Source organism: Coturnix japonica, chromosome Z (genome assembly GCF_054131305.1).
Source record: "Coturnix japonica strain WE chromosome Z, WE-NBRP24, whole genome shotgun sequence".
Lineage (NCBI taxonomy): Eukaryota > Metazoa > Chordata > Aves > Galliformes > Phasianidae > Coturnix > Coturnix japonica.
The window spans coordinates 32,031,929-32,176,107 of record NC_140702.1 but is presented as its reverse complement, the minus strand read 5'-3'; the positions used below and the strand labels follow the sequence as shown (position 1 = coordinate 32,176,107).

General features: G+C 40.2%; 1 protein-coding gene and 1 long non-coding RNA gene across 30 annotated transcripts in view; one reads left to right on the top strand and one right to left on the bottom strand.

Moving 5' to 3' along the window:
* LOC146753889 (uncharacterized) overlaps window positions 1-2,306 on the top strand; it is an 8,512-nt gene extending 6,206 nt beyond the window's left edge. Inside the window, exon 2 of the long non-coding RNA XR_014939322.1 lies at window positions 1,361-2,306. This is a non-coding gene — a long non-coding RNA (uncharacterized LOC146753889). The remainder of the gene's footprint in view (window positions 1-1,360) is intronic.
* A 27,016-nt stretch (window positions 2,307-29,322) lies between these two features.
* On the bottom strand, window positions 29,323-121,612 carry ZNF462 (zinc finger protein 462). Of its 29 annotated transcripts, XM_085528669.1 has the most exons (18): window positions 117,798-117,914; window positions 116,921-117,173; window positions 115,455-115,628; window positions 110,034-110,232; window positions 108,122-108,204; window positions 80,421-80,672; window positions 74,365-79,844; window positions 73,258-73,422; window positions 71,428-71,699; window positions 68,048-68,166; window positions 64,145-64,336; window positions 54,974-55,054; window positions 48,051-48,312; window positions 45,829-45,965; window positions 40,129-40,352; window positions 37,620-37,752; window positions 32,875-32,989; window positions 29,323-31,708 (listed from the first exon to the last, which is right to left on the bottom strand). In XM_085528669.1, the coding sequence occupies exons 6-18, from the start codon at window positions 80,638-80,640 to the stop codon at window positions 31,507-31,509; spliced, it is 7,602 nt and encodes a 2,533-aa protein (XP_085384795.1). In that variant the 5' UTR covers window positions 80,641-80,672; window positions 108,122-108,204; window positions 110,034-110,232; window positions 115,455-115,628; window positions 116,921-117,173; window positions 117,798-117,914; the 3' UTR covers window positions 29,323-31,506. The 29 variants fall into 29 exon arrangements, with proteins under 29 accessions (XP_085384795.1, XP_085384793.1, XP_085384806.1 ...); XM_085528667.1 differs by lacking the exons at window positions 116,921-117,173; window positions 117,798-117,914 and adding an exon at window positions 118,313-118,504; XM_085528680.1 differs by lacking the exons at window positions 116,921-117,173; window positions 117,798-117,914 and adding an exon at window positions 118,313-118,504 and having other exon boundaries at window positions 71,428-71,696.
* Window positions 121,613-144,179: the final 22,567 nt, after the last annotated feature.

Here is a 144,179-nt window from a genome sequence, read left to right as displayed (position 1 = left end):
ACCCCAACAGTGAAAATGCAAAGCCTAGTAAACCAAAGCTTTTAGAAGACTTCTATCTATAATGCAGAGCAACCTAAAATGTAGCTTACCAGGAATGATTTTATTTAAGGGGTGGAAGGGAAGATCAAGGGAAACCAAACACTTTTTACCACGACTGTCTAAACATCACAGTTGGATTTCTCATTTTTAATTGATAATTGTTACCAAGACTCTTCCCATTAATTTATTTGCTTTCAAAACTGAAGTCCTATATGAAATGTTCTGTGTCAAGCCTAAAAATTTGCTTGACTCAAAATGAGCTTTTTTTCTCTTTTTTAAATTTTATTTTATTTTTTTGTCATATAAGGATACAGTAAAACAGGAGGTAGTATCTTAAAAATTGTCACATAACCATTAAAACCAAAATAAGTGTGAAGGCCTAACAAAGTTCCAGGCTTAAGAAATTGTAATGTAACTAAGGCATGTGCATTTAATCATCTCTTGCCCTCTCCCAATTCTACTCATGAAGAGTATTAATATATGCTAAAATATACATACAAAAACTGGAGATTAAACTGTTCCAAAGTGATGTGGGAGGATAAGCCTCACTGAATGTCATGGTGAGGTCAGAATATCATAGCCTTCTTCAGTGTTCTGAAATCTTCATTTTAATCTGCACTTACTCAACTAGATGTTATTTACCAGCCCTATGTGCCCCCCTATACTTCATAAACTTTCTTGTAAAAAAATTGAGAATTTAACACCTCCTCTTCACCACAGAGTTTGTCTTGCATTACTTATTTATATAGCATATATCAAACATCATTCTGGAGCTACTGGTATCACATACTTTCACATATGTATCATCAGTATTTACATCAGGTTACTAAGATTTATCCAGGTTTTCAGCCTCTTCAGAAATATCATAAAGGAATATACAAAGAGGTTGTCAGAATCCTCACAGGAAACACCCTTTTTGGTTTTCGTTTGCTGTTAAAACTTTTCTACACCCTCTAGTGTTAATAAGCTGTTGAAGTACGTGTTTGCACTGTAACAATAATTAAAATATCACCAATGGGAATCTGGCCCTATGTGAGCAAATGCTTGTGTGACAATTAATGTAGTAGTGAGGTTTGCTCCTAGAAACAATTAAGATATAATTGGATGAGTTGATCCAGAAAGCATATGATTTATTTATAAGGAGGCAGAGGGGGAAGAACGCAGCTACTTTCAACACGGCACAAATTAGAGCCCAGGAACAGACTACATTATTGCACTCTAATTAATTGAACAGTTTAACATCTATTTTTAATTTAGTTTTTATCACTGGGAGAAAATTGCCTAATCATATGATTTCACAGCCTCATTTTCACTTCCACAGCTCCTTGTACCGCCAGATGATGCCACCCTCAAATAGGCAGCAAAGCAAGACAGAGCCCATCACATGGTGACAAGAGTATGATTTAGCAGCAATCAAGAAATCTTCAAAGAGATGGCTTGAAAGATGTCCTCAGAAAAACTGGGTAGTGGATCACCCACTAAACCTTCCACCTCTCTATCCAGACCAGAGCTGAGAGGAAAACTGGGGTTTAACCTCTTTGCTCCTTTGAGAGACCTCAGTTCATCTCCTTCTCTATGCTACGAGCATCCCTCCTGATGAAGGGCTGGATTCACTTGGTTGCATTCTGCACTATTGGTTGGCAGTGAAGTAAGATGACTACATTAGACTGTTAGGCATCCAGAACTAGGCTAGATTACATTTCATCTAGGTCTATCATGAGATATTTATTCATATGAGGACTACTCTGAAAGTTGTGAACTTTAATTTTATGATGTTGGCCTCCAATGTCAAAAGTGGATATTGGTGGTATGGCAGTAGAAATTGAACCTTCCCACTAATAGCTGTTGCATTTTGTTACTGTATGACAGATAGCAGCAGAGGGGCAGTCTGACAGAATGTTGTCTGACACAGAAGTGGAAATGAAGCTAAGGTGCATCACTGAATTCCTGGCACCCACTGGCAGCTGGTGGACATTTATGGAGACCAAACAGTGGATGTGAGCACAGTGAGGCAGTGGGCAGTACATTTCAGTGGTGGCAACAGCAAGGTGGGCCATCTCTGCTGGTGCAGATTGGCACCTGACTCCTTCATCACTGGTGGAAATGCACTGCTAATGCTGGTGACCATGTTGAGAGACAGCCCTTTGCAGAAGAGAATTTGCTCTATCACATAGTGTTATTGTGCTCTTTGTATCTGTTGTCTTTTCCATGGAAATAAATAACAGGCATTACTTTCAGAGCAATCCACATTAAACAAGGCAGAATATGCTCTTGAGCACAGCAGACTCTTTTGTAATAGAGGCTGTAAAGAGGTGTGCAGGAAGATGGCAGTATGGTCTCCAGGAAGCGTGAGATAGTGTGCCTGAGGACTGAATACACCCTGAAAGAACAACAGATTCAATTGAATCATTTCTGGAGGTAACACTATACAGAAACAGACCAAAAAGTTGGCCATAATGTTAAAAGTACCAGACTAAAGGACTAAAAAAAGACTTAACTTCCTCCAACCTGAGCCTGACACTGTTGAAATTAAAGCTGGTATTTTTCTTTTAGGATTAGTGATCATCTGAAACAGAGCAACACCTTTAATAGGAGCATTTCTACTTTAGCAAGAGAACAACCAATCAAATGACACCCCTGATCCCACAATAAGATGAGGACAAGATGAGTTCACGCCTGGAAGAACTTTTTTACCTTTATGATAGGTAAAAAATAACTGGATTCAAAGAAATTCCCTCCTCTTTAATGTTCTCTCCCCAGAGGAGTTGTTTGGAAATGAACTGGTACTTAGGTCCACCCTGTGGATCAGAGGAGTTGAGGCCTGGTGACCTTCACTCCAGTCAAAATGGACTCGTTTGTGTCAACATAATGAAAGAGACAAGCTACATTCACACTGCACTGATTTTGACCTGAATCTTGTCTGGACTCAGTGTCAGGAGAGAAACCAGAAGTGTAAACAGTACTGCATTTTGCCAGTGGGTACTTCAGCAACTCCTTGCTATTTTCCCACTGAAAGTAGCACATGCTATCTCAATCCTTAGAAGAGCCTAAAGAAAACTCAACTGCTGCAAACAAAAGATTAAGTGGAGCTCTACTTATTCTTCACATATTTTGAAAGGCCTCTTCCTACTGCACTAAGTAAGCTGGAAGGAGGTTATACAGTTAGCTGTATTGGCACTTAATAGTTTTCCAAAGGGAGAGCATCAGTTCCAATTTCAATGCAGTTTTCCATTGTATGTTGTTCTAAAGGACAGAAATCTTGCCTACAAGTTTCCAAAGGATGGAATTTATAAGACCAGAGGAAAAAAAAAAAGGAAAAAAAAGAAAAAAAAAAAAGAAATCAGCATATGTCAAGAATCAGGATTCTAGAAGCACATCTGGACACTTGCAGGATACATATGAATCAGTAACCCATAGGAAACTGGGCTTTAATTAATACTGATTTGGGAAAAAATCCACCTTTTCTGTAATTAAATATACACTTCACAGTCAAATCAACAACAGAGCTTCAAATTGACTGGGTAAACAGGGTCATCTTCTACATATCGGTGTGTTCTGTTACAACAGTGAGATAAAATATGGGTATTTCTGCTTAAAAGAGGACCTGAACTCTAGCAAACTAGTTCAAGTCTTGAAAAAGTTGGAGGTTTCTTATATAACAAAGCATCAGCTAAAAGAATCAGTAATAAATAGGTGTCTTAGGCTGTATCTTTGGCTGGTAGAACATGCAGACACTTCCATTATCACCTTTTCTCTTTTTATATGAGCCCTTCCACCTCTGGCTGTTGCAATAAGAATGAATTCAAGAATCAAAAGAATTCACAGGAGCAGCAGGGAACATAAAGCCCTGTATTATGCATATGAAATTCTCATGGTAACAGCTAGTCATGAACAGACTGTGTAATTATTGGTGGAAGATTTGGTTCACTGACAAAGTAGTAAAAGAAAGTGTAGAAATGGCACTTTAAAAGTTTTGTCCCTTTACAATGCCCTGTGACTCACCATAACTGGCAGTCTGTGAATGTTACATTCCTGGTTATACTGCTTCATGAAGAAGAGATTCCAGTTGTCTTCAGTGAGTTTGGTGAGACCCAAAGCCAGCCTGAAACCTCAGATATTAATCATCTCTCAACTAAAGTCTGCCTCCTGTATTCATAGAGAAACTTCTGTTCCAATGATCCATGTCTGAAATCAGCATTAAAGTACATGGGGCAAAACTGAGACATCTTTCTTTGTGTCCCCTCAGAGAGGTGTTATTGACTGGAATGAAGGTTGCCTAATGTTGTGATATGACCCCAGAAGGCAGCTCAGCATCACACAGCCACTCAGTCTCTCAGTGTGAGAGAGAACTGGAAAGGTAGAAATGGTCAGTTTACCAGGTAAAGCCAAAGCTGCACAAGCAAATAAAGCATTCATTCAGTGTTTCCCATCAGCAGCAAGAAGCTTGGCCACTTCCAGGAAAGCAGGACTCAACATGGCAGTGCTTTGAGAAGATAAACTCCATCACTCTGAACATCTTCTACTTCCTCCTTCTTTCCCCCTTTTTTAATTGCTGAGTGGCACAACATAAGATATGAAATACCCCTTTGGCCAGTTTGGGACTGCTGTCATTGTTCTGTTCCCCTCCTAGCTGCTTGTACACACCCAGTCCTTTCACTGGCAGGACAGCAAGAGAGGCAGAAAAGCCCTTTGCTCTGTGCAAGCACTGCTCAGCAGCAGCTGAAACATTGCTGTACTATCCACTTTTTAATCACAAATCCAAAGCACAGAATCATGCCAGGTACTTTTGAAGAAAACTCACTCCATCACAGCCCAAACTGGGACACTTGACATCATAAAAGATCAGTCTGCAACAGTGCTTAGATAAAGACTGTGTTCAGCATTTTACTGCTCAGTACTTCTATTAACAACCCAGATGAGGGAACTGTATTCACTGGTTTGTAGATAGCAAGCTAGAGGACGTGTGGGCCTTGGAAAACAGACTGAGAAACAAAACTGATCATCTTTTCTCACAGGGATCAATAGCCTGGAAAAGGGATTTTAAAAGTAACTTGATTATCTTAAAAATAATGAAGACAACTTAGCAGAAATAATCAACAGTACAAGTACAGGATAAGCAGACCTAGGAGTAGCAGCTGGTCACAAAATAAATGTAGGTGAAGAATGATATAAGCAATATATATCTGGACACAAGCATGCAGATGTTATTTCAGTGGTCTGGAGTCATCCGTCTGCTTCTTTTCCCTGAACCAGATTTATGTGTATTTACTCTCTTAGGTATTTTTTGAGCATCACATTTCAAGGAAAATACATATCTGTTGTAGTAAGTGCAGAAGAGAGTGGCAGTGTGACTGGAAACCTGGAAATACTGACCCAAAAAGGCAGACTACAAATGCTAGTTGGTTGCTCAGCCCAGAGGAGAATGAAGGCAGGCATGAGGGTAATACTCACTTATGTCCCAGCTTACTATAATTACTTTCCATTTCCATTGCTGATGGGACACAAAATCATGTAGTAAACTGCAGGAATGAGTCTTTAGGTCAGGCCTCAGGAAATATTTAAAGAACAATAACAGCTAATCCCTAGACCATGTGCCACACCTCCATCTCTGGAGAGATAGAAGAAGAGATTAGATGAACATTTATCTTGGATGTCTTGGGCAATTAGCCTTGAGGCACAGTGGTAGAGGAGAAACCTCTTCCAGACCCATGTTCTGTGGTTTCTTGTTTACAGATTCATTTTTTAAACAAATCACCTTCATTGAACGATTGTTGCTCTTCACTGTATGTACTGACTCATACCCTCCATTTTTCTCAGATTCATTTGTGGATTTCACATTGCAGACAACCTAAGAACAAACTGAAATTGTACTCCTTCTTTGCGGACTGACACAGGTGGAGATGGTGACCTCAGAGCATGACAGACCCTCAAGATGCATAAGGTGGCAGTAACATGGAGTCTCTGAGATCAGTCACAGAATGACATTGCCTAATGGGTTGCTCAGAGTCAGGCCAACCCACAGCAAAAGCCAGATATCTGTTGTGACCTGGCCAGCCTGACCTCTATGTCAGAACAAGCTACTGCAGCTTAGCAGGCATGAGAGCCCTCCTCAAGATGTGGGACCATGTGCCTGAACCCCACAGACCCTTTTTGTCACCTTCTGAACTCTATTTATTTGTGAACAGTGTGAAAACCCTAGGGCATCTGCATTTAGAAAAAACACACCTCTCTCTAACTTTTTGTGCTGGTGATCTACATGGAGGCAGAACTCAAATTCTTGCTTAGTTTTGGTGAAGAATATACTTTAGTTCATGAATATTTGTTCCTCTCATCAGATAATTCTACTCCCAGCTCTCATACATCCTGTAACTGGGAGTGCCCATCCCAGAAATTATAGAGCTGCTTGCCAGCTCCAGGGAAATCAGTGTGAAATCAACAATTTGAAGCCCTGTGGATTGTGCTCCCACAATGGATCATTTCCTCTGTGCTAGCCATTCAGATGCAAGATCGCACAAGCTAATTTAGATAAGACAGAACTTTACAGCAGGGCTGTGTGATAAGAGAATCCAGAAACAAGTGCTGAGGGGAAGAGAACAGAGTAAGAAGAAGGAAAGGGTAGGAGGAATTTCCTGTTGAAAGAAGCACACACGTATGCAATCAAAACAGCAGCCAGAAACCCACAAAATGTATGGTTTACCCCAAAGCTGATACTCACTTTAACAATTCCTTAGGGGATAAGAGAGAAGGATAAATACATGGTAGGGAAGGGTGGTAAACCATCACCTTATCCAAAGCCACAAAGCTGTTTCTGTTAATGGAAAAATATCTATCAATAACAGTAGTCCTGGTGTTTTTAAGGGCTTGATCCAATTTATGGCAATTGTTGAATAGGAAAACTTCTGTTCCATCCATCAGTCTGGGTGGATAAGGGCCCACATCCTCAGCTGCTGCCCAAAAGCTGTGTAGCTCATGATCGTCTGTACAGATATGCTTTCCCAACACAAAGCTTAGTTGCCTGCCAGCACAGCTCCCTCACTCTAATTTTGGACTAGAGATAGGAGAAATATTCCCAACAGCGTTGTTGTGGCACTTGGTTCAAAATGAATGTTATCAGGGGAAAGGGTAGAAGGCATCAGGCAGGTTTTTTTTCCCACCATCTCTTCATTCTCCTTATCTTTCTGTCTCACTGCCTGAAAAGTGGTAGCTAGAATTTGTTTGTATTTAAAAAAAAAAAATAATAATAAAAAGGATGGTATGGAATAGCATGGGATGGGATGGGAGGAGAGAAGGACACAAAACTCAGTGAAATATTAGCCCCCAAAGCATAGTAAATTGTTATGTTTGTTTGTTTGTTTGTTTTGTCATTCTAAATCCAAAGCAAAGTTTGCAGAAAACTGCCTTTTGCAATTCGGTGAAGCACCCAAGAACCCCTTCATTCTCTATATTTCTCATGGCCAAATGTTGTCATGTTTAAAGCAAACTGGTAAGTATAGAGATGATAGAGAGCTCTACCTAGAGCTGTATTTCTTCTTAAGAATTTCAAAGCCATAAAGTTCTCCTTACACTTCATATGATATTATCATTATTACTTGATTTCTTTGGCAACAGCACTTAGCAACCTCAATCATTTTGGCAGATGTTCCACAAACATATAGGTTCATTTACACTTTTTTGCATGTCAGTCCATGAGCTCTTCTTCTGCGGCTGGAACCTATTTGCATAGCTGGTTAGTGTTATTGTGCAACCACCTTCCAGACACCTTTGTGCTGGCCAAATCTCTGATATCTTCTCTGTGTACAAACAAACCAACATTTGACTTAATCTCTTTTCAAACTGCCACACTCCCAAAATATCCCAAGGCAGACTTTTCTTGCCTTTGGGTTGCCCCTTTTCAAAACTGGATTCACAAAGGTAGATAGATGAGTCCAATGCTTTTTTAAAGGCTTGCTGGGCAGAATGTCATTTATATTCTCCTCACTTTTAGACAGCCTACTCAAGGTTTTGTTTGCTTTTCCTCTGCTGCCAAACATTGTCCAGATGGTCTTAATGTCACATCACTGTAGGTCTTTTATTTTCTAGTCTGTGTTCTGTTTTGTCCTTCCTTCTAAGCTAATGTCTCTATGATTATTTTTGGCCCCTTACTTCATTTCCTCTCCCTTCTGTATATCAAACTGGGTGAGTCACACTCATCCATCCAGAAAGCTTCATCTATTACCCAAATCATTTAAAACTGAAAGGAGAACAACAACCATCTTTAGATGGCTCTGTTTGCACTAAGGTTTTCAGTGCTTAGCACCAAGCAGTTACCCTGAGCACACATAAGGCTGCCTGAGGGGTTTGTAACAGCACTGACTGCCTTCAGAAATGTGCTTTGGAGAGAGAGCATCTTGCCAGGACTCTGGTTTACACATGCTGCTGTATTTTCTAACAGCACCAGGAGATCCAGTTCTCACCTACACACTCATGCAAAAGGTACCCATGTATGCCAAATGTCCTGCTCTAAACTCTCAGCTGAGACTGCTCCACATGAAAAGTAGGTAAAGAAGGATACACAAAATCTGGGAGTCTTAACATTCTGACAAGAGGATATGTTTCTCCAGCATGTTCCTTATCAGCATGATCATCAGAAACCTCAGCATTCTTCTTAGTTTCTCTCCTGTACTGTGAGAAACTAAGGAATGATTAACTATAACCCCATTCTTTATCTTGTTTCCATTCCTTTCCAAAATTTGACATATGATATCTCCAAGCCAATTCATTTCATCTTTGTCCTTAGAGTTGATACTGTTTTATCTGCTCAGATTAAATAATTAAACGAATGAATGAATGAATAAATCCTACCTAAAGACCACATACCTCCAGAACAGGTAACTCATTCTCTGCAGCACTACCATCAATATCAATATCTTAAGCCTCCAGGAGCAGCCCCTATCACACTTCAGATATAGAAGGGTAGGGAAGTTTTGTTTGGCATAGTGGCCACCTGAAGTTTTAGACCTTGGTGTAGTAAGCCTGATTTATGAAGAAAGTGGGGAGATTTCTGATTAATATGGATTAGTCTTGTTCTGCCTTTCTGTTGAAGAAGAACAAAGGTATGTGGATCTTCCACCTGTTTACCATCAGGCTCTCAGCACCCAGTGCCACACCATACTCTCAGCTTCCAGTAACTGAAATATCAGGTACAGAGACTGGTTCTTGTTGGCCAAAACTGCTCCCACTCCATAAATCCAAGAATTGAGTCCAAATAGTAGAAGGGTGATATGCCTCTGTACAAGTAAAACACTGTGAAGGAATGCTCAGAATATCTCCAGCAGTGGTCACGTTTTGAAAGTCAGTTGAGGCAAACAGGTGTACGTTGGTGTAAGCCTAAGGATCTAAAACTGTGGAAGAAGAGGCCCCTCCCTGTTACTGGAACAAACATATTTTCCCTCTTGATGCTAGCTGGCTTTTTGCACTGTAACCAGTTGTATGAGAGATACTGAGCAGTCCGTATATATCAGTATATGGGAGCAGTTCAATGCCAGCAGCCAACCAATCTTGCTCTGGCATCAGAATAGTTCTATCATACTCAGGCTGACACAACCAGGGGAACTGCAAGAACTTTGTAAATGCAGCTGCTGCAGGAGTAGCCACATTTTGTCCAATTATGCTCAGATCTTGAAGCCATGGACCTAAATTCTCACTTGCCTGCCTTCAGTTGTAGATAAAATCCTCTCTGATTCCAGAGAACTCAATTCAGAGCCACAGGCCACTACGCTAAACTGTTCCCAAGAGAAGTGCTTGGAGTCTACTCCCTTGCAGCAAAACGTGTCTCCTCACAACTTCCTCCTTCTGGAAGTGCTGCAAAACTTTTTTTTTTTTTTTTTGGTGAGGAGACAGTTTTTGGCTTATTTGGCTTTTTTCTCCAAAACTGTACAGCAAAACCTTCTGCAGCCATCCCATCAACAGAGTAGCAAGATGTAGATGATTACAAGCCCTATATACAGATTTTGGTAAGAAAAGAACTTATTTTCTTTCAATCAGAAAAAAAAAAAAAAGAAAAAAAAAAAAAAGCCTGACCTGATTTTTTTCTAAGCTACCAATTCCCATGAATGAAAGGCGCCTGAAATCATTTCGCACCTCTGTAAAATCAGAGCAAATCTTTTGCTTTTCTTATTTCCAAGTGTAACACAATAGAGCAAATGCAAACCAAAAGATCACTACCAGCCTGCCTACTAATCTCCTGAGAACCATCCCATATGGTCTAACACAATGCCATCAGTCCACTGCTGGGATCAAACAGCATCTAGGTTAAAAACAGAAGAAAAAAAGTGGAGAAAAAATGGTTTTAAGTGCAGAGGGATGGGAAGTGGGAGGTGTTGTTTTCTTTTATTTTATTTTATTTTTTGAATTTATTTTGATTTTGTACATGCACAGTGTGATTTTGGGCATGTTTTTTATGACAAAGAAATTTTCAAAGGTCACCCCCTAGTTTGCTGTCTCACTGAGCTAAAGATATGGGGCATCAGAGCTCCAGCCACAGAGATGATCATGGGAGCATATCAATTAACAAGCCAGGATTAACTAGAGATCTATTTTTACAAAATTTAAAAAAAACAGAAATAAGCAGTGTATGATTTTGAGGGAAAATTCCAAATCATATTTCTCATCAGATTTTGAGTGCTGTGGGAGTACAGTAACAGAGGCTTGGGATGACAGAAACCTAAATCCTCAGGCACAAAGAATGACCTTGGACTTACCATTCCCTCTGTATACAACACAGCTTCTACTTCTAGAAAGTACAGACAACAATACTGATGTCTTGGTAAAAGCCTTAAACTCTGGAAATTGTACTGTGTTGTATTTGGCATCTGGAGCCTGGCTCAGGGTCCTGGATCACCCCATTCTGAGTACTGTAAAAAGGCTGCAAATAGTTCTGCACAAGGCATGGATACTCAACATGAGAAAGCACATATGTATGTAGGGGAGAGTACAGAAACAATAGATTCATTGTCCAGGGTAGGTCAGCCTGTGATCTCAGCACACCAGAAACCCAGTGACCATGGAGATAGGTTTAGAGGACTCTATGGCAAATGTGCCTTTAAAAAAGATTTGGATAAGAGGAGAGAGCAGTGTAGGCAATTCAGCATGGGAAGGCGTGGGAGACGGCAATAATGTGCTTGTTTAAAAGTCTCCTAAGTAGGAGAGTGGGCTGAATGAGATGTTCAACAACTTGTGAGCCAGAGAATGCAACAGTCTAGTATACGATGCTGAGGAGAAAAAGCACTTAAAAAATGCAAAGACAACTAAACAGCTAAGCAGTCACTGCATCAATGGTCTGAACAGAAAAGAGTAAAGCAAAGTAGTGATTTTTAAGACCAGTTAAATGTTTTGATAGTAAGTGGTATGCAAAATGCTTTTATTTCCAGGAGTAGGTAAAGAAGGCTGATTTTTGAGGTGTTATGCACACAGTAGGAAATGTCAGAACATGGCATCAGTACACCTGACTAGTATGAATTCAAAATAAAAGGCACTTACAAATAGTTTTCTGATTGCTGTAATCTGCCTGGTTTTCTGTAAGGCCTTTGACACAGTCCCACATGAAACCTATTTCTCTAAATTGGAGAGACATAGATTTGATGGGTGGACTATTCAACTATTCAGTGGATAAGGAAGAGGGTTGTGGTCAGTGATTCTACTTCCAGACAAAGACCAGTGGTGAGTGGTGATCTCCAAGGGTCTGTACTGGGACTGGTGCTCTTCAACATTTTTATCAGCATCCTAAGGTAGTGGGATTGAGTGCACCCTCAGCAAGTTTGCAAATGACACTGTGCTGTGGTGCAGCTGATATGACAGAAGGAAGAGATGTAATCAAAAGAGGCCTGAACAGGGTTGAAAAGTGGGCCCACATCGGTGTGATAAACAATCAACAGTAGAATATGCAGTAGCTGGAACAGGCAGTTCCATACTGATACATGGAAGAACTTATTGACAGAATGATGCAGCACTGGAACAGGCTGCCTAGAGATTTGGAATCTCCTTCTCTGTGGATATTCAAGATCTGTCTGGATGCCTACCTATGCAGTTTGCTGAAAGGAATTTCCCTTAGTGGGGAGCTTGGACTCAGTGATCTCTGGAGGTCCCTTCTAGTCCCTAGATTTCTGTAATTCTGTGATAAAGAGATCTGACAAGGACAAGTGCAAGGTGTTGGGGTAATCCCAGATGTGAGTACAGACTGGGAGAAGAACTCATTTAGAACAGCTCTGAGGAGAACTTGGGAGTGATGGTGAACTAAAAGCTGGGCATGAGTGTGTGCTTGCAGCCCAGAAGGACAGTTGTATCCCAGGCTGCATCAACAGAGGGGTGGCAGATGGAGGAGGATACTGTCCCCTCTGCTCTGCTCTTGTGAGGCCCTGACTGCAGTTCTGTGTCCAGGTCTGGGACACCCAGCAGAAGACAGATGCAGAGCTATTGGGAGCAAATCCAGAGGTGAACACAAAAATGTTCATAGGGCTGGAGCAACTCTCCTGTGAAGACAAGCTGAGGGAGCTGGGCTTATTCAGTCTGGAAGAGACTCTGAGGAGACCTCATTGCACTTTCCTGTATGTAAAGGAGTTTATAAAAGAAGATGGCGACTGACTTTTTGCACAGTCTAATTGGGATAGGAAAAGGGGAGAATGGCTTTAAACAGAAAGAAGGGGGATTTAGATTTGTTAGATAGAAATTTTTTACTCAGGGGGCACTGAGGCAGTGTCACAGGCTGCCCAGAGAAGCTGTGGTGCTCCTTCCCTGGAGGCACTCAGGGCCAGGTTGGGCAGCTGAGCTGGTGAGTGGCAGCCCTGCCCATGGCAGGGGACTGGAACTGACAGGTGTCCCTTCCAACAGAAGTCATTCTCTGATCCCATGATTCTGTAAATCTACCAAGTACTCAGTAGATTTTTTTATTCCCCTAGGCACCACAGAAATGACATCTCAGGGACAACACAAACCAGACATGTGACTCAGTATCATACCAGAATTTTTCTTGATCTCTGGTTGCCTGTAATGAATGTAATTGGAATCAGAAGCAGCTTTACTCTCAGGTTCTTTGCTGCTGTTGCTTGCAAAAGAGGATGAACGTATCTCACGTCGTCTCAGCACTTCAAGTAAAGCAGGCAAGACTCCAAGGTGAGAAATAAGAAGATACTGTGGATGGAGAGGTCACTCACAAACTGCGCATGCAGCTTCCTCAGAGCACTCTCCCAGGCTCTTCCAAGAGCAGAGCTGTACTTCAACAGCATAGAGCTGAGCCTTGGTCAGGGACTCCTCTTTGACAAGAAGTGGGTATTCCTTGTTTTCACATCAGAGAGGAGAAGAATGTGATGTAAGCGCTATTGTTGTCCTACCACGCTTGAATACTTTGTGTCAAGTAATACTCAACCTCAGAAGGCAACACTGAAAGTTGAGTCTGTGCTACTCATCTCATTTCTTGCGCAGGCATTGAGCATGCTACAGGAGACCCTTCAGCTTAGCAGATGTTCCAGCAGTAGTCTCTGCTTTTGAAATGATATATGGATCTCACTCAATAATAATAATAATAATAATAATAATAATAATAATAATAATAATAATATCAAATATCTCTGTTTTTGCATTCCAAATGCTGGGAGCAACGACTCAGATTTATGAGGCACAGTTCAGTCCACTGCAATCACCACCAGAAACGTTAAAGAGCTTGATGTAGCTTGCTATTTATAGACTGATATCTGAGCACTTTCCAAGCCACTGGAAAAGCTCAGGGATGACTCATTTTGTCACTGTAACCGAAGGATGGAATTTCAAAGTTCCTGACCGTGCAGATCTGCACCCCTGTGTACCCACAGTGCAACAAAGGATAATATGTGCCTCTGGCCTGATTCTAGGGAGGGCAAAGGGAAGTAAATCCATCAGTATCAATGGAGAGATGCTGATTTATGCCAGTGGAAGAGCCCATCCCTTGGGGGAACTTCACAAGTGCTTTAGTCACACATTCCAGTTCTTCAGGAAATTTCTTTTGCAGAGACACTGCAAAGTATGTGTGTGCGCATGTGAAGCTCTCATCAGTGTTTTATGTCAAGGTTGCCTCTAAGTGGGCTGCTAATGGACTGCATCCTTGGTATTCAACCACTAGGTCTTCCCCTATCCCCATACTAGGCACAATCTCTATCAAACCCCCTCTACCCATGTTCATGCTCCCTATTAAATCTGAACTTACTGGGATATTACCTTTCCCTGGAAGCCTGCACTCTCCACAACTTTATGTCACCGTGTATCCTCTGTTTTCCCTTGCCCAGTGAACTTTCTCCACCTTGTATACTGCACCACCTATATGTCACATCCCTGTCATACAGCATTTGCCATCATAACACCTCAGGCACCAGGGTGTTATGTGGAACAAAAACCTGGCACAGTCAGAAATCAGTAGCTTCGCTTCCATTGCATTACTTAGGAAATATCATCCAGAAAGTGACCTTCCTTTGCAAAACCCTCTCAACAGTACTCAGAGTCTAACTGTTCTTATTTCATCTTCCTGGAGATAGTTTGACAGTACTCACCTTTTTCTGCATCACCCTGAATTAATAGAGGAGTCAAGACCTTAATAGTGTGGGTGAAGAAGGAGGTGCTGACAAAACTTCTGTGGGTTTTCTGTAGGTTTCTTCACTGAAAGAAATGGCATAGATGTGGAGATGAGCAAGTGTCATTGTAAGGGAGCATTACAGCCCTGGACACTGTGTGATTATCAGCCTTTCCTGAACTAAGGAAACCTCTGTGCAACAAGAAAGATGATGTAATATTCAGAAGAGCAGGCCCACTGACAACTGAAAACTTTGTTTGCTGCCTTTGGCTATATCCACTTTGCTGCACCAAATTTTCTGGTTCTGCACAGCCATTGACAAGGCACAGAGAAAGGAAATGATGCCACTTTTTGGGAGCAGGTAATAGATGGCATGTGGAAGGGAAACTACAGCAGGATGTTTCAATAACTTCAGGCATGCTCTAGCTCCCTGACTTGTTGGCATTTTTCAGCAGGACAGCATGAGGTGCATGCTCTTCATCTTGATCCATTGTTTGTGTGACACCCTCACACTCTCCCTGGGCTCCAGAAGGTGTGAAACCGAGCCTAATGAAGTCATGGAAAAACACCAGAGAAGCACTGCTTGAAACGCTCTGCCTTTCTTCAGCCTGTGCTGTTTCTGTAATCCTGACCTCATCCCTTTCTCTGGTGTCCAGCCCAGATCCAGAGATGGTAACTGAAGCTTGTCATCTCAGTTGCCTGACACTTTACCAAGCATCAGAAAAGTAGCTGGTGTGAAGGTGATGGCTCCCTGCCTACTCTGCCATTGCAGTGGAGATGCCACCAAGATTTAAAGCCCTCTTCTCCCTGCTCCTCTGGTCCAGGATCACAGAGGTGAGAGGATGCAGCTTTAATCCATCCTGTTCAGTCTGCTCCTGACTGCTGCATTAGTTTTGATAGAAACTGGAGAAGATGGAATCCTGCTGCAGAGTATCTGCTTCACTTTAGTTAATACTCCATTTGTAAATGGGTGTCAGGTGTCCCCTGCACAAAGGCAGGCAGATATGTGGGACCTGGTGAAACAGGAATGCAAAAGGAGTAAAACAGGCTGCTTCATACAGGACAAGTGACAGTATCTTCTCCAAATACCTGCTTCAGCTGATCACAGAATCACAGAATCACAAAATCATCAAGCACTGATGCTCAAGCACAGGTGCTTCGTGGCATCTCGAGAGGTGCTCTGGGGAGGGAAGGTAGGATCTTGGGTCATAGCTGTGGTTCAGAACTTACAGTCAGACCCCAACAGCCTGCAGTGCCTTTCCAGAACTCCGCACAGTGGGGCCCAGAGGCCTCCAGGGCCAGGCCCAGAGCAGGCAGTGGAAAGGAAAAACAGGAGTCCCATGACAAAACCCCATGAGGCACAGGCCCTGCAGCAGGCTGGAGGAGCGAGCTCTCCCCAGACAAAGCCCCGGTAGCTGTGGCTGAGCAGGGATCAGGCCTGCACAGCCAGTGCTCAGACATAGCAGGGAGTGTGGGGCCCCTCTCTGTCTTCTGACCTCTCAGGAGACAGGATGCTGATGTAGGTGGCCAGCAGCAGGCAGAAGGTATGTGGGTCCCCCCCTCCAAGGCAAGGAAGGAAGTGGTATGTTTTGACCCACGTTAAAATCTTTTCTTTCAATTTGGACTTCCAGCTGCATGTTATCTCTAAAAAGCAATAAAGCCCTTCCCTTTCAGGACTTCAAACAATTGAAAACTATTGTTTTAATTCACAGTCTACTTAAGCTGGAGGAACCATCTTGCATGGCAGGTTTTGCATTCTTTGAATTGGCACCTCCAGGCAGAAAACCTTGCCTTTGGAAAGTTTTCCACCACCTTTGCTGTGGAGACAGTGCTTGGGGCAAATCACACTGCCACATCAACACTGAATCACAGTTCAGAGGGAAAGAGAAGCCCTGAGGATTCCCAAGGAAGTTGTTTCACCACACCCCTAATGCAAATTCTTTTTTCCACTTCCAGTTCTTGCAAAGGGCAATGAGAATTGTTGGATTTGCAGTGTTGTCTTCTGCCAAATTAACCTGATCCTGCTGGGTAAAACTAATTCCTCGCAAGAAGCAATCCTAGAAATGCTGAAAGAAACCAGGATAAATGGTTACATTTAACTGTTACTCCAGTGGAAAACTCTACTCTGACAAACAAGGTTAGATTGAAAATTTTGTGAAAATGCCAGGATTTCAAATACTTTGCAGTTTTCTAAAATCATCTTACTTTGAGCACATATGTTGTTGCTCTTTCAAACACCTCTCTAACAAGTAAAAGGATGAGGTGCACTAAGGGAAGTTTCAGGTTGGATATTAAGAAGATTTTTTTCTCACGAAGAGTGGTGAGGTACTGGAATGGGCTGCCCAGTGAGATGGTGGAGTCACTGTCCCTGAGGGTGTTCAAGAAACGGTGTGGATGTGGCACTGAGAGATACAGCCACTGGACATGGAGGGGATGGGTTGATGGTTGAACTAGATGACCATAGGCATCTTTTCTAACCTGAACAATTCTCCAGTTCTGTGATTGTATGAATGACCTAAAGTACCAGGCCACACCATTAAACAGATCACTTGACAATAGCCTGATTTCCAGAAGTCACCCCTTGCCTACTTCAAACTGTTAAGGGATGTTAAGGGACTTACTTTCAACATATTCCAGTTGTGTAAGATTGCAGGGTCCCACTGAATTAAAGATAATACATTGTGTGGTGTAAAAGAGCAAACACGGTTTATCTGAACTTTACCCCCAAGCCTGGGGCAAAGATTACTTCAAGACTATTTTCCCTCTTGTGGTTGCCTGATGCAAGTCCAAAGGACAGTTACAGAAGACATGCAGGAAACAGATGATCCACAGCAGCAGCTGGAGGCAATTTTATGGCTTCCCATTATGCACATCCATGTAAACGTGTGGTCCTATGGATACAAGAACCAGCATAGGCACCTGAGGAATATTTTCACTGTAATAATTTTGTGGTGAAAACACTCAAAGTTGCATTTCACTCATGATATATATATACATAATATATCTATCTATCTATATATATATATATTTTTTTTTTTTGAAGGGGAAGAAAACTGGTGGAGTCTCTTCCAAACTGTCCAAAGTTGGTTAGAGTAAGCTATTACTTCAGAAATATTAAATCCGCCCAGGTGATAAAGGGAATAACACAATTCACTAGCCTGTGCTAGGACTTCAGCACCTGTAAGGGTAAAGCACTTCTCCTAGCATGTGGTGCTGTGTCTTCCTGCAACCTCCTGCAGGCTGGTGACAATGGCTCAACCCTCAGCTAAAATATGCTGTCCTAGGGGACAGAGTTTCTCAAGTCTTGTCAAAATCAATGTCTCAATATCCTCCTGGCTGCCTGGAAAGTTTTGGCCATGTTTCATCAGTAAAGTAGTATGAAATATACCATCTTGTAGTGGAAATATTAATTAGTTTCCATTTCTGAAGTGTCTTAAAAATGAAAATCTTTCATCTCATTGTACCTCTCTCTTTTCTTATCTTCAACAAGAGATTTCAAGCCCCCCTTACCTACCCTTGCCAATATTTCATATAAACCTGGAGTGCAAATCCTACACTGACATCTTAGAGGATGAGCCAAATGACTATCATTCAAATATTTATTTCATGGGAAGTTAGAACATTTTGCACTTTCCTCCACAACTCTTTCAAAAGCAGCTCATTTCTTCTTGCTGGAAGAGTGCCCATTGTTCATTTGACGCTAAAGATAGGGCTCTGCTGTTTTCTTTTAAGTCAGGGATTGGAGGGTGGGGAGCAAAGAGGGAGTTAAGCTTTATTATGCTGCCTTGTCAAAAGAATACAACATTATGCAAAAAGAACGATGTGGAACAAAAATTGCTTTCTTTTCTATGCACTCTCTCTCACTGGCATACTGATTTCAAATAATATTCTTTCTTTGCTGTGTCTGGTAGATTGGATTTCAGATAGCTCTGTCAATTATGTGGCAGCAGTCCACGCACTCTGCTGTCTCAGTCTTTGAGGAAGCAGCAATTAGTTTTCTGCTGCCCTAAAAATCTCCAAATTAATGGGGAAGAAGGGTGGTGCTGTTTGTCTGTTTATAAATCTGTCTTAACTGTGCATTTGATCTCTTTACTCCTGGAGGAGATGTGATCTGGGATGAAGAATATTTCCTGTGAGTAAAGGTGGACAGAGTGTTACGTCCACAGAGGGGTAAGTGAGGCATAGATTTGCCTGAGGTCACGCTACCATTGTGTGGAGACACAGGGGCCCAGGCTTAGAGATCCCATATCTTTAAGCTGGAGACAGACACAGAGGGAGTGTGTGATCTACCAAGAGAAAAGATGACAGCTTGTTGTTTTCCTCCATGGCTTCATAGAATAAAGCAGAAAGCACTATGCCCCTCCTGATTTGTTTAGCTAACAATATGTCTCTGCCTCCCAGTTGCTCGCATCACTGCAGTGGGATCATTTTATAGCCAATAAAGTGATTCTTCTTGTGTGTTTATCATCTCCAAACGTGGAGTCCCTCATGGCTGGATGCTGGTTGCACAGAGTGCAGTGGGAAACGTGTGGCAGGCTCCAGGAGAATTCCAGCATTGAACGTGATTGGCTTTCCTATACCTCTGAGGAATACCACCAGGAAATTGCTAACACTGTAAATTGTCTCAAATATGCACTTACTAAAGCCTTTAAAGAGCAATTACTGTATGTTAACTGAACACCAATCAACTGTAAAAACAGCAGTTATGTGAGTTTAATAGGTATATAAAGGAGGAAATTTCACCACCCTGCAATTAATTCTAAATCACATAAAAAGTGTAACTTGTACACTTACTGCTTATTAATACATAAAACATGTACAGGATGTTAAAACATTTAATTAGCACTTACATAACAGGCTAAAAGTTAAGTATCAAATTATCACTAAAATACTGTTGAGCTCTTCATTAACCACGGGAAACAGCCCCCCGACAAGCAGAGCTCAAGTCATACTAGCTGTTAAGTTCTTTCACCCTCTACTTAGTAATTTTATGTCAGCTGTGTCTCATGCTCTGTCAGAAGCAATGATGTATGGTCCAGTTTCATTGCACCCAGCAGGGAAAACAGGAAGAGAAGCTCCTGAGGAAGATCTTCAGCTTTCAGCTTATAGAATCATAGAATTGTTTGAGTTGGAAGGGACCCTTAAAGGCACCCCTGCAGTGAACAGGAGCACCTACAGCTACATCAGGTGCTCAAAGCCTCATTCAGCCTGACCTTGAATGTCTCCAGGAGAGAGCATCCACCACCTCTCTGGGCAACCTGTTCCAGTGTTTCTTCTCAAAGTTTTGTTTGAAAATATGGGTAGTAAAATATAGAGTAATATGAATCCTGATACAGAGAATTTCATCACCATCTATGTATGAGCTTATGAGAAAAGAGAGCAGAATCAGTCTGCAGTAGAAAACCACACAGAGAAGAGAAGGTTGGTGGTAAACATCAAAGCTGGTAGAACTGGCAGACAGGCGGAGGGAGTTGAAACCAGAGAGGTGTCCAGCGCCACCAGGAGAGCAAGTGACTAGATACTGCAACAGGTGTTTGACAAGGTAAGAAATAGGAACACCTTACACTTGACTTGAAATCAAGATGAGTGTTTGCTAGGGATCCCAGAGAGAGAAAAATAATTGCTGATATATGCTTGGGGGAACTTCAACCAATCGCAAGGTGTGTTGACAGAAGGAAACCACAACATAGGATTTCTCTTTGTTTAGTCTGAATCAGCTGCCAGTATGCACATAAACCACATGAAAGGAGAAACCTGAATACATTCCCAGAATGTCTTCCTGAAAAAGCCATCTGCTGCCCCAGCCAATGTTACCATCCTCATCACAGCAAGTTTGGGAAGAATAAATGCCATTTTTCAAATGAGACAACATCCAGACTTCAGCAACACATACTGAAGCTGCCAAGTGCAATCAAGAGATGGAGGTTTCTTCATGGAGGCTCTAAGCTTTTTCCTGAGAGCTCACAGAACAGGAACAAGTGCAGAAGGTGACTGTGTGCAGATCACAGAATGGCTTGGGTTGCAAGGAACCCCAAGGATCATCCAGCCCCCCTGACATAGGCAGGGCTGCCAGTGTCTATGTCAAGTACTTGATCAGGTTGCCCAGGGCCCCATCCAATCTGTCTTTAAACACCTCCAAGGATGGGGCATCTCTTCTGACCTATGTACCTGTAAAATCCCTTCTTTTTTTCTTTTTTTAGTATCCCCTGCTGAGTTCTTTTCCATCTGTGTCTTGGCTTTCCTAATCTCATCTCTGCAAGCACAGACAACATCCCTATATTCTTCCCAGGTGACACATCCTGGTTTCCACTGTCCATCTTTTCCCATAGTTTGATCAGCAGGTTTTTGCCAAGCCATGTCAATTTCCTGCCTCCCCTGCCTGCCTTCTAATTCTGAGAGCTCTCGCACTCTCAGTAAGGCATCAAACTCAGCTTTCTTCTACTCCTTCATCTCTAAGGACTTTTTTGCGGGACATCTCATCCAGAAATTCTTCAGACAATTCAAAATTTGCTTTTCTGAAGTTCCGGGTCATAACTCTACCATTTGCCAGGCCCACATTCCTCAAGATCACAAACCCAAACAGAACATGGTTGCTGCAGCCCAGCCTGCCTCTCTTCTTCATATCTTAAACAATCTTCTCCACACTGGTGAGCACCAGGCCCAGCAAGGCTTCACCTCTGGTTGGTCTGTCTAATACTTGAACCAGAACGTTACTGTTAATGGACTTCTTCTGATTTCTCTTGGGTCGCTTACAACTCACCACGTTGTCTTGCCAGCAGATATCTGGGTGGTTGAAATCCCCCATCAGGACCTGTGAGCATGAAACTTCTTGTAGCTGACACAGGAAAGCCTCATCAACAGACTCCTCTAGGCCAGGTGGCATGTAGTAGACCCAGACCACCAGATGTCCTTTGCTGGTCCTGTCCCTAATTTTAAACCCACAGGTTCTCCATCTGTTCCTGACTATTTCTCAAGGGAGTTTGTCTCCAAGTCTCCATTCCTTAACAAAAATGGCAACTACCCTGCCCCTCCTATCTTGCCTGTCCCTTCAAAAATCTTATAGCCCTTAATGATGGTATTCCAGTTATGTGGATCATCCCATCATGTTTCTGTAATGGCAGTAAGATAAAAGTTTTCCAAGTGCACGCCAGTTTTCCAATTCCCCTTGCTTATTGTATGTACCAATACAGTGTTGTGTGCATTGGTATAGAGGCACTTCTAGAGGCTTTGGGACGCATTGCCATCCTAAAGGAGCCCTCTGGGACAAATCTGAGGTATTCCCCTGCTGCTTCCTAGAGAGACAGCATTCTCTGGCTCTTCCATCTCACTCATCAGTACAGCCCCTTTCCCCAGCATCTCTAGTTTAATGTCCTTGCTATGATCCCAGCCAGCTTGTTGCCTAGTATATTCTTGCCCCTTGTGGTCAGTTCCATCTCATCTTTTATCATCATTCCCAGTTTGTCAAAGGTGCTACGTAGAGCACAGAAAACATAGCTTTGGGCATGATGCCATTCGCACAACCAGTCATTCAACAGATTAATTCTCCTTCTGCCTGGATCCCTGTCTCCAACTGGGAGGGCTGAGAACACCACGAACACTCCTGAGCCCTTCAACACCTTCCCAAGGTGAACAAAATTCTTTTTAATTTCCTGGTCATGGCCTCATGTGACCTGACTTGAAAGATGAGGTGAGGATAGCGGTCATGGACTTTTTCATACCAAATATTGTCTTCTTGATGTTCCCAGTGCTGGCTCCCGGCAGGCAGCAAACCTTTCTAGTGAGGTTGTCTGGGTGGCAGAGCCTTCTCATACTTTAGGTGGTCCACCTAGGTGCAAGTGTTAGCCCAGAGAGGTTGTGGGCCCCTTGTCTCAGTTTCTGCCTCTGCCGTCTGCCATAACAGGTGGTCACCATGTTGGTACTAATAGAGAGCTTTCCTGTAGCAACCTAGGATGAGAACAGCAGCATGGCCTGCTCATCCCCTAACTTCAAAACCACTCATTTCAAATTTCAAATCCACCCACCTTGTCTTTCAAAACTACACAGGTGCCTGTAGACCCCCCCAAAACTTTTTAAAACCCCACATTGCCATTTAGGCTTTTGAAAGGCAAGGAAGCTGACACGAGAGTAATGCATCTTCTTCCTGTCGCCATTATGTGTGTAATCAGTGCATTGTTTGGAGAGCTTTACCCCTTACTCCTCTTTTACATCTCACTCAGAGGCTCTCCCACTGTGCACAGTGTCCCTTTGAGCTGCCCACCCACTCAGGGTCAGCACTCACTTGATGTGAGGAGCATTTCCTTCACAACTTTCCAATTCCATGACACTGTAATAAATCTAAGTTACAGCATGAATGCCTTCATGAGGAAATGAACGAGGTCCTATTTACTGAACTTAAACAACATGCATTTAATGTGACAATAAAAATGTAATCACACTTTTGTTGTTGCTCTGAGCCAGTTATATGGGATAAGACATCGAAAGCTGACTGCCTATCCTCCTTTTTGTGGGTGGGACAGCAGACCGAACAGTTGCTTAAAGCAGGGTCAGGCATGTTTAAGTTCATTCACTCCTTCAAATCTTTTTTTTCTGTGGGTGAACTGAAGTAGCACCTGTCTTGTCTGCATGTCCCCTCTGGAAGAGATCAAAAGGACTGATGGAGGCAACTACAGAGATACTCTTTTGATTGCCACATGCGTTGTGTCTGGCCCCATCCAGAACCCAGGAGGTAGCCCTGCTTTCTCCCCTTGCTACATCATCCATACTTCCAGGCAGGGATGGGATCTGTACAGTCTGCTGTGCCCGTACACTAACCTGGGCCTCCTGCAGCAACTGTAATGGTGTTTTCACTCCCCTAAAGACAATTACACAACTTCTGCAAGCTCCAGTGTGGCCAGGGTTTACCATCTGCTCACTAGGAGTAATCCTGCAAAGTGAAGTGGGACAAGTGATTTCAAGAGTGGCTGTGACAAGGGGAAAGCAAACCTCATTGTCTGCTGGATTTCCAGTAGGAGACTCTTATAGCAATAGCAAGAAATACCCTGTACCTACAGCAAAGCACCTCAAAGACATCATTACTGTCTTTTCTGCAGGCAATATCCTTTTAATGACATATATTTATTTACCTATGGGAAGCCAACACCTTTCTGCTTCTGAATTATTATTATTATTACTTAAATCATGTGGTTTCAACAATCATATGCCTGAGGACCTGATGAGTCTAAGCAGAGAAAAACATTCTCTGGAAATAACATAGAACATTCATAGCTTTACAGATCCTGCTGATTATTCTCTGTTTCACACAGACAAAGCCTAGCACTTCTCTTATTGCAACATCTCTGATACAAGTCTTCAATGTCTCCATTCAATATGACTCCTGGAAGACTCAAAGTATTATTTGCCCCAGTAGCTTAATATGATTTTAGCTGGGGAGAAAAGCTGAAATTTCAGTCCAACATTTTCAACAGAAGCAAAATTCATTTGAGACATACCTGGTAAACATATTTCTCTCCTTAGTTGCTCCTGAGAGCACAGCAGAAGAGCTGCAGGGAAACACGTTTTTGCACAGATCTGGAAATCATGCATGTGCAATTGGCTAGACTAAGCTAAGCTCTTCATTAATGGAAATGTAAAATCAATAGAATATTAAAGAACCGAGCTGAACCATATTTGCTTTTTTATCAGACTATTCAAAGGGGCAAATTATTTGAGAAGAGAAGGATGTCTCTTCTCATTCCTACAGCTCACTTCATTTTTTCCTAAGCATCCCACATGAAATTAATCAACTAGAATTCTTAACAGATTATCTTTTATGTATGAAAAGAAGTATTCTATTGGCAACAAAAGACGAATGTGAGGCCAGGCTCTTATCAGTGGTGCTCAGCAGCAGGACAAGGGGCAATGGGCATGAATAGGACAACAAAGTTCTGTGTGAACATGAGGAAGTAGTTCTTTACTGTGAAGGTGACCAAACACTAAAACAAGCTGCCCAGAGAGGTAGTGGAATCTCCTTCTCAGGAGATAATCAAAACCTGCCTGGACACTTTCCTGTGCAGCCTAATGTAGGGAGCCTGCTTCAGGAGGAGGGCTTTGGGGAACCTGATCTAAACAAAGACATGATCTGACCAGCTCCCGCATGTTGCTATGGTGCTAGGACACTAGGACACAATAGATCTCACATGCAGTAGAAATATGAAAAGGCCAGTGGTGCTACCTGACTATCAGCTGCAGCTGCAGAGTCCATCTGTTGCTGCACAATGGATAAGTTATTGTCGCTGTTTTCCTTCTCTTTTTTTTTTTTTTTTTTTTTTTTTTTTTTTTTTTTTTGTGTGTGTGTGTGTGTGTGTGTGTGTGTGTAGACAGAACTTTGGGCAGGATTCCTACACTTATAACAAGTTAAGATACCAGCTAAATCACAAAATCAAAGCAAGAGCAAATACAAAACACTGATGCTAGTTTTTGGAGCATTTCTCTTGATTTGTATCATATTGTGGGAGTGCTGGAGTAAGAGAATTGTAAGAGTTAGTTCAGAACTAATTAAATAGTTTGGGCAAGATGAAACCCAGACACACAGATATGTATCTTCTCCTACTTGATAGCTGTTTTCTGCATCTAGGAGATGTTCGGTGCTGCCCATTATTAATGACACATATAACCCCACAGAAGAAGACTGTTGAAAGTTGAATTTGATCCTGCCAGAAGATCACTGCCTTAGGATCACTACACATCACTAAACATGTATTATGTGAAATGCACATCTTTTGGTAGAAAACAAGGGGACATAGGACAGATAGAAAAGCTGAAGAAGTCAGAGAAGATTTGAGGAGTCCTTGGAGAAATCCTTAAAGTAGTTCACACCAAAAGCATGGCCTTGGAAAACGTTGGGGACAAGCTGGAGAAATCAAAGGTTAAGAGAACAGTGGAGAAATTTATCTTGAAATAAGATAATGAGTCTGAGAGGGACTTCTGAAGGTCTCTGACCCAACTTCTTGCCAGTAGCAGAATTAGTGCCCGCATTGGAGTGCATCAGTCATGGGATTGTATGCATCTGAAAAATCAACAAGTATGAAGCTACCACATAGTCACTGGGTGACCTACTCCAGTTCTGCTCCACTCCATCATTAGGAAGGCTGCCCTGTGATGCTGTCCAAACCTCTTCTCCCTGTATATCCATGCATATACAACCTGCATGACCGATAAACCAGGCTTCCTTCTCTCCTTCCACCCATGCAAGATATGTACTGTATTTCCACATACAGCTAAGTAAGAGCAAGCACACCAAGAAGGACAGTGCCTTCAGCTTGGTTCTCCAAATATCTGTTGATCCAAGCAGGCAACATCCTCCTTTAACAAGACTTTGGCCAGGATGCTTATAGCACCCAACCCCACATTTGGTTCATATGTTTTCTCTGCTCATCCCTTTATCTGAAGGATTGCTAAATAAGTGATGGATAAAATTATATCAGAAGGTTAATTTTTTTACATCTTGGAAGGACTTCAGTGCTGAAGCTTGTACTGCTGGCAGCTCAAACTGAAATCCTCATTTCCAGTGCAGTTTGGTATGGGAAGAATGGAATTAACCACTCTGAAAATAAAGGTTTTTGTAACATGTTAAGCCTATCTTGAATTACATATTCAATTTTTCCAAAGTATTCTTAACCAGACTCATTTCCTACTCAGTAATCATACTGCTTTTAAGCCAGACTGTGGGCTCTTATGTTAGAAAAGTTCTGTGTTATCAAAAAAATACTGAATGAAACACACTCTAGAGAAGGGAGGAGTGGAGAATCTTATGGCAGTTTTCATTGAAATGTATTGAATACTTGCAAATAGTATTGAGACATTTCCTTGAGGTCAGGAGGATGACTTTTGCTGTTTAAGTGCACATAAAGTCTTCTGTACTACCAGTTTCCGTGATAACTGGGCCACTATTATCATTTCACATGGTCTCTTTCATTTTGCAGAGAGTAGAGTTCCCAGTGGAAACCCTGAAGGTCAGGATTTAAAATCCTCACTGTGACCTTGCCAGTCTTTCAGTTTTGGTCCCCAGGGCTCCAGGTAATCTGTGGCCTAAGCTGCACAACAATGCTGTAGGGAAGTTGTAGTCTCCCTTCCCATTGCAACTCCAACAAAATGTTTTCATCTGAGTGAATATGAAAGCAAAATTGTTGCATGGAGAGAACTCCAGTGCTGCGACCAAGGACAAAAGAAATGCCAGCAGTCAGCCAGAAGTAAGGCAGCAAACATTTATCTGGACTTCCTAAGAAAAGGAAGAACAATGAGCCTGGGAGCACTGTGTGCAGAGCACCAGTTGTCCAATGGCATGAAGCCCAGGACTCTCACTTATAAGAAAGGGAATTGTCTGGCAAAGGAGTAAGATAACTGGAGTAAAGTCTCATCATGTAACCACTTCTTTGCCTCTTCTTTCTCCCAAATCCTTAAGTTGTATTTTAAAACAGATCAGGAATCGTGAGACAGGTGAGATGGTCACGATGAGCCAGAAATCTGCAGCTGGGAAGATGGGAGGCTTTATTACAATTTCTCTTGTCACTGGGGTGGAGTAACAGAAGTGTAATGCTCTATATATCATCACAAGGTGTGCCTAGATTGCCAAGGCCAACAGAATCCTGGCTTGTATCAGAATTAACATAGCCAGCAGGAGCAGGGACACGATAATCCCCCCATATTCAGCTTTAGTGCAGCCTCATCTTGAGTACGTGTTCAGTTTTGGGCTACTCACTACAAGAAAGACATGCAGTCCCTGGTGTGTGTCCAGAGAATGGCAATGAAGCTGTGAAGAATCTGGAGCACAAGCCTCTGGAGGAGGCTCAAGGGAGACCCTATTGCTTTCTATAACTGCCTGAAAGGAGGTTGTGGTGGGCTGGGGATCATCCTCTTCTCCCAAGTAACAGCAATAGGATGAGAGCAAATGGCCTCAAGTTGTGCCAGTGAAGGTTCAGATTGGGTATTAAAGAAAACTTCTTTTGGGAAAGCATAGTAATACTCTGGCAAAGGCTGCCCAGGGAGGTGGTGGACTAACCATCCCTGTTGGTGTTCAAGAGCTACGTAGACACAGCACTGATGGACCCAGCTGGTGGGCATGCTGGGGACGGGTTGGTGGTTGGACTAGGTAGTTAGTCATAGAGGTCTTTTCCAACATTTTCTGCAATTCTGTGACTCCACTGAGTTACATAACTCTTGGAAGTTCCTCTTTTTTAATATATTGGAAGTGCAGGTCAGCTCTGGGACAGAAGATACATAGCTGCAAACCATTTGAAAGCCTTCTTTACGAACATGTTTCCAGAAACCAGTGAAAAAAAGGCGATGTTTAATAGACTAAAACACATAATTGCCTATCCCCCAAACCCCCCTTTTTTTTAAACAGAAGATAAGGAAGTAATTTTTTTTAACAAATTATTTTGACTCATAGGGAGACTGAAAAGAAAGGTGGAGGATTGTAAAGCTATCAGGTGATTAGTTTTCAAACTGTTTAACATTCTGTAAGCTCAGTTCTAGTAAAATTAAGTAGCAGCTTGAACTGGAAACAGGATCTTATCAAGATACATCCAGGAAAAAATGTCTGACATCTTTTAAATGTTCTTTAAAAAAAAATCTGCATTAAATAAATAAATAAATAAATAAATTCCAAGACAGCACTAAAGCATCTTTTTAAGTTTTCAGTGGATAGAAGGTTAAAATATAACACCCCCTGCCTCAGGTTACTAGGTGTGCATTCAACACCAGTTAAACACAGTCTCAACGCTAGATGCAGTAGGTCATCTGATACTGAGAGACCAAGCATCCCAACTAATGAAGACTGAGTTGATAGTCCAGATACTCAGCCTGTTTCTATCTATTTTGATACTTCAAGACTTCAGAGTTCTTTCATTTCTGTGTTTGGGTTCAGAAATAGTCAGCCAACTTTGGCAATAAGCCCTTGGCCTCTAAGGGATGCAGGGCTGGTGGATATCCAATGCATTCTTCAGGGACACTGTGATAGGTTCTAGACCTGAGTGAGCTACAGGCTGCCCAACCCAATCTCTACATCCCAAATTCCATCTCTGTGAAGTACAAGAAGAAAAGGTGCAGAGAGGAAAATGATGATTCACTCCCTCCTAGAGATGCTAAGCAGAGACGCAGTAACAGAGACACTTCTATGGCCTATCGTTAAGAGTAGCCAGTACAGAATGCAACACACAAAGGCAAAACACTCTTAAAAAGTTTTTATTAATTTCATTGTTGGTTTTTTTTTCTTTTTTTTTTAAAAAAAAAAACAAACCCGTCAGTGCAACAGTTCAGTATCCCCTTCCTATCCCCCATCAGTAAGCAGTAATTTTAAAATCAGGAAATACCGAGTGCTGAAGCCAATGGGTTAGCATTTTGCTATTTAATTCCTTCTGTCAAACTCTGAAAAAGTCCTCTGTATAAATTAAACAATGAAAAAAAAATGTTATTTTCAATTCTATGTCATTACAGTCAACAGAATCATAATAATGTATCTAACATGTGTGTCCACAATATATCAGGTATACATTTTTTGGGAAAAAAAAAAAAAAAAAAAAAAAAAAAAGGAAAACAATATGACATTCTAGGCTTGTTAAAAGGATAATGGTCCCATATGTTTTATTAACAGGTTAGCAAAACAAAATCCAATGGATTACAATATTTACATGTTATTTGAAAAATAAAGTAGTGATAAAAGCATGTCACAATCATTTCTTTCTTTTTTTTTTCTTTTCTTTTTTTTTTTTTTTTTTTTTTTTTCCTTTTTCATTTTTGGTAGCCATTACAAACACCCAATCCAGGTATGGAACTGTTTTAAATACAATTGAAATGAGGCCAATTAAAAAAAAACAAAAACAAATACAGACACAAAATGTGTTATTTATACTTGTCCCTCCAATGTGTTTTTCACATGGCATCCCCTCCCTACCTCAAAACAAAACAGAACAAAAACTAAAAAAGGCAAAAAGAAAAACGACAACAACAACAACAAAAAATAAAAATAAAAAAAACATAATCAAAGGAATCCCCCAACCCCACAACTGATGAATCCCCAAAAGCAAAACACCATGCTTCTCAAGTAGCACTTATTCCACAAATGCAACATTTTTGCCATCAATTTCACATGAAGCTCTCTGGGACATCATTTCCCCAGCAGCTTCCTCTTGTCCCCCCTCCCCCTCCCATCAACCTCCCCTCCTTCCCACCCTTCCCCCCCAAAAAACAAACAAAAAACAAACAAAGACACATGCATTTCTAAAACTAGGTTTCAGTCAAGTACTTTCTACTTTTTGGAAAGAAACTCTTTTTGTTCACAATCAGAACATACCGCGGGCACCAGATCCTGTAATCCTTGCTCAGGCAAAATTCCCCTTGAGCTGGGTAGGCTTTCCACCCAAGGAAAAGTGCAGGATCGGCCACTTGGGTATGCAGGTTCCTATTCATTCTACGCTGCTCCCCTCACACTAAAAGCTAAGGAGGAGGGAAAAAAATTCAGCAACTCCACCTTGAATCAAGTAAAAGTAGTTCTCCAGGCTCAATATCATAAGTAACTATTTCACCTCTGCTCGCAAAAAGATGTGTTAACAAACACCCCTCCCTCCCACTAACACCAGAACAAAAAAGAAAGCACACACACCACAGACAGAAGAAAAAAAGGCAGCCAACCTTAACAGAAAGTTACTGGTGTGAGACTGATAGATGTTAATATGACAAGCAACAGAACGGTTATGAGGACCTACATGTTTGGCCCGCAAGCTGCATAGCTGTGCTGTAAGTTTGGTTCTTTAGTTTTTTTAAAAAAAGTTAAAACGTCTTTGTTATTTCCGTATGTTTAAAATTAATAGCAACAACAACGACAACAGCAACAGAAAGTTCTATTCACAAGATCTAGTCTCCTTTCCCTGTCCCCCCTTGAAAAGAAATAGTTCGTTTTACATGAGAAACTCAATTGTGCTGTATTTGTAACACCTCAGGCTGACAGAAAATAAATGCGGCAAACCAAACCGCACCATCAGTCACATGAAATCTATCAAATCCTAAAATTATAACTGAACACTAACAAACAGCTTACCTGGAATAAAGGATGACAATTCACAAACAGTTATCTAGGAATTAAAGTCTCTCTCTCTTTTTTTTTGTTGTTTTTTTTTTACTAAAATAATTAAAAAAATCACAGTATTTTAAGAAATAAAACCCACACTGGGATTTTAAGCACAATTTGTTTTTCTTTCTTTAAAACATTTTTCTTCCTCCATTCACCACCTTGCCCAGCAGTCTCTCTACATTTAACCACAATGACAACAGGTAGTACTGACAAATGCAGAGATCTCCCTTGGTTAATTTTGAGGTACTAGGAAACAGGTGACTGTTTTAAGCAAAGCAGTTTCTGTTTTTTGTTTTCTTTTTTTTTTTCTTTTTTTTTTTTTTTTTTTTTCTTTTTTTTTTTTTTTTTCTTTTCTAAAGCAGTTGCATTCAGTCTGGAAAAGCAATATGTATTAAAACTAGAAAAACGCACCAAAATTTGTGCGTTGAAAAGTTATCCCCCTTAACTTTATCCACGCTCACGATGCTTCCATTCATAAACAATCCAAATCTCCATTGCAAAGCACGTTGTGTAATGTTGGAACATGGGGAGTTTCTTCATTAGTCCAAGATGAATGTAACTTCCCATTGTCAAGATCCAGAAGAAAGGATGCAGCAATGTAATGGAGCCACTTATTCCATCACTTAAATATTTAACTTTAATATACACACACTCACACAGGTACCAGTGCTTTGAAAATAGATCATTCAGTCCTAAAAGCAGCTTTATTTCTTCCTTCTGCCCACCCCGCCCGCCCACCCTATCCCATTCATCACTGTTCAAGTACGTTGATTAAAATCACACCAAATGCTTATTCATTTTTGGCCTCCGAGTTCTCCTGGAGAGGTTTGTCAGGAGTTACCACACTGACTACAGTTTCGCTGTTGTGGGAATAGTCCAGCACCATTTTCTCAATGCCTTCTTTTTCTTCTGGCAGTGTGCTAACAGTCTCCTCCACGTCCTCCTTCGGCTGGCTGTCCTCACTTGTCCCAAGCTTGCTTTCATTCAGTGCCCTGGAAAGCCAAGCAGCAGAATGCAGAAAGACGGTAAATACAGAGAAGGACAAAGCCAATCCACGTGTATAACATCACACACATGAGAAATCCAGACCGCTTCCTGAAGCAGTAGCCACAAGCAGCCACACCACAGCCACCTCATGCTGATGAGCATAGGCAGTAGAATGAAGCTGCCAGTGGGAAGAAGATTCCTGCTTTGAAATAAAGCCTTTGCCCCTCTTAGCGATGGCAGATACGGCATGAGAAGGAAGAACCTCACTTGCAGCTTTTCATTCCCCTCTCCCCTTTCCCTTGTAAGTGATACCTACGAGGCACCAAAAAAAGGCACAAGAAAAGAGTACCTTCCCCAAGGAGAAATGATCCACTAAAACTTTTTAGAGCTTCCAACACTTCAAGTGCGCTCATCTAGATGAAGTACTAACATCTAAGTAGTACTTTTCATCCTGCAACAATTAAACCACAATACTGCATTCAAATGCCTTCTGCAGGACAGCAGCCTTGAATGAGATCTGCTCTTTGAAGAAACTCCTGTCAGCAGAGCCATCCCTGCTACAGACATGATTTTCACACGACAAGGAAAATAAACATTCCACAGACAGCTATCTTATCTGTGATGCTTATCACCACACAGCATTCAAACTATTATAAAAAGACAAAGTTCTTTGCTGGGAGCTTCACTAGGTACATTTTAGGAGGTACAATTCAAAATTATCTATTTTATTTATCTTTAAAATCTGCACCAAATTCTTCCTTCTGCTCTATGAGTTTAGCTGCAAACACACCAAGGAAACGTAACAATATAAGCAGAAAGAGACCAAAAACATTCCTAAGACATTCTTCATAATTTTCTGCCATTTTTATGCTGTTTTCCTGGCAGGCAAAGTCAGCAGCACTCCTTGCTGAAGTTAATCCTGAGCCATTTAAGTGGTATTCTTGCAGGGACAGCCCTAGAATCTACAGCCACCATGGGCTGCAGGGTTACAAAGAGTGAACTCATATTGAGTTATCCAATAACTGTAGCCATGCTTTAGAATTCTTCCTTCACGTAATTGTGTTTGCCTTCAACACAGGACTTTTAGGGAGGTGATGATCATGATGGGGTAATACACAAGATCTCCTCTGTCACCTTTGGCTTTTTGGCAAAGGAGAATAAACCAACTTACATTCCATGTCTCAGCACATGTCGCTCCCACTCAGAGCCTTCTGTAAATGATCGGCCACAGAACTCACACGGGAAGCGTTTCTCTGGAGGACCACTGTCAGGAAACATCATGGAATCTGGAAAAGGAAAGCACAGACTGTGAATTTTAAGTGTCAGGGCAAGAAGAGATTGCTTTCATGCTGCTCTGATTCATCCCACTGCTCAAAATTGGAAGACATATCCTTAGGAAGCAAAAAGACTTATCCATCAACTACTTAGTTTGTGGAAATGCAATTGTTTCAAATCAAAATGACACTGCAAGTAACAAATCACATCCAAAATCTTAAAAGCGTCTCTGCAAACAAGTGTAACAAAGCTGTTACTTACTTCACGTCCTTGTGTTTCAATAACTGAAGGAACCATGGAGTTCTGATTCAAAATCAACGTTGAGATAAGCTAATGGTAAAAAATGTCTTGAAAGCAATATGAATTAAAGCACTAAAGCCAATCTGCAACTTTTGCATTGGCTACAAACTCTAGGAAGCAAATATGTACAGTTAACATGTGACCCTCATAATAAAGAGACTCTTCACTGTGAAGTCTTAGAAGCTAGCATGTTTCTAAAAAGTCCTGTATTTTAACTGCACAGGTTTTTCATCCCATCTTACTGTTTCACACAAAGTGCTTGGGACCTCATTTATGGGAGTGTCATGCATCCAATAACACAAGCGAAACCACTGGCAGCTTGGAGTGGTATTTCTGAGAACCAACACCCGCATGAATACAGCCAGCTTCAACAAAAGATGAAATGTGTTCTCACAAATTAAGAAGATCACCACACAAGCCATTAAAAATAATTGCATGGACTATCTCACTTGATTCTCTTGCTGGATATGAGACAGCACCATCTGCTCAGAGCATGAATTCCTTAGCAGGGATTATCTTAAGCAAGAAATCAACAGAATGCCTGACTCCTTCCCAACTACATAATAAAAGGGATTTTACTTCACTCTGCTTCTGATCTCTGCTCGCTTGATTTCATCACTGTTGGACTTGCGGTGTTCAGGATCAGCCCGTGATCTTAAAAATGCCCACACGTTCACTATTATCTGTGTGTGAAGTTCTGTAAAGGTGTTTTTGTAATGTATTTGTCACTAGTTATTCTTTCCTAGAGTTCTATATGGAATTGTCCTTAATACCACTTTTTCTCTCTTCCCCTTAAAAGAAAAACACTTGCTTTTATTACTTCTTGTCAGTGATTTGTGATGCAGCTATGTATCACAAAGCCAGATGCAGTGTGACTAGAACACCAGAAAGGCAGTCAACACCATGAGTCCAGTTTACAAGGAATCATATGTAGAAGCACAGAATGGTTTGGACTGGAATGGCCCTCAAAGCCCACCCAGCCCCAACCCCACCGGCTCAGCTGCCCAGGGCCCCATCCAGCCTGGCCTTGAGCACCTCCAGGGATGGGGCACCCATCTGAATTTAACAACTAAGTTTGTGGCAAGAATTCATTACTACGTGGCAACACACAGACAAGTACGGTACAGGGACGATTATTTGTGGAGGGTAGATGTTCTGGAATGCAAAAAAAAAAGCTCTTCTCTGCAAGAACTTGCCTGCCATATAATACACAATAGGAACTCTATTCTGGGCCTCTGCAAAAAGGAGGTATGCGCTACAGAGGACATTTTACTGAAATAAATAGGGAGGATTTGTATCTGCAATGCCATTAAGAACAGCAAGTGTTACTCTAGTAAATCCACCAGATCTTTAGAATACACTGTGTTGTTCACTCCCCGATAGTTTTCACTCCTTGGGCTGCTAATTTGGAGTGTTTCCACAGAGGTGTATCAGAATCTGTTTTCTGGGGCCTACAGATGACAGATAACAACCTGCAGAGACACCTGACCTCTCTTCAGGAGTTTTTTTGCAATAACATGTACAAACACTTCTGGACTTCATTTTTTTTTTTCTTCTACCATGGATGTGGATTCTGGTTTCTGTTATGAACAGAGAATGAAGGTTGAGACAGAGGACATCTGAGATGCAGTTCCTAGCAGGGGCAGCTTTTCATTCTGGGGTGTACACCAGACCCCCTCTTTCCCTTTTCCAGCCTCTGCCACCTTCTTCAGCCCAGGTCACTGTATTTCTGTATTTTTTGTTTTCCTTCACCAGCAGCCAAGAACTCTTTCCCTTCCCATCTACACAGCTGTTCATCTCTGCTGACAGGACATACCCATCTCTGCTGGATCACATGGGCAGTAGTCCTTCTCTGCCCAAAAGCAACACTCTCTTCCTTGCACTTTCCACGCTGCACCTACCAGCATGAAGTTGACGAGGAGAATCTAGACTGCTCTGCTGACTTATGGAAAGAAATCCTAGCTCTGCCAAACTCACAGGCTTCAGAGGGTTCCGACTGCATTTCTTTCCAGATTCTCAGGGACACAAAGAGACACTCTCAGCAAATCACACTTCTTGCTAACTCCACAAAGACTACAGTTGTCCAAAGCACCCAAGTGGAATATGAGATTACATAGTTTGATGTGGTTTGAAAGCTGTGACACCATTAACCATGGTGACAGGCAATATTTAAAAGCACAGGTCTGGTCTGGTCTTATGCTAACCAGAGCAAAACTTTCTAGGGTAGAAGTAACTTCTATAAAACACTGAGAGAAGATGTCAGCACACAACTCTGCATCCAACCACATCTACACTTATCTCACCACCACACTTTTCAAAAGTATACTTTGTATTTCAACCTTAAAGCCATAAACTTCATCTTGAGAAGAAAAGCTCAGCAAACACAGCTCATTGCAGTTGGCATAAATGCTTCCTACATTATCCATCTACTGTAGTATGCAGTAATGCAAACGGTATGGATTCAAGGGAGGAAAATCAACATAGGTTAAATAAACACTGCCTCCATGGTCTGGTCAAGAAAGAACATTTGTGCAACAAGCCAGAAAATATGTTTTTTGGTTTTTTTTTTGTTTTGTGGTGGGTTTTTGTTTGTTTGTTTGGTTTTTGTTTTGTTTTTTAATAAAAATGAAAATGTAATTGTTAAGACACTTGCTTAACTATTGCTCACATGTAACACAGAGATAACACATCTCTTTTCCCTGTGAATGCACAACTCCAGTACACAAGGTGATATTTTTATGTTTGCACAATAAATGTCACAAAATCAAGTATCCCAGAGATAATTTTAGCGAGGAATTTCACCTTGGGCTGTCTCCCTCCTTCCCATTTACATGGATGTGCAAGGCTTGTCAGACAGCACCTTCTTTCCCCTGCTCTGAATACCATGGTTTCCAAGGTCACTTCTGCACCTGTGCTTGGATGTAATGCTAAGGTAATCCTCACAAGGACAGCATTATGCAGTCAGCATTCCAGCCATGAAGTTCAGGTGGTTGAAGCTCTATCTGAAGTGACATCCTAGTGTGTTTCCTAAGAACACAATATCTGAGAACTTTGAAATGCCTATCTCCTTAGCAGATAACCTGATTTTTCTATTGTTGCTATCTCAGACTTTTGTGAAGGATACTCTACATTAAAATTTAAATGGTTTCCCACCCAACTACCTTCCTTTCTCAATAAAATAGAAGCTATCATAAACTGCACTTGAATTGAAGCACCAGTGATAAGCACAGACTGAACTGATGCTGTCAGGACACCAAACAAAAGCCAAGACACTGGGGTCTGGCTATTAAAAAGGTGAAATGATCTAAGCCCCTCTTGTTCTGAAAACATCCTTTAACCTGAGAAAGTTTAGTCTTCAGGGTACGGAGGACTTGGGGAGACATCTTTTCTTCTGTGAATGACTCCTGAATGTAAAATGAACCTTCTACTGAAAGCTGAAAATTCTGGAGGAAAAAGGCAAACATCTTGGGATATTTTTAATGAAGTATGTACAAACTTGCCTAACTACAGTTATCAGCACGAGTAGGGTGAGGCATCCCCAGAACCCAAAATCAGCCATCATGGGGCTCATTAAAGAGTTGTGAACACACCACATTTAACTGATGAACTGAATATCAGAGCGGGCCAGACAACAATTTACACCAGATCCTTGCAAGAAGCTAATTTGCATACTGGAGAGAAGGACAACACAGTTTCATTTACAGAAGGGCTTGCTTTCTTTAACTCTGACCAAAACCTGTGCATTAGTAAGCATATGACCCAGCCTTGCTGAAGTCTATGGAATTAATTACTGACACAAACTTAGGCGCATAGTTAAAAAAAACACAATTGAATAGGTTGGTCATGGTTCTATCCCAATTCTAGAGCCACCAACTGCAACATCTGCAGCAAGAATTACTCTAACAAGGAAGGGAATGCTAGGCTCAGAGTTAATAATATCCAACTACAAAGTTTGGGCATGACCTCTTCATCCCCTGCTTGAACAGTAACAAGGGTGAAGCTAAGAACTGGTTACAAACACAGAAAATCTGTCTGACCACTAAAATATTACACTTGAACGGCATCAAGCCCTTATAGATGTTATCTGCATGGACAGATAAGGCAAAGATACTGTCTTTGTTATCACACAGTACATATTTTCTTAACAGTCAGAAAACTTGTAGTAAGGATTAGAAGCATAAGATTTCTCTGGGATTGGTGCCTCTTCACAAAGGCTGCATTCTACTCCTGCTGGCATGCCTGTGTGAGTCTACAAGAATGTGGTGTAGAGTGAACAGCTGACAGTGCTTGGTGGGACTACTGCAGCATGTCACTGTGCAAAAAACAAAAAGCTGTACTGACCTCTCTCTTCAGTCTTGGGGCTTAATTCTTCTTCTTTTTCTTCCTCATCACTGCTGGAGCTCTCTGTTTTCCCCTTCATTTGTTCCAACTGGTCCAAGTTAACCCGACCAACCAGCTCAAAATTACGACTCACCTTTGATAGAAACACTTTTGTCAGCCATCAGAACAACCATGAGTTACTCAGAAAAAAATACACACAGGGAAAAATGAAATGCAGAGCACCCCGAGGCCTGCTTAGCCAGAGGTGACAGGCAGACCTCATCAATTTAACAGACATTTATTTTCCGTGATTGCTTTTTCACCATTTAATCAGTATTTCTCATTTTGATATTCAAAAAATAATACCATTCAGTAAATTCTCATAATTTATTCCTGTTTTTGAGGTATTGAAAGTAAAGAAGTCCTAGAAATGCAAAGCTCTTTAAGTTGTAACCTAACTGGACCATTCAACTACTGTATCAAATGCTGCCATTGCACATCCATGCTGAAGGAAAATGATTCATTCAGCTTCATGCATGAAAGGACAGGTCCTTTACTAAGCACATGACTGCTTCATGCCACATACACTTTCACTCATTAATAACAGATTAATTCTCATTATGAATGTCTGCAAAGTGCTTTGCAAACTGATATATAGACTATAATGAGAACACTTCATCCAGCAGTCAAATTCAGCTAAGCCAAGGGTGAAATGCAGCAGCTACTAAACAGATCAGGGCAGCAGCATGAAAGCAGCAGCTTAGGGCACAGAAGTCAGGAGCTCCTCCACATACACCAGAAAAAGCAGAAGAGCAGTCCAGATTTACAGTGAAAGCAGACTGCAGGAGCGTGACCAGGATACCACAGCTAATACTTGTTGGATGACAAGCGCCCTCTGAGCTCATTGATCACTGCTGGGAAGGATTTTGGATTCATCTTTCATGCAAAAAGACAGACCTCCAGCAGCACAGGCACTGAGCCACCAAGGCAGTGAGGATGGAGATAGAGGAATGAGAGCAGTATAACACCCCCTGCAAGATGCTGAATGAAATACTAACCCCCACTGACTAACTTATATGCTTCCACAGAAAATGAAATGTGAATGAACCAAAGGAGCATGTGAATTAAACTGTAGTATATCTCCAAATTGCAACTATCCTAAATGCAGTGGACCTCAGGTAATCAGGTTCTTAGAGCAATTACATACAGTCAGGATGAGGCTCTCTGACTTGACTTGTTACCCCTGGAGACTTAAACAGACAAGACCAAATGCAAGACACTTATTTCAACTCTGCTTGTGTGCAGGAACTCTTTAAGGCACAATATATTACTTGTGTATCTAACCAGTGTACATAGACACTAATTAGTAAGATATACTGGGAGTATTACTGTAGGTCCAAACTGGAGAAGAAAACTAGGTATGGGAACAGTCTTCCCAGGCTGATCCACTGTCAAAAGAATGAGGATTAATGGCTTCTGCATGTGGCAAGATCAGAAGATTCAGAGCATCTCACATACCATGTGAATTGCAGAAGACTCTCAAAGAATAATAAAGAAGTAGGCAATTACACATAGCAGGTTAACCTAAGTTTACAGAGTTCTCTTCCACAATATTTATGTTTGTTTGTTTGTTTTCTTTTCTCTTTTTAAGCATGCAGAGTTTTGTTGGGACTTCTTATCTGCTAGTACTGTCAACATGAATATGTTTGGTGATAAGAAAAGTGTAGTTCAGTCAAAGAAGTGGGAGTGAGTTTTAATGAAGACTTGGTAGGAGTTTTAGTGAGGAAACTGTCTCTTAACAGATAGAGGCAAATATCTGCCTCCCTGGAATTGGAACAAGAAAATACCCAGATAAATACTCCAAAACACATCTCATTTCTGGAACTGAAGTGTCTCAGCTACACAGATACAGAAACAGTTACAGACAGGAGTCTGCAGAAAGCCTTCTAACTGATTATCAGAGACTGGGATAGGTCTGCCCTCAGACTCCACAGAAACACCAAAGCAATCTTAAGCTGGGACCCGATTATATTTGCTGTTTATCTTTCCCTAAAATAAACGTAAATTCAGATGGGCTGCTTTCTTTGTTATTCAAATATGCATGGCATGACATGCTGCTGAAGTTGCTAGAGCAATCTTATGTTTGGAATCTCCTGATTTTTAGACAGGCAGGATGAGGTAGCCTTAATATTGTTTCATGTCTTTTTTTTTTTTCCTCTCTTTAAATAACATTAACATTAACAAGTGCCTTTTCCTAATGATTATGTTCTGCATAAAATAGTCTGCTAATTTAGGTCATCCTGAACAGTTTCAGAAACCCTCAGTTTTGAATTTCAGAGGGAAAAAAAACAAAAGGGGAAAAATAGAAAACAGAAGTTCAAGTTCTATATGAAATTAGTTTTCAGACAGAGGGAAGGAAAGCAAGTTGGCTAATCAGAGTGTACAGAGTAATTTAGGGTACATGCAAGTACCCTAAATGCAGCATTTACATGGAGGAGATTGTTTCAAATAGCTTTAATTTGTAGCTTACCTTGTGCTCATCTCGAAGGTGAGCGTCCAGTTCCTCTGTGTGTTTGGTCTCATAGTAGCAGAGTTGGCATTTGTAAGGTTTCAGTTCATTGTGCTTCTCTATGTGCTGCTGCAAGCTCTCATCACTGGAGCAGGTAAAGGTACACTTATCACAGCGGAAAACAACTCCCTGCAAGTACTTCGATAGTTTGGAACGGCAGACTTCAATGGGAACGACCCGCTCTTCTGCAGGAACAGGACAACATTCACTTAGCAAATCTTATGAAGTATTAGGCCATGTGTCAACAGGGTGGAATCTACTACCCACACAAGGAACAGAACCTCCTTTATGGGTATGCAGGTCTGCCTACATAGGAGTGGGAACCAAAGTGGACTACCACACACACACACACAAAAAAAACACAAAATAACTTCTCTGCAACAACAGCATTAAACCTTTGAAGCTACAAATGCAACTACCCTTTGGGAAACAAGGGTATGATTGGAGATCTGCAGGTGAGTGAGAGAGTGAGACTCCATCTGTGAGCCAAGATGAAGAGCCTGGGAACTCAAAAGCAGTCATAAATCAGCCAAATCAATAGACCATTTTGGTTCAGCACTTGACAACAGCCAGAAACAGCTGCTAGAAATCTAATAAGAATGGAAGGTGCAGAGTGCTATAAAAATCAGAGCTGGTATTCTCAATGTCATATTCAAAGCTGCTCACTGGTGACTAAGGGGGCAAGTAAGGCACTTCCTTCTCCTGGAAGAGGCCATGCAGTCCAGTCAGCGGCATAAACTCCGGACACACCTATAACTTTCAGAAAGCTCAGGCCCAAAATCTAAGCATGGGTCATGCCACACATCCCACAGTTCAGGTCAGGGACGTAAGCTTATACTGCACATGCTCTCACCGAGTTTCCATACACTCTTTGCCTCTCAAATAAAATACAGACATTTAACAAAGCAGTAATTAATTTCAATCTTTTTACAGAGTAAGAATCAGATGTGTGTAATACTCATTTACTGCATTTCCCAAGCTGTGTGCACAAGGGAAATCCCAAACTTCACCTTTCAGCAGGAGGTCACCATAAAATCCTTTACGGACCAATTATGGGCTTCTGTTACTCAACTGGCCTTTTCAATTAACACTGAACATCAGTGCTGCTATACCTTGTGGACTGAAGATTAGAGGAGAATCCTCCTCACACAGGTCATCCTGAACAGTAAAAACAAATGAGCAAAAACTGTAGGCCGGAAACTCAGTTAACGTGAAGGGAAAGGCACAGTTCTCGTATAAATCTGAGCTAATGGTCCCTTCCCTTTAATGAGGTTGGAAGGTAGGAAGCATCACTTCCAAAGACAACTAAAGAAATACAGATTGCTTTATGGCTTTTCTGGAAGGTGGTGGAAACTCCACTATTCTCTCATCTTTAGCCAATCCACACACCACCACTGCTCACGAGACCTGCTCCACAGCCCTCAGAAAACTCTGTCTTCCTCATTTTCTCACTGAATACTTATGCTATACTACCTCATGGCTTTCTCTTTGGCCCCTTCAAAAAGTAAAACTTTTCCCAAAGCTATGTCTTTGAAAAATGCTAAAGACTTGCGGTTCTACACTAACAACATCTCTAGATATACAGATGCTGAATTGTGGCCTTCCAGTGTGGGAAGCAGGGAAGGGAAAACAGTCAAAAAGACAACAGAATTTAAAGCTGTGATTCTGTGGTCAGACAAAGGCTTTTTTAGAAGGTTCTTGCCACTGTGTGCTTTTGTACTTCCTGATGGAAGTAAAGCCAGTAAAGCCAAGTTAAGCATTCAAAAAATGAAACACCAACTAAAATATCAGAAAATTCACCTTTCCTCTAGCATATGGCAAAGATTTAAAAACAAACAAATACCACAAGAACATCTTATCTACCTCTGTGGAGCAGTGCAGGATTGCCTAACTCACACTGGGGAAACCTATTGTCTCACAATCACACATATGCTCATCAAATGAAAAGCAGCATGAGAAAAAAAAAATAAAATCACAAGATAAAAGTAAACATCACTTATAGCCTGAAGGATTTTACTCTTAGGAGATGATTTTCAAGTTTTCTATGAGTATGCATAGTGAGTTTCCTCCAAGCAATGACTTGGAACTTATAGTCATCTGGACCCAGAATTTCACATTTTATAAGGTGATCTTCCCTAGTTTGCCTTTATAAAGCTGTTTGTACTGAATTACTCATTTATCACATGTGAATGACTGGCAAAATTCCAGCAAACCATAAAGGTTCCTACACAAACTGAAAGATTTAGGTGTTTGGGTTTTATTTGTTTTCCAGATGTAGACTTCTTCAGACTTCAACAATGTTTAAGAAAGAACTCTAGTGTATGCCTCATAAAAAAGATGCCACAAATTGTGGAACTGTAAAATAAGTATAAGGAAAAAAAGAATAAAAATAACAAAACAAACACCTAAACAGTATAATCACAGTTTAAGAAACTCAATCTTAGACAGAAATATTCACGTTAATTCCAGTACAGATGAGAGAACTCACTGAAAAGCCACCAATGCAGTAGGTACTTGCAGTACAGAAACACAAAGCAGACATGTATATTTTTCCCGAAGGCATAGAAAAAGAGTATGGCTTTATCAGTCCCTTGATATAAGGAAAAATCTTTACTCAGCAACATACCATACCATACACTACTCGATTCCTTCCCTTAAACACAGGCAAAGTACAAACAGTCCTACAAATTATTTGGTTATGAGAGGTGCTTATCCATATATATTTTTTCCCATAATCAGTGTAAATCAAAGTTACAGTCACTTAACACATAGCATTTTGTGCTCAATTAGCCAAAAGCAAGCAGAACACTGGGGTATGTATAAATGAAAATGTGTCCATGAGGGATATTGACAGAAACAACAATGCGTATGGAAACAGGATATTTAGCAACAAAGACTCTGGGGAGGCAGATTAATTTGAGAATTTCACTTTTTTTTTGTCATGAATTTACTAGACAATAGAAATGGTGAGATTTCTATTAAATGGAAAAAATAAAAATAAAAAAAAAATGTACCAGCATGAGAGTAAAATGATCTCAAAAAGAGGAAAATATAAAACCCCAAGGTCTTTAAAGCAGATTTAATAGAGATCTTACTAAGTTGTATCAGACCTGAAAAAGTATTAATGTGTTTCAAAATGTGTGATAGGAATGGTACCAGAAGGGATAATGAAACCAAACTGCACTGTCCAGACTAAGTTAAAGCTCAGCTGCTCTGCTGGCTGTGGAGCAAGATTTCACTTTCTTCTCCATAGAAGGTCCCTGTGCTTGCATAGCCATACTTCAGCTCTTCACACGCTTGCACAGCAGAGGACCAAGCTGTGTCAATCCCCTGATACAACCTGTCAAAAGGCAAGGAGCCTATGCTCCACATGTGCCTATAGAAATGACACTGAACAGCATTTACGCTGATAAAGAACCGATTGAACAGAATAGGTTACACCTGTAGAAAGACTCTTGGACCCATCCTGTTTCCCCATGCTCTTAACAGGATGCAAATTCCTTGTGTAATTCTTTCTTAAATACCATTCAGCCTTACAGCTTATTATGCTTTAGCCCTGCATGAGTCAACTTCTACAGTTACTAATTAAGAGATGCATGTACTCTCAGTTTCAAATACACGCTGCTTCATCAAGGACTTTGGATGCAACAGTTTGGAAAGAATATAAGAGTTACGCATCTGTAAATGTGTCTTTTTACACTGGACAACAATTAAATATGAAATGGATCAAATCCTTCACCCTTGATTTTACATGCTGCACAACTCCATCCACCTAAAAAATTAACTTTTTTGGACCACAGCTCAGGACTATGCTCGTTTTATAAGTATAATGCCAATAAAGGAGAAGAGATGTTTCATGCTGCGTTCAACATCTCTCAGCCTCTCTCTCATGAGGGGAATTTAACAGCGCATGCTAAATCTTGTCAAAATCATCCGCTTCAGATGCCAAGCAATAAACACAACTGAAAGATTATTTTTTTGTTTTGTTTTTAATCTGGATACATGTACTGGAAAGAATTTTAAAGGATGACTATACTTACTTTACTACCATCGCTCTTGATGCCTGAGATCCTTGTGTTTCCTTCAGTAGGTTCTTTACCAGCTAAACTCCCATCTGTATTAAAACTTATTTTATTGTTTTACCTCTTCCAGTGCACTAGTGGGAGTATAATCGTGTCATTTGCTACCAGCTGTTTCAGCAGCACAAGTACTCAAGGCTGGCTTGTGCAAGTTAAGCAACAGCTGAACAAAAGAACAGATCTGGTGTCACTTAGGAGGTAAACAACTCCCTGTAACTGATCAGAAACACCTCTGTATAGGCAGCACAGCTTCTTAAGCTCATGAAGTGCTCTTCTACTACTGCAACAAGACACTCCCAGTGTATAGCCTACGTCTGATGGAAAGTCTCCTAAGTCCATCAGTTTCTCCCTCATTCTATCTATAATTTCAAAAGCAGTGGTCACTGTTGCTCTGGCAAGTAACAAACCAGACACACCTTCATATCACTTGGAACCACAGGGTACACTGCACAGGGTTTAACTAAACCCTCTTCTCTGAAGGGAGTTAATTCCAGAGTATGGCCTGAAGCTGGGCGCAATTTGACACTGCAACACCTTCAAAAACCAGAAGTAAATGCATCTGCCAAACTTTTGCAACCAAACAAAGCAGCTTTGTAATGCGCATTTTGAATCACTGGCAGGTCACTATTTCCCAGATGTTTCCTCAGAAGAGTCCTGCTAACAGACAGAAATTTGTATCAAGTCTGCCAACATCACTCTTTTGGTACAAGAAGGACTTCAAGTAACCAATACTGGGAAATTGTATGTTACAAGAAATTATGTTAGCACTTGTCATGCCAGGATCCCCTCCAGCAAAAGATGGCATGCAAAACTTGTGTTTGTACACCACCAGTATCCTACTGTGAAACTCTGCCCAACCTGCAAGCAGGCAGAGTGCCATCCCACCACATGGGTTGGGATTTTGGCAGCCAACAGACCATCTACAAGCATCAAATGTGATAGCTGTGGGCAGGAATCCCAGCCCACAGAGCCCAAATAGCTGTCTCTTCTGAGCTAGGAAGTCTGTAGTTAATATAGTGTAGAAATCCCTAGTCCCACTTTTAGTTAAATTGAAAAAAGAAGGGAGAAGAAGGAACTGAAGTCTTAAAGAAAAATGAAAATAAGCTAATTCATGGTTTGATCCTCAGAACAGTAAAACACATCATGAAGAAGAAAAATTCAAGCAAGCAATCAGGAGATATTCTGCAGTCTTGACAGCTAGTTGATACACTGTGCTCCAGTTTATGATAGCAAGAATTTTGCAATAAGAAAGACAAAAGCAGGAAACAATTTTGGCTTAGATCAAAGCTAAATATTACTGCTACTCTCAGTAAATGGGTGCTTGAAGACTGTTAAAATTGTGTTTAAGCTCTTTCTCTAGAAAGGTTAAGCATGCCCTGTTTCAGTGCCAGCTGACTTTGAGCTCAACAAGAAACTAGTAAGATGTACAGTCAGAAATGAACAAAAGATATCGAAGGGTTCATGGCTGATTTAACATACTTGTGCATATGTAGAGGAGAACATTTAATGAAACCAATCTGAAAGACAAGGGCATTGTTCAGCATTTCTCTCATCAGACAGGCACATGCAGGACTATCATTACCTCTGTGCAGAACTATGTGGTCAATCATGTTGCGTTTGTATTTGGTGTGATATAGGCAAAGAGGACAGCGAAGGTCTTTGGGTCCTTCCTCAGGAACTGCCGAATGCCCAGCTTCCACGTGCATAGTAAAAGCAGATCTGTGAAATAGGAGAGAGAGATGGGAGCAGTCAGAAGAGTTGTGCAATGAATGATGAAGTGTCACAGCTCTATAATGGAAGTGTCGTGTAAAACAATACAGACATCTCTCAGCCTTGTCTTCATAGTGCCACATGGCATTTCAGCAGGGCTCCTCACATGAGTAACACATGAGTATTTGCAGGCTTGTGTCCTCAAGTAACGGACACACATTCTGACAAGATATTCATTTCCATGTGTTGCTCTATAGTCACATTGCTGTAGTTAAGATAACAAAAGAATTCCCATTTTTCATGCTCATTATTTATCTTCAAGTGGAAATATTCTGTGCATTCAACTTTTAGCAACTTGAATGAAATCTATTAACAGTTCTGAACTTACAAAGGTGAACACAGATTTTTATCCTCAGTCACCTCTATCTTTGTAAGAGAACTTCCAGAACAGCTAAAATGTTTACACTTGGGATATGAAACATGCCTGAGATGAGAGTGAGTTTGTCACCATACAGATCAGTTTTAAGGCATCAGATATGAAGACTTGAAAAACCAAAACTACAAACACTTCACCTATTAAGAGAAAAGAATGAATGAATACCCTACAGCACTCCTGAACAACAAAATCTCATGTTGACATTACCTTAGCTGCATGCTTAAAAGTTGCATGCAGCTCCTCCTCCATACAAAGGAAAATAACTATACACTTATATGACTGCTAAGCTCAACTATTGCAACAAGAGATGTCTGTGAACTTGGGGGAAGTAGTCAGGTTTTTTTTACTTAAAGTAGGGGTAAAGAGAGAGTGGGGGGCTTGCCACACTGAGATTTCCACTGAAGTTCTGCTTGTCAGCTTGAGCATAGAACAGTTTACTAACACAAGTGGCTTCAGGCACAATCCATTGATGTCTGAATTTTACAGGTGTATTCCTACTAACTTCAGTGATTTCTTTCATGCTTTCAAGCTTCCACAGTGAGTTGAAGAGGGGATCTGTAAGGGCTTTTTTGCCCCTTTTTTAAGAGAGAAAAGGTGGTATACTTTCAAAAGAAGACAAAATCCTTGCAGGTTTGAGACACCACATGAAAGAATAACAACTTTTTTGTAAGTATGAGCATATTTAATTGGCACTTGATTTAAGATGACTTTATTTCATCTTGGTTAAATGCACAAGATGTGAACAGATTGAATTGAGTTGATCACTGGCAATCTATAGGGCAAATAGCAATCAGTACATAAAGCATAAGCAGCAAAATGTATACTGAGGCTGGGAGGGTCTTAAGCAACAAAGTCTACAAGTTGCTCTGGTGTGGATTCACTTTGCTGAGGGAAGGATTGTGCTCAACATTTTATTCAACAGAGCATTTCTCCTGTACCCAATCATGTATACTGTATATGCCACTAGTCTCTTATGAACTTGACATATCTAAGACCTCAAATTCCAGCTAGGGGATGTAGGCCCAAAGGTCCACCGAATCAGAGGGACATGATGAACAGAACAGGTGCATAAGCCTTATTTCCTTAGAGAACAGCAGCTAAAACACACACACACTTGCACAAAGACAGCTTTTAGATGTTCTGCAGCATCTAATTGAATTTGCTGAAATGCCTTTCTATGCTATCAGTTACTCTGGTGAACACTTTCCAGCTAGATAAATAGTAGTAGAAATAAAATTACACAAGAGAGATTTCTTTAGAAATGGTATGTAATTTCTCCCATCTCCCTGTCTCCCTTATCCTATGCATCACGCCAGTTGCACCAGGAAATGACCTCATTTTTGTAGAGAATACTTTCATACTTGAGGATAAGGAAAAACCTTATATTAAAGAAAAGCACTACCTGTTCCATCTTCTCCAGCAAGTAAAAGCTGCTGCAATACTTTTGTCTGCAGCAGATGGTACTGGCTGTTGTAGGAGAGAGGAAAATGGATTACATGGATGCTGCTGTGATCTGGCTTGGCATTTCCTATGCACCTCTCTCTGGTCAGCAGTGGCCATGTTCTGCTGCCACAGCCAGCTCTCAAAGATCTCAGAAGTCTTTTCATGAGCTAAAACACCCTTGTGAGTTCAGTATATCTGTTTGCCACAGTACTTACTTAAAGCCTGTATAAAAGGAACAATCTTTGCACTTGAAAAGTTTTTTCCCTCCATGCTTGTCACGGTAGTGACGTCGAATGCTCTGTATGTAACCCGAGGAGAATTCACAAAATTCACAGTTAAGGATGGCTTCCGTTTTTTCCATTCCTGCTGCACTCCCTGAAAGTGGGATTGGACTAACGTTGTTGTTCCTGGCTAAAGCTGCAGACTGGTAGTGGTTCAACTGCTGCTGAACATCAGGAGGCTCCGAGTATGAAGAGTCTGTAGAGAAACAGAGAAGTTGTGGATCAGCAAATCTGAAAAAATCTTCTCCAGTACCAATTGACTTTCACAAGTGTTTGACCAAGATATTGAAATCCAGTGACAACTTTCTAAAGGGATTAAGGTGTAGCACTTCTAATCTAACGTGAATTCTACTGTATGAAAGGTGAGCAGTATAAATTATGTTTTTTAGATGTAATCAGAGACAGGAGGAAGAAGAAATGACAGCTTTAACTTCAAAGTAGTCTAAAAAGAAATCTTCCTTTAAGACTTTTCCATTTGTACCATATTAATCGTGTGGCTGAGTGTTTAGGTATTTCATGCAGCTACCTGACCAGATCCACTTAAATATTTTTGCCAGTTAATACTAGATGAAAATCTGGCATAGGATACATGTGAGCATCCTACCTAAAAGGGAAAAAAAAATATATAAAAAGAGGGAAATAAAGTGATACTCATCCCTACTCATTTATGGCGTTATTTAAGAGACCCACATTAAAAGTTAACTCCCACAAAATGATAAAATTTTACTTTGTCACATTTACTTTCACACATTTGAAGACTGTGACAAAGTAAATTCAAGTACTCTCAGTTCAGGATGTTTGAAATCAAGTCATCATTAAAAAATAAAAAAAAATGTTTAATCATAAATTCCAGTAAGGCAAACTTCTAAGCCACATTTCCTCAAAAGGTACTAAATTTTGCTAAACTAAGAAAAAGATCTCTTTCCATGGATACGTCTGTACAGACACATCCCTTCTAAAACTCCATCATACCATTTTAATGGCATGTGGAAAAATACAGCCCAGAGATAACACAGTACTGAAACTAAAAGCTGTAATACTTTAGTTGGACCCCACAAAAAAAGGGCAGGGTGTGTGCTGAACCCTTCTAGACACACTGCTTGAATGTAGAGGTTAGGAATTCATCTCCTTTGTCCTATATGACCCACAGCTGCCCATGAATGGCACAAATGAGAGCAGATGAATAAAGCAGATGAATTTCAGTGTAACTTTCCTGAAAAGAAGACAAAAGACTCCTTTTTAAAGCTTTTTGGAGGAAGGAAAAAAAAGAAGAGAGAAAAAGAAGTTGGGATACAAACTGTACCAACCAACTCCTGCTTTGATGGGTACTTCATTTTCCAAAGCTTAATTCCCTGAGGCTAGATATGTAGGAATTCTCCTATATATACACCATCTATTGTAACCAATTAGTAAGAAGAAACAAAAGGCAAACAGGCCTATACAGCACTCAGCATGGGGACTCCACCTGTCTTTAGATGAGTAAAATGCCCACACTCTTTCCTCATTATCACAAGAGAGAGTTATACATGACTGAGAAACAAAAAACAAACCAACAGCAACAGAAAATCCAAACGCACCAACACAATACAAGCTAGAAATGAATGTCTCCAAGCTCCCTGGGCTTCATCACCAGGTGTGCAACAAAAACAAAAGCAGACATGGAAGACTGTTAAATGAAATACTTTCTTTTGTCTTTCCTATCCTAGTCTCATGAACAGAGGCTTGATTACAACACAATGTTTATCAAGTTTTATTTTCGCCACTTCTACAGCAGTTTTCCCCACCATGGTGGGCTCACAGTGAGCTCCACCCATTCAAATGTCAAGCTTTTCTTTTCTGCTTTGTTTGTAGCAGGCTCCCCACCAGATTAAGGTCTAGTTAGTAATTTACATTCTGTTCCTCAAAGGCATCAGAAACTTCAATCACATCATCAGAGTTCCCACCCAAGACCTCAGTGACGTTCACTCCAAAGAAAGCTGCAGGTTTAAAAAAGATGTCTGGTGTCTATTAATCCAGCTTTCAACTTGCAAACAAGCATTTACATACTTCTATGGAACCTGGTATGTGAAAACTGTAGGAACAGATAGTTATATGACTATTTACAAGTACAAGATAGCTCTTCTTGTCATCCAGAATAACCAAAAGCAAATTCTATCTTCAGAGTTTAAGAACTCTTCCTCTACTTCAACGTGGAATCACAATTGCTACATGTTACAGTGTTTAGTGGATGGCTCTGTTACAAAGACAGATAGGAAATTTACAGAAGGAAGTCAACTGAAGAGCTTTTATGGAGAGCCTTAACAGATGGTAAGATGCTGATCCCTGGCTCTGCCTGTGTATTCTTTCTCTTTTAACTTGCAAAAGATTTTATTATTTTGGAATCTTTCTGATTTGCAAGACTTAGCATTTCCTGAAGATAAACATCCAGTATTAACACATATATAAACCTTCTGTTGATTTCTCAGAATCAGCCTGCCATACAGGCCTCCCAGTATGGATGTGCAACTTAGCTCCATCAGGAAGACTTAATTCAAATTTCTAAAGTGACCGAAGGAATGGGAGATTTCCCATCAGTTTTATCAAGCAGTGAACCACACTGCACATGCCCACTCAAAAATGAGTGAAAGAATGGAAGAGAGAGAAACTGCCTTGAGTTTCTCACAGCCATGCCTTTTAGCACATAGCAGCAGAAGGGACTATGAGCAATTAAAAGACAAGGCAGCAGAGGCCTTGGGACTATTTATTTTTTATTTTCAAAAGCAGCAACTGGAGAAAGGGCTAGGGAGGCAAATAAAAAAAAGCAAACAGAAACAAACAAACAGCCAAGAAGTAACAGTACAACGATTTTTAACAAATAGCAAAGCAGTATTGCCTCAAATTGGCAAAGCACTTCTGTGCACCTACTCTATTTCTGCTGGAAGCGTAGGCTGATACTCCAGACTGCTCTGTGTGTACTTTGGTGCAAAGCTGACTTAGAAGTCCTACAAGCACTTTTGCATCTACTCAGGCCTCAGCTGCTGTGCACCAACCTGATGGACACCTTCTGAACATGCTGCTGCTACAGCAGGATGCTTGGATGTTAAGACTGGAGAATGATGGAGGAAGAGAGTTTTCCCTCAGAATACCTAATAACCAAGTGATGGCTATACATAACATTTGTTGCACCCCAACCTTTCTCCTGTACCCTAAGCACAAGGGCTTGGAAGCACTCCAGGAAATCGTTAACAAGCTTGGTTGGAAGTAGAAATTGGGCCTATGCACCCCTGTCTGAAAAAAGTAAAATGGCCTTAAAAGACTACATTAGAGTCAGGAAACAGGAGAAAGACATTAAAATAAACAAAGGGAAGAGGTAAAGAATTTGTATTAAGTAATGTAAAACGTGAAGCCAAAAAGAACTCATAGAAGGAGAGAAAATGAAGAAAAATGAAGCACCAGGAAGTACTGATTACATGTTAACGAAAAGAACGTTTTCTCTTTCATAGAGCAGCCTCAAAGTACCACAAGAAAGTAAATGACTGAATACTTAACCCTGATAACTTAGAAGACAAAAGACATACACATGTTGAACCCATTTAAAAAATAAAAAATATCTAAAGTGAAGATAAAGACCTTACTGTGCAACTCCAAGAGCAAACTAACAGCATGGGATGTTCTGAGGTAAAAGAAAGGACACCTATAGTCATGTCACAAGGCACAAATTAACAGTAACTGAAACAGTGGCCATGTTGCAAGTCTCATGACTAGAATTTAGAGCACTTCTGCCTACAGATTACCTGCACAGGAACAGTAACAAGGTTAGCAAGTACTTGACTTCATAACATCACCTGTGGATCTGAAAGACCATAACATCCACTGTCCATACAGGACTGCATTCTCATATCCAAATGGGAAAATGACTACTTGAAAGAAAACTAGAAGAAATGACTGTCCACATGGTGTCCCATCAACACAGCCATATCTAAATTACTGCCATGAGCTAGTTATACTGTGTAACAGAGTTTCATTGTCTCCAAGGGAGAGAAGAAAGACAGCATTTTCAGAAGTGCCCACAATGCTTCAGCGGTAGATAAGTGATTTTGCCATTCTAAAAAAAAAATTCACCCCAAGTATAGACACAAAGTGTGTGTGTCAACTCTATTGAAAGTCACTGCCTTGTCCCAAAGAGCATCTGCAGTCCCCACCATAACGCAGTGCAAAGGTGAAAACTCAGCTTGCCCTGGAACCATACATGGGGGAAATGCTCATACAGTGAAAACCTACCACAAAAACAAAATGAAAACCCAATTTTCATGGATCCTTTGGAGCATCTAATGTGTCTCAGATACCTAAAAAAAGGAAAACTGAGATTTTCTTTTTTTTCAGACAGGAAAAGAAAATAAAGATTCTGACCCAGTTACATAAATTTTCTTGGCAATAAAATGATGTTTTAGTTATTTGTAAGTATTTTCAGAAATATCAATAAACAAGAACACAACAATAAAATGGACAAAAACAAGACAACTACAGCAAACAAAAAAAAACCACAACAAAAAACAACAACAAAAAAAAACCAAACCGGTAAGAATGCAACTTAGAATAAGTCTATGCAAAAGGCAATGTCAAACTGTTGAGAAATGAAAGACAAACTGCCTATTTAAGGAAAGAAATCCAACCAGTGCTTCATCCTTTCAGAGTGAACAAAATTAGACACATCTAAATACAACTACTTATATGCTTATGTACCAGAGAGAGATGAAGGGAGAAGCACTGTTCCAAGAGAAGCAACTGTTCAACTACACTGGAAAGCGTGTTTAGTTGAAGACAGAGGCAGATAATGAGGACATCCTGTTTTCCTACTGAACTCACAAGGAAACAAAAGAGATCAGCTTCTGAGAGTTAAATGAAACTGCAGAAAGTAATGTTTGAAACAGAATGTGTAACTAAGAAAGATAACTATGGGAAAGTAAAAATTATTGCATAACAATATAGGCCTAAGACATTGCAGATCTGTGTGAAGAAGTCCTCAGCAGACCAAAAGGCATACATTTGGAATGTTATTTAACTTATTCTGAATTAATTCACACTAAGGAAGATTTCTATGAAGAAAGAGAAATTCCAAGGAATTAAGAAAAACAGTAGACATATGCATTTGTGAAAAACCACATCAGGATGCAAAACTACAAATAAATAAATAGATAAATTCAGAAAACTCACAAAACATACTTTAAAAAGTAATATCAAACTACTAGTCAAAATTATTTTAAAATGATTCAATTATGGCTAGTAGGTTCAGTCTAGAGAAGAGCAGTCTCCGGGTAGACATTATAATAAGATTCCAGTACCAAAACGGGACCCACAGGAAGCTGGGGAATGACTCAGGAGTGTAGTGATAGGACAAGGGGATAATGGCTTTAAACTGAAAGAGGGCATGCTTAGGTTAGATATAAGGAAGAAATTCTTCACTGTGAGAATGGTGAGGCACTGAAACAGGTTGCCCAGAGAAGTTGCAGATGATCCATTCATGGAAATGTTTGAGGTCAGGCTGGACATAGCTTTCAGCAATCTGGTCTAGCACAGGAGGTGTTCCTGTCCATGGCAGAAGGATTGGAACTAGATGGTCTTTAAAGTCTCTTCCTATCCAAGCTATTCTATGGTATTACAAATGCTAAGACAGAGAAGCTTATGGGATTTAAGAACAAAATTCCTTCTGAAACATAATGCTACTCAAAATTACTGGCTCCAGGAATGGCAGGAAAGCATATAGTCATGAATGGCAACAGCTTGAAAAGTGGGAAGGTGACAAAGTAAAGTGTCATACAAAGATTGTTAAGACTACACACATTTGTTCACTTTATGCCATACAGCACTGACCTGGAAGGAAGAATATGTGGGAGGGTGAAATGTTCTGGCAATATATTAACTGAGGGGAGAGGAAGACAGAACAAGATTCAGAAGGATGCAACAAGATATTCATGAAGAGGCTTTGGCAATCTACTGTTAAGGAAGTCTTGTACCTATAGTACAAGGGAGTTTTATTAATTTTATGTTTACAAACAGAATATGAACCTAATTCTGATTTCTACCAAAAAACCTTTACATTTCTGGGATGTTACAAATGAGATTGTGAGGAACTTTATAACCTTATACACATACTCCAAAAGATGGAAGAAAACACTAATCTCAAGGGAAAGAAAATAACCCACTTAATATTCCAGCTTTGTATTTTAAGAATTTAAAATTTTTAAAAAAGCCTTGTCAGAGGAATTTATTTCAGTACTGCATGTAAAAGCCTCTTTTGCTTTATTTTGGACTCTGTCCTACATTTAAGAGAAAGATAAGTATATGCCCAAGCTTCAGAAGGGATACATGGATTATGTAGCCTTGCTTACTTAGAAGAGCTAAGAAACTGTAACCATGCTTCTTTGTAATTTTGAATTCTCTTTTATGCACATTATCTGAATGGGACTGAGATAGGATACATATATGTATATACTATGCAGCTTCTTGTGCTACTGTCAAAATAATTTAGGAGGGACATGAGTTTGACCTAAGAAGAAAGTAAAGAATTTTATCTTAGGAACTCCTTCACATAGGCAGATCTTTATGTTGTCTATTGAAGAACCTTGAGGTTTCACAGTTGAGATCAAGAAGAAAGTGATTACAATACTACGTGTAATAAGATGCAAAGAAAAAAAATGTAGGAATTATATACAATTTATGAAGGAAGAATGCAATCAATTAAATAAGTTATACCATGCTCCTTCCTTCAAACAAGGGACCAGTTCAAGAGCTTCACATGTCATACATAATCAAAAACATTACTTAATACTTGGTTCTTTAGAGAAGTAATTAATATCCATATTAACGTATATAAATACCTGAAGGGAAGGTGCAAGGAAGTTGGAGCTGGGCTCTTTTCAGTGATGTCCAGTGACAGGATGAGAGGCAATAGGCACAAGCTGAAACACAGGAGGTTTTGTCTGAACATCAGGAAGCACATCTTTACTGTGCGGGTGACTGAGCAATGGCACAGGCTGCCCAGAGAAGTTGTAGTCTTCCTTCTTGGAGATATTCAAAAGCCATCTGGATGTGACCCTGGGCCACCTGCTCTAGCTGGCCTTGTTTGAGCAGGGGTGTTGGACCAGATGGCCTCCAGAGGTCCCTTTCAGTCTCAATCAGTCTATGTCATTCTGATTTTGAATTTCCAACACTACCAGTTTCTATTAACATTATCCTCAAAGATAATGGGAAAGGCATAACATGGTCACAAATGCTGCCTAAATTCTTACTATACTCAACCAGTGCTGTGATTTGGAAGGATCTATTCTAGGTGTCAAGAAACCCTCCATCATATAGCTATTTAATTTATATTTATCCCTTCTTTTCACCACTACCAGTAGAATTTATTTGCTGGCTTCAGCTCAAGTTTAATTTTTCTGCAGTTCTTCAGGTGATTTGGTCACTTAATAGTCACACACACAATCTTCTTAAAGCCCGTGTTGTTTTGTTGACTGGTCTACCAATTGTAAATATTCTAAACAGTGTCAAGTAACTATAGCATTCAAATCCCACCCATTGCTTTCCACTACAGCATAGAGACAATCTATTTTGTTGTGTGTATTGTTTTCCTGCTGTGGGCATTTATGTTCTACCACCTCTGTTTATCCACTGCCTTCTGTTTTAAGTAAGAATACTGCAGGCTGAGACTGTTGCCATCAACCATTTTTCAAAAAACAAAATACCATAATCTAAATCTAAGGTGGCACTTAAAATCAAGTCTTCTGTTTACGTGTCAAACATTGGGATCTCCAAGTGTTTACCAATTTCCAAAAATAAATAATCTGAAAAGTTTTCTAGTCGTTCCTAACACTGTTGAGATAAACTACATCTCATAAATGGAAGTGATCTAAGAGAAAAAAGGAATACAAATCAATTCAAACACCCAACTCCACACAGTGCAACCCACATTATACCACCGTGCAAACTACTTTAATAGCAATAGCTTTGTTGTCATGACAACTTTGCTGGGAAGCCTGTTTCAGTGTCTGAGTACCCTCTGAGTCTAATGCCCAACTCAACTCTGGAACAGCCCTGTTGCTGTCACAAAGAGCAGAGCTCAGTGCTGCCCCTCCGCTCCCTGTGAGGAGCTGCAGCTACCATGAGGCCTCCCCTCAGCCTTGTCTTCTCTGGGCTGAACAAACCAAGCAACCTCAGCTGCTCCTCATACATCTTGCCCTCTTCACCATCTTCATAGCTCTCCTTTAGACACCCTCTATTCGTTTTACGACCTTAAATTGTGACACCAAAAACTGAACAGAGTACTCAAGGTCAGGCCACATGAGCACAGAGCAGAGCGGGACAATCCCTTTTGACCTGATAGCTACACTATGCTTAATGCACCCCAAAATATCGTTGGCCCTTTTGGCTGCCATAGGCATTGTTAACACATACTGAGCTTGCTATCAACAGAACACCACATAGCATTATCTGCAGGGCTGCACTCCAACAGTTTGTCCTGCAGTCCATCTATAAGCAAGTTCTAGTATATTCTAGAGACTAATACACATTAGCATGATTACTGCTGCCAACAGGAAGACATCATCTCTATCCCATACCTGAGTAATCTCAGATCACTGCAGGCAGCATTTTCAAACATTCTGACTGAAACATAGTAATGATATTCCTTAAAGAAAAAACAAAACCAGCTATTTGAATGTCAAACCTTGTGCCACCAACTATGTTGATGCCAAAACATATGTCCATTTCAAAATAGCTAAAATGAACAAAGGAATTTTACCTCTCTGTCAAGTATCAAATCCCTCAAGCAGGTTTTAGATCAAGAGAAAGCAACTGGGGTCTCAAGAGACAGAGAGAATATCCGTTAGCTCACACATGAAGGCTACCAACATGTAGGAATGATAGCCTGAAGAAATGCTCTCTTGTACAGTGCTGGTCAAGTCATACCACCTATCCCCTTCAGAGCAACAGCATCCTATTTATTCTGCAGAGAATTCTCACAAATTCCAGGGATAACAGTAGAATGTGACAGCAGACAGGAGTGCCACCTACCACTTCATCCTCTAACCTGAGCACAAGAATCAGAATGCAGAAAAAAAGAAATACCATGGGAACCAACTACAAGGATCTACATATGTATCTTGCTTTTTCTTGTATGTACAAACAGGTCTATATTTGGATAACACCAAGAAATCCAAGAGATGTTTATTCCTTCATTTATTACTCAGATTCATCCAAACAACTTACTCCATCTTCTCTCCATCCTAGGCAAGTCTTTCAGTATCACATCATTTCTATCACAGAGGACTGGCCAAATCCAAACGAGGACTGGCAGCAACCTTCTTCACCCAGATGTCTTGTTCCTGTCTCCATCCTATCAAACCTAAACATAGCCTTTACACAAAAAGCTAAGGACTAGAAAGGAGCACAACACAAACAGCAAGTTGACACTCTCCACTAAACACAGTTGATGGCAGAATAAACATCTGCTACAGAACTGCTCAATATGCTGCAGGAAAAGGCAAAAAGACAAAAAACAAACAAACAAAAACCCCCCCCAAAAAAACCAAAAACAAAAAACCACAACTATACACCAGTGAAAGAAAGCTGCTTAGAACGAGAGCATAACCAGCGTCTCAAGTCCTTGAAATAGGGGGAAGTTTGTTTGGTAAACCTGGATGTGAACAAGCCCTTCACTTATTCCACAAGTCCTTGCCAATCTGATGCAAGAGAAAAGCTCGTGTTTAATCCCACATCTGATAGTTTAATGCTGATTGCAAGAAAAAAGACACACCAATGAGTGCTTGAGAGTTTTAACAAGCATTGGCAAGCAGTGTGGCCACTGACAGTACCTCTGAGAGGAGAGTACCTATGAGGAGTGAGAATAAACTAGTTCTTGGTCAGACAAAGAAAGAACATGTCTGGAAAAAGAACAAGGCTGCAAATAAATCTGATAAATAAGAGAGAGAATATGGGCATGCAGTGCTACTACTACATGGCACAAAACCGGGGAAAAAGGCAGAACAGAGAAACATCCCCATAACTTTGACTATAACTACAAAAGTACAGGCATCTTTTTGGCACTATGCAGACCACCATTTTGCATACTTAATATGGATGTTATTCTTCCAACTCATCTTGCAGTTAAATAGTTTAGGCACTAGAAGTTTTGTGTAAATTTACCCTAAAGTCACTGCTGGCTGGCTTCTCCCCAACTAGTAAAGTAGAAGGATCTCAAACTTTGAAGGAGTAGAATCCAACTTCCCTCATTTCAAAACAAAACCCCACAAATCCCGGCCTAAATACAAAGGGAAGGCAATCCTGAACTAAAACGAGGCTTCCAGGATGTAAGGATTCTGACATGCTACAGTTTCCACTAACAGTAGTAGCCATAAAACAATTAAGACACAATAGCAACAAGACAGCAACAGCAACAAAAGTGAAGAGGGACTTTCTGCCCTAAACCGAAAAGCATCCTTTATGAAATGCAACACTCCACATGAACACAAAATTGCAAGGCTGACATAAACTAAGGTATGGATTTTAAAAAATAATTATATATTTATTAAGGTATATATACACACAAACATAAGTAGTGGCATATCTATGGATAAGTAAAACTTGCTTCTTCTTTAAAGTGGAAGAGGGAACTGAGTGGTTCTAGGCTCAGTGGACTACTGTAACAATTCTGTGTCTTTGGTACCAGCTGACAGAATTTTGTTGAAAAGCCTCCTTGCTTCCTCACATATCTCCTCTCATTCCCGTAGTACATGAAATTGCTTTAGCAAACCTATTAAAGACCCTCTGCACCCCTCAGGATTTCATCTGACAAGCAGCACAGGAAACATACATCCTGATTATCCATTACCTATTTTGGAAAAGTGTACAGGAATAGGAAGGTATTTACAGTTCTTATACAACAGTCCCGGAGACAGAACTTAGTCAAGCAGTTTTGTACCATACCATCAAAGCTAGCAGATATATTTCTATTCCAGTCTCTAAATGAGGCAGCTTTTTTCCAATGGCAAACCTAAAGTTCAGGAGAAGCTTTAACAGTGCAATAGTTGTTCCACTTAGCAATTTTCAATGCATGTGAAGCTCCAAGTTATTAAATTTAATGAAAATATTGGCATAGCATGCACCAGGAAACTAAAAAAATCTTCTAGCTCAGACCTTGCCTGTGTGCTGGTATCAGTGATACTGTTTGGTCTGCACAACTGTGAAAAGTGTGAGTACTTCAAGAGTACATATAAAGTGTGCTGCTTTCTGCATTTCAAAAGCTGGTTACTAGTGAAAAGGAATGACCTGACACGAAGGCAGCATGACTGAGAAGATACCAGATGCCACATCCACATCTACCTGGTTTATCACTTACACTTCTATGTGCCATTTCTGCAACTCAGTATTCTTCATCAGTAAAACTAAAAATCTATTATTTTGAACTACCGCACGCAGTCATAATGCAAACAAATGTACAAGGCTCCAAATCTGTTAGCCATATGCATATAGATAAGTACTGTAGTCTACCAAGTAGCTTGGCCAAAAGGTTTAGTTGTTTCTTTCATAAAAAATAAAAAGCTACTCAAAAAAGGAACAGTACTAACAAGTCCCGTTTAGGTCACCTCTTTTACATACTCTCAAGAACCGTTTGCTAGGTGTGAAGTGACAACATGAAACAACTTATCAATCTGTGGTGTCAATCTGCTTTATGAGAACTGGCTACACTCATGGATTTCTCTAGTTTTCACAAGGAAGGCAGTCCACCAACTAACTCCTTAGCTCTTGAAAACAAGCATACAACCATAACCTCAGTACTTACACAGACCACGTCTGCCCACATGTGCTTTCTCCTTAGTGATTATTACATTGCAGATAACACTCATTACTCTATTTTCTTAAACAATTTTCGTGTTTGCTTTCCTTTCACTTCTTCCTTTCTGAAACTGATGGTAGTTTTTTAATATGATTTGACAATGCAGACACTGGATTCCACTGCCTTGCACTCAAGTCAACAGAACAGAGTTGATTCTGCACAGCACAGTACTGGAAAACCTTATCTGTGACATATACTGCCCCCCGGCATGACAGTACCATCAATAAATCTATACAGCTCTTCTGGGCAGAGAGTAACATGAATATAAGCTCTGGTTCTCAAAAAGACCATGAAAGAACACACAAACAGGTCTTATTAGGTGATTTACTCAATCTTTCTCCCACCAGTTTACAGTTATTCTATGTATACCTGATTTTTACTCCCTAAGATTGCAAAACTGCAAAGCCACATGTCAGTGTAAAGGGCAAACATGTAAGTAAAGCCAAACAAAAAAGCCAAACCACACAACTGAAAATAATCAGATCATCACTATTCCTTTTTTTTTTTTTTTTTTTTTTTTTTTGCCTTTAAGATGAAAAATACCCATAAATTACCAGGGAGCAGAAGAAAAATTTACCACAACAGCAACCTCATAGTTTCCACAATAATTGTATACCACAAACCATGTAATGCCACTACACTATTCAAGAACAGACAGAACTTGGACTAGTGATCAACATCTGCTGCATTTGCTGATCTTTCATGGCATATATTTAAAAAAAGGAAAAAAAAAAAAAAAAAGAAAAAAGAAAAAAAAAGAAGAATTGACTGTTTTACATCTACATAGATACCTAGATTAGGGCACAATGTAAACAGGGTGTACTACATATAAAAAAATAATTATACAACATGCAGAACAAGAGGTGGGATACAAAAAACAGCATCTTCCAGCAGTGCTTCTATAAGAAAGCCTTCACAGGTGACACACATCTGAGATGGGCAGACACCTTTTTATACTACTTGCCTTGAGAGAAGCATACAAGCAGCTGTTAGTATTTCTAATGATAGTGTTGCCCAAAACATCTAGGATATAAACACTTCAGAGTGTTTACTGAGGTACAGAAATTTAAATATGTTTGCATTTTTTTTACAGAATGAATCAATCTGACAAAATATAAAATAAATTTTAAAAATTGTCCTAAGAAAGGCACTTTGGCAAACAATTTTTGCTCTTATCCCAGAACTGCTCCATTCAGACAAGGATTCTCCTTTTACAGTTTGGTTCCCTTTCCCCTTTTCTCCATTTTTATCTCATTAAACAATGAGTTCTGCTATCTCCCCAAATCTCTCCAAGGCATCCTGCTCTGTTTCTTACTTCAACTACACTACTGATCCACAAGCAAAACCAAATCTTTTCTACAGCCATTTCAATTATACTAACAGCTTCATACCTACCAACCCACAAAGCAGGCCCGTAACAATGCAGGGCAGCCTTTTGTCTGCCACTCATCCCATTCCCTATCTCAAGTTCACATCCCAAATGAAATAATTTGATAAGAACCCACATATAGTTCATTTATATACGGCAATAAAATCAAAATTCCAACTACACTACTCTAAGTCCTGTTTCCAGTAACCTCCAGCTGTACATGAGAGCTGCTCAAAGAGATGTGCATTTCCTACTACTGGGACAAGTCCTTATCTAGTTTGATTTACTCAAAATTGTGTCATAAGAGCCTCCATTACTAACACAAACTGAAGCCAACTTCCTCATGAAAAATAAAGAAAAAAAGAAATAAAATAGAATACTTAAAAGAAGGTTATGCCTTCCTCAAACAAGGTTGAAAATGTTAACATTGTTATTATAACACCTCATCTGACTAGTTCCACAATGGGTCAAAATGAAATTGTCGAAGTGTCTTAACCAATAACTCTCTTAAGATGACCAAGCTAATAAGGACAGCTTCTGCCTTCATTTCTGGCTCCAATGCAGTCCTGAGTAACTGAGACAATTTCCTAAGGTGTTTTTGTTAACAGATTATATTTTTATTAATTTACGTTAAAGACCATAAAATTATCCTCCACAGAGACCTGTGATTGAAATTTTAACTTCACTAACCACGCCTTTGAGCTCCTAGGATAAGCAAAAAAAGAAGGAAGCATACCACTGTTATTTCTTTATGTCTCAAAAGCACTATTACTATCCAAAGATCGCTAACACATCAGAAAGGACAGCCACTAAAAATTATTCTCCACTCCTTGAAAGTCAGCAGTGAAACTTTTTTTTTTTTTTTTTTTTTTTTTTTAAATGCAGTAAAAAACAGAATACAATCACAAGATGTACTCTGCTTGTTGGATTAGCTTAAGCTAGCATTAGCAAAAATAAAAGCTCTGTTAGTAAGTCTTCATCGTACTGTTCCAGACAACCTCTTTACAAAAGGCATCTGAGAGCAGCTGGTCAATATCTTTTGATAAGATTCTGATTCTGACTCCAGAAGTGACTTGCTTAACCACAAAAATATTTTTCATTTCTCTCTTCAAATATGTGTTTCTTTGCTGATTACTTTTTTCTTTAAATTCCTTTCCACTTAGTTCTTTATCTTCCTCTCTTTTGCATTTCACATTTATTTTTGTGGGCAAAATAGTAAAGAAGGGAAGATGGTACACCAAAAACGCCACTAAAAACTACTGATAATATTTAAAACCCTCCTTCCCTTTGCCAGAAACAAAAAAAAACAAAACAAAAAAAACAACCCCCCAAAAAAACCACAACAAAAAACAATCAAACAAAAACAAACAAAAGACCACATATTTTTGATAAGAAAACAAAAATGAATGAAAAAATCCACCAAAAACTTCCCTCACACTTCTGGGTAGAATTGTTTTTTCCCCACTTCTAACATATAGCAAGCTTTTTCGGCTTCACCTACATTCTCCACCTGTGTGCAACTCATCCATGAATCACAGAATCCTAACATGGCTTATGTTCAAAGACCCACCCAGCCCCAATCCTATGCTGTGGACAGGGTTGCCCCCCACCAGCTCAGCTGCCCAGGGTCCCATTCAGCCTGGCCTTCAGCACCTCCAGGGATGGGGCACCACAGCTTCTCTGGGCAGCCGTGCCAGGGCCTCACTGCCCTCTGAGGAAAGTGTTTCCTCCTAATATCTAGACTAAATCTCCTCTCTTTCAGTGTAAAACAGTTCGCCCTGTTTCCTGTCATTGTCTGACCATGTAAATACACAATCCTCCTCGTATTTATAAGCTCCCTTTAAGTACTGGAAGGCTACAATGAGGTCTTGCTGGAGCCTTCTCTTCTCCAGGCTGCACAAGCCCAGCTGCCTCAGCCTGTCTTTGAAGGAGGGGTGTTCCAGACCTCTGACTGTCTTTGCAGTTGACAGTTCCATGTATGGAATCAGTTTGGTTTTTTTTTGCCTAAAGACCTACTCTCTTATTGTTTGGCAGGAACTGTCACCCAAAACATACCTCATTTTCTAGCACTTAAGAAGTCTTCACACTTCCTGTGGTACCATACAAAATCTCTTCTATGAGTCTGCATTTTGCCTGTAAACAGCACCCTTTGCTGCTTTCTAAGTATCTTCTGGGTATTCCTCTAGCACTAAATGATTAACAGCTTTCAAGGAAAATATACAAAAGAAAACAGTTCTTGAATTCTCCTTGCAGATGCAGCATACTATCTAGATGTACTTTTTTTGTCCTCTGTAGTGAGAGCAAGAGGAATAATTACTTTTATTATCATTACATGTTCACATTTTAAGCTTAAGCTTATGATTTCACTGAAGTTCTCTAACAAGACAAAGGGCTGTTTTTCAGGAGTGTGGATGGAATTAGATGATCCTTTTCCCACTAGCTACCAATAGAAGCTCTGCCTTTGAAAAAATTCTGCAATTTGAATCTTGGTAAGAAGTAAAGCCAGCACTGACATATTCTAAGGTCAACTGGTGACAGGACAAGTTAATGAGGTATGCACTAATGAGGATCAAGAAACTGTCCTAAATTACCATGTATACTTGTTTTTGATGCAACTTCTGATTTTTATTAATGATCAAATGAAGCTGCTTTTTAAACAAGCTGCCTGCTCCTTGTTTTTTTTTTGTTTTTTTTTGGGGTGGGGGTGGGGAGTTTTTTGGTTGTTGTTTTTAATCAATATATTAAGTGGCACCTTAGAAAATTAAATTCTTGCTCTGAGGCACCTCTTACCATTAGAGTCCTCCACTTCTTCAGCAGGAGTGTGGTTCTTGGAGGTGTGGTGGGCGTGTGAGGCTGCAAGGTTGACAATGCGGGGTCTTGGTAGTGTCAGTGCTTTCCCATGCACTTTCAAGGAATGCTCTTTCAGCTGGCTGATTGTCATGGTGGAAAATGAGCAGGAGGAACATTTGTAGGCATGTTCACCTGGGTGAGCGAAATACAGGCAAGTCATCAGCTCACAAAAGAAACAAAATGGGGCCCCCATACTTCTCCTACTGAACTTGGCAGTAAAGTTCCCATGGACTCCTTCAGCACCAGACTGATCCCAGTGAGAACAAGCTATGTGCGTTTCCTTGCTGGAACAATATGGAGTTTGCTCCATCTCTTGGACATCTGTAGATCCTTGTAAAGTGATCGATGCCAAAAACAGAGACCAAACTATTAGCATGCCTGTGTTGCATGGTATGAGAAGAAAACAGACTCTGAGATGAAAATGGAGTCACTGAACTACAGCCTTTCCAAACATTTTGGGGAGCACAGCAACTAAAGAAGGTGAAGTAATTTGTTCTGCATGCAGCTTAAAGAAGCAAGAAGGACACTAGAAAATGCTAACAGAGGTCCCTCAAATAAAAAAGAGGGGGAAAAAAAAAGAAAAAAAGTGCAGGGAAAAAAAAAAAAAAGCATTTACATTTGGGGAAGAACGCATTTTCCTTACAAAAAACTTGCCACTACACAGGAATATTCTGAACAAAACTGGTAACCAAGTCAAGGTTGGTTTACAGCAAGAAGCAAACATGGTAATATCAAGAAAAGTGCATATCCGCAAGGCTATGTGAAAGCGTGTTATGAAAAAGCACCAAAAGAAGTGAAAGAACAGAAGTAATGAACAGTAGTGAACTTAATTTTGAACACATTCCAAGCTACAGAGACAGCAAAACAAAGGGAAACAAATCCTTAGATAAGATTTGTTTTGCATTAAGCATGGAGGCAATTGGAACACAAAGTGAAACTGTCCCAACAGAAACAATGTGATATTACAGAGGTGCCAAGTTATTGTTTTGGAAGTGCCACTTCCATGTACAAGAGTAACACTGGCCACATACGAGTTGTACACGAAGAGCCAAAACTAATATTGGAGTGAAATACTCATGAACAGTAACAGAAGAACAACAGCTCTGGTAATGAACAAGGCAGAATATGTTTTCCGTCTCTCAATAAATTTAGCAAACATAGTTCTCAAACAGCATCATTTCCAACACCACAAGTATGTGAACCAAAAGGGAACGTGTAAGCATGCTTATTTAAGCAAGTCAGAGAGTAAGCACACCTGAAAATATTATTATACAAAAAACATAACACTCAACCCTCTCTCCCAGAAAAATTATGCTAGTATTTGGGATAAAACACAAACTCTCAGAAAGCCTTTTTGGTACATCTGAAAGAGCCCAAACTGATGAAATGAGAAATTGTCTTATCTGTTTTCAAATAATATTCCTCACCTGCATATTACATCAGAATTATGTATTACTTTTATACAAACAGAAAAAAAAAATCATGTTTTGCATACCACGTACAAAAACTTACTTAATGGAACAGGATAATACACAGCCACAAGAAATTCCCAAAGTATATAGTATCAGTGAAATACAGATATAAACCTTCATAGTTTGTCAGAATAAGAAATTGCTGGACAACAGTGGGCACCAACCATTAGCTTAAAAGCATCAGAAAACATTAAAGGAAACACATAACATATTAAGAAGTCTGGGCACAACTAATACATGCATCCACTATTCATCAAAAACAGCTCAGCAGAATATCAGCATGAAAGGATGTATTTTATTCTAGAGGTAAGACTATAGTTTTGCTCATTAAAGTGCATTTTCAACTGCTAGTTTTGCATTTAATAATCATATTAATATACACACAAATAAATACATGTAGAAATTTGAGGGGAGAGGACAGTACCAACACGTGGAGCGTGATGTTCCAGATTACATAGAATGTGAGCAGGGCCACAATGCTCTGGCACTTTAAGATCTTACTGAACTTTAAAGATCTCCAGGAGACTCTAGACAAATAAATAAAGGGGTAAAGAAATTTCTACTTCTAGATAAACTGATAATGAGATGATTGACAAGAGAAAAAATGGTAACAAAAGAAGTTCAGAAAACCACTGCATCACTGAAAAACTGGAGAGTCTGAAGAAAATTCTTTAGTGTGTATTTCTGAAGTACTGACTCTCAAAACACAACAAAGCAAAACTCTGACTGAAAAACATCCAAGTAATTTTCTGTGATGCGAATATCTGGTAGAAATGGACTGAGGCAGAAACAGACCATAAGTCTTTGAAAACCTTATTACACAAGTCATTGTGCAAAACACTATCCAAGCAACCATGAAATTGTGTTCTTGTATGATGCAAAACATGGTCCTTCAAGGACTGTCCACTAGTCAAGTTCAATAACATGAATTCTTAATAAATAAATCAATACATGAAGAGGAGTATGAAATAAATAGCAATTGCATGCAAACTTTGGCTCTAAAATTCAGGCAGGTTCAACCAAGGTAACAAAGAGAGTCCACTTTTAGAAAAGAAAAAGGAAACACCCTGTCTGGTGAAGATGAAGATCTGTGTCATCTTCATAAAGGATGTGGGATTCTACAAACAAGAACTGCTGCATACAGTTGGACTGCCTAGAAGGTACAGAATGCCATAGTCCCATACATTATGAGGTTGGCAACAGACCAGCTAATCAACAACACCTATTCAAAATACAGAAAAGGATCCTGGCACAAGTTCTTCTACATCTGAAACCAGTATCAGAAATTGAGTGCAACCAAGATCATCAGTCTCCACTGTATTTTATCTACAAAAAGTGCCTTAAATCAAGGGTGATAATTATCTTCTTTTTAAAAAATCAGTAGGTAGTTATGAACTCTTTCTGCCTTTTCTCCCCATTTTCACATCTTCCTCCTCCATTCCAACTTGAGTATAGTGAGACATAAACAATAAGAGAAGGAACATACTTCTAGCCCTGTGTCATCTGTTCCAGTAGTTTCTATTTCTGAGTAACCAGGGACAACTGGTCTAGTTCACGTTCTTTTTAGATCAGTCAATATTCTATTATTTGTATTAAACTGCACATTTGGACGGCCTTTTGGGAATTGTTTCTTCATCTTTTTAACCAGAAAGATGCAACAGTAGGGAACACAGTCAGCGGTTCTTGACTCCAGTGTTCTAATAAACTTTCAGCACATGACCTGTGATGGTGTCAAGTGTCTAGGGCCAAGGAATGGACACAGGACACCTACCAGGAAATTCTGAATCTCAAGCTTTTTAATAATCAAAGGTGCAATACTCTGTGATGACCTATCCTGCATGACATCCCCTTCCCAACTCTGGTTCATCAGCAACACTGATATATTTATGTATTCTGCAGTGCGATACAGAGAACTGCAAGATAATTTTCCATGTGTGATAACAGAATGATGATGTTCTGCTGTACATAGAACTGAAGTATGCAGTCCTTGGCTTTACCATGAAAGCCACATGAGAGTCTACCAAAACCAACATTCACTTCACAAGCTTTGTCCCAGCTAAAGCACAAACATAAATAGAAATATAACAAAGTTAAGACATTGGTGTAAGTGGACTGAATAAGTTCATTTATCATTTCCAACAATGAAAATAGAATGGGCAATTTATTAAGTACTCATCTTGTTGAAAATTCTTGCCTTTCCAGAAACATTATCCAAACTTTCACCAATTCCAGTAAGTGCATAGGTTGGCCAATCCTGATTTACCATAAAAATCTTACCCAAATTTGGTGACAAAACACAGGATCTCTGATGAGCAACAAGAATACATAGGCCATTTCTGTTGCTGCACTGCAAAACTAAGAGAAAACTTACCAGCATGAGCCTTTAGTATATGGGTTTTCAGGCGACTATTGTAAGAGGACTTGAATGGGCACAGTTTGCAACGGAACGGCTTATGGTGTCCATGATGGGTCTGCATATGACGATCCAGACTTGAAAAAGAGAAAAGGCAGAAAAGGGAAACATAAAAGAGTAAAGCATTTAAACTATTCCTCTAAATGCAAAGTAAAACATAGCAATAATAAATTAAATAAGAGGAATATGAAACTCTTCAACTATCTCTTTAAACTTAACAGGTCCACTTACAGAATAAAGCAGAATCTAAACTGAAGAAAAGAAGCAGAGCTGACACCAATTCTGTTACGCAGAAAGCTAGCCACTTAAATAAACTTCCAGGGTAAGATTAGTATAAATTAAATTATACCTCATCCAGATTTTAAAAAGACCAGTTGATAGAAACAAGAAATATATAAGAACAGTAGAATTATCACTACAGACATCTCTTTTCATAGAAGACATTTTTGTGAAAATATGCCTTTTTTGTCCTCTTGATGGTATTAAAAAAAAAAAAAAAAGAAAAAAAGAAAAAAAAAAAAGAAAGATAGAAAAGTAATAATAATAAAAAAAAAGATATTTCTGACCAGCTTTAATGAGGATGCCTTCTTTTGGTTACAGCAAAAGCAGATTAGCGATCCTACTCTGGGGAGGGTGCCAGCAGGCTGCAGATGATGAGTTCCAGGATTAAAAGGCAACAGAGTTTCCAGAAAAACAGTGAGGGAGGTTCTGAACAAAGCCCAACAAGAGTAGAAGGGGTGGCTAAGAGCAGCTTCTACTTTCTTTACGGAAACTGACAACCTGAATATGGGGATGTGATCACAACCTGCTCTCTCTGTGGCTTCTTGTCAGAGCTTAGTGAATTTTTGAAAGGAAAAAGGGCACTTTCCACAGTTTGTAACAGAAGATCAAATTCATTCTAAGTCCTGCAGAGCTCTGCAGCTCCCACATTGTGGATCACAGCCATCAGTTCACAATCTTAAGGTACTAGGCAGGTAGCCTCAGCTTACGTTGTAAACTAGTCCTCTTCCTTGGAAACTCTAACGTTTTGTGATTATGGTTAATTTCAGTCTCCTTACACATGGTGATGGAACAAAAAGGTAGTGCAGACTGGAGTACTAATCATTTGAAAAAACGATGCCCACATCTACCAATTTAATTCTAGCCACGCTTTACTTCCTTTTGCTTTACTTCAGTCATCAAGCTTTTATGGAGCAAGTCAAGTGTAGGTTATGCCAGCCTATTCTCACTACAGATTGTCATTGGATCTTTAGTCCCACACTGTTGTGCTTCAGCCAGAAAATTCTGGTTTACAAGAGCACTAAAGACTGTGTCTCCTCAGGGCCACAAATACAATTAAAAAAATAAAAATAAAAATAAAAAAATTAGGATGAAGTTTGTGGGAAGACAAAATATACAGCTTTTCTGGGTTAATGGGGAAATAAATGTCCTAGATACTAAGACAATGAACATCTGAAGTTGCAGTGGAATTTCCAGGTCACAGACTGAACCAGTGGTTGAGCACCAGGTGGGAAGGTGTGGCTAACCCAGGGAGCTCAGGAGCAAGCAATGCAGCTGAGTGAGCAGAAGGGGTGGAGCCTCGATCCACTCCTCCTCACTCTCATTTAATGGTTAGCAGCCAAGGAAGCAGTATCTCTTTGGATGGAGATTATACTCCTCTTGAGCAGATACTGGTTGTTAGAAGGGGTGAGCCAATTTTTCTTCTTTGTTACCTGCTGTTGCTTAAATCAAAAACATGTTTTAAGTAGTTGATAAAGAATGATCTTGTTGTACAGTTAAACAATCTGACAAAGATGTATACATATTCAAACTATTCTGTAATACATACCTTAAGGTGTTTGACATAATAATATTTAAAACTGCATTTATGATCACGTATGTTGCCAGCACCATTCTTCCAAGGGCAGGTGAGATTTAGAAGAACAGTAGATGAGTTAAATACTTACTTGGTTTCTTTCAAAAACTTTATTTCCCATGAGAGTAATTGCATCAAAAATAGAAGATGAAGACCACCTCATCAACAGTAGTAACACTTATTATCAAATCAAGTGACAACAGTGGAGTCATTCACCACTCCCTAGCTTATCAACTGTTCTACTCATAGCACAATCCTTTATTCACTGCTAAGGTGGGAAACAAAATGACCACAGACTGAACACGTCTGGTTTTGGAAGCAAACCAGTTGACTAGGTAAACAGCAGGCCTAATGAGGTAACGGCATTCTCATTGTCACCCTTGCAATGTGAGATATCCACCCTTCCCCCATCCCCTTTTTCATTCTTGACTGCTCAATCCTGTGTATCTTTTCAACATGTGTCATCAGCTTGCCATGCCATACCAACAGAAATCTTACTTTCTAAGTAAGGAGTATAAAAATGCATTTTATTGTGCTTTCCCTCCCATATGCACTTGATTGCAGTCCTCACCAAATTTCAGTGTGTATCCAACAGTGTTATTAATGCCTATAGTGAATGAGTACATGGATCATCTCTTCTCGTTAAGATAGTAAGGAAGCAGCTCTCTTCCCAGAATATAGAGAAAATGTTTGTCACGTGTATGATATGTCCCAGAAGAAAGTTTCTCTGTCAGTTCTAGATGCCTTCAGAAAATATCCTTTAACTGCCTTTTTTTGGCATGCGATGTACATGAATACAGAATATTACCAAGCTGATGGCAAAGTCAATCACTAGGAAGAAAATCTGAAGGAACCTGCCTATTTATTATGACTTCATATTTCCACTATGCAGCATGAGACAAGGAAACAGACTGATGAAGTCACATATATGCCATGCTTGTATGAAATTGAAATGTGCAGTTTCAAGCTATAAACATCATGCTTAACAAAAAAGTCTATTTTTAAAGGAAAGTTTATAATAGCTATCTAACATGAGAAATGGAAACTCAGATGTCAAAAAGTTGTAGTCATTGTAAACAATGTAGTTATGCACACCAGAAGCTTGCTATACACTAAAGATTAAAAAGAATGATACTTCACTCTTATTCACTTGCCAAATTGCATGCATGTGGCAAGGTTTCATAATTGGTGGGATTCACTGTTCACCTACTTTAAGAAGCTGCATTATTTTCTTGCATGCTTTTCCTCTACATGCAACAAAAAGGGGCTTAAAAAATTCAGGCTATAAATATGTGACCTTTTATAAGGAATCATAAACAATGACGGTCAAAGGTTTTCCTGTGCAGAAGACACCTGAATGCTGAGAGTAGTGTTGAGTAGTGTTGCTCAATATCAGTCTGAGGGTGCTTTCCTATGTCAACCTACAGAACAGTAGTTCTAGTCAGAGTTTCTTTTGAAAACAAAATTGAAAGCCACAACTTACTTGTGCCTGAAAGCAGAGACAAAGGAGCAATACTGGCAGCTGTACTTGTCTTCTCGGGCAAACATGGCCAAAGCCAAGTGACTCCTCTCGTGAGATCGCAGACCCTGCATAGACATCAAAACCCGGTCACACTGGCTGCAGTGGTAGCCCCCAGGCCTGGTTTCATCTTCCAAGGATGCTCCAGATTCAGCTTCTGCAAATTCCAGAATGCCAGGGTCTTTGGCTCCCTCAAAACCCTCCAAAGTTGTGTTTGAAGAATCTTCAGCTTCCTGCTAAAAAACACATACCACCCCAAAGCCATCAATTCTCTCTCCCTTCTGCCCCTCAGGCTTTCCCATGTGTGCATTTTAATACCTAGCTTTCCCACTACATTATTTTTCTAAATATATCCCTATTAATGGCTTCCTGGAAAAACAGGCCTACTCCTGGGGGGGAAATGCAACATATATATAGCTTAAAATAAGAGTCTCCTGATAGTCAAATAATGCGAAGAGACAAGAAGCTGAATCAGCTTTCTCTCTATAGTCTTTATATAAATCTAGGTTTGATGAGTGAAAACTTGCTAAGATAAGTTCACTTCAGCTCATTTTCATGTATCTTTACAGCATGGCTACTCCACAAACTAATAGCCTTGTCTGCTTTACTATGTAGCTGCCCATTGGTGTCAGATTCACAAGAAAGAAGCAGGTACTCTAAGATTCTAGGAATCTTCTTAAAAAAATAAACGTATTTTCTTATTCACTTTCTTAACTCTCCTGTCCTTTCATTCCTCTAAACAAAGCATGTATTTTTGCAGCAACTTAAAAAACCTATAAGAGTTTATGTATCATGTTCTTTTAGCCTTGGATTTCAGATTTTGTTCCCAGCTGCATAGTATCTTTATTCAAAAGATGGCATTGATCCCAATTAAATTCATATGAGAAGCAGGGAAGAGAAGAAATAGTCCGAAAGCAGGGAAGCCGCCCAGTCTGTCAATACTGTCAGGTAAAGTAAAAGAAGGGCAGTTGTAGGGCAATGAAAGCTCTCTGGAGGGAGCATGAGCGAGGCCCCAAAGGATTCTGCTTCCTTACAAAACTTAGCTTGTGTCACGAAAGAAGGATCCTAAGTCAGACCTGCAGCAGGAATCTTCACCAAACTGCAGCACAAGGAGAAGGGATACACTGATACTTCCTACAGCCTTATTGTACTTGCTCTACCCATGCCTATATAGTAGAAATCAGACTGTGTAGCACAGTCTATCCTTGGAGATGTTCTACAAGACATCTTCTTTCATGGGGAGAAAGGAACGACATGCTTACAGCTAATCACCTGAATGGTACCAATGGCTCAGCTGGCCATTTGAACATTTTGTTTGGAGCCAGCAAGGAAAATTCCTGTGGGAAGGCATACCATAAGCAACTTCATCCACCTGAATCTGCACGCTTACCCTTCTTTAAAAAACAAAACAAAACAAAAAAAACCAGACAAACAACAACAACAACAAACATCTCTTTTATGGTTTAACCAAGTAGAAAAGTAGCCCACAGTAGCTGAGAGAAAGCCTCCTGCTCATAAAACAAGTCTGTTGGTCATCAACGACATCAACTCCTTTGTGGCTGAGAAGAAATGAGAATTAAAGTCTTCGTGCCCCTAGATCAAGAGTGGAAAAAAGTTAAAACACCTTAAAACAAACCGCGTGCACTCCAAGAATTCAAAGTTAGATTAAAAAATCATGCAGAACTAGAATAACTGACTCAAAATCCATCAACGACACAAGAGCCCTCCACAGGTTTTCCATGAGTCCTTAATTTTAAACAATGCAAAAAGTTGCGGTAGTTTAGAAATTCTCACCTTTACTGTAGCTGACACAGAAGAGACATTCCCATACTGGACATGTTTGCGGAGGTGATTACAAATGGCTCGAAGTGTTGGATGGACTTCCACACAAAATTTACACTTGTAACCAACCACTTTCCGCTCTTTAAGTTTTGAAACATCTTCCAGGTGTCCAAAAGCCTATGAGTACACAAACATAGATCAATTCATACACAGAAGTGTACTTTGCTATCTCATTTTTAGGAATACGAACTAGATTTTGCAGATGGAGGGAAATTAAGCTTGATGTACAAGTCATGTTTTCAGAAACAGCAAGGTCATTTTCTGCTGATGTCTATTAACGCCCTCCAGAATAAGAGGGCAGGACATCTGTGCAACAGAAACTTCCAGTTTCTGCGTAACAGTAGTACTCCAGAAGACTATGCAATTTGAACTGTGAACCTGAAACTGTGCGCTTTCATGACACCTCTACTCCCCTAACAGCTGTGAGGATTATTTTCTGCAGCAACTGTATTCCACACTAAGCAGAAGGAATGGAGTGCATGAGCAGGATAAAAGAGCACAATTTGTTTTTCTGATTATGGGGCATTTGTCCAAAGCTTCAGTCATCAGACAGATTACTATCATATTAGCATTTAGTGGTTTATAAAAGGAAGTACTGGAAGAAATGAGAGTGAGAAGTAAACTAAAGTGTTATTCAGTGGTAAACTTAAAAAGGGGCTGGGGCATTTTATAAAGAATCTAGTACATGGCTGCCTTGCAACGAAAGAATACGGAACTGTCAGATCCAGATGGCCTTCCAGAAGGGTAGGAGGAAGGAAAGATAAGGATAATACTGAAGGAAGCAGTTAGAAGGCTCAGGGCCTCCTACGGAACCTAGGGAGGGGTGAAAGATGAAGGAAAGGATGAAGGAAATTAAAGCAGAATGTGTAATTGACTTATGGAACTCAACTGGCAAGCTGAGTCATTCATTAGCCTGTGGTCATTTGGCTGTCAAACAGAACATGCAAGTGGGCATTAGTAACAGGCAGCCTCTTGGGGTGCAGAAGGTTAGTGTTTTTGTTTTTCTCCCTCTGCAGGGAAGGGAGAACAGGGAAAGAGACCAGACACACAGATCCTTACCCTCTCTTGTTTGAAATCTGCAAAAGCACCATCTGCGTATTTCTGCTTGCTCAGAAGCTGCTTCCTCCTCTCCTGACGTTTGGCACGTTTCTGGAACTCCTCATTGTGACCATTCAAGTGTGCAGTCAGCTCTGCTGTGCTATGCAATTTCATATCGCAGTGCTTGCACTGGTAGACAGCATTCTGAGAGCGGGTGCCACTTCCCAGTATGGTAAAGTCTCTCTTCAAATCCTTGCTGTGGTGGTCAGTGTAATGCATGCACAGCAGCTCTGCTGTGCTAAAGGACAGCTTGAAACATTTTATGCACCTGAAGGGAAGCCACTCAATTTCCTGAGACTCACTCTCCACTTCAGGCTTCTCAAACTCATTCCTCTCCTCAGCTGGAGTCAGCTTTTCATGCTCATCGGCATAAACAGCAGTGAAGTAACCCCCAAGTTTGCTTGCATGCTGCTTCTTCGGGAAAACACCAGGGTGACGCTTCATATAGTGGGACACAATACCCTTTTTGCTGAAGGACTGGAAGGAACAAAGCGAGCATTTCTTCTTCTCTACAGCTCTCCTCAGTTCCTCACTTAACTGAGGAGTGTCATCTTTGGGAGGAGATGGAATGATCACTTTATTGGGTTTGTCGCTTACTGTCCTGGAGGCTGCTAAGCAATGAGTGTAGTAAGCATCAATGTCATGTCTTTTCTGGTAGTGTGCCGCAAGCCCTTTGCGAATAGGGTTGGTGTAGGAACACAAAGCACATTTGAAGAGGTTGTTCTTGCCCTCCGGCTGTGCTCGGACATTGTTATGTTTGATGCGGTAGTGCCTGGCTATCCCCTTCCGGGTAGAGCAAAAATATTTGCAGAGCTGACACCGGAAAACTGTGTGAGACACTAAATGAGAACTGGAGAAATGAGGCGCTGCAACAGAGATTTCTCCAACATCCTCAGCAGCAATTTCTGGAGAGGCCTTGATTTCAGTCACCATGTCTGGCTCCAGGGAAGCAGATACTTTTGGTGGTGACTGGGCAAAAACATCAAATTCAGGCTGATTGTGGTATTTCTCATAGTGAATTTTGAGCTTCTCCAGTGTACCATGAGTATAAGGGCACAGTTTGCATCGATAAGCACCATAGCCTTGCTTGAAAATCCTACTCGTCTCTTCCACATCATTCTGAGCAATATCAGTTGACTGCTCCACATCATGCACAAAGTCTTCAGCAGTGACCTTTATTGATGGGTGCCGCTTCTGGTAGTGTGTGAGAACGCCATGAATGCGAGTGTTAATGTACGGGCAGTGTCTACACTTGTACACAGCACCTGGATTAATGTCTATATCCTGAGCAAAGTCTGCAGCTTTCACTTTCATGCCAGGATGTTTTTTGCCATAGTGGGTCAGAAGTCCATGCAAATTGTTGTATTCAGACTGGCAAACTGTACACTGATAAGGAGTAGAGGAGATGGCGGGGTTTGCAGAAGCCAGCTGCACAGTTTTTTCCTGGGAAAGGCTGGGATCCTCTGCACACTCTGCTTCCTGGTCCATCTGAGAGGTTGTTATCTGGTCTTCAGACTCCATCCTGACCCCAGCTTCATCAGGCTGTGTCCCAGATTTCTCAGCAGCATCTTTCTCCTTGATAATATCTAACAGCACAGATTCATCCCCATTCATGGCCCAAGGGTGAAAAGCTTGGTAGTGATTAGTAATATCCCAAATGGAAGATGCTTCAAAAATGCAGTCTCTGCATTTATAGGTCTTTGCTTCTGCTGGCAACACTAGGGCAGGAGGGGAAGGATCAGGGCCTGCCCAGAGTTTAGTTGCCATGTAAGTATAGTCAACATAATGCTCAGGATGTCTCCTTTGGTAATGCACAAGCAAACCACTTGGCTCTGTGTGTGAATAAATGCACCACTCACAGTGATAACCAGCCTCTATCAAACCATCCAAAAATGCCCATCTCAGAATAGATGTAACTGTGGCCTTCAGATTTGGGTGATCTTTCTTAATATGCTTCCTCAGTGCATAGAAGTAAGGTGATGTGTAGCTGCACTGCCTGCACTTGAGGGCCCTCAGCTTGGACTTGTCCCGTTCAGTGCTAGAGGTGTGAGCAGACACGCTGCCAGATGATTTCTTCTGGCTGCGATCGCAAAGGCTTCTAATGGTGGCTGTATGCTGTCTAATCACATCTGCATTAGCTTTGAAGTCACGATGCTTCTTTTGATAATGAATGAGCACTCCTTTCACGGTTCGGTTTCCATAATCACAGTGTTGGCAGAAAAACATTTCATTCTCAGGAGGATTCACAGAGGTCTCAGAACCACCTCGGCTCAACTGCTGCATTGATACTGGTGGCCTCTGTATACCAGGTGGCAGCTCACCAGCCCTCATCATTGCTGCAGTGGGAGGTGCCTGTCTGATATATTTGGCAGTGACCTTTATCTCTGGGTGCCTTTTCTGGTAGTGGACAAGCACTCCCACAACTGAGCGGTTGCTATATGAACAGTGTTTGCAATAGTAGAGTTCAGTAGCAAGGTCTGGTGGTGGTGGGGGAGGTGGAGAAGCCAAGTTGGACAATTTTGGGGAGACAGGTGTTCCCATCTCAAAAGACATCTGAGCCAGGGCAGAGCCTCTTTCAACAGAAACTACACGCATAGTCTTCTGAATTCTGAAATATGATGCTTTTTCTTCAGGGTGCTTTTTCTGGTAATGAACCAAAACCGAATGCATATTAGGGCTTGCAAATGAACACACATCACAGTCATAAACAACCACACTATTGACTGAAGGTTCCTTCTGATTTTCACATTCAGGGCTAAAACTCTTGGCAGCACTTTTGTTAAAGCCAGCTGGCACACCAGCCCCGCGAGCCACAGGGGTAGAGGTTGCCATAGTTTTTGGAGCAGAATTCAAGATCTCTCTTAGTGTTTGAGACTCTGTGTTTAGTCCTTCTTGCTGCTCAACAACGTAACTTGAAAATATCATTGCATTGTTAATTTTCACTGTGGGATGCATTCTTTGGTAATGTGGCATCAGGCTTCTAACATTCGGGCTTGTGTAAGAGCAGAAGCGACAGCGGTAGATCAAATCAGAATGATCAAAGTTCAGTACATTCATAGCTTCAGGGTGATGCTCTCCATAATGCTGCTGCAAATCTTCAAAGTTTGTGTAGTCAATATAGCACTCAAGACATCGGTATACTGCACTATGATCATTGGGATCCAAAATATACCTAAAGCTGAATTTAATATAGGGATGCATTCGCTGGTAGTGGGTGCTAACACTCCGGGCAGATTTGTTGCTGAAATCACAGTGTTTACAATAATAAAGCCTGCCAGAGTCACTGAACTCTGCATTCTCGTTATTCTGATCAGTACCATACATGTTTGACTGGCCCCCCAGAACAGAAGCATTAGGGCTCTGATGTTCCTTCATGGTGACGGAAGAATAATAATCTTCCTCATCTTCTGATAGAGTGAGCTCAATCTCTGCTCCATTGGCAGAATTGTAATCATGCTGCAAGCTTCTGAAGTTTGTCTCCTTCTGGGAATCGTTAGCCTCTCTTCCCCACATTTGCTGTGGAGCATAAGAACTGGAAACTTCTATCATTGGTTCTGCTTGCTCTTCTTCTCTGTCTAACTCCACTTCTATCTCCACCTCATTGTCTTCCTCCTCTTCCTCATCATCCTCTACATTAATCACAGCATCTTCTTGCTGTTTGTTTTGGCTAATTTTGCTCTGCAGATTACTCGCAATTTCATCAATTCTTGTTCTCTTTTTCACTGGTGAGAGATCTAAAGGGAAATCGTTTGACACCTTCCGAGGGGCCTTTGCAACAAAATTATTCTTAGATGAGAGCCCAAGGATTGAGGTCTGGCTCTTTTTCACTGTGCTGGCTGAAGTGTGAGCATCTGCTTCACCCTCTTGTGGTGTGTTGGATGATGGTCCATCGTATTTTGGCAAGTTGTCACAGAATGAGTGCTTGTGCTGCTGATGAACTCTGAGGCCTTTCAAAGTCGTGGTGGAATAGTTGCACATTGTGCACTTGTATGGATGCTGTGAGTGTGGCTGCGGTGACTGCTGTTGTTGCTGTTGCTGCTGCTGCACTGGTTCCATCATCCCAGCAGACTTTCTACCATTTATATTTCCACTCTCATATGACACTGTACTGTCGTTCAAAGAAGAGGCAATGCTTTCAGCCTGAGAATTCACAGTGTCCCAGTCTGATGTTGTACCTGTATGGCATTGCTTGTGGGCACCAAGTTTCAATGAACTCTTACAAGTAAAAGGGCATTCATCACACTTGTACACAGCCGTCTTCCCAGACAGGTGGATGTTCTCAATGTGACGGGAAATGCTTCGGCGGTGCATCGTCAGGAAAGGGCAAAAAGGACACTGGAACCTGTTCATATACCTTCTAAAGGGAATTCCCTTTGTCTCCAATAGTTTGTTGCCATCAGATCCCATCAGCTGCTCTGCGGACATTCCTGTGGTCTGGTGATCCATGGAGTTCAAGCCATTCTCGCTGTCCATTTCATTTAGCTCTTCATCTGAGCTGGAGTCATTTAGCATACTGTTTGTTTCCAGGTCAGCAGAAGAATTTGTCATATCAGCAATTCCATAGCGGGATCTGTCAGACAAATTAACTATGCTCGAGTTGTGAGGTGACTTAGGCTTCATTTGAGGATAAGACACAGAAGAAAACTTGGAAGATGTAGAAGAGTTGGGCCTGATAAGGGAATTGCCCATAGAGCTCCTGAAGTTTGAGACATTAGCATTTGACATCTCACGTCCCGTTGTATTCATGGAAATATAATTAGAGTTTGGGGAGGCATTCTGGGCACTTTTATTCTGTACATCAGGTGTACTGGTTCCTTCCTGTTGCTGCCTCAGGCTTGACAGTATTTTCACCATGCTGCGGTGCTTCTTCATCATGTGGTCACACCAGCGCTCCCTTCGAGGTGTCTGGTAGCTGCACCATTCACAGCAAAAGTTGCCCCTAGACTTTGTCAGGGGCTTGACCATGGACTCCAAAATGCTCCGCTCCACCACCTCTGCAGGCAGCTCCTTGCAGGGTTCCTGCACTGGCACAGAAGCAGATGTCGATTCAGATAGAGCAGTGGAAGCTGCAGGGGGAGTTGAACTCTCTTTCAGGTTGTTTTTGTGATACATTTTCTGGTGCTTAATAATCCTTGCACGCCTGGGTGACTTGTAGGTGCAGAACTGGCAACTGAAAACTTTGCCAAACCCTTCATGCATCATGATGTTGTAATTTAAGGAACTAGCGGATGGTGGCCCCACTGAGCTCCCCCCAGCCTGTGCTCCATGAACCTTGCGTGTGTGCTCTATAAGGAGGTTTTTGGAACGGAAGTAACGCACACAGAACTTGCACTGGAAAAATTTGTTGGTTGGTTTAGGATTTGGAGCCATATGCTGACCATAGAAAGTCTGGCTCTGGCTATAGTAACTTCCAGTCCCCATCTGACTTGTTGCATTTTGCCCTAAAATGAGAATCAAGGTGAATATATAAATAAATTTAAAAAAATACAGAGGCTTTTTCTCCACCCACCCTGTGTGCTTAAGAATACAACTGCACCCTGTACAGGTAATAATCACACCAGGATTCTCTCACTGCCTTATGGTAAGATCTATGTATATGGCAATGTTCTGAAAAATGACCACTGTGCACATATATGTGTACATATGCATATATGATACTGTGTGCAGTCTGAGATAGGCCATTTCCAAAATCATCTTATGTGGGGGGAGGGAGGGAATCTAGTATACTAATAAAACTGAAAATTCTGAAAAGCTTCATGGTGATGAAGAACAATGAAAAGCTGATGAACAAATGCATTTTGAAGCAACAGATGAAAAACAGCTAAGAAATAAAACCATCCTCCATATTTGTACTTACAGAAAAAGCTGTGGTCAGAACCAGTATGGCAGAAGCTAAATGCCTGTTTTGTTGCCACAGCAATAAGAATAGTGTAATTTTTACAGTCAAATTAAAAGTATTAGCTAATACATACTGAAGTAAGCCACATGTGAAATAGGAGGTTAGAGTTGAGATTTACCTGCTATTTCATCTGCAATTGTAAATTCATCCTTTACAGAAGAAAATTCAACTTCAGTCTGGTTGCTGGCATTCATGGAACCAGACCTTGGCTGGTTAGGACTTTCCTCAGAGACATCAGTTGGCTGCAGGAAAGCAGTGTGAACATCCTGGATGTGAGCTTTGAGGTCTTCATAAGATGGAGCTCGAAAATCACAGCCATCACACTGCAGCACCTCCATGGTTCAAGGATGATCTTTTACATGAGAAATTTCTGCAAGAGAAAGGATGCAAAGAAGGAAGGTTTTACAGTAATGCCATTTAAAGGAATTCTAAGAATAGGTAAGGTCATGTTTGTAAAGACGGTCATTTCCAGGGATTCCATAACTACTGCAGTGTAAAACTCAATGAGTATTTATTACAAGAAGAGGAACCAGATTGGATTTACATGAAGTCCTATTTAGGTAGCTTACAAGTTGCTGACTAAACACTACAGTCAACTTTCTGACAAATAACTATTGATTCAATGGACTTTGTCCCCTTGGCTTTTCCATTACACTGGACAGAGCTACTGTTCAGAAGTCTGTCTTGTTCAAAGACCAGAACCTGCACACTACAGAAAAAGCAAATTATTCCTAAACAATCATATGCAAGGCAAGATACAGCTACTTTGTGAACTCAAGGTAGTATAGTTTTTTCTGCCTCACCTCCACCTCTTTAAGAGATGACAGAGGGGATTTCATAAATGTGCATAGATATCTAATGAGTGAGAGTCAAGTGGACAAGCTCTTTTCAGTGGCATTTAGCAACAGGACAGGAAGCAGTGGGTAGAAACTAGAACATGGGAAGTTCCAATTTGAACATGAGCAAAAACATCTGCTGTGAGAGTGAAGGAGCACTGGAACATGATCCCCAGAGCAGCTGTGGAGTCTCCTTCCTTGTAGACATTTAAGACCCATCTGGACACTTTCCTGTGTAACTTACTGCAGGTAACCTTCTTTAGCAGAGGGTTTGACTCAATGATCTCCAGAGGTCCCTTCCAACCCCAAGCATTCTGTGATTCCAGTTCTTTGGTAAAATGTTTACTGCTTCATTTGAGCATAATTCTGGAGACATCACCTTTGTGAGATATTTAGGAGACGGTGAGGACTGGAGGAAGATAGGGAATGCAATGGAAATAGGAATACTGCTCAAGTACAACTGAAACATGTAACAAAGACTTATGTTAGAAACAGTATGTCTTCCTTGACTACCCATGTGCCATGGGTACGTTGAAGTACCAAGTAACATAAGCCACGGCAACTTAAGCATTGTCATGAGGGTGAAGAAACTCAAAACACAAGCAACACAAAAGCCTTAGACTCTCCTACTTCATGCAGTATTTAGGCACCAGAGCAACTGATGTCTAAATACTCCTATGTTAACAAAATAATCATTTCTTGAGTTTCCACATGCTCTGCTGGGCTAGGGATAATCTGGTCATTCTGGAGGTCCAAGATGCAAGAGCAGCCCAAAACACTAAAAATTCCACTTATCCGTTGCATAATGAGTACAGAGCTACTTCTGCAGTGAGAAGGCTGCAAAACATTAATGCACTGAGAGAGGATATTGCATCAGGATTTTGTATGAAAGAATGCTTCTTCTGATAGCCTGCTAAAATAAACTTCTAGTAAGTCAAATTCTGGACAGTCTGAGCACACAGACTCTCCACATATTTACCTACCGTACTTTGCAGGCTGCACTGTGTTCCTTCCCTCTCCAACCCCCTCCCTCCCACCACCAATAAAGAAAACGAACGCTGTACCAGCTTCTTTTCTGCTAACAAAGTTACAATAATCGAGATACTAGAGCCTTTATGTGCAAGCACCAGACCAAATTGTGTGGAAGAGGTTGCTATCTGCTCTGGATCAAATTACAGCAGTGAGTGAAGCCCCACCCCACGTCTCCTTTAGCACAGTCCATTAGACCTGAAAACAAATTTTTCCATGGAGCAGACGACTCCTGCATTTAGAGCACTTCACAGAAAAGCAGATCATCCAGTTTTCACTACCCATCCCCCCAAGCTTAGTCCTTTCATCTCAGCCAAACAAGCCACAGCTCTGCTGAATGTGTTTATCACACTTTCAAGAGATATGAGCCCCTGCGTCACTGAAGCTTTAAGACTCACTAAGCTGCCCTAGTCCTCTGAGCTTTGGGAGCAGCCATTTTAGCTCAGACAACTCCAGCACTGAGAGGCTCATAGCTTCTCGCCTGTGCACAACATGGCCTCACTTATCTCAGCTTCATCTCAAGCACATCAGGTTTGGGTTTTTCTCTTTCTTTCTTTTTTTCTTTTTATTTTTTCCCCCTTTTTCCTCCTCTTCCTTGAGTGATGCTTGGAAAATCAGCATCCCCAAGACACAGCTGCTCTTCTCCTGCATGCCTTGTACCCCAAACCATATCACTGCTGTCCCCCTGCACTGCCCAAGCAGCACCTTCTCTCCCTGAGCAGACCGCCAGCAGTTATCTCCCAGGGTTGGTTCCCTGTCCCATGGATGACAAATGGGACGGTTCAATCCAAAAGCACAGCATTTCAGCATCAAGATTCTGGTCCAAGCTGTCCTACAGGCAGAAGCAAGGCAGAGCCGAGCCTCCCAGCAGGAGGAGGACTCGGGGGGAGGGGAGGGGGGCGGAGAGGTGGGGAGAGAGGAAGGGGGAGAGGGGCGGACGGGGGGCCTCCAGCCCCTGGGGAGCCCTCCTGCTCGGCGCAGAAGACACACCACCCCACTCCCCTGCCAGATTCCAAAGTCTAATGACCTTTGTTAATCACCAGCCAGCCCGTCTGCATCAGCAAACCCTGCCAGCAGACACACCCTTCAACACAAAGGCTGTAGCTATGCCTTTTAAGAGAGGTTCTCTGAAAGCTCCATTGTGTGGAAGAGAGGAAAAACAACACACACACACAAATCTCTCTTCCCCCCCTTCCCCAGCCCCCGAAAAACTTTAGACCCTTTTGAAACACCATCACAAAGCGCTTTCAGCTCCGTGTCTTGCAGGACAGCTTACAAAATAGAAAACCAGGAGAGCAAACCTGAAGTTCTGAAAAATAGAATGCTGGGAGCTTCAAGAGATAAAACAACATCACCATCCCACTTCCAGCAGCCACAATTCTTTCATACGCTGATGCTTGGAGAAGGTATCCTCAAGGATGCTCGCTTTTGTCCAAATAATCTTACATCAACAACAGTACCTTTCTGCTTCAAATCAGAAGGAGCAGTTGAGAAATCACTAATAGCTACTGATTAAAAGCTAATGAGGACTTTCTAATGGGTTCTAGCTTGTACTGTCAGCAGGAGCTATCTCACAAAGGTAGCACCAAGTCATAGACAAAGTTAATCTTTCTGCTGCTTCGAGGAACAAATATCAAGTAAAGCTCCATGGATTTCTATTTTATGTGGGGTTTTTTTTGCTGGGTATCGTGCTGAAAGCAAGATGAACCAATTTGGTGAGGAATTCTGCCCTCCCGTTTCCACATTTTTCTTTAAAATTTGAGCATTTCACAAAGACGAAGAAAATCAGAAACTGCCAGTCTTAGCTGATATATCAAAAGAAACTGAAACACAATGTGTGTCTTTCTTCTTCATTGTCTGCAGGGAACACGGAACAGAAAGATCCCCACCTCCCCACCAGGGAAGAGCATTGTCAGTGCAGATGTTAATGCACTGGGAAGATGTATAACCCAAGCAAAGGAGATAAAGCAAGATTTGCATATTTTTCAATCAATACTGGCTAAAACAATACATTCCATACATCAAGCAACACTATCTTCTATACTTAATTTGCTTGATAAAACCTACATTCCATAATCCCTTAAATGTTCACATAGCACCATTAAAAATAAAAAATGAGGGGGAATGAAGGTGTAGGTGAGGATGGAGTTACCAAAACTACTAGCTCAAAAGCAGAACAGGAAGCCTGGAAAGAAAACAAACAAACTAAACAACAACAAACAAACACAACCACCATGAAATGAATCCATAGATCCTACAATCCCTCTAACATATTCACAGCCAATCTCTTGAGACCACATTGCCCAAAGATAATGTGATTTCTAAAATACTCTTACAAACGTGATGCTAACCTCACCAGATTATTAAAATACCATTGTCTGACTTAATTTGCATTTAGAACCTCTTGATAAAATATATGGCTTTAATGTTTAATGTGGAGAAGAGGTATACTCATTTCCCCTCAGAGCAAAAAGCTCCCAAAACATTGAGTACTAGAGATTCTGAAAGCCATGTAGTTTTAAAGACCAAAGTTGAGGTGTCAAATTGTTTTCCACATCCTTTTTGGAGCTCCTAAATATGTGAGGAGAACATCAGAGACAGTTGCATTAGGTTTCTAGGTTTTTGAAAATCCAAAACAAAAGATAATTGTGCTTGTTGAACAACAGTCATTACAGAATTTGGCAGCAGCCAAAGTAGTACAAATCATTATGTTTAAGTTTGGTTTTAAGGCTTCAAAATACAAAATTAATTGTGAAGCCTAAGGCGCTGACCTCAAAATTGAGCTTTTGTGGTTGACTACCCGTTGTATTTTGAGAAGGAGTCAGCAGTGCTTCTAGAAGTTAAGAGTATGCACATGCACAACCACAACTGAAAAGGTCACTCAGACCACACATGCTGTGTGAATCCAGCTGAGTATTGGTAACACTACATTTAAAATAATCACCAGAATTCCAAGCCTTCCTACAGACAGATGATCTCCAACCCTACCTCATGCAGGCATGTTGCATATAGTTTTCACTTATTGCTGAGGCTGAGCTGAAATCATAGAATCATAGAATCACCAAGGTTGGAAAAGACCTACAAGATCGTCCAGTCCAACTGTTCACCTATTACCAATAGCTCCCATTAAACCATGTCCCTCAACATAACATCCAGTCGCTCCTTGAACACCTCCAGAGTCAGTGACTCCACCACCTCCCTGGGCAGTCCATTCCAGTTCCTGATCACCCTTTCTGAGAAGTAATATTTCCCAGTGTCCAGCCTGAATCTCCCCTGCCGCAGCTTGAAACCATGGCAGTGGTCCTGGTCATACTCACATGGCTATGGAAGCAGGAACACCACCAAGCCTGCTTTCACCTGACTGGGCTCCCCAGGAGGCACAGCGTGTGTCAGGGTCCTGAAGGCACCCGCAGGCTTTGCTGCCCACTCTGCAGTCACTCTGGGCCTCTGCCAGGCTCTCCACCTATTCCAGCTCCATTGAGGCATTTATTGCCCCGCCCAAGGTACAGGATTGCCTGTTAGGTGTCCCCTGCCCCCCCCCCCCAGTCATGTCCAGGGGCTCAGCTACCCATAGCCCTGTCACCAAGGCGTTGCCCCAGTGCCTAGGTGTTTTGTGGCTTGGGGGTGACCCATTTGCCCCTCATCTATCAATGTTTGAACAAAGCATACTCATCAAGATTGGGAGTCACACATCACACTGAACTCACTGGAAACTTCAGTGTTGGTCTTATCTTTTTTGTTGTTGTTACTGGAAACTAAGCCACCAGAAAGATACTAACAAAACACTACAGAAATGTGACTCCCAAGCAGCTCACCATGGACGAAAGCTCTTGTGCTAGTCAGGTTATGAAGATTCTTGGTCCTCTGATGGTTGACTTTGGAGTCATTTGTCCAAACCCTTATAAACTGAACTTAAATACTATTTCTTTCCCACTTTTTTTTTTTTTTTTTTTTTTTTTTTTTGCCGGGAGAGATGAGAAAGAGGAAAGAGGAATCCGACAGAACTTAACACAGATGAGACTCCATGGGTTGAGTTGCAACTGTTCACTCATATATGGTAATATGGTAAATTTGTGGTTCCTATTCTCATGTAAAGTCCTTACAGCAAAATATTATCACCAGGAATATGTTTTACTGTCAAAATTTCCATTCTGATGTCCAGTTTAGGACCATTTATTACAGTTTGAAACTCAGCAGTTGTGCCCATGAGAGTAATACGTTAACTGTGTGATTCTTAATCCTGCTGCCCATTTCTTCCAGTAAATACTTTACCAGGCCATTCTCATTTCTCTTGACCTACAAGGACATTCATAGCATACTAAAATACAATATATTGACACTTTTCAGGAAATAAACTTCTTTTAGAGATACATTACAACTCAGTGATAAAAACAATTACCTAAACTGATCTAAATATTTATTTATTTATTTTGCCCAAAATATTCCTGGAAGTCTGAACCTCAAGTGAACTCCAGGTTGGATTACACAAAAGAAGAAAACTTCCTGCTACACTTTTTTCATACACAATACTTGACAGAAATCTCGACGACCAACAGACAGAAAAACCCAATGACCAACTTCCTTGATCCCTCTGTAGTTCAGTCATGATTTCTTTTTGTTACATCTCCATAATTCATTGCATGTGTTCACATTTCTGATACAATGCTATGGTTTGGGTTGTTGTAAAGCTACAGCATAGCTCTCAAAACCTTCTCTGCTGAACGAAATGTAAAAATTACTCTTTAAGCTTGTAGAAGGCGTCTACACAGTGCTGGTAGCTGCCTAGAAACATAGATGACTTTTTCAGTTCTAGGTAAAAATAATTACAGAACCTCTGGTTATTTTTTCTTGAGGTATTAATAAATTCATAAAATAATCTGAAACAGGTTTAAATGATAAATAACATCGCTATCAGCTTAACTGATTGTTTGAGCCAATGGTTTTAGAAAAGTAAAATAAAATACAGTAACACTGTATCATTTTGAGCAATATATCAAGGAAAAAGATTGTCTTCCCTAACCTCAAGAAGACGTACAAAGTGATAATTATCCCCCTGCAAAAAAGACAAGCTTTTCTAGAAGGAAAGTCAAAGATGAAATACTTAATCTCAAATTCATGTGATACTTAAAATAAATTCAAACTATTATATAAGTAACTTAAATACGTAGAGCCATGAGGTAGGGAGGGACATTATTGTTGCAAGGTACCTAAATACTGATGGATTAATTTTCAGTTCTCACAAGTAATTTGCTTGTTTTGGTTTTGTTTGTTAATTTTTGGTATCCTAGACTATAAATACCTATTTGAAATAAAAAAGTAAAATCTAAATTCCTGAAGGATAGTTTCAAACTTCACATAACAATAAGAAAGTTCAAATATGATATTGCTACTTAACTGAAAGGCAAATGAAGAAAGCATCTTATGATTGTGTATGTTCCTTTTGTGAAGGTTGTTGGTCAGGCATTATGGTACACTGCATGAGCAAATGAGTTGTAGGAAGAGCTTCAGGCCTGCAAGGTTATCAAATACTAAGTGCATTTGCTGTAAACAAAACTAGGATGCATTTTTCTTGTCTTCTAGATTACGTTTATGGCAAATTATTAATCCTTATAGAAATCAAGGCTCTTTAGAGATTGAACCTCTGAACAGTCCGAGTAGGATGTCTATCTTATTAAGTAAGCTGTTTACTTCATTTACTATGCAAAAGTAGTTGTGGAAATGCAAATATAGACTCAGTTTTGTCAGCCTTTCCTTTAGTCCACCAGACTCAATAAACAGAGTACTGCTCTGGCTATGTATTACAAGAACATACAACATATATACTAGAAAGGAGGATAATTCTGATCAGATAGGGTCCTTCTTTTCCACAGAATAAACTTAGCTTCCTTTTTTACCTTTCCTTTTTTTAGGAATGGAAGAAAATTTAGTGATAGGATGGAATGGTTTCAAGCTACAGCAGGGGAGATTCAGGCTGGACATTAGGGGGTATTACTTCTCAGTAAGAGGGGTCAGGCACTGGAGTGGACTGCCCAGGGAGGTGGTGGAGTCACCAACCCTGGGGGTGTTCAAGGAATGACTGGATATTGTGTTGAGGGACATGGTTTAGTGGGAGCTTAGTTACTGAATTCCCTTACTGAATGATCACAGGGAATAAGCAGAGCTACTCACATCAGTGACACAACCCAAACTCTCAGTTTTCTTCTATACAGATGCGTGTTCAAGAGGAAACTGGGCTAGCCCACTAGGAAAAGAGGATAGCAGAATAACGCAACTTTGCTTTTGTGCCCTGTTTCTCATTGTTCCTCACACTGCATAATGCGATTGAAGGCACTGGATCAGGGGTTACTAATTTTCAGCTGAGAGTGTATAGTCAGTTACCTCAAGAGATCCAGTTCCTGTGACTGAAGATAAGTGCACTTCCCTCAGTGCATGGACTTGGGAGAGGAAGATGTCAGTAGGTGGTGCTGAAGAACACAGCAGCACACTGCCTGGATACTCTAGAGACAATCCAGTTCCTTCTAATGCACTGGAAATAACATCTTCTTGCAGCCCTTTACACAAAGGGTGCATTACTATCCTCATCCTGGCAGGATCAAGGGGAGGAGCAGACTACTCAGCCTGGCATAACTCCAGCGGAGTTCATTCTTGCCAAGGAAAGTCAAACCCGTTAGAAACAGGCTCCTGACAGTAGTGAATGAGATGTGAAAAATTCAACCACATACCTTGCTACAACTTGAACTGGAGAGGGAAAGAGCAGAGCTGTGGTTGGAGACAAAAAGATTATCACCTGATGGTCATCTGCCCTTAAATGAACTCTCAGTCTTCCTCGCCTTTTGTGCCTTTAAAAGCAGTCTTGCCATTCACCCAAAATACATGCTCCATTGCATGGCCTGATGGCTTACAGTGCTATGGCTGGTCAGTTACAGATGTGCTTTAGGGAGGACTGATCTTAATTTGCAAGGAGCACAGTGTTTTTACAAAGTCTAAATACAGTTTAAAAGCTGGTGGCAAAGCAAAACCATGGGAGAACATTAACTGCTAGATTATTTTAGGGAGTACAGAATTTTAATCCTGGAGCTCTCAGATTAGACCAGCCAATACAGCTGGTTTAAAACACAATTGGGCATTCTCAATAAAGTTGCAGAGGTGGACACAAAGACACAAGCACTCAGAAAGTACCAATAAAAAGGGTAATGCTCTGTTTTGGGACAGCTACAGAAAACTGCTTTCAAGAAACTAAAATGAAGAGATCACCATCATAAAAGACAAATGTGAAAAGCTGCTTTGCTGGACATGTTCCTGCTTGAAGGGCAAACTGGTCCTCTGTGATAGCAGTGGTGACAGAGACTGAATAGGGTCGATGGGAAGAATAACCTTTCTGCCACTGTTTCAAATTCCAAAGATCATTTCCAATATCCAGCACCCAGATTCATAGAAATACAGGACTCTCTATGTAAGCAAATTTCACAGAACATTTGGGAACCATGGAAAGGCTGCCTGGGTCAGATCTAAGAAAGGGGTTGGCCACTGCCTGCTTTCATCACTAACACGGGTTCATCTTAGCAAAGATCCTAGGGATGATGCACGTTATTCTTCTAGACTGTCCCGAGATCTTACATGTTGTGTAGGTACTGCATCTTACCAGTCCTCCTTCAAAGGGTTAGCTCCAAGCAGGCAGTGTGTGGACAGGAAGAAAAAGGGCAGTCAGAAGAATGTTTTTTTTTACAAAACCAAAGCGGCAGAGGGCTTGATCTTTACCAGCAAGCAAAGCTGAGAAGAACAGCACATCATCTCATGCAGACCCAAACCCATCTCATGAATTACTCTGTAATTATAAAGCAGTGTTCATGGCTGAAATTCTGCTGGAGAATAAGAAAACACTAATTAGCAGAGCTTAAAGATTGTTTTGCATTCCCACTGTACTCCTCAGAAACGTTCTCATTTGAGGAGCTCCAATGACATTGTAGCTACTTTAGCACTGCCTGAGTCTCCAGCTATCCATTTCCACCTCCCAAGTTTCCTGCTATATCTGACATTTGCTGGGCAGCCATCAGAAACCTCTCTGTCAGCCAGTTCATTTCCTTAGGTAATACAAATCCATCAGTGACCCATTCATAATGCTAGACAGAATTCATAGTTTTATTTGCCCACTGACTCACTCGCAGTGTGGCAGCCAGCATCTTTGCCGCAGGTAGAGGAATATACACTCCTCCAGTATTTGACAGATCTATGACTAGTGATTACTAGCCTTCCACCCTTCTCCCTGCCATCTTTCTTAGTTTTCCACCTGTGCTAGTAAAGATCCTCTGTTTAGGATGGTAGCAGCAAGATGCTGGTCCCATCACTGAATTTGCTGAAAAGTTATACCACTGAAAAAAAGAAGTAAGATGCAGTTAACATCTATATGCTGTCCAGAATGCTTTGCCCTCTAAACCGTGTATATACTCTACTGGATTACATGTTGGGATGCGGTATACGCACACTGGAATGCAATAACCTGGTTCCAAATGAGAACTTTGCTTCTTTTACTTCCTCTTCAACCTCCACCTCCCTCCCATGTGATCCTTCTGGGAAACAAATTTTTGCAGGTCATGTAATATATATAGCTAGAATATTAAGTACAAAGTATCTTAAATAAGGATATCCATGGATATCAGTGTCTAGAAGGAACTAAATGGAATAACTACAATTTATTTCAAGGGGAAAAAGCATTATTCTGAGCGATCCCTGTAGTCTGGTTCACAATATCTATGAATTGACCAAGGTTCATGCAGTCTGTGCAGCCAGATGTTATTTGGTTCAAACAGGCATTAGAAAATATTGCTGGAAAAAGTTATTATTCCCTGTCTACAAAAGATGCATACTTTGTTACACACTTTGTTAAAGAGGTAATAATTAAAAACAATCTCTCACAAAACTAAGAAAAAAGTATCCTCTGTTAGTCCTATTTTTCATCTTACCAATAATAAACAGTCCTTTGAACTAGCTATTCTGGGCATGTTCAAATTAAGAAGAAAACTCATATTAAAGCTAAGTTGCATTGAAAGCAGTAAGATGTTGAATCTTCTAATGAAATTTTTCTATTCTAGTCTGTTCTCTTTTTCTTTAAATAAGTTGTTTCATGCTCAACAACAAAAATTTTTATTTTTTCTTTATCCCAAGAAAAGCCCAAACAGGAAATGGACCATAAAGAATAATTAATTAAGACTTTGTAATATGGCCCACAGCAAAGGGGAGCTGAAATTATGGCCAACTGCATCCTTCAAAAGCTACAACCCTTGTAAGTATGTAGACATTGCAGAACTTTTGTGTTCTCTTCTATAAGTCCAATACACATCTTGTTTCTTTCTACTGTTGTAAATGCTTTACCTTCAGGAATTTAAAGCTGGCAAAATCTCAGGTATTTTAAACTAGTAAGGTAACAAATTCTTATTTTATAATTTTATATATATATATATAGCCTCCCATAATAGTACCATCTTTGTGGAGAAGGTGGGACCACTCTGGTTTAACCCAAAGGATGCAGGGTGAAAGCAGGTGAAGGAGATATGAATTTCCAAAACTTTATCTTCGAGTATACATACAAATTCCAGATGACATGAAAACAATCTTACTTGTTACAAGGAAAGTTCAGTTCAAGTCTAGTTTATGAACATAAAAAGTATCTCATTGAAAAGAAACTAAAGTGAGACCGTGAGCACCCTGTTCTTATATTTTCCTGTCACTTACTCTTTTCACTTAATGCAGTGAATTAAAACAATAGCTTCTCATAATTTACAAATAGATCATTAATGATTTTAGCTACTTCAGGCCACCACCAACTTGAAACTTGCCACCATGTTTTTTTTTGGTTTTTTTTGTTTTTTTAATGTATCAGAAGATAGTATCCCTAAAAAGAGAAGTGTAGAACAATCCAATTCAGAGAAAGGCTCAAGATCATTTAGATTCCATAACTTGTGAAAATCTGTGTAACTTGTAATCTGAATTCAAATTATTATTTTTTGTAAGACTAAGGATGTGGAAAACTTTGCACAGGACCTTAGGGAGCAATGTCTAAGACAAGGTAAGGTATGTAAGAGATTTTTGGCTTCCCTGGTTTAAGAAAAGTGAATGCTGGTTCAACTTTAAGGAAGAAAGACTTTTTGGACAGCTCTCATGAATGCATAATCAAAGATGAAAAAATACCCTGACAAACAAACAAACAAACAAACAAGCCAGCAACAACAACAACAAAAACAAACAAACAAACAAACAAACAAACAAAAGTAGAACCCAAGATTTCACCAGGATGTAGGTTTTGCACAGAAGTACTAGCAACAAAGAGAACTGTGAAGAGGAGTATTAGACTAACAGCCAAGAAATGGCCTTCTCAGGTCTTCTTAGTTCTGTCCTCACAAAATCTTCCTTATTTCCATGCAAATTCAGACACACCACTGAAAATACGTGGGATAGTTGTTGTACAGAACAGGTAGTCTGCTTTTGGCTGCAGTTAGAAGGCCATTCACCTGCTGCTCCAGAGAAGGATTCTGCACAGCAGTTCTCTCATTGATATATTATGGCAAATAATGCCTCTGAGAACACACGGACTTAAGAGTTAATTAAAAATGTGTTTTTTTCTGTCAAAACAAATGCACATATATATGAACAGTGTCATTTATTCTATATGCAAAATGGAAAAGGTAGTCAAAATACATTTTAAGTTAACAAAACTGGCAAAAATATGATACAGGAATACCTAAAAGAATCCAGAAGATCCAAGCTGTATGATGGTATATTAGCACCCAGCAAAATTTTCAAACTAATCAAATATTAACAGAGCAATAAGACCCAATGCACACAAACTATATGACATTAAAATAGAATGACTATTTTGAGACTTAATTTATGTTAGCCAACATCCTTTAATAATGTGGGGAAGAAAAAAAAGAAAGTGATGTGTTATGTAGTCCATTCCAGGTTTTTTTTTTTTCTTTTCTTTCTTTCTTTTTTTTTTTTTTAATTTAAAACTCATTTAAATAAAAGTCACTTATACGCATATATTTGTTTCTTGCAGCAAGCATTCGCTCAAGCGTGGGCTCTTGTTTGCAAGAATGTATGCAGAGTGAAAGTTTTGCATTCATTTAAGATTTCATTGACAAAAGAGCCCATGCCAGAAGTACAGTCATCCCTGCAGAACTTTCATTTTTCCTTCTTCTGTTTTTGGAACATCAAAGTGACAGAAGACAATATAATACATATTATGTTTCCATATCATGAACGAGTCGTATAAATCAGTAGAAAACACCTGCCTTCAAAGATACTGAAGACTGAAGTAGTTCTGTGGTTTTCAAGCAGTTGCAAATTACTGGATATTCTCTGAAGACTCTCAATTTGTAAGGAAAAAAAAGGCTGAATTAAATTATTGAGTAGCAGTACTGGTACCCATACTGTGATCCACACAGTTGCTATGTATTTATTTGTATCGTTCAGTTTCAGACCTCACTGTGGTAGGCTCTACCTCTGTCAAGAGCAGAACGACTAAGTCTTCACAGTGAAGAGCCTTCCATTTAGAATGGTGAAACACAGAGAGGTGAAGTGGCCTGACTCCTAGTTGCACAGTTGATCTGAAAGAAAGTGGGTTCACAGATTCCAGCTTGTCCCTCCTACACCATGCTACCTTTCTGTGCCAGTAGTTTTGAAATTGCAGTGCCAGCTTTCCACAATAACTACAAATACTACATTCTCCAGAGTTTCGGAAATCAAAAATTTTGGTAGCAGAGGTAAATCACAAACCACACACACAGATACAAAGGATATATCTGACTCCCTTTGTTAATCATCTTTGTATTTACTTTTAATCTCTGGGTTGCAATTTCCAGCTCTTTGCACAGAATTTGGATACTTTTGCTGAAGTATTTAGGCCAATTCAGCAGAATGCCAAAGAAGGCAGAGGTTAGGGATGGTGATTGCAGTCTAACCCTTATATTACTTGAGATTTGAAATTACTTATATTAAAAAGGGAGAGAGGAGACTGAAAAAAAGGGAGCAGTTCAACACGTGAACTTTAAGGAGTGTAAGAAAGGAGATGGATTTCCAAGGTCTGACAACTGAAAAAAGTCCAATTCTTGTAGCATGACTTTATCCAAACCATCCAAATCCATCTGCTCTCTTCCTAGACTCTTCTAAATATTGGGTAAAATACTCATAAATTCTTCTGTTCTGGCATATGCCAAGAGGGAAAGTATAACAAAAAGAAACAATCTAGTAGAAGTCAACAGAGGGGATATTCTTTATAGCACCTTTACAAAAATACCCTGAGAGATACACACTAGGTCTTTCTCAATGTCTTCTGTGAGCAGGAGATAATCATGACCAAAGAAGAGGAAGTATGACTTAATGAGGCCTCTCTTTTGCACATGCTAGTTGGAGCCACAGAACTTATGCTCACTTCCACCGCTCCACCCTGGCTAATAAAATTTATGAGAACAACCAAGTCAATTAGTTTTCACATGCTGACAGTTGTATCTACCCTTCATTGTTAGGATATCACCACAAAAGAAAAAAAAAAAAAAAATGCAGATTTTTTTAGGTTTTAGGAGACTCAAGTTATTCAAAAACTTGAGTCTACAGCATCTCCATCATTGTATATTCCATTAATATGTTTTTCCTGAAAAACTTCAGTAAAATAAATATCCTATTTTGTCAGTCTGGATATCTAAGCTTTCACACATTTCCCAAAAATGGCAATTATCCTGTCTATGGCATGTATACAACCTACCAACAACTCCTGTTCCTGTTTATCAATTGCCTAAATTCTGCAAAAAGAGCTTAAAGATGCAGAACATTCCCTGTAGTAGTCCAAGATACTGCTGGCATTCCTACTGAAAGAAGCATACTGAGCATACCTCCTCCTACTTCTGCAGAGCATAAACAGACTAAGCTCTGCAAAAAGCCAACTGTCATGGACAGCTGTGACTTACTTAGCCTGGGCAGTGATAGATAGTGTTAACATCTCTTCTTTGTTTTCTTTTTTCTCCTGTAGTTGTCAACCAAGACATACAAACATGCTTGCTGCAGCTGGAAAAAGCCTAACTCAAAATCCAGTGTGATTCTTGGCTTGGGGGCATCTGAGAAACGGATTTTTCTAGAACCTGCACCTGCCCTATCCCTGCAGTCAAAAAAGTAGGTATCCAAGCTTTAGGCAGTATACAGGCATGTGGACTTAGCTCAGCTGGTATCTTTACACCTCTTCTGCAATGTCAGTTCATAGAAATACGGAATGGTTTGGGTTGGAAAGGATCTTTAAGATCATCCAGTTCCAACCCCCCTGCCATAGATACAGATACTTCCCACTAGACCAGGTTGCTTGAAGCCCCATTCAGCCTTTCCTCCTTCCAGGGAGAGGGCATCCACAACCCCACGTGGCAACCTATTCCAGTTCTCACCACCCTCAGACTAAAGAATATCTTCCTAATATGTAGTCTAAATCTACCGTCTTCCAGTTTAAAGCCACTTCCCCTTGTCCTGTCACTATACATACCCTTATAGAAGTTCCTCCCCAGCTTTCCTGTACCCTTCAGGTACTGGAAGGCCACCGTAAGGTCCCCCTGAAAGCTTCTCGAGGCTGAACAGCCCCAGATCTCTCAGCCTGTCCTCACAGGAGAGGTGTTCCATCCCTTTGATCATCAGCTCTGAAGTAGCAGGAGTTCTGCACGTCTCATCAAGCACTTCAGGTTTTTTGGAAAGATGCTAGTTATCTGCCACTGCTGTTTCCACTGCCTAGTGGTGGTGACATACAACTTTAGGGTAGCCCTGAAGTTAGAGGAGTTGGTCTTTGATTTCTTCTGAATAAGTTTGATGTGCAGATCCTTCAACACACAGGATGAAACAAAAGACACTGCCTTCACATCTTAAGAAAGGAATGTATTTTCAAAAGAATACTGGTTTGCTCTAAACCATTACTCTGTGAGGCAAAGAAAATAAGATAAAGAGAGCTGGGAGGGAGCTGCAACAAACATCAGCAGGAATGACCAAAAGTCATCTGGTTTTACTCTCTCAAACCCGCTTGTGAAAAGGAGCCTCCCATGTGCTCTACTATCTGGTATCTGAGACTGCAGAAGTCTGACATTTCTTCCTCTTTCTTTTTGAGGAACAGGACTCATTTTTTGGTTCTCATTGTCCGTTGCTCTGAACTCAGTAACTGATACAACTGTGGTCGGTCAAGATACTGCGTATGTGTATGTGTTTGCTATGTCTGGATCCTGAGGAAGGCAGCCTGGTATTTTATTTTTATACTTTGGCTCCTGTTCTGCAGTGCCACATATAATGGCTTCACTCCTGAAGGTTGGATACTCTTGTGATATCAGTTTTCAAAGAAAAACAAAGCCATGCAAGCCAATACCACCAAGAGAAAATGAGCAGAGTTCTTCCTAAAGATTTTCTTACCCTCTTTTAAAAAATAAAAAATAAAAAAATTATGGAAAGATTAAGTCATTATTCCAATTTCCCACTCCCGTATTCTTATGACCTACAGAATATTATGCAAGTCCCAGTTCCTGCTGGGCTTTCAGAGATTTTACCAGTTTTTTATTTCTAGAAATTTGCTGGAGTTCTGCCAGTACTCCCCAGCTGAGAACCAGATCTTTATGTGGATCAGTACTTACTGCTGCTTTTTATTATGAAGTAGAGGTCAAAACTGGAATAAGCTTCCCCTTACCTGAAAGCAGAGCATGCAATGGATCTTCAAGATCTCAGAAGCTGAAGGAGGCAGAACTAGACTTGCTAATCACAGGATTGGTGCTACAGTTCACCCTTCTACAAGAGCTTGCCCTTCAGATATGTTCCAAAGCTGACAGACTAACTTGTATCATATACCTCTAGCCACCTGCAGTACAAGATCATTTTGGCAGTGAAGCTTCACTGTCAAAAAAAAAAAAAAAAAAAAAAAGTGGTTTCCTTTTCAGCTGAGCACACAGGGTCTATATCTGTAGGCTTCATTAGTAGAAGAAAGGAAATGTTCAGGTTAGAGAAGACTCCTTTGCAGCCATGACTAGAAATAAAGATTTGACAAAGATTATGGGAGAGAAATGGAGTGGGAACAGTTAAAGAGGTCACCTTCTGTATTAACTTCTTTTGCATTTTGTGATGGAAGACAGCTGTTACTTTCATCAAAATAATCACCCATTCCCAAACAAAGTAATGCAGAAAGAGCTGCTCAGACCCCTTTCCCTTTCTTCATTCCTGAGCTCCTTTGTCCTGCCATTGTCTTCTATCTCCTCCAATTAGACTGCTGCAATACAATGAATCTGGAAAGCATTCTTCCAAAATGAAAACTACAAATTAAGGACTGAAAATATTTGTCAATTAGGGAATCAGAACTCCTTCATCCTCCTGTAGTAGCTCATTTATAAAGGTTAATAAGAAGAGCATTTACAGGGGGGCCTTTTGAGTAATGACCTTCAAAGCGAAGTTGATGTACCATTTTTTCCCCCCAAATAATGACTTGTTTGTGTATCAGTTACCAGGAAACTAAGAAGAAATAATGACAGCGCTCACTGTTGAAACCTTTTGATTAGCACAGAATGCGAAAGAGTTAATCTTTAAGTTTCTGAGGTGCATCATCTTTAATGGTCATCTATGACTTTGAGAGTTGTCTAACAAATGTCTGAAAGGTATTGTGGATTACTTACTGCAAATCATAGAATCACCAAGGTTGGAAAAGACCTAAAAGATCATCCAGTCCAACCGTTCACCTGTTACCAATAGCTCCCAAATTATTATTAATTATTATTACAAAATTATTATTTATATTATTATGTTACAAATTATTATTAATACAAAAAACTGGTTATTATGAAATCATAATATAATTGTGGTATATTTTTAACACAGTTTAGTTGCTCTAGGGAATGGAAATTTTGTGGTTTTTTTTAATGCCACAACCACCTCTGTGGTAACTACAGGGCCAAAGTATCTAGTTTGTGTCTGTAAAACCAGGACTAAAATTCTGGGTGACCAAAGTACGGGTTGTTGTGTCCAGAGGAAACTAGAGGTCTTCTGGTGTGGGGGATTTACTGTCCCTTGGAAACCACAATGTGCGAGTCTGTAGCAGCTCTGTCAAGGACTACAAAAACCCTGCTTTGTTTCTTCTTTTCCCCTATCAAGACAACAGGAAAATTTGCAAGGCAGCTTCCCCCAGCCTTGTGCACAGATTCCACTTTGAGAACTAAGCACAAATCATCCATTCATACTTTTAAGCCTAAAACAGGGAACAGGAGGAAAAACTGTGAGAGAGGTAACCAACCATTAGTTTGCACTACAGACCTGCAGTCTGCTTTATTATTCACTTAACTTGGTTATTTGCTTGTCTGCTATGCTGGGTGAAAAAGATTCTCATTGAGTGTTCCAGAAAAACTCAAAACACTTTTGAGACAAACTACATAGCAAAGTTTCAGAATTTTCATCAGCTGTTCTTTAAGACAACTTTCTACTGCCATGGCATGAGATAAGGGCAGTCGTCTTGCTCAGAGTTCACCTTGTACAACTAGACAGTTGTTCCTATCCAACTCAGTGGTAACAGTCTAAAGCTTGTCTCTCAGCACAGCATCTGGAGAGACTACAGGCTTGATGCCTTAGGACTTTCTACTGAGTCCATTAGTTATTCCAATAGCACCTAATCTTTTTCCACTATTAAATTAGAAATAAAGAACTATTTATATAGCAAACATTTTCTAGTCTTAGATTCCAGCCTCTGCATCTTGTTACAGTTTGGTACAGAGTCCAGATTCCTATAATAACGGGCATAGCCTGGCAAATTAGCTGCTTCTAGCCCTGTAAATGTCACTTTTGAAAACCTCTGAAAGGGGAGAATGGACTATCTGAAAGTTCTTGCAAAGAACAATTTTCCAGACTTCAGATCATTGCTATCCTCAGCATTTCCACCCTTACTTTTAAAGACATGCCAATTTCAGGAGTGAGTTTAGTATTCCAAGAGTAGTACTCACACAGAGCAGCAGCAGGATGACAGCGTATCCTATGTATGTATCTGAGTGGTCTGGTTAACTGTTCTAACCATTTTGAATATCTCTTACTTTTCAGCTCTCCAAAGGCACAATGCTGATTTTATCTGCTTGATCTATTAAAGCAAGGTCAGTATTCACTATATTCATGAAAAGCCTCCCAAATTTATTTTAAATACACTAGAAAGCCAGTGGTCAATGAGACCTATGATTCCTTCATGCTATCTGCATGGGGTTTTCTTATCCCAGTGTCTCCTTCTTCTAGAGATGCAAAAACAGATACTTCTGTCTAGATGGCCATGAGGAAATTGGTCAGTTCTCAATCCCTTTTTCTTGATGGGACACAAAATATATTAGACTGAGAATGCAATGATTGTCCAAATACATGTTCTGATTATTTTCTCTCTTCAGCTTGACTTCCATGTGAACATTTGTGAACAGTCCCCCAAAAATTCCTGTTTTCTTTTAAGAATAATAAATACATTCCAAAAATCACAATTTGTCAATGGGAACTAAAGAGATTTGCCTTCCTTAAAGTGATAGATGACACATGGTTCTTGCTATTGCGCAGTTCAAAGTCCCATACAATTCAATCCTTCATCTCTAGTCTGTCATCTAAGTCATAATGTAGATTATATTTTGCAAAAACATTATCATAATTATGACTAGGATAGTGTTGTTACATTCTAGAAATCACTGATGGTCCAACTGTCTTGTATCCTAAAGAATTCAGTTGTTAAGAAAACAGTAAAAAGGAGGTCTGGAAGAGGTAAGAAGGTAAGAAAGTCTTTTGCAGCCTTCATCGATAAGACAGTTTTTTTGTCTATGCTTAGCACCAAGCTGACACTGTTCAGAAAGTGCTTGCTTTCAGACCCATTTGGGAGATTGCACCTTGATTTATTTGTTGAGATTTGTGCTCACCTAGGAAATTTTTGTCTTGTCCTCACACCCAGGTATTATTTGAAACTTCATTTAACTCTTTTCCAACATACTACGTGCATTCTTGGTCACCATGCCCAACATCACTTTAGTTTAGATCTGGTGTAGCATACAAGCTCAGCCGCAGAGCAACCAGTATCATCACTTCCTCTCTTCAGCAGAAACTCCTCTAGGTTAAAGAAGCTGGAAACCCATACTGAATGATATATTGGGTCAAATCCATGGCTCATCCACTGGTACTGCATTTAAGTCCTTCCTTAAAACAAGAGAGAACTTTAAAAATTGCATTTGGATTCCATACAAGGTGATCCTTGTGGCCGAGATATCACAGACAGATTCTGTTATTGTACATACAAGTCTCAGGTCCATTAATTTAAAGGTAAGAAAATTAGCATGCTTGCTGAAAAAAAACAATGCTATTGGCACCTGAGTAAAGAAAAACATAGTTTTAAAGAAAACTGCCTACATACAAAATCTCCAAATAACCAGAAACATAACTGCTAGTCCCAGTGACCAAACAAAAAAGGTAACACACACAGATCTAATCGTAACACTGATGTAATTCCTACACTCCTCCCTTGAAAGGATTCATTTCTCAGCTGAAATCCCCCTCGACACTGGAAGTCAAATATTATAGCTCTGGAACACGATGTAACCCTCAGTTCTACTCGGCTAATCAAAAATCTCTGTTCTGCTCCCTCTCTTCTTGCTTTTCCTTGGCCTCATTATGCCTTTAAAATGGGAGCTTGGTACTAAAATCCGACTTGGGCTAATTTGGCTATGACAGTTTGACAGCTGGAGCAAGAGAAGCAGAAGGATTCTTCCAAGCATAAGATGATTCTGACTGTCCCATTAATTTGATCAGCCAAGCTCTCCCTATATAAAAATTCCATCAGGAACACAACTGAGGTACTCCAGAACACATAGATGAGTTGTTCATGGAAAGAAAGAGAAGGAAAAGAGAAAAAGGGGAAGGGGGATGACAGAAAACTCTGAATTCCTTCATATACAGAAAATATCTTTTATCACTCTTTACTAGCAGGTCAGGATTAGTCTTTTACTAGTAGTCTTTTACTGAGCTTCTCTCATGTTAGGTTTGTTCCCATTTTTGGAGCCTGATATATTTCCTCAGCTTCCTAATAATGATTTTCTAAGCAGGCTACCAAAGAGAAAGTACTTTTTCAATACCAGTAGTCCATTGCCACACTTTTCTATTACAAGCTTGTCATCCTGCCAATGCAGAGAACTTCCAGAACTCCCGCTTGCTCTCTTCCCACAGAACACAAAGCAGCATATTCCTTCAGAAGCTCTATTCAACCTCCCTTTCTTTCCTACCAGCCCACATCTTTGAGACAATGGATAAGAGAAGACCTCCCTCCATTCATTTGCTCAGCCTGCTGAAGCATCAGATCTGTCTGATCTTGCAGAAGCATTATCCTTTGTTCTGGTCAGGTTGCATAAATAGCTGTGCTTGTGTCAGTCCCCAGAGCAGATATTTTTTTCATGACCAGTATGATTACATCTCACACAACATATTGTGTCCATCTAAAAATGTTGTGGTTTGTTTTTGTCTAGATCCAGTAAGTTCTACAGAAATACTGCTCAGCCTTGTACAGTATTCAAGGGAAATTATACAACATTGTTACACCATGTATCCTAATCAAATAAGCCAAAATGTTCCTATCCTTAAAAATGACATAGAAGATGATTATGTATCCCAAGACAACTCACTACTTCTCTGCAGGTTTGATGCTTCCCATGTTGATAAGCATGATACAACAGCTGCTTACAAGTTCTGACACCTTAATTCTCCCTACACTGACGGCCACAGCAACCCCCACTACTGTCATGACATACCTTTGCTTGAAATTCACACCTGAACTGCTTGCAAGCCATCTGCGACTGAAGAGACACAGGTTAGCCACTGCCAGGTTATATGAATATATACTCAGAGTGGTACATCTGGAAAGCAGTTCAGATTCGCAGACTGACAAAGAATAATAAGTCACCACATCTATTCATACAGACATGAACTCTCAAAAGATTACAAAGTGCAGCTTTAATTTTCCCTTCCCCCTCTTTCACCATTAGGTACACTGCATATGAAATTGTTACCACACACCCTTTCTTTTTTTGTCCTAGGAGGTAAAATCAGAAGGTTTTGCTTGATGATTTTTCAGGATGTCAAGTCTGTCAGGTTGCAGGCTCAACTTTTGTCTAGTGCGACTATGGATGCTATATGGTGTCTGATACACCAGGTAAAAACTTGAATCTCTGTTTTTGCCTCTTAGCTAGGATTTAAGCAGCAAAATAAATAAATTTTAAAAATGTTTTCCCATGGTTAGCAATAAAGGGGGGGGGGGGGGGGGGGGGGAGGAGGGGAAGCAGTCCTCCTGCCTTTAACTAAATCTCATCTACTCTTTTCTCACAACTATAATATCACTCCAAGTGCTTCACTGCCTTCACTTCCCAACTTCAGTCTCAAACATACTCATTACTGATACAAGCCTTTACAAACCTAAAAAAATACCTAAACATGTTTGATGCACTTGCAATCAGTATCAGTACTGTTCCATCATCATCAATGCAACTGCCATTTTAGTAACTACAGCAAATACTACCACCAAAATCCAACAGCACTTTATGATTTCTGTTTCATAAAGGCTTTGACTTTCCTTTTATTATCCCAGTCTTACTTTAGCACATATTTGATATTAGAATGCGTTCCAGGAAGCATATGGCAATAGAACTAGGTCAACCATTAACCAAATAACAGGAAGCTACTCTGCAGAGCACACCCTTCAAAGCTTGCCTAATGAGCTAGCTCTTCAGAACGTGTCCTTCAGTAAGGTTGCAACTAGCAGTTTCACAGGATTTCTTTTAAGTCACAAGGTCATCCAAGTTAGGCAGTTCCTGAACATGACAGATTTAGAATGGCCATCTCAAAGTATAAAGGCAGCTATCTAAGTCAGATGTTCAGAGATGAAGAACACTCCATAATCACTGGACATCAGTTCAAGTGCTTTCTTCATCTTAGAGTGAGCAGAACCCATCTCATCATTAATCCATTCCCATAATGTCAAGAAAGAACACAGGAATTTGCCTTTGTAGGGTTTATGGGGTGGAATATCATCATTAAGACAAAGAATGGTAACATCTCTCTGCCTCTTCCATGTTTTCTTAGCTGAAGAGAGCAAGTCTCTTCCCATACGAGTCAAATATAAAATATATCAGTTTTGCAAAAAAGGACTATTACTAATGCCTGCAAGTCAACATCTAAGTTCTTCATGTTGTGTTTTTTCCTTGTTCTTGTTGAGATACAGTATTTAACGCTATCTATCAAATCAGGGAGAAAAAAAATTACCATAATTGTACCTTCATTTGTTCTATCTCAGTCTTACCAGTTTTTTTTCTAGACTAATTTCTACATCTTTGAAGAGTCAAAGAGGCAAAGGTCTGAGATATAAGCTGCTAGGCCTCTGAGAAGCATGAGATATCAACAACATGGCTAACCTCAATATGCAGGTTAGATGAAGTTCTGACTTACATTATTCAATTAACAAAGCAGAAGAGATGGTCTGATGAAATTATTTCTAAAAAAATAAAACACAAAAAATGCCAGCACACTACTTGAAAAGATTTTTGATTAGAACAGTCAGTGATACCCACTGAACAAGACTTGCTATAAGTCCACACCCACATATCACAAAGTACTATCAACTCTTTAAACTCAAAATCAGTTACCATCAAGCTGCATGACTGCAGTCAAATGTTGACACTGAACCTCCGAGGGAATTAATACCAGTCTTCTGATATCCTTGGAAATAATAAATTTATGTGGTTGACTTATGTCTTTCTCCGTAGTCTTTGAGTTTTTTTTTTAAAAATAAGAGATTCTGAAGGCAGTCAAAGCCCAGAAAAACCTCCTCACCTCTGCCCCATTTTCATTGGCACTTGTAGGTATGTTTCTCCACCGCTTATAACAGGAAAACATTTTGCATACATCTGTAAGTCCACTGTTTCTCCAGAAGCTTTTGTCCATCTTTTTTACACCAAAAACAAACAAACAAACAAATAAAAACAAAAGGAAACCACAGAAACAAACAAAGAAACAAAAAAACCACAGCCAAGTCAAACAAATGTTCTCCTACAAGTTAAAACTTCTGTCACATGATATTTATGAGAGAGGAACTAAAATCCATCTTTCTGGTGCTGAAGCTTGCTAGAATCAGATGATAATTCCATTTCCTAGTCATTAGACACAGGAAATGATGAGGCATCCATGATGACAGAGAAAGCAGGCAGTGTGTGTGATCATATGTCCCTGCAGATTGCTTTGTATCTTCGGCGACAGCTCCTTGCTGAAACAGGCTAACTCAATGGAAGACTGCCAAGCATGCTGTGGTGAGATTATCATCTTAGTAGTTATTTATAATAAACTATCTTCAGCAAGTAGCACCTTTTGGGGTATGAAAAAGTCAAGGACACTGTATTTTCTTTACACTATAGAGATGTTCTAGTTTTAGTGAGAAAAGGTGTAGACAAAATTTAGCAGAATTGTTCGTCTATGCAAAAACACTTCTAATGAACATTCTCCAGCATGCTTTAGAAATTGTTCAGCATCACCGGAGAAGACAAATAGTTTCCAGCTTCCATAAAATGAAACCTGTACAAGAAATTATATGAACAATATGACTATATCTTTTAAGAATCTTATTATTCTTACTGCATCCTTAATATTTCTGATGCTTAAGCAGCTGCTACAACATAGAGTTACCTACGCAATCAAGAAAAAAATCTGCCTAAGAAATGATGTTCAACTTTCACATAATTCTTCAGTTTCATTTCCTTGCAAGAACACTATGGAGAAGCATAAGACCTCTGTAGCTTCAACCAAAAAATCTGCTCAATGGGGCCAATGGAGCAAGGAATACTGCTCAAGGATGAAGTTACTGTATAACAGAACAGTCTTCACGCACAAGACTTGTTTTATATGCATCCCCTCCTCCCATCACCAAATTGCAACTGGGAAAACATACCTGTGGGCTGACTACTCCCAGACTCCCACTCCAGTTCTTAGGAACATATGAAGAAAGTCATACCTTTGCAGGGCTACCACAGAACAGCATGTAAGACAAGGATTCATTCAAGGGGAGCTGTAATATTATTCTTTGAAAATTCTGCTGAACAGGCAATAGAAATCATGAGAGCTCTGATTACAAAGTATAGCTCTCTCATGCCTGTCAAGAAGCAAGCTCTAGTCTTCTGGAGCTTGCCAGGTTACAGGAAGATGACTCCAAACATTTGAGTAGGGGGACACAAAAACATCAAAAACAACCACCACCAAAAACAAATAAGGAAAAAAGCCACAGTATACCAGTCTATGATTGAGCTGACCAAAACCAAATCACTAAATTTTTAAGATTCAAAAGTCCATAGAATGCCTGGCAAACATATTTAGAAGTTATTTTCCTGGACAGTAACTTAACTGTTTGGCACTTAAAAATGGCATCATAGTATCATAGTCTCGTGCGGGTTGGAAGGTACCTTAGAGATCATCAAGTCCAACCCCCGGGATTCAAGCCTCTGTGCTGCAGAGCGGCACTTCTACCACTTGCGCCACAGGGGGATTCGAACCTGGGCCCTGGTGTTGCAAAGCGGCATTCCTACCACTGCGCCACTGGGGCACACAAGTAATTTGTCACAGTAATTTGTCACTAGTTTTAACCAAACTGGAAAAAGAAATTCTAAAAAGATATTCCTGCTAAAAAAGAGAGCAGAAACAGTTACAATAGATTTCTATAGTTTCTTGATATAGCAGTTTCAAAGACTATACGTCATCAATTGCAGTATTTCATACCTTTGTGCATTTCTCAGCTGCAGTATGGTGTTCTTAAATAGTTACAGCTTTTGAACAAACTGTTTCTGCACTAGAGCCAAAAGGATCTACAATGAAACTTCATCTGAAGCTTGGGACTTTCACATGACTGAACTCTTCTTTTTCTCCAGATCTGCTTAGCCCTTCAGCTCCCCCCAGCCCCTTTTGAAGTCCATCAGACATGCTTTTGGAGAGCACTTCACTTGTTTAAAACAAACAAACAAACAACAAACAGCTTCAAAAAGAGAACAAAATGAAACCCTGCTGGGCTGGAGTTTTCAGATGACAAAGTAGAAGATAATCATTTAGCACCAAGTATGAAAACAGCATAAAAGGACAAGATGCAGAGGGAAAAAATCTATTTAGGTTTCCTGCACTGGCATGAAATGGCTGCTTTCCTTCTTACTGCCAGCTCCCATGCTTCATGTTGACATTACACATCCTGTACTGTAGTTCCACCCCCATGCTGATGCTTGCCCAACAGAATTATCTCCTGCGTCACAGCAGTGGTAACAGAACTGCTGGCTCGGCAGATCTGAAAGCACCATTTCAATGCTTAATACATGCAGCAACTGGACACATTACTAGATATTCTAGGTTGGTTTGTGGCACTCTCAGCACTGTATTACTTGGCTGAACCTTCTGCTAACCAGATGGTCTGTTCCTCCCTTGGGACCAAACCATTAAACTTTATTTTATTAATTTCTACCAAAATGCAGGAACAGTTTATTGCACTTGTGTCTGGTTTATCTCCAGCAGGGTTGCTAAGATGAAAATGACCTAAAAATAACTGGAAGCGCTGCTTCAAACCAACAGAGAAGAAGATCTTTTGGAGTAAATATTTAAATGAACTGCCAGATAAAGTACCATGGTAGTATGAACCACATAGATAGCAACTTGCATTATATACACATATGCAAATGTACCCACTCATGTCATAGTAAAAGGGTCTAGGTTACATTTTCCCTGATCCAAAGCACCTCTGTCTTGAACAAGCAATTACCATATTAGTGTTTATTAAAAGGATTCCCTTAATGGCAAAAATATGTGAAAGGTCATGGCTTCCAAAAACACCAGAGTTAGTGATGAGGATCCAAAATGCTTGAGGATCATCTAGAGGCAGCACAGCAACACAGCTCTTCTCAGTAAAGCACCCCCAACTTTATATGTAATCATTCTTCAGGGATGTGCCAGCATCAGCTGAATTCAAATTTAAGTTTTTATGACAAAATTTCTCCCCCTGTTAGTATATTAAAAAGTGAGAATGAAAGAAGAGGAGCACATAAATGAAAGTTAAAGAATTACCTACTGAATTAGCTCTCATTAATGCTTGCAAATCAGCTACAACCATGCCTTCACAAACAATAAATGAACATCTTGTCTATGTAGGTGGTAGTTGTTGAAAGCTGAGGGCATCTTCTGTGCAAGATGTGATTTCAAAATGCTTTCCTCAGAAATCCAAAAGAATTAGTCTATGTGGCAGAAGATTGAATCTTCAGATGTTTATTCATAGGAGTAACCACAGCAAAATTCAGAATCAGATCACAGGCACAATTCAAATGACTGGTCTATCGCAGGAAAAGGGCTTTAGCCCTCATCTTCTGTTATCTGCCAAATGTACTGCAATAACTAGAGAATGCAGTGGTAGATGGAGTCTGACCTATTAATAAAGCTTTTGTTAACGTTCCCAATAATGGTAACGAAGCTTTATTAAATAAATAAAATGCACATGCCTGTACACAAAACAAAATTCCAGGAATGTAAGGAGAATCTTGTAGAACCTGCAATTTTACTGACTTCCAAAGAAAATAGGAAGCCAATTCACATAAAACCTAACTATAATAAGTCATTACAATTGGTTCTCCAAGGCTACCACTACAGTGCAGTTCTTCCAAAGCAAGGCTGGAATCATTGCCCATATTACTGTGAGCAGGCATTTGTCAGAGGCAGTCTTCTCAACACAAATCTCCAGTCTCTGCAGGGCTAGGATCTCAAATACATTTAAATAGGGTAGCACTGCTACTATAGAACTTCCTACATTTCACTACTTTCTGATGCGGTAAGAGATGACAAACCATCTTTAGTGCCACCACATGAGCAACTAAACAGTATTTTGGTTATTGGATACTGAAATTCTTACTTTGACATGGATAACTCTTCGATCTGGATGTCAACAAATCAGCAAGCACTGCCTCCAGCTTATAAGCAGGCTGCTCATTTCACCTGTAAAGAGGATTAGATGTCTTCAGTATATCAAGGAAACAAGTATAAGAATAGACTATGCAGCATTTTAGCTCCATCTATCTTTGAAATTTCCCCAAAGAGCAGGATTTCTTTAATATCCCATTTAAGTTACTACCTCATCATCATATGACTGCTCTCCACTGCCATGACATACAAAACTTCAGTGTATGGTAACAGTCCCCCCAGAAAGTCATTCCACAACCTGAAACATCATCTACCCTTCAAACACACTAAAAATAGATTGCTCACCCCCTTGAGGTCTCAGCAGCCCATCTGATATTACAGTACAGTATTAACAAACCTATGTAGACATAAATTCTTAAAATAAATATCTTCAGAGATAAGGACATAACACCAGTAAGCAAATTATGTTCTTGTGCACTACTGAAGTAACATGGGTGAACCTGTGGAAGCACTGAAGAATCATGGAGGGCAACAAGCATTTCATGCTCATTTTGCAAGAGAACACCACATGCAACCTTTGGTCAACCTGCCTGTCATCCTGCCAAGCAACTTCTGACTCAAGGCTTTTGGTCTCAAAGACATTTTCTGAATGTGACTTAAGCATTTGGTTTTTTTGTTGTTGTTGTTTGTTTGTTTGTTTGTTTTTATCTGGTTCCTTCAGGAGCATAACACACAGAAGTTCCTCCACCACAGAAAGAGAGCAGTGTATTTGTGGAGTGGATGTTGGAATGGAAAATTCATTGTAGTATGTTATCACCTTTGTAATCTGATCATTTAAATATAATTCAGGTTTACTCATTTGTTCACAGAGCTGGGAGACCCAAATGTATTGACTCATTTTTTTTCAGCAGCTCCAGTGAGTAACACAGTTATGCCCTTGGAGCCAAGGATTTCATACAGTCTTACACGGGTGTGGATAACATGGCAGGAGAAACCTGCATGCTCTTGAGAAACAACTGCTTCTCCTCAGCCTAACAGTGGAAATACACCATTGGCCAGCACCGCCGAAGAGTTACAAATATGAATCCTGCAATCCCAAAGCAGAGAGCCATCATATATGCTGATTCACACATTGGCCTTCAGTCATATTTACTCTTGAAGGCCTGATAAGTTCCTCCTCTCCTGGTGCTATCGTGCACAGGGCTGTTTTACACCGTATGCTCGATCACAGACAAGAGAACTTGACCTCTATACGACCTGACATAGTTGAAAGCTGATATGCTTTCTCCCCACTGCCCTCCCCCACTGAAGATAAAAGGTCATTTAGACCAAAAAGAACCAGTCCAGACTGACTTCAAGTTACATGAATTCAACTTTAAGGATGCACTTCTGGCCAGGAACCCAAACCCTTTCTTGTAAGGCTTGCAAGCTACGGCCATATGAGAGGACAGAGACAATTCTACAGTCAGGAAGCTAATTAATGGGGCCGAGAGCTGTCTGGCGGCTCTCAGTGTTCCATCAGCCATTTGTTAACATTTTTACACTTGTCAAGTTATTTAGCTGGGCATGACTGAAGCACAGTTTCATGGCCTACCAGAGCTGCAAGTCCTGTATCCTGCAGCTAAAGCTACCCAGATGCAGACAAGGAAGGGAAAAACTTAAATGCATGATCAGAGCTTCCAATCAAATAAAAAGATAAATCATTTCCAATTTGCTCATGTTGACATTTATTTATGTTTCTGATAACACTATTTTTCATACAACACAGAAGAAACTGTGTTAACTTTTTATGTCCATTTCCTTCTCAGACTCTAGTGTATTAGCAACTTAACTAAGTGGATACTGTATATATATATATATATAATTAATCTCTTCTTCCATACTCACCATAAGCAGCAACATACCTAAGAAAAGATGGTCAGAATGAGAGCAGTGACACAGAAGCAAAATGGAAGTATCTCCAATTGCCTTTTCCATGTGTTTGCAGATCTGCTCCAATCTCATACCATAACCACTCCCAAAAGGAGCCTTTTCTTATCTACATATGGTTTTGTTTCAGCGTATCAGCAGAATCCATTACCAAGGTCTTAATTTCAAATATCCCTGTTAAGTCCAAGGGAGGGGGAACAAGGGAAGAGGGGAAGAGAGGAGTTGTTGGTTAACTACCAATGATACAAGCAAGATACCTCCACCAGTCCTGCTAAAAGTTGTGCCCAATTTGAGCTGAGAATTATGGAATTATCTGAGCTGTCATTTAAGATCAACAAAAGGGAAACAGAGAAGAAAAAAAATACTTTTTAGTATCAGAAGACATCTGAATTCTGGCATTTGGACTACAATAAATGCTTTAGTAATGATCCCTTTTCCTGGGAGACTCTGAAGTCTTCAGCAAGTCAAACGACTATCAAGTTTGTTAAGAAAGTAAATGCAATGCCCTGCACATCAAACTCATGTTGAACCCTAATTTTCCTGCACATGTAGTCGTTTGCTACTCTGTTTGTTTGTAAGGTGGGTGAAAACTCCAAATAGGAGCTGCTGGAGCACAGGTTCTAGGTGTCAGATTCTCCCATTATTCTCTTTTCCTAGCCAGCATTGAGAGATCTAGGGACAGTGTGTGGGAGCTATGTGTTTGCCTGGTTCTTGTGATAAGTAGCTGTCTTATTTTGAAATATTTGCATTACAACAGACCAACCCAGTATGACCCATCTTCTTCCCAAAAGGAATATCCTGTGATGCTTTCTTTCCTTAACTGGTAGTACCACCCTGAAGCAGCACTGTTTGAACCTTAAGAGCTGAAAGTGAGAAGGAAGAGTTTGCTCATTCGGGCAGTGCAAAGAAGCCCCTATTGTCCTACAAGGCCACGGAAACAGTGACCACATGTACATCAGAAGATTCCATTTTTAGCATCTTTCAAAACAAAGTCTTCTCTTTCACATTATCACGAGCACACTGAATCCTCAGTCTTCCTATATCATTCTCTGCAATGTCTGCTTTGTTTTGTGTTGAAAAATCATTCTCTTGCCTCTCTACCCCACGCAATTGCTCTATTAGCAGCAAGTTTCCACTACACATAATTATGGCATGCCTTAGCCTACTTTTCTGTTTGCTGAATAGCTATGCCTATTTTCTACTTGTGCTGATGCTACCATTTACTTTTCCTGACACTCTAATCCTTGTATCCTTTGAAGGCCTAACTTCCTCCACCACAGCAGAAGCTGGGGTTCTCAGGCCCCTTTCCAGAGCTTTTTTAATAGCAACAGTGCCAGTGCTGAACATCCTACTTCTTAATCTTCAGGTCAGCATAGAGATTGTACCTGTAAAAAAGCGCCACCACAAATACACTGTCTAGTGCTGCTGACCACCCATTATGTAACTGAGAAGCAAGTTGTTAATTACATTTTCTTGGCATTGGAAGAAGGCGAAACACAGGCATACAACATCTTTGGGAGAGAAGAAGCTAGATGTAAAATAATACCACAATTTTCTGCCCATTCCCAATTAGACTGTTATACCATCCACCATGAAAAAACAAGCTATGCACTTCAATTACATTCTTGAGTTTAACCACTGAAAACTAACAGTAGTCCGGTGAATCCAGAGCTTTCTCAGAATTATTTGTCCTCAAAATAGTGGCCTTGCAATGATTGCTGCCCTGATAAGCTCTCAGTAAGTCCTTCCTAATCACTCATGACATTGACGCTGTGCCTACAGCTCTATGCTGACATTATTAAACATGTATTCTTAAAAAGACTGTATTTGACTCCACTCAAGAACAATGACAGCACATCAGCACATCCTGGGATGTCTCATTTCCATCTTCTTTAAATCACCAAACATCATTTTCTTGAGGAAATCTTTACCATCTTCTACCCAGAAAACCATTTCAAGCCACAGCCAAAGAAGCACTGTAGACAGCAACTATGGAGGCCCTTAATTACATCAAAAAAACTAAGCCAAAAACAAAGAGGCGAAGATGAAGCAGAAATAAAAGGTGCAGCATCACTATTCAGTCTAGGACTGATGTTCTGATAATGACTGTGTCTCAAAAAATACTACAAAGCAATCATAACAAATGGTGGAGGGAAGCTCCTTTAAACATTGATTAAGCAAGGATATTTTAAGATGAGAACAGTAACAGAGACTGACTCAAACCGAACAAAGCAACTGTACAACAACATGCAACTGCTGAAGAGCAGAAGATAACTAAGGATAAAGAACAGATATTGAATGTAAGCCCACATCTTTAAGAACCACCAGAAATAAAGATTCCTCTTACCCCATCTCAAAATCCCTCTTTCAAATCCCTCCAGAGTTGTGTTTGTAGTGCAACGTACAGTACAGCTCTATGAAACTCAAAAGATGAATGGCACACTTTAGATCTTTGTAATGTTTCCAAAATGGGAAAAAAGAAGGAAATAAAGAAAGAAAAATAGGAACAGAACTCAAAACTACCTCATGTGATATTTTATTTACCTGTATTTTCAACTTCCCAAACACAATCTGAAAGTAGAAAAATACTTCCAAAACTCAGGACATTAATTAAGATTGTATTAAATCTGGTCCCCTCGTTTGGAATCTTCTGCTAAAGCCTTCTCACTACAGCCAACAAGATAATCATCATAAGTTGAGCTATCTCCCTTCCTCCCCTCTTTTCTTCTTTCAGCACTGGCATACGAGCCATGCTATTTTAACTTCTTTCCTGTTCTCCCAGTTCTTCTGGAACATTTTATTTTCAACAGTCAACTCATTTGGAGAAGTGCCATGCTGAAGTTCAACCGTTTACAATGTTAACTGTGTCTCTGCCAGCAGCTGAAGACTTGCACCAACACCACCTTCTCCAGCACTTCTTTCACTAAAAATTTTGAGTTGCTCTCCCTGGGGAACTTAAGTATCCACAGTTTAGGAGACATATAAGCCACATTGATTCTTACTGTTGTCCTCTCTCCCCTCAAATTTACTTGCTCACTCTCTGTAGAGGAAGGTGGCTGTCCTCCTCAATTCCTATTCCAGTGACTGCTGATCACACCCTATTGGTTCATGTTATATTTTGCTGCTACCTGAAGGATTTCCATTAAAGAAATTCTTTCAGGTGGACTGCTCGATTAGTAACTACTCTGGAAAGAATCTACTATTGGAAAAGACAGTAAGCATTTATGTTGATGAAGTTAAGATATTTTACCAATTAGAAATGCATGTTTGATCGTATATATCCTTTAAGTTTTAAGGACATCATAGTCTTGATAGTAGAAGATGGCTTTTTTCAACTGAAACAAGTTCACAGAAAACATGATTTCATTTCAAAATAGGGAAATATCCACAAATATGAATATATATACACACATACATATAGATAGATGATAGATAGATAGATAGATAGATAGATAGATAGATAGATAGATAGATATGGTTTTCTACTACAGTTCACAGAAAACTCAGCAAAATATGAAGAAGTATAATAACTGAAAAGAGTCAGATACAGGTCTCCATGGACTACCTTCCCTGATCTGTCAGAAAAGCACTTCTTTCCTCTACCAGCATGCTTCTTCCAGTCACTCATTTCAATATCTCTCTGGGTGTTTTTGGGTAATTATCTTTCTAAGACTTTTGTCACTAGGTTTGGTTAGTGATAACTTCATAACAGGGCAATGTTAATTAATGAATACTACATATCTTTTCTCTAATTTCATGGATAGAAGTTCCTTTTCTGCAATTTCCTACTACAAAGCAATGTTCTTTTGCTCAATTTAAGTAATTATCCACAACAGCATGCAGAGAAAGTGTTACAGCAAATTGGAGCAATCTCAGTTTATACTGCACCTCCACATGTTATTTGGAATTATCAGGACATTCATAGGAAAAAAAAAAAAAAAAATCTTTCACATTTGTTTCTGGGAGTTCCAAATTTCAAGAGGCAGCTTTGGGCTTTTTTTGAAGTAACCTTCCTTAAACTGTAACTCTTACTATTATAAGACTTTAGTTCTTCCCATTTCCTTTCTGAGGCTAAAATTAAACTTGTCCATTCCTTGGGGCCCAGAGTAACATCTGCCAGATGTCCAGACATCTATGTTGAACATAGCTCTCCTTCAATACTTATCAACTATCTTTTCAATTACTCACATCTTCATAAAAGTCAATCACAATACTCCAAAAATGGTTATAAACTTTGCTGGATTAAATTGACCAACTTTTTTTTCCCCCCACTTGTGTCTGCAGTTGCTCTACTTTTCATTTCCACTGTCCAGCTGTGCATTCATATCTGAACATATACAAGAAGGAAACTAAAAGTGTGTTTAAACACAATAATATTTGGAATACTTTTTGGAATGAAAATTGGAAGAAAAAAGAAAAAGAAAGAAGCATATTTTAAGTTTATCCTGAATGTAGTTCATTATCAACCTAATAAAAATGTATAAGGAAACTGATTTGTTGTTTAAATATTTTTAAAGCAGCAGTCCTTAGGTTATGTCTAATGGGGTTAAGAAAAGCAATTAAGAAAAGCGGGTCTACATACTTAAGAACAACCCAAGAATGCAGTTTCTGTTTAAGCCTGCACCATAGACAAGATCTTGGTTGCTTGTTGCTCATAAATCAAAAGCAACTGAATGCCACTAACTGAATGAAGAAGATGTGTGCCTTATGACAAGACACATGCTAGTCATCACTATCTCATGAATTAACATTATTTTTCTTGAGCTACTTCTTATATATTAATTTGGTCTTGAAAAATAGAAGTCACTCAGTTGGTCTTCTAAAAGCAAGGTGAATTTCAGTCTTGGAAGACTGCAACAAGGACCATCATTTAAAAAAAAAAAAAAAAAAAAAAAAAGAAAAGAAAAGAAGTTATACTCCTAACAACATTTCAGTCTCATTATAAAGAAAACTCCCACAGAAGTAATGCCACTCTCCAACATAAATGGTTGCAGTGACGTTTGGCTTCCTGTAGGGTGCCTGCCGCTTCAGGAGAGAGCCGAGATGCCTTGCCATCAAGATGCCCAACTTAAATCACGAACTTGCTCTTGTATTGCCACATGTGTCTGAAGGCAAACAATGGAAGGACCTCTCAAGATAGAGGGATCTCACAGTTTTGAACTATGTAACACAATCAGATACCTAAGGAAACCTAACAGAGGACATGGATACTTAGGACCTGACCAGACCACCAGAGGTCAGTGAGGACTTTCTCATCGTCTTTGGTGGCTGCTGATTTAGACCTGTGTATAAACTGTGAAATACTTCAATGGACATCACCTCAAAGAGAAAAAAAAAAATAAATTAAATAGTTGATCCAACTCCTTACTCTGTTGAAATATAAAGATGCAGCATACCTGAAATAATGTGTTCCACAGCCCACTTCTGAAAGTATTTCAGAAAGATGGTGACAATCACAGTGTCTCAGTACTTTGAGTGACATATCAGCTACCAGAAGTAACACAACATGAAGCCAATAATGCAATATATTTTCCAGATGTATTGAATTACATACTGAGGAATTTATTCCACTGAAAAAAAAAAAATAATTGATTTTAACCTCGCTGAAGATGCATCCCAACTCCAACTCTAGTCATAACAATTATCAAATCTTTCTATTCTTGATGCCCCTGTTGGGGTGTGCCTTGATTCAGATTCACCAATTTCTTGTTCTGTCATTTGTACCTCCTACATGATACAAATTCCTTCTTAAATGCATCAGGGCAGTCTACATATGAACAGTAGCTTTCTATGGAGCTGTGCCTTCAAATTCAACACACTTCATCCTGCTATCACCCTCATGCATTTCAGCATCATACTTTGAATTTTATGTGCAGCTGTATCTACTGTACAACTGTTGTGCAAACTGAGGCTGGTGGGAAGAGAGTAAGGCCTGGTCTGAGACTACCCAAAATGATTTCAGTTAAAGAGGTGGCTTAAGAAAATCAGACAAATTCCTTTTCAATTGCTATCTCTCTTTAAAGATCTTAGGTTTCCATAATTACATTAAAACCGTAACAAAAATGCTGCCATAATTTTTTTTTGTTTTTTGTTTTTTTTTTTTGGAGAGGAGTTGGGGGGGGGGAAGTGGATTTTGAGACACCAAAAAAGACAGCTGTGAAAACTGTTTCATATTTTCCAAGAGAAATCATGTATTTTATGATGCTCTGAGGAACCTACTAAAAGCTTGCCAATATCATTTTAATGCAACCTAGTGAGTGGAGAGAAATATTCCATCTTAACTTAAAATACATCCAAAAGAAGGAATTCTCTTGAAAATCAGAAGTTAAAAATCCCATAAATCAGGCATCAACAGCATCACCTAGAAAAAAAAATGACATTTCATGACATTCTCTGGAAGAACCTGAGCAGCCTCAAGCTGTGTGCACTTACCTCCAAATGCTTTAAAAGATCTATAAATATATGCACAAATACATGATTTCTTTGGCCAACTGATCAATCTCCTAAATTCTGTGGTCTTTAACCAAAGAAAAATGTCTAGAAAGGTGACCTCCACATGATAGCGTAAGAGCAAAAAAGCCTAAGGATGTGTTTCTCTGTGTGAAGGAGAATCTGAACAATTTCCTCCAATCCTCATTTCCTGATAGTATGAAGTCAAAGAGAAGACCCATCACAATGTTGTACATTGAAAAAATTGAAGAAACCCTAGGGGAAAAAATCATGATTAAGCCAGCTTGTGCCAGTAAAGCTTCAAAACATGGAGAGGCATCCACGATGTTAGGAGCAGTTCCCATCTCAGCTTTGTCTACTCTCTCTCTCTCCTCCATTTTCTGGTGGAGCTAGAGAACATGACATGGCTTACCTGACTCAGATCACAGCTCTCTGCCAAACTAGTCACTTCCTCTTAGACATGCAAGCAGCTTCATGAGACAAACAGACCCCCACAGACACACACACAAAAGCAGCTGCAGAAAGCACTCAAACTTGAAGGTCTTTCTCCTTCCAAACACCAGAAAAACGGATGAAACTTTTCCCTTTTCTCCCCCAAAAGAGGGATGTGAGGGGGGGAGGAATCCTATCAGATCACAACCACATGAAGCTCCAGGAGGATCTCTCTGTGTGGAGAATAGAAACCACAAAGCCAGGAGGACGGAGGAGGGGGGGGGGGGGAAGAAGAAGGTTACTCCAGAAGACATAAAGAGCCTGTGGACTGTGTGTGTGCATGTGAGCGAGAGCGAGGAGAAGCTTTGTGTTGTGGAGCCTGGACTGGAACCAAAGCAGACAGCTTGCAAATGGAGGACAGGGAGATAAAGAAAGGGAAAGAGGGGGAGAGATAGGGAGAAAGCTGCTCCGGGTGGTGGAGAAAGGGTCAGGGGAGAAAGCTCCTTCTCCCTTGCCTGGTTTAAAGGTAGGGACATCGGAGAAGTGAGGGAGAAGAAGTGGGCTCCTTCCCATTCCTTTCTTCCCTTCTCGCTCTCTTTCTCTCAAAGGAGAGCAGAAGCGTGTGTAATGGCTCCTGCTCTCCAGCCGAACGCTGTCCTACTGCGAGCAGCCTCCTGCGGGCACAGAAGCCCCCCAGCCCCGAGCCGCCGGGGACCCCCGCATCCCAACTCCAGGAGCGTGGCGGCGGGGGCAGCACCGCCGGTGAGGGACCAGCGGCGAGACGGGGGCAGCGAGGGGACGGGGAAAGGGAGAGGGGGAGAGAGGGAGAGAAAGAAAGAAAGGAAGAAAGAGGTCACCCGATTGCCTGGGTCGTGCCAGCACGGAGCTTTTCTCTCCTCCGTGTCTCTCCCGTCTCTGATCCAAGTCCACACGCACAGCACCATCCAGACCTCGCACACACACACACACATATCCACACAGGCACCCCCCCGCCCCGAAAGCTCGCCTGATATCTCACTTATCTCCCCATACCCCCCCTTTAATGCAACAACAAAAAATTAATTAACCGCCTTCCTCCTCCTCCCACCACCACCACCACCACCACCACCAGCACCTCCTCCTCTTCTCCTCCTCCATGCAAGAGACTTCTCTCAAACAAAACACCCCGCTCTCTCGCTCCCTCTCCTCTTTTTTTTTTCTTCCTTTCTTTCCTCCTCCTTCCTCCGTTGGCCGAATGAATGGGTTTCAGAGGAAGGTGGTGGAGAGAAAGAAAGAGGGAGAAGACCAAACAAAAAGAGGTATATAGATACACACATGAGAGATGATCTCTCCAATGCCAAACCGGAGATGGGTTTTAATTGCGGAAACTTACAGGAGCGTCCCGGCACTGCTGCTCTTGCTGCTGTCTCCTCTCCTCTTCCTCTCTGCCTAGCTCTTCTTCTTGTTATTGTTGTGGAAGTTGTTTTGTGAGTCTCATGTGCTCCTTGCCAGGTCTCAGCAATGGAGGATCGCCATCTTTCCCTGCTTTCCCCCCCTCTCTCTCCCTCTCTCTCTCTCCTTCACTGGTTTGCTGCAGCTGCAGATGACCTGAGATATCCGTCTCTCTCTCTCTCTCTCACTCACCCTCTGTGTCTCTCTCTGAATAATGAGCAACCAGAGGGAGAGAGAGAAAGAAGACAATCTCCTCTCCTACCACACAAAACGCAAGAGCACCAGGGGGTGCAAGAATCCTTTCTAACAACAACAACAACGTGTAGGGGAAGAGGAGGAAAAGGAGAAAGAAACGAGAAGAGAGGAGGAAAAGGCAAGAAGAAAGAGGAGGGAGGTGGAAGAGGAGGGGGGGGGGGAGAGCAAGCAAACAAGAGATCCAGGAGGCAGACAGATGGAGGAGAAGATGGTAGTGATAGAGGAGGCGGTGTTGAAGATGAAGGAGATTAAGAGGAGGAAGGTGGTAACAAAAAGTTAAGGTTTGGGACACTGAATCACTCACGGGCCAGGGAGGAGAAGGAGGGGGAAAGATCTGAAGAGCTTCCCCTTCCAAGCTGTTGCCTTCACAAAGCTTCCTGCCCAGGAGCGCTCAGCAGCTCCTGCGATGCTGGGGGAGCCGCTGGGATGGAGTGCTCTGCTGGGTCATAGCTTTCTTCCAGCCATGGCAAAAACCGGTTTCTGCATGCAGATCTGCCCCTGAGGTGATCCCTCAGACACATCCATCTAGAGACTAATCTTCCCTGAGCAGGGTAAAGAACATAAATGGAGCTGGAGGTTGCAAAGTATAAAACCAGATCTACCACGTGGTTGGTTTTTAATCCCCCTTCCAGCTCGCATTTGATGTGGAGAAAGGAGACTCGAATTGTCCATTTCTGGCACGTATTTTGAAGTCTACTCCCGGAAATAAAGACAGTCATCTCCAGGTTTTTTATTTCTCACAAGCATTTAGGAGAAAAGAGAGCTTGTACTACCGAGCACCAAAATCACTTCCTACATTGGTGAGACGTTTCTGGCTGCAAAATAAAATAAATAATCCCACTTAAAATAACTTTCGTGCCTTCCAACACCTAGTTGTCTGCTCTTTTGTGACAGATTATTTAAAGCAGAGGAAAGAAACGATCAAGGCTCACAAAGGAAGGTATCTTGGTGATGAAGGCAAGCCAGCAAAGACAAAGCTGCCGTAGTCTGCATTTATATTTAGCTTCGTTCTATTAAGCATTGTGCTTAGCTCCTTCTTTTGCGCGACCCCCCTCCCCCCCAGCCCTCCAAGCTCCACCACACCAGGTCAGATTCTTTCTAGGGTTATGCCTAGCACGGAGGGGGGTGGAGGGGTGGGGGGATTAGGAGTTATGTGCAGACTCAGAAAATCAATGCACGGGAGTGAGGCAAAATCAATTTGAGCGCAAGGGCATGGCTGGTATTGGAACATCACTGGGATTTCTCGAGCCCTCAAGCACTGCAATTTGCATGGGTGGAAGAGAGACTAGAACCACAGAGCTCCGGTTCAGATGGAGGGGGAGATCCCTCCCCTGCTCCGAGGAAGTTTTATGAGAGTGGTGAAGCCGAGATGATCTTCTTAAAGGAGTCCAGATTTTACTGGCTCTGTGAGAGGTCAGGCATGTTAGAACTTCATTGTCTGAACTCTCCCAGCTCTGCTGAAGACCAAATGCAGAAAAGCTAACGATAGCAATAAAATAAAATAACAAAAAATCGGTCGCCCAGGTACTAGTCAAACATTAAACTCATGGTCTCTCCGATCTTTCCATCCACAAGACTGCCGTGAGCACAAAGCACACAAGCAGGATCTCTCCCACTAAACCTTCTCTTTCTTTGAGCCGTGCAAGTTAATCACTAAACACGAGAAAGATCTTCTCCCTCCTCCCCTCCTCTCCTCTTTCCTCTCCCCCACCGCTCCCCCCTCACCCCAAACAAGTGCTGTGAGAAATGGGAGGAAGGATAATATCTGGGCAGAAGGAGCACTGTTGGATTTAGAGAATCCTTCTTAAGGAAAAGGGGAAAAAACATCAGAACTGGAGATTCCTAGTAAGACTACTGGTTTCATGCAGACAAATGGAGCGGACACCTCCTAAGAAGCTGATAAAAGAACATTAAGGAAAAGGGAGGGACTGTCTTTACGGCTGCCAGAATGTGCATGTGTTCTGCCTGCAATTTTCTATAAATCATCGTCTTCGCAGGAAGAAAGCGCCTGGGCTTTGCAATCTTTGACGTACCATCAACGCCGAGGCAGATAATTTACCTCTTTGTCTCCCAGCATTACGTTTTAAATTAAAAACAAAAAGAAAAAAGAAAAAGAAAAAAAAAAAAAAGAGGGAAAGAAAAAAAGGAAAGGAAAAAGAAAAAAAAAAAAAAGGAAATAACCCCACAACCACAAACCCCCAAACACCTGACTTCTGACCAGCCACCCTCCAGGGAAACAACAGTCTGATTTCAAAATGAGGGTTCTTTGGGAACAGTGGGCATCAAACCTTGGGAGAAAATTAAAGAAAGAAAGAAAAAAAAATGTAAAATAGAAGGGGATAAAATGAAATAAGGTAAAGATAAAACAAAGAATAATAAAATAAAATAATAATAAATGAATAAATAAATGTATTTTCGCGGAGGTAGCTTGGAAACGATACCCTGCGCTCTCCCCCCGTCCTTTGGCGGCGGCCGGTCCCCCGCTGCGCCGGTCCCGCGGGGAGCTCCGTGCCCGGCGGGCAGCGAGGGTGCCGGGGCGCCCACCCGGGGCCACCCACGCGGGAGAGAGCTGGGGAGGAGGCCACGGCGGCCAGAGGAACCCCGGCGCCGGAGGGCAGCGACGGGGAGTAGGGGGCGGGGGGCTCCTCCCTAGGGGTCTGCTGGTCCATAACTTCCTCCCACCGACTTTCTACCTCCCCCCTCCCCGCGCTCCGAGCGCTGCCCGAGGTGGACACGTTTAGGCTGGCAGAGCCCACCAAAATCAAAGAGGAAAGAGCGGGGAAGCCCCCCGCTCCCAAGGACTTTTGGGTTTTGCGGGCTACTGACCGCCGGGTCTTGGAACGGTGGGGAGGGCAAGTACGGGGATTCGGGACCCTCGCCGGACGGAGGCTGAGCTGCAGGGCAGACCCCCGGCTCGCCCCGGTGCCCTGATGGCCTTTGCGAAGCAAAAGTCCCTCTCGAGGGCGTGCGGACGGTTCTCCTCTCTGCCAGTGCCGGCGTGCGGGGCTGGGGGACACCGGGGTGAGGACAAAGGCAGCAGTGGCTCCCGCTGAGGGAGGCGGTGGGAAAGCTGGGACGGAGCTCTTGGCGGGGCGGGAGGTGGGGGGGGCGGTGAGAGAGGATGTCGGCCTCTGACCGCCTTGATGTCCCAGTGCCGTGTTGGCTGAGGACGCAGGAAGACATGTTCTGGGAAACAACAGTAGTACAAAGCAATGAAGTCCCCCTGGCCTCCCCCGACCTGGAGCTGGTAGATGATGTTCTACCGTGTGGTCAGGGAAAGGAGGGGAGAAAGCGGTTTCCAGCCTCTTGGACTGCACATGCCTATCCAGGAAATCTGACTGACCTGAGTCCAAGTGCTTCATCGCCGGGCCAGGTCATTCCAAGAGCTCACGATGGCACTGACATCTCAGTTCCGCAGCAATGGAAGCCTATGGGGGCTGCCCTGCAGCAGAAAGGCTGCTGGCAGTGGCAAGCAGACCTCCAGATGATGCCTTTCTGCTGTCCTTTTTATTTTTGTCATTTTTTGTTTTGTTTTGTTTTGTTTTGCTTTTAGTGAAGCACATTTATCCATAAGCTCTAATTAGTTCCTCAGGGTGGGGAAGTGGTACATTTAGCATGGACAGTGAACACAGCCTCAGTGAGCAGGAGACGTTGGGAAAGCAATGTGGAAAATAAGACTCTGAAAGGACACTTCTTTATACATAATCAACAGTGAGGCACTGTTGTTCATGTCCTCTCAGAACTGAAAGTGGCTGTTTTCTTTCTCCCCAGATTTGGAAGATTTTCTTCCTTTTCCTGCAACAAGTTTGAGTGAACTTCCTATTTATTCTTCACTTCTTCATGGCTATTTTACCCTACCAGAGCAAGGCAGTCCTTATGCAAGAAGTGAGCATTGTATCAGCTCACTGGAGAACTGAATATCACTCTCTCTAGAATATTATGTTCTGCAGCTATTGAGAGAATTTTGCTCTCCTATCTAAGAAGATTAGAAATGTGCTGTTCTGACCTTTAGCTTGGCAACTCACTTACTTCTTTAACCTCTAAGGGTTTCCTTATTGTGAAGAACTTCGAGGAGAAATGGTTGGAAGCAGAGAAATCCTTCTCCAATCTATGAAAGACAAGAGATAACTACTCGGAGAATTTTCTTTTAGCCAGCAGCCTTTCAGAGGACAGTGAATTTGAGGGGGTTTACAGCCAAATAATCCAAATCCAAGCCACCATGTACCCATCTGAAGACTCTTCTATTAAAACCTAAAACTTTCAGCCTTTTAATAAAATTTGAAGCATTTTGCTTTTGTCAGATCTCAGACTGAAATCTCCAAGTGCAAGCTGCCCATTATAAGATCACTTTGTTATCTGCAGGGCCAACTCAGAAAATGGTGTAAAGATAGACATTTATGTTGGCAGAAAAATTCAGAGAAGTGTGCTGGTGAGAACTTCTTTCAGTGGATTTTGGAAATCACTATATTATCTAGCATGTGTGTAAGCTGCAATGGCAAAAATATTTGCTCCTGTGAGAAAACAGAATATTCAGTTGCCAGGTGTAAATTCACGGGCACTTTTTTTTTTTTTTTTTTTTTTTTTTTTTTTGTGTGTGTGTGTGTGTGTGTGTGTCTACTGTCAGCTTCTACACCAGGACAAAGTGCCAGTAAGTTGCTTTACAAGGAGAACCAGTCTTGCTTCAAAATCTTTTGATTTAGGCAGGAGCCAAAAGCAATGGGCTTATGGTGCTGGATATCTACAGTTAACATCCAGGTGAATTTGTTGGGTACTACAGAACATCACATCTCCAGCCACAGAGCATGTCTAAAGAGTGCAGGCAGCAGAAATCCTTGTGTTTAGAGGCCAGTCAAATTCCCACTGGAGTTAGCAAAATAAAAATTGTTAAGGTGTGGGACCAAACAAAGCACATCCTTAGCAACTGAGACATGAATCACAAATGGTCCCAGATGTTTAGTAAGTAATTTGGTGCTGCATGTTCTCTTTGAAATGATCAACTTGATCTAGCAGAACAAGAATAAAATGTAGTCAATCAGAATTGTGTTCTGGACACCATCAGACAACAGGCAACGCACTGATATGCAGAAAATATTTTTTTCCCCATAATTACATGATAATGTAAGTATCGTGTTATTATAAATGATAAAACTTTTCTAAGAACCTAAAGGTTATTCTGATCTATTTTATTTCTCACTTAAAAACACACACACACAAAAGAAAAACAGCAACAACAAAAACCATGAAGGTAAAGTAATATCACTTGGCTTTTTGGAATCTGCAGACTCAAAATATTCTTTGCTATAATTGCAGATTAAATTTTATGAAATTTGGTCCATCCAGAGACACAACTGTATTTCATTCAACTTCTGCATGATTTTAGGTGGAGTCAATGAGATTGAAACTGCAGTCACCTTACCACATCTGACCTTCCGGATGACAACTGCCCAGTGATTTCTATTGCTACATTATATCCCAACATTACATTGCACTTGCTGTTGGAAAACTTCAGGAAATTAACAGTTTTTGTCTTCAGAAGAGACGGAGGCTGAAAGATTTGTGAAATAGTTTTGAATTTGTCCATCAGCTATAAATGGTCTCTGGCTATGTTTACTGGTCATTTTTCAGTGCACTCCCTACATGTCTTATTGGTGGTATGCAGTTCAGCATAAAGCTATTCCTACTTGCATGTGCTTGAAAAATGTCAGATTTTTCTTTTTCCTTATTTGTTTATTTATTTAATATCTAAACACAACACCTGCATCTCTTGATCTCTCTTTCTAACACTTCAAAATATGCAAAACTTCAGCTCTCAAGTGCCAGTCAAATAATTTTTATTCCATATGTCCTATTCAACCTGCGTAATATACAGCTTGCAATAGCGTTCCACTTCCTAGACAGTATTTTCGATATCTAATTTTTGTAGACCCACTATAAAATTGAGCAAGGCTATCTCTTGCTTTGTAGGGAAGTGCTTGGTAGCACTGAATAATCTGTCTGGGATATGCATTTTGATGACATTTTTATTGATACATTACAAATTTAGCCCAAGTTTCATTTTTTGAAGCAAGCCCAGTTGGTATTTTCATTTCCCATGGAAGCATTTCAGGCATAGATTATTTCCCATCTTGCATGCTTCTAAAAGTATAGAAAGGAAACAATACATTTTATCTCCTACTTTTGAGCTACCCCAGCTTACAGTTTATTTCTTAATGAAGTTGTTTCTTCCTCAGATTTTGCTGAAGTCCCAGTTGTACGTGTGGGTCAATTGCAATTCATTTTCCCGGTGAGCATAGGGATGCGCATTGCAGAAAATTGAACACTGCTGAAGTACATACCAACACTCTATCTCATTCTACTAAACACAGCATTTGTGTTGGGCACACCCTTCCTATTCAAGAGCTTGTTATTGCTATTGTTAATTTGGAAACATTTCAATAGAAACACTTGAAGACTTTTCTCATGATCTTAATTTTGGGACTTAGAGAAGATGGTCTTCCTCAACCTTCTGCTTCCTATTTCTATCTGTTCAAAGACTGAATTTGTTCTATTTCTTTGTATTTATAGATACATTTTTTTTCCATGCCACATCTCCACATGATCAGCCAAATCCTCAGCTAATTTTGGTTGGCTTCTTTGACTTCAATGGATATCCTGCTAATTCAAACCCTCTGCATGGCTCATTCTTGAAACTAATTTTATCAATAATCATTACCAATTACTTTAGGTACTTTGTCTTTACCTCTAGGTGTAATTTACTTAAATTGCACATTTCTCTCAATTTATACTTTCACTGCGATACGCTGATGTCTCATAGAATGATAATCTACTTTTGATATTCACATTTATTTTCTTCTACTCCTTTCAACTTTCTAGAGCTGTTTAGTTCCACCTTGACTTCCTGCAATTTAAGCATTTTACTGAGTTTCTCTCTGCATTCATTTATTTCAACATGCTTTATTTCCAGGGAGCCTTTCTTCGATAGTATTGCATCTGTACTAATACTGTTAATTTATGAAGCAGACATTGTTTCCAGGTGTATCTTTACAGCTGGCTGTAGTGTTCTCACAAACTGAAGGGTCTCCATTTGTAATTTAAATTCATGTTTACAATGTTGTATGCTAGATAACAATCTAGTAGTGGGCAGTCATTGTATCATGAAAGTTAAATGCATATGTAGGAAGATATGCTACTGTGCAGACTTCAAACATATTCCATAAGTTTAGCCATTCTAATTTGTCCCAAGTCTGCCCATTCATTTGTGGAAATGTCTGGGTGCGTTTTGATTCCTTTTAGACAGCTGCATTTCAGAATTTTCAAGCACCTTTATGGAAACCCAATCTACCTTCAAGATGACTGGATCCTGTTAACTGGGAGAGCATAAGAGACTCACACCAGAAGAACAAGAAGAAGAAGAACACAAAAGGAAACCCATAAATAGTACCAGTATACTTGGAAAAAATCTCCACCTACAATTACAAAAACATTTCGGCAACCCATTCTGTCTTCAGAAAGGTAACAATTATTTATACATATCAGTCTCTGTGTAAATGCCACCTGTCCAATCAGTATATTAATATTTGAATTATTTCAAAAGGAGAAGGTAGGAAAAAAAGTTGTCATTTCCTCAGTAATGAACTAATTTATCTGAAAATCTGAGAACTGCAAGTGGGTGGTACTCTTTTCTGTGTAGACTTACAAAAGATATTACTGCAATCAAGCTAGTACTTATTAATAGTAAAACATGCCAGGCATCAAAACTTGACAAGGAATGTAATGAGAAGTTATATGATTGAGCAGAGATGTAACAGATATGTTAGTTACATTATGTTAGCATGATTTTTGCTCTGGGTCTTGAAATCTTTACATACACACATACACAGACATACTTAACAAGATAGAAAATTTCTTATGGAAAGTGTACTGTAATGGAAGCCTTGGGAGAGAAAACAAAAGAAGGAGAATGATCTGCTTTTAAACAGGCAAGTAGAAGAGGTTGTTATGACAGGGACAGTGCTTAGTTGAACAGAATCTAGTTCCACTTATCTGGTCCTCCTGATAATGTACTGCAAGCAGAAGGGAAGAGCAGTAGTTCAGCAGTGTCTGGTCCTTAAAAAATAAAGAAAGGGTAGGGAGAAAGCCTGTAAGAGGCAAAGAAAAGTGATATTTAGAGAGGAAGGACAAGAGAAAAGAGGAAGGAAGAAGACAGCAGGAAAGAAGGAGGAAAGAGAGAAGGGAAAAAGAGAGGAGCTGGGGAGAGAAAGAAAGAAAATTAGAAGTTTGAATCTGACACGATCCTAATTAGCAACCAGAGAAAGAGATTTAGGAAAACACTGAGATATAGCTGGAACGGCAGTCTGATGGTTAGCAAAAGTACATGAGAAAGGTTGAAGTGGAAATAGTGGATATCAGGAAATATAGCAAAGCAGTGATTGTAGCAAAGGTAAACAAGCCAAACGTTTGCAAAATGGACACAGAGAAATTACTAACTTAGGGTAAATAAACTCTAATGATATTTGGATTAAAAAATGAAGGTTAACATGAAGTTAGTGGCACTTTAGAAAGAAAAGTTGGTGGATGATGTATGTAGGGTCATAATCCAGTCTGTGCTGCAGTTAGAACCAGTTCAGTCTAATTTGCATTGAAATTTGCTCCCTGACTCTAGACTGGCTTATCATTATTGTGGCTGCTTGTCTGTGCTGTTCTCTGGTGGTGTTTTTTGCTGCAGGTGCTGTCTCCTGTGGAAGCTTCTCCCTGATGACCAGTTATACTCCAAGGTCCAAGTCTGCATGTTGCATAATGTGTTTCTAGTTCTTTGGAGAGGTAATTCTGATAAATATAACTCAAACACTAGTTGATGCAGGTACCTTCTCTGTGTCTGCAGAGAGCCTAGAGTAACAGCTCCAAGAGGATTGTACCTTCTCATTCATCTCAATAAGTTCTTAAATTGTCATTCTTCACCTTCTAACTTAATCATCAGCTTTAGAGCTTGCCCCACATTTTGAACTGTTTCTCTTTTGATCATTTCAGCAGGATCACTCTGAAGTTTTTATTCCCTAATTTCAAAGTGTTTCTTGTGCCCTGCAGGTGAGAAAGTCCAGATCTGCGATGGTATCTATTTTCCCTCTTGACAACTTCCAAGCTGCAGGTGGGAATTGCCTGCACAAGAACTCATGGCATACTGGAAACCAATAAATTAATTAGTTTGCCTACCTACTTAATTGTTCCTGAGATTAATGTACTGAATGATTAATTGCCTTCATAGCTTGTTCATCACAGATTTCAGTATCTTCAATGAAAAATCAAGCAGGTATGTAATTTCATGGTATCAAAAATCCTTTGACATACCAACTGAAGCGTGACTTGCTGGTGAGGAGGCAGAGAGGTCTAAATGTCCTTCTCAAACTTGGTTTGACACTCCCTGGACTATGGGGCTGATGTTAACCAGTTTTGGTTTTGGTTGTTGTTGGTTTTTGGGTTTTGTTTTTGTTTTTTTTTTAACATAAATTATGTAATTGCTGTGACCAAACATTGATTTGCAGTGCTTTAGTATTCTACAGGTCTATTCAAACATCCTCCTCTTTCCTGAAGTTAAATTCTTCATTTGTTCTTTGTCCCCTGGGCATGAGTACTTAAGAGCTGGGGAGAGGAAGTATGAGTCACAGAAGATGTCCACTGCCATTCCTGTGAAATGTGCAGCTTTTGCCTCAGCATTCACAGGCCAGATGGACTCATTTCCTCACTAACATGTCCATCTGTCAGAAGTTGTTTTCCTTGGTCTATCCCAATAAGCCATCTTCAGACTAACTAGCTCCAAGACAACCATTGTCCAGCCTGATTGATAAGCCCAGACAAACTTGTGTCTTTCTCTCTCATAATGATTTCTTTGCCTTTCTAAGGATTTATTTACATTAGGAAAATGAGTGGCCAAAATATCATAATTTCAATACAACTAGTCCATTACCCATGTAAACAAGATCTTAGGCTAATCTTCTTGTCTGACCCACAGCCCCAGTTGCAAAAATCCAGTTGCAGAAACCTTGGAACGTATTTTTGATTCTGACTCCACTGCCAAACGTTTTCATTCACGCAAGGCTTCCTGCCATTCTAACCCTGGAACCCATCTTAATTCCACATCTTTTGCCAATCGGCCAATACTTTTCAGCCAAGCCTCACACACCAGCTTATTTATTTGTTTATTTATTTTCCAAGCTTGAAATCTTTCTCTGTTCTTCTGTCCATGGATATCTAACCTTGTTCAAACATGAACAAATCAAGTAACTGTCAGCTTGAGGCCAGAATGCTCATCTGAAGTTGAATAGCTGGTTTTTTTGTTTTGTTTTGTTTTTTTTTTTGTTTTTTTTTTAACCCGTTGCTAATTTTCACATGCATGGTTGTAGAGGACCCTGCTCCTGAAATATAAAAAGCCCAATACACTCCACTGTCTTTAAATGTTACCTGATGGAATCAAGAAACTCCGCCATTCTTTTCCAATCATTTCCATTCACTAGACATTGATTTCATCAAATTGCCACTGTAAAAAGAGCAGGCAAAGATGCCATTCTTTCTTCTGGACCTTTTATTTCATGGTTTTCTACCTCTCACTACTCTTGCTTTAAGTTATTTTCCACATCACATTATTAAATTACAGGAAGAAAACACCAAAATACCTTTGCAGTGATACAGGCTGATACATCTTATGAAGACACCAAAATGCAAGTACAAACCTCAGGGTAGGTGGATTTTTAATTTTTATTGCCTTAGTGTAATCCTAAGTTTTAATTAGCCTTGCACTGTAGTCTTTTATTTGCTTGCTCTTTTCTAAGAATCCCAGATAGAATAGCAACTGTTAGCGTAACAGAGAATTTTGCATTGTAGTCATGCATTATAGAAAGCAGACTGCAATAGACATATGAGTTCCATTGTATAACAGTTATTCTATCTCTTGTTATGTTAAATTCACCAGTGCAAAGGAACCCACTGCTCAAGTGCTCTCAGGTAATATGTGTGGTAGCTTTTATAGCCTGCTAGCTTGACCCTTCACCAGAGAAAAAAGTCATCGCCACATAAAGATCACAATTTCAGGCTTATTTTGACCAAGTGATGCAAATCCACACTATTGTTAGGGAATTACACTGCATATCCAAGGTCTCCTAAAATCCACCACTGGCTGCCATCTGGTTCAAGTTTGCCAGCTCTGTCTTCCTAATCTCATTTACATTCAGCCTCTGGAAACCACATAAATTAGTGACTTGTTCTTCAGAAGGATCAATTTTAAAGAGCTCTGGACAGTCTCATGTCTTAAGAGGGTCCCACTTATTCTCCTTCTGTAGTCCAGGAAGGGGTATCTCTTTGCTTCTGGCCACATCTTTCACTCTGCACTATCAATTACTCTGGAATCACAGTTTTCTCCAGTGAGAGTATTCACAGTTGAGGTCGGGACTGGCAATGGCACTGAAAATCAAAGAATTGACCTGGAAATAGAGTTGAGACCAGATGCTGTAAAGATGAGGAACTGTATGTCTAGAGGTCAATCTAACATTTTCCTATCTCAAAAAGTACATATGAAAGGTAGAAGAAGCTTTAAACTTGAATACCATTGATTATTTTGTTTGGTTTATTAAGAAGTACTCTTGCAGCTGAGGCCAGAAGTCCAATTAATCCCCTTCCCTGCCACTGGCAGAATGATTCCCTTCTCCATGGTCTGGGGAACATAAATCATCCTCTACTCCCTCCTTTCCTTCGAAAGAGCAAGATGCAATGGCTTTCATTTGATCTTGCCGAGAACAATGAGTGTATAGGGTCACTTCAGCCATGCAATGAAACCCAATTAAGCCTATCCTAAAGGCCCTAAAAAGTTGACCACAGAAGGCCACCAGTTCTTGTTTTAGGTTTCATTTCTTAACTGGGTATGTTTAATAAATTTTAATTAAGGCTGTCTGGGAGACACACTTTCAACTTCAGGAGAGTTTGGATATTTTGAAATTGTTTTTTGTCTGATTCAGGACTGCCTGATTTCTTCTTTTTCTTTTTCTTTTTCTTTTTCTTTTTCTTTTTCTTTTTCTTTTTCTTTTTCTTTTTCTTTTTCTTTTTCTTTTTCTTTTCTTTTTCTTTTTCTTTTTCTTTTCTTTTTCTTTTCTTTTCTTTTCTTTTCTTTTCTTTTCTTTTCTTTTCTTTTCTTTTCTTTTCTTTTCTTTTCTTTTCTTTTCTTTTCTTTTCTTTTCTTTTCTTTTCTTTTCTTTTCTTTTCTTTTCTTTTCTTTTCTTTTCTTTTCTTTTCTTTTCTTTTCTGAATATTTCAACAGATTTCTTTTTAATGATTAATTTTCTAACTAAAAATAACCAAAATCCCATTATGCCATTTTGGTAAAACTGTGTTTTCCAACAAAAACTGTTAACTTGAAAGTAATCTAAATAATTCTTGTATGCATCTATACATGTATCTAGCAGTAAGTGATTAACTAATTCTGGACTTAGAAAAATTATAACCACAGTTGAGATTTACAGAATAATTCAAGTGGAATTTGTTTTTCATTGGTCATGGTAAATTGGATAGAAGCATTTGTATTGCATTTACACAAATAACTTCAGTATGAAAATAAAATAAGCATCTTTTAAATGTGTGTAGGCACAGTAGATACTGAAGACTAATACTTAAGTAAGTTGAAGTCTCTCAAGTTTTATGAAAACTGGGTTTCAAAATAATTAGAGAAGTAAAACAGGGAAGTGAACAAATGGAAGCTCAAATGGTCGCAGTGAGGTAGACTTATAATAAGAGTGCAACAACACAAAAACCAAACTGAACCTTTCAATACCAGCATTGCCCGGGGAAACATGCAGTTATCAAGAAAACTGTGTCTGTACCCAATTTGAGGCATAGGTGGATTTGGCTGTGTAAGTCAACAAAGGAGGAAAGGAATTATGCTAATTATGCTACTTCTGGCAGCTGTAAGCACTTTACTTTTACTATGTGTAGCAATGAGAACCACAAACCATCCTTGCGCTGCTAACAGTTGCTTTGTTTTCTGCACAAGATTTCAAAGCTTTAGTAGATGTTGTTACCTCTGACATATGAGCAGTCCTGATGAATCCCATGCAGTCAAATGCATAGAAGTCCTGTCCTTTGGCTATTTGTTGGATTGGTTACTGGTTGAATTGCCCAATGTAGGGAGAGAAAATGTGAAAAAATGAATTCTAGGCCAATCTGATTGTTGCAGAAGCCAGAAGAGCAGTTTTTCAGAAACAATGTCCTGACCTGTGGTTCTGTCCTGCTTTCACCCAACATTTTTCAATCCTGCCTTTTATCTCTCTCATTTCTGTGGCTCAAGTGAAACTAGCGTAACAACAGAGATTAGGCCTGACAATGTACATACCCAACGGACTATGCATGTACTCTACATAGTTGAAGGCAAGGTAATATTTATTTTGAAGATTAAAGGCTTCCTGTTGTGTGAAGTGTATCTGAGAAAGACTTCATGCACATTATGAGCCTTCACCTTTCTAATTCATTCTTGTCTTGGGGAACTGCTCACTCACCACCATCTGAACAATGTATGTCATGAATCATTCATCTATTCCACTCACATGAATGGAAAGTTTTCCATCAGCCTCAATGGAGTTAGACTCAAACCTTGAGGGCTGATGCAACTACTTTTTCTCACACTGCAAGATGCTTTACTTTGACTGTAGTCCCATCATCTTAGCATTCTATGCTATCTCTTCCTCAGTGCAGCCATTGTATTGCTTTTTCAGCCACATGAGCTGGAAGCATTGTATGCTTCAGAAATGCAGTGGGGAGGGAAGAGCATTCTTGCTGTTTTTTAGCAAGTCTGCCTTTGGTCTTAACTTTACGAGCAGAAGCATAACATCTTACTTCCTCCATGATGCTTTTTTCTCATGTCTTCTATCAGGCAAGCCACCCAACACTTCAGAACACAAGGCAGCAAATACACCAAGCTTATGGGCTGCCTGTCATAATTACTTGTTGGAGCTATGGGTTTGTGGGTTGTTGGTGGTTTTTTTGCTTTTGTTTTTGTTTTGTTTATTTTGGGCTTTTTTTTTTTTTTTTTTTTTTTCCCCTTCACAATAATTAGTTCCTTTTTGCAAACCTTCAAAACCAATTGAGAAACATCTGCATTTCTTACCAGGAATACTTGTACTTTGCTCACTTGTAGAATACATCAATCCTTCAGTTCAGTAGGGTTCCCTCTTTGTTCTTCTGGGGAGCAAATCTGTTGCTTTCCAAAGTAAGAAGTGTCCTTTGTTCCTGCTGCAAAGTGGCTCCTCACGCCACTGCACATGCTGAACAGAGCACAGCACCTTGCCAGGGCTTGCGTTAGTGCTAAGAAATGGCCTTAGTAGGATGGTTGCAAACTACACTACTGTTTATAAAGGAAAGTGTGTTTCTTTGAGCTTTCTTTGTTTCATGTAGATATATAGCCACAAGCATGTGTATGTGATGGCGATGTGCATGAAAACACATGCAACTGTGCAAGCAGTATACCTAATATCCCAGATGACCCACTGTACTTGGGTAAGAGAACAGACATGCAACAGACCTCAGATGGCTTGCCTAATGCCTACTGGAAATATGCAGAGAACCAAGTGATGAGCCTGCTATATGAACCCCAAGCAGAAAAGAACAGAAAGCTCTTCAACCAGTTAAAGTAAGTTGATTTTGGCTGGGCTACTAAAGAACATTTGATAAAGTCAAAGTTTTGGCAAGCCTTAGGCTCCTCAGTCCAAGCTCAATATAGTGCAGATTGTTCTACAGAAATGAAGGGATTGCCTGTTCTATTTTGGCCAAATAGTTTGCAGGGTTGGGTGTTAGTGACACTTCAGTTTGAGAGTAACTTATCCTCATAGTGTTAACTCCCGCAGAGGCCCTCTGCATTTAGATCTCCCCCTTCACACTGACTATTCTGATCCCATGTGTTTTTCGCTTCTGTATTTTTTGTATTTTTTATCTCTTATTTGTATTTTTTATCTCTTTCCCTAGTAAGCCTACTTGGGAGGGTGACAGGGTGGAGTGTTCTTCAGTCTTCTTGCGACCAGTATAATGAGCCTGGGCTAAGTTTGAGCTATGTTTAAATAGAAGTGAATGACTTGACAAGTTATGATTCTCTGTTACCATATTAAAAGACTTGATAACTCTGTTCTGCAGTACAGCAGGTCAGATACATTTTGTTGGAGTTATGGTTCTATAGGCCTGTGGCTGTTCAAAGTGCAAGGCTGGAATAGACTGACTGGAAGCCCCTTCTAACCAATCATGTATGACATTAAGCATATGGAGATAACTACACAATTAAATTCAAGGGGGGAAGAAGGGGCAACACTGAGCTCTGCTCCGTGTGACAACGTACAGGTCCAAGGGAACGGCATGGAGCTATGTCAGGGCAGGGGTAGCTAGAGCTCAGGGAAAGGGTCCGCACCAGAGGGAGGTGGGCATAGAATGGGCTACACAGGGGTGTGCATGGCCTTGAGCTGCTGGAGTCCAAGGAGTGTTTGGACAACTCTCTCAGACAAAAGGGTTGAGTTTTGGGTGTCCCTGTGTGAAGCCAGAAGTTGGATTTGATGATCTTTATAAAACTCTTCCAATCAGTGTAGAATATTCAATTATTCTATGATTCTATAAATTGACAAACCTTGCATACCCCTGGTAAATTTGTTTCTCTTTTTTTTTTTTTTTTTTTTTTTTTTCCCCTTGAATTTGCAGGTAAATGATCATACAAGATGGAATCTTGATCTTGCCTTATGCTGTTAAAATAAATAGTACTGTAGTATTATTAAAGAGAGAGAACATAAATTCCAGAGTCTTGGCACCTCAACATTTCTACAACATAGCTTTCTGCTTTAGAAATACACTTGATGAACAAACCTCATTAATTCGTTAACCTAAGCCAGCGCAGACCTTAGCTTTTAAGAAGTTTTATGAGTTTTCTGATGTTTTTAAAAAGCAAAATCATGTAACATTTTGGATGAAATTCCTCTTTCAAAAATTTTTAAAATCAAGTAAATTGTCATTTTGTTCCCTTGGACAAGGCTTAGATACTGGTTGTAGGAAGGAGAACTGTGCTTTTATTTTACCAGGCAGCTAGCAAAGCATGCGTCCTTCAGAGGAGGAATTTGAGGCATTCTTGTGATGGAAACACAAGACACCTGGGTTTGCTGTGGGCATACTGGCAGTGCTCATGGAGTAAGAGTGCACAGATTACATACTCCCACGTCCTTGGCCACCAGCAGGTATCAATATGGTGACACTGGCTTCAGAAGAACTGAGTTAAATGCAGTCAGTATTGGAGTGCCTGGTCCACCACTGGAATTCAGACATTTATGTCAGGATATAAGATAACTTGTAATTCTAGAAATTTCTGTGTAGGTAATGCTATGTATGCATGCCTTCCCTACTGGTTAGGCATGAAGTTATAAACTCAGAGTCCAACTGTTTTTCTTCTCAGTTAGGCCCTTGCTCCAATTTTGACAATTTTTTATCAAGTATTAATTTACTGCATCATTATTTTCCCCTGTAAGTTTTTATTTTATTTTTTTTAAAAAAAAAAAAAAAAAAAAAAGGAAATTGTGCAGGGTGAAATTGTTCAGAAAGAAATTCTTCACATTAAGTAACCAGTGAAATTCAAACTTGTCAGCCTTTATTAGCTCTCTTTTAGCTCTCTTTTTAAAAATGAAAAGTTAGTGTTTTACAAGACAGGCAGAATGTATTGTCTGTGATTGCATTTTTCCTGTGTGAAAGAAATGAAATTATGAAGTGCTACATTATAAATATGTTTAAGTTTTGGAATGCAAACATTCTAGATAAAAAGAGATTTCAGCTTTTCATTAGCATGAATACCAGAGAGATAAATAAGAATACTCCTGTGCTCCCCATCTGATTTAATCTCCTATCACCTCATTTGATAGTGAAGTATAAAAAATATGTGGTTTATATTTGTGTATCATATATAAATAGAGATATATCGGTTCTGCATATCTGCATATCTTGAAAAGAATCACTGCTGATAGAGTTGAGTTGGTGAGATATAGAATGGAAAGATCAAGAAATGAGTTGCAAGTGCTGTAGGTGGATAAATAGCTGGATAGAATGCTAAAAGGACATAAAAGCAGAAGTCTGAACCAGAAGAAAATTTCAAGATCTCTTGTACCTTCAACATCCCTGCCTTAGTGAAGAAAGAAGTTCTTCACGAGTGGCAGAAATAATGAATTTTGGTTTTCAGCATCTCTTTCATATGTTTTCCCCAACACTTATGGACAGAGAAGGAAAACATCATACACACACTTGACTCTATGAATGGATTCTTGCTAGAAAGAGAGGATGAAATTACAGTAAAGTTCATGGAAAAAGATTATAACCAAATCTAGGAGCACCATGGAAATAAATAAAACATCCAAGCAAAATTATGGTACACTGATCTCAGTGGCAAAGATTTCATTGACTTTACAGTGTTTGACTTTCATCCCAATTTTTAACTGTCTTTCTAAGGTAAGCAGCTCTGGACCTCTTTTCCGAAAGAGGTAAGATATGAAATGTTTAGTAGCCTTTTGGGTCTCGATTAGCCAAGATTTCCCAGCTATCTGCGGATGAATTAAGATAATCTAAAATTAAAAGGGTCCCAGCCATGAATCTGGTCAAAAACACTGGCATTATCTCAGGCTGAAATATCAGAAGGCCGCAGTGCTGCAGGAGAGGCTTAGCACATCGACTTTTCTGTTAAAAAAATAGTGCTTCTGATGATGCAGTGATAAAGCTAACATGGTTATGAAGGCAAGTGACTACAGACTTTTCAAGCTTAAGGATTAAGGTTTTAGGTTAAGCAGTCCTTCTGGACAGAAAGGGGAAGGATTAAAAATCAGAAGGAAGATCAACTGTCTCTGTTCATAATATGGATGATAGGTAAATTGGAGAAGCACTATTAAAAATATTTTGCAGTTGGAAAGTGAGAATGAATGGACATGCAGGGCCACATAGAAAAGGGTGAGTCTTCATACGTTAAATCTCAGCTGTGTGGTAAGGAGTTTTCACATGACATGGGGCTAATCTGTTTACAGCAGTGATGCAGATCATCTCATTCATTTTGTTTTTTGTTTTGTTTAGTTTTGTTTTTCTTTAGGGTAATAGACAAGCATAATCCATAGATCTGAATCTGCAGAACAAAAATTAAAAATCTCCTTCTGCTTCTCAATCCCACAGGCTTATTCAGAGTTCTCTCTGAGGTTTTAGTACAGAAGGAATGTTCTTTCTGAAGAGAGAGTGAAACAAATCTGTCTCTGAAAGTTTCAGTGGCCAAAAAGTGGACAATGCAAGAATCTGCGTGGTGTCTCTCATTAGCGATTCTTCATTCTGGTGCAGACACAAATCGAACTTCCTTCTTTTTTCTTTTAAATCTGATCTGTGCAAACTTGACATTCTTACAGAAACTGATTATTTTGTTGCTTTTATGTGAACATTAGAAATATTTGAAGTATTTTTATACTTCACATGCCTTCTTAATGTACAAATGGTGCTACAGAATTTGTTTGGTGGTATGGCAGGGCAGGAAATGTTTGCCATCATGAGATGACAGCAAATGCTTGCAGAGCTAGAAAAATCAATATTAATTTGCAATAGTGTTATAGAAAAAAAGAGGGAAAAAGGATTATTTCAATTTTAGTTAAAATATATATTGAATAAACTATGACTTTTAGGGAAAAATAGAGTGCTACAAAGGCTGAGTTATAATCAGCTCAGCAGAGGTCATAGCAGGTTGATCCAACAGCCATCCTCACTGAGGTCCCACTTCCAGATAGCATTTAAATGCACGCTTAATTTTAATCACATACATAAGTCCTGTGTGACCTTAATGTTAAGCACATGCTTGAGTGCACTGCTGAAGTGTGGATGGAGAAGCAGTTTCATGAGTGCTGGAAGCAGGAAGAAGAAGGAGCCCTTACTGTAGGTCTCACTTTCACGACTCACTGCAAGATCAAAGGCTGTATTAGTTCTGAAGCAGGAAATGTCCACATAATGCTGTGAAGCAGAGAACAAGAAAAAATAATTTGTAAGGGAAGGTGCACTAGGAACTACAAAATATGTCCCACAGATTGACAGTGCACCTTTCTCCAGTGCGAGCTGAATTCAAGCCTGTGGTCCACATTCTGCAAAGACTTTAGCAAATGCTTACAGTCAGTAGCTAAGGACTTCACTTGGAAGGATAACCACAGGTCAAATTCAACCTGTACTCAGCTTTTGCAGAATATAAATCTTCACACACATTGGTCATAGATACCAGTTTTAATTTCACCATCTGCTTTGTTTCCTTAAGAATTTTCTTTCATTCTTTCAATTTTACTCAAGTTTTCCACCTAATGCAAGAGAAAATCTGCCCTCCTAATTTAGGGAGTTTTCTTGCTAAGACCTCCAGACTAACATCTCAGTTTTATTTAGATTTTTCATTTCCATTTTCTTGTTGGCAGTGTAAACTATTAAAAGTATATTGACAGTTATACCTGGAGATGTTTGCAGCTATGCTGCTTCAAGCAGAGCTATATTCTAGAATAGGACTGGTCATTTCCCTTTATCCATTTTCAACATTCTGACAACTAAATTTTACTATGGAAAGAAAAATAAAGTATTTTTGATGGGGTCGTGGTATCAAAATTCGATTCACTGGGCCCAATTCCCTTCTATTTCTAACACTGTCCCCCACCAATAAAACTTCATTAGAGTTTACTGACACTGATCAATGGGATCAAACAGCCAAGATTAAAATGCAGTATGTAGAACATTAAGCAAAGATTCAGACTTCTCTAGTGCAGCACCTAGAGTAGAACCCAGGAGGTCAATTTTCCCTCTCTGAAATTCATCCATACCAGGGGGACAACATGATCCTGTTTGCCTTGCTTGCAAAAGCCATCATGGAAAGGACTATGACAGCTCTGTAACACCATTTTTTATCTCATGGTGGGCTGAGAGTGGAGGAGCCAGTGTGGTTCATTGTTCACCACCCATTTAGCTGTGAATCCAGCCAGTGCAGCTGGCAGCACATGGACTTCTTAGCAATCCCACTGTCTGGCGTCAGCCAGAAAGCGTGTTCATGACTTGAGCAGATGTTTCTGCTTTTAGGAATCAGTTGTTTCCTCTTTTCCAGAAGCACATGCCAGCACAGTCAATATCTGGAAACCTGCTGCTTCACAGTAGGTCCAGAGTCTAAACTGGTACTTTACTAGAAAATGGTAATAAAGCAGTTTGAGCTGCTTTTCATCCTTCGTGCTCTTAATGGCTTTCAGGTTCATATGAGACCAATCAATTAATCCTGCTTCAGACCTAGAGAAATGGGATGTTTCTTACCCTCTGAACAGGAGAGAAGCCCATAACAGAGACTACCAATCCACTTATTAAGACTTATGTCAGTAGTGCAGTCTAACAGAGCCTCCAGCTGGGGTTGGGACTACAGATTTGCAATCTTGTATAAACCTAATGTTCACTAGTCATATGCTAATTAATTGCTAAATCACAAAAGGCAAATCATAATTATTGTTTCAGGTTAGCAATTCTCCCTGACCTGATTGCATGCTTGCTGTTGAAAAGAATTAAGAAATGAGGCTCATTTAGGACCATTTACCTGTATAACCTATGTTTCTAGTTCAGTTTTTTTCTTGTTTTCAGGTGCTGAAAATTTCTATCCAGTTTGAACAATTCTTGGATGTGTTCTGGTACCCTCAATGACCAATCAGCCAATAAGTAGGATAATAATAATGAGAGTAAGAGCATTTAGTGTTGAACAGACAGACCATGGCTCTGGTCCGGCAGAGATTTTCAGTGGATAGAATCTTTCATTCTGTAGGAATCGCATTCAAGTAAAGTCATTCATACTGGGGTACTTGCTGTCCTGTATCTTTCTGGAGACAGCCACTCATTCTTTTCTATCTTCCCTCTTTACTTGTCCTATGTAGCATTAGAACTCAGTAAAAAGTTTCTTCTGTGGTTATAATTGATGGATGGAGCACATAATGCTAAATGTTATACCAAAAAAACCCAAAAATAAAACAAAACAAAAAACAAAAACAAAAACAAAAAAACCCCACAAAAACCGACACTCAGATCAGAAGCAAAGCTCCTCTTGATTTCAGGCACTCAAAATCAAGCTTTTAGAATGGAATATTTGAAAGCAATAAACCAAATGAAGCATTTCCAGTTCTTTTGTCACCTGGTTCCATGCACTCAGACCCCCCCCAGTGAAATTACCAAAAAGCCTTCTGGCTTAGTCAGATATTCACACGTTACAACTGACTGACACGTGGCTGAAGTCACAAGGATGCAGAGGATTCTGCTTTGGCTTGGAAAGCTCTTATTCAGCTTTCTATCTAAAACTGTCCCAAGCCATCAAGTCCAACATGTTCTGATCTCTTCCAATCATTATCTCTTAGTAGCGTGGTGAGAAGGCTGACTTGGCAGCTTGAAATGACAATCTAAAAATTGGAGTAATTTCCTAGCTAGGACTAAAGTAGTTCAGGCAATTTTGAGAGTAACTACAGAGCAGAGTCAGGTCTGCTGCATTAGTTATCTCAACAACAAACAGACATCTCTCTGCCAGTTGTTACTAGTCATGGATGTGTCTCAAAGATTTCGATGTCTGCACTGAACTAGTCAGTCCTCACAATGGTTGCTTCCTACTGCTCTGTTTTCTGCTTTTAAACTGGGACTACAGATGAACAGCCCCTGACAAAGAACACTGCATGAGTTCTGGGAGGAAAAAGCAAACCAAGAGAAAAACTGTCACAGCTCCTGGACAGCAGATGACTCAGGAACACTGAAGGAATTTTCTAGCAAGTGAGAAGCTTCTGTTGATGAAGAGACATTTGCACTAGTCCCCTACACCCTGCAGTAACTCTAGCCAGCCAGTGAATCAACGCAGCACACATTCAGTGGTACTGGCTCCAGCCCAAGTATCTGTGCCAGACTCCTGGCACACCTGTTAAACAACTCCCTCAACCAAGCTTCCACCTACCGTTTCAGCTGTAGCTGGTGTTACACAGCTTGCTGCAGTCCCATAGCTGCTTGCTGCATTCATCATCCATCAGCTCTCACCATGGCTCTGGGGTGCCAAAACCAGGTAAAGACCACAGTTACCATGAACTCTGTGGTATAACCCAGCTGACCAATGTAAAACAGTGCACAGGGAAAATGTAATTGTGGTGGTGTTGACCGTGGAAGGATGATGGTACATGTTGACATAGAGCATCTCCAAAAGGTCTTGGATTTTTTATCCTCACTGCTGCTGCCAATGTCACATGGCCTGCAAGAGCATGCCCCGCTCCGCACACCCAAGGCCTAGGTGCTGGCCAGAGTCAGTGCTGCTCTTCCTTTCTGGTTGCACAGTGGGACACTGGGAGGTTTGCTCTCCTCAGGGGCTCCTAGCATCATCAGAGGGTTTCTCCCCAGGAGGAAAAGAGCTGTGAGAACAGTGAAATGAGAGTGAGGGGCAAAGCTTCAAAAGGAAAGAGCAGCTTCCCTGTTCTTCCTCAGTGCTGAGTCATCACTTTGGATTTTAGGTTTTGAGTCTGGAAACAGGAGCTGGTTTAAGCTGATAATGAATTTCTTAAGAAGGTAGAAGGGGATAGGAGCAGCAAGGAGACTAGGAGAAGCAGTACCAAGCTTGGAAAGACAAGATGAGCTTTGGCTGCCTTTTGAGTCTGCCATAACATTTTAGAAGGCAAATCTTCAGTCTTGTGGGGATAACAATGAACAGACAATGATATGATACTCCTTCCTGCTTTAAGCCCGTGTCTTTCCCTTAGTAATAAGGATGGACAGTGGGTTTCTGCTTTAGTTTTTATGAGCAAATTCCAGTTTTGCCCTAACTAGTTCAGTTCCACTTTTGTGATACCAAGAGGACTAAACAAGTGTCATAAATAGTGGCTTTCCATAGTTTGAAAGTCCATTGGAGCTTTTCTCTAAAGAATTCACACAGAAACAGCAGTATGTATTTTCATCTGAATTTTGGGCTTAGAACCTTAAGTTTTGGAAACCTCAACAAGAAAGAAAAATGGAGGTGCAGACAGGAATGTCCCATGCACAAAGGCAAGATGATTTATTCCATCTCAGTCTGCAGTCAGTGTCTGCAGATAATTTTTTTTAAAGTATTGTTGCTGAAGCCAAGGTTGGTCTTCATTTTTATAAAGCCAGATATAAAGCCACAATACTTGCAATATAACACAGTTCACGCACAGTGATGGATGAAATTCACAGTTATTTAATTTCAGGCATCCCCATCTGACAACACACTGAGGGTGGCAGGGAGTTACAGAGGTTTGGTCTCTCCCCAGCAGGCTACAGAGAAGGCATTATCTTGTGTAATTGCGAAGGAGCCTTAGACTTCTCTGCTGATCTTGATCCAGCTGAGTTCTTGATCCTGCTCCAAGTTAACAGGGCTGGAACTGGCTCTAAAATATTTGGTTTGAATGCTCCTTTCTTGTGTTGGGACCTTTTCTCTCTTTGTGGTTGTTTAGCACAATGGCTGTTCTCTCACATGTAGAATGCTTTGCTTGTGTAGGCTTCACTGTGTTGAAATTGAGGTCTGATTCTTTTAGTTAGCAAAGTCACGCATGAGATGTTCACTCATAGTAGTGCTCAAGGGTAGTGCTAATTTATTTTTATAAGTCTTTTTCAGACAGAGAACTTGGTGACAGCCATAATTTATTCATGGTGCTATGCAGCTTTGCATAGCATGTCATACTGGCCTGCAGCAACTGGAAGTAGTTATTTTCCTAGGAAAGTGCAGAGACCAAAACTGATAACACACAGTGACATACAGAAATCTGCTTATGTTTGGAGAAGATAATGCACATCAGCAATGGGAACTGCAGATGGTTCAGACTTCTTGTTTTCCTCATAGCTTGTCCTCTTTCATAGCTTTCCTGATGTGTGCATGTTTCGCTTCACAAAAAGATGTTCACAGCTAGTAGAAATTATTATTTGCATGCACTCATTTTAGTGTTCACAGCTAATACAGTCAGAGTTGTGTTTAAGAGCTTTCTCCATGATTCCTCAGAAAAGACACAAAGCTATAACCAGATCTGTTCTTTAGGGATGAAAGCTCAAAGTCACATCTGCTCTCATTAGGTTCAAATTTGACTATGCTGAACACATGCCATCATCACTATCATTTCCATGGTAACACATTGCAATATTATACTATTTGAGTCATGTGACAGAAGGTCAGGCTGAAAAGAAACCTGAGCTGTGAGAAACGAAGCACTTGTGTCTTTGGTGGTATTAATAAACAAAACAGATACCAGCAAAGTAAATTGGCTTTCATTTAAATACTTCTGCCTCTAGCTTGCCTGAATGAAAAAGCTGTTCACTAGGGATTTGTCTGTGAGTTTGGTCCGACGGGGTCTGTAGGCTGCTTATTCTTCTGTGAACCCTCCAAAGCCAGAATAGTGGCTTCTCACAAGATTGTTTAGGGAATCTAGTTTAATTTAGCATCAGATTGTGAATGAAGATGTCTTGGGGAACCAGACGGTCAGCTTCATGCATTTTATGGAAGTTAACCTCCCTGTTCTTCTGATGTCATAAATTATTTACTCTATTTTTTTAAAATGAAGTTTTTTGCTATTCTATTCAAAGAGAGATGTATAAAAAATCTTTTAAGACTGAAGGAACATTTGAACAGTTTGTTCATATGAACTTTTAGGAATTTCTGGATTAAAAGAAAATGAAACAAAAAGATAAATTCAAAGATAGTACTGTTGACATTTTTCAAGGAGCCCTGAGATCAGCATCCCTCCTCTGATTTCCAGGGCTTTCACAAGATCTCCAGCAGCTGTAATATTCTCATTCATCCCCATTAAAGACAAAAAAAAAAAAAATAAAATAAAATAAAATAAATAAAAAAATCAGAGAATCTGTTAACAACCAACCAATTTCACAGTATATGCAATTTGAGGGTTTACTATGCCACAATTAGAAAAGAAAAAAAAATAAAAAAAAAAAATGTTCTGTATAATTACCTACCATCATCCTGCAAAAATTCAGTTTCACCATGAAAATCCAAAAAAACCCAACAACATGAAGTATTTTGTCATTGTAAATGCAGGGAAAATCATTTTCAGAGACAGTGATGGCTGAGTTTCTATTTCAAGAGTTAAAGCATAAAGTTAATTAATTAGCATATTTCATATCTTTGAAGTACAGGTTATAGGAAAATTAACCAGAGAAAGCAAAATCAGCAAATACATAAAAGCTAAGTTGAGATGGCAAACACATGCTGTAGGTCCTTAAAATCCTGCCCCTCCTCATCATTTCAGGGGCAATCTTCCATTTACACTACACTTTCCAAGTGAAAGAAAGATCTATGGAAAGTTATGGCAAAAGCATTAATTTACTGTGGCCAGTTCCATTCTGTATGCGTTTTTTTGAAAGCCAGGCAAAAGAAGAAGCATCAAAGATATTCAAAAGCCATTGATGAACAACAACGAAAAATACGGATTTAAAAATCAGATGACAAGAAAAAGTACTCCCTTTGGTTTTAATGGGTGGACTTATTTCACAGTATGCCATTA

Excerpts from the sequence above, each read along its gene's own strand:
- ZNF462 (XM_085528677.1), bottom strand. The coding sequence starts at position 80,640 with ATGGAGGTGCTGCAGTGTGATGGCTGTGATTTTCGAGCTCCATCTTAT. Across the intron at positions 73,423-74,364 it reads CAGATTTCAAACAAGAGAGG|GCTTTTGGACACCTGGAAGA; the intron begins GTAAGGATCTGT and ends GTGTACTCATAG. Across the intron at positions 32,990-37,619 it reads CCCCAAGACTGAAGAGAGAG|ATTCCATGATGTTTCCTGAC; the intron begins GTCAGTACAGCT and ends TTCCTTTTCCAG.